Source organism: Medicago truncatula, chromosome 2 (genome assembly GCF_003473485.1).
Source record: "Medicago truncatula cultivar Jemalong A17 chromosome 2, MtrunA17r5.0-ANR, whole genome shotgun sequence".
NCBI lineage: Eukaryota > Viridiplantae > Streptophyta > Magnoliopsida > Fabales > Fabaceae > Medicago > Medicago truncatula.
The window spans coordinates 18,560,058-18,702,559 of NC_053043.1; the positions used below are offsets into that span (position 1 = coordinate 18,560,058).

Genomic DNA, 142,502 nt, shown 5'->3' on the forward strand with positions numbered 1-142,502 from the left:
ATCTGTGCCAGTTTTGTAACAGGTTACCTGTTGGTTTTAATGTGATGTTGGGTACATGCGGTCCCACCATGTAATAAATCAGAATATTTTATTCGTTTTTTTTGTGGCTTGTAGTGGGCTTTGGGCAGGACTATTTTCTGCTACTTGTAAGAACATGGGCTGATATATTTGCTGCAATTGCTTATTAGACGAAAACTATGAAAATAACATGCATTTTATGCTTAATTTTTTTTAGCACCTAAAATTGGATTTTGTATGTATATTGAAAAATCAGAAAATGTATAAAAATTAAGTAGAAGTCGTTTTGGTAAATTGGACGCTTGTAATTGGATTTTATGTTTTTTGGAAAAATTATAAGATGAATAAATTGTGTGTAATATTTGGTTAATAAATACTACCTCCAGTCCTATTTACAAGAGACAATTTACTTTTTAGATACATTGAATAATTTATGTATTTGGTTTAAGTTCTTGACTAGATACATACATTATTCAATATATTAAAAAGTCAACTGTCTCTTGTAAATAGGACCGAAGGGAGTATACAATTTGGTCGCTATTATAAACAAAATTCAACATTTTAGGTTTTTATATGTGATATATATTAAAGAGCACATAAATAATTTAGTAATTATCGATTTTTCAGTTTTTGTATTTTGATGAGTTTCAGTTGTTGTATTTTTAATCTTGAGTTTTATTAATAAAATTGTATTATGTTATTTTCTATATATGAATATAAAACTAGTTTTGTCGTTATAATATAATATTATTAATATTTATTTATATCATAATACTAATTAATTATAATAATAACTATAATAATAATTAAATACGAACGAAGTAGTGGTTATCTTTATAAATCAATTAACATCCATCAAAGTACTTTCCGTATAAGATTATTGCTATTAGGGTAAGAGTTGTGGGTTTGAGTAATCGTTGTGAATTCTTGATTGATCAATTAACAATCATCCAGGTAGTTTAGATTGAAGATTCTTGTTGTAAGGGTGAGAGTTGTAGGTTTGATTAGTAGATGAACAATTTGATTATTCATTGAACGTTCATCCAAGTACTTTGACTGCAAGATTATTTCAATTAGGGTAAGAGTTGTGAGTTTGATGATTCGTTATGACATCTTGGAAGTAGTTTAAGTTGAAGAATCTTGTCGTTAGGGTGAGAGTTGTAAGCTTGATTAGTCGATAAGGAGTTTGATTAGTCATTGAACGTTCATCCAAGTACTTTCACCGCAAGATTCTTTGAGTTAGGGTAAGAGCTGTGAGTCTAATGAGTCGTTATGACATCTTGGAAGTAGTCTAGGTCGAAGAATATTGTCGTTAGGATGAGAGTTTTAAGGTTGATTAGTCGATTAAAAATTGGACTAGTCGTTGAACATTCATCAAAGTAATTTGACTGCAAGATTCTTTCAATTTGGGTAAGAGTTGTAAGTTTGATGAGTCATTCTGACATTTTGGAAGTAGTTAAGGTCGAAGAATCTTGTCGTAGGGGTGAGAGTTGTAAGCTTGACTAGTCGATAAAGAGTTTGATTAGTCATTGAACTTTCATCCAAGTACTTTCACTGCAAGATTCATTCGGTTAGGGTAAAATTTGTGAGCTTAATCAGTCGCTGTGACATCTTCGAAGTAATTTAGATCAAAGAAACTTGCCATTATGGTGAGAGTTGTAAGCTTGATTAGTCTATAAAGAGTTTTTGTTTAGTCATTCAACGCTCATCTAAGTACTTATACTGCAAGATTCTTTGAGTTAAGGTAAAAGTTGTGAGTTTGATGAGTCGTTATAACATCTTGGAAGTAGTTTAGGTCGAAGAATATTGTCGTTAGGGTGATAGATTTAAGGTTGATTAGTCGATTAAAAATTGGATTAGTCATTAAACATTCATCCAAGTACTTTGACTACATTATTCTTTCAGTTTGGGTAAGAGTTGTAAGTTTAAAGAGTCGTTCTGAAATCTTGGAAGTAGTTTGGGTCGAAGAATCTTGCCATTAGGGTTAGTGTTTTAAGCTTGATTAGTTGATAAAGAGTTTGATTAGTCGTTGAACATTCATCCAAGTACTTTCACTCCAAGATTCTTTCAGTTAGGGTAAGAGTTGTGATTTTGACCAGTCGTGCTGAAGTTTATGTAGTAGTTTAGGTCAAAGAATCTTGTCATTAGGGTGAAAGATGTCATTAGGGTTAGAGTTACATGCTTGATTAGTCGATAACAAGAGTTTGATTAGTCATTGAACGTTCATCCAAGTACTTTGACTCCAAGATTCTTTCAGTTAGGGTAAGAGTTGTGAGTTTGATGAGTCGTTATGACATCTTGGAAGTAGTTTAAGTTGAACAATTTTGTCGTTAGGGTGAGAGTTGTAAGCTTGATTAGTCGATAAAGAGTTTGACTAGTCATTGAACGTTCATCCAAGTACTTTCACTGTAACATTCTTTGAGTTAGGGTAAGAGTTGTGAGTCTGATGAGTCGTAACTATAACAAACAAACTCTATATCATAGAACAATTTAAGTTTTTTTTTTTTTTTTTTGTCAAAGACTAAATTAACATGCAAGAAAATCATAAGGAAATGAATTAAGTTTTCGCTAAAAGATACAAAACTTAAATTTCATTTTAACCACTTTTTTTTGGGGAAATTATTTCACTTTCCCTCTTCTCCTAAAATAATCAAATTTCATCTCCCTCCTTATTTATCCTCCTCAAGATTTTGTCTCTAACATATCAAATTTATTAACAGAGGAGGCTCCAAAATACCCCATTCGTCCCGAAATATAAGAAAAAAAAACTCATTTTCTTTGTCCTAAAATATAAGCAAAAAAGATAAATTTTTATTTTATTTAATCTTGTTTTTAAAAAAATCATCTTTTCCAATAAAAACTTTTGCTTATTCTCATATAATAGCATTAATGTATATATGAGAAAGATTAATTAAATTTTGGCATATCCTATAGATTGTGACATCATTTCTTAAAAAATTAATATCTAGTTCCTATGTTAGAATTATGTTTGCTTGTGTGGGGTTAAAAAGAATTATGTTTGCATGTGTGGCGGTTAAAAAAGAATTATGTTTGCCTGTGTGGAGGTTAAAAATAAAGAATTATGTTTGCCTGTGTGGCGGTTAAAAAAAAAACGGGTATTACAGATATGGCAATGGTTGCAGTGAATATGAGAATGGTTCTGTCTAGCCAAGGCTACTGCTATATCTTGGAATTATTTATTTGGTTGAAGGCATCGATGGTTTTTTTCTCTTCAAACTAACAACCTTTTTTGTTTCTCATGACATGAAGGTGGGCAGCGCAATGTTGGTTGACAGGGTGGTAGACAACCCATATGCTTCCCATGACAGAAATCTTCTGCAATTTATCATTTTAACTTTTTTTCTACATTTTTTTTTGTTCTTTTTTTTACACTGTTTATGCATTTTTTGTTCATTTTAGAGATATTTTTTAACCTTGTTACTTATTTATATGTTGACAGGGAATTGGTACCGTAGATTTGGATGGGGCTTGAATTGGTCATCTTATCCTAGGTGTAGTGATGCAATGCTTTGCTGCTTTGGAAGGGATGTATATGTGGCTTTGAGAGGATATAATTTAATTATAAGTAGCTGAGTTAGGAATATTGTATGCTGTCATATTGTTCGTAAGAGTTGGATCAATGTTTGTAAAAGGGATTTATGTCTACTATAATGTAAAACTTTCTTATTGAATAAATTAAGTGACTTTTGTTCTGGAAATTGAGGATATATTTATGGTTATGTTCTGAAGTTGAACAAACTGCCGCAATAAATATTAAGTGTCTACTATAATGCTTAATATGATAATGTTATGAAGTTGAACAAACTGCCGCCAAAACAGGCGCGCTATACACCAAAATCTAGGCCTACTGAAGTTGTTTTAACAGCAGAACTGCTACATGTTTCTGCCAAAAAACCAGAGAAAGAGAAGCAGTCATAACAGAAATCCAAAACACCACTGCAGACCCCATAACAGATAACCATCTATTCATAATTTGATACCAAATCTCATTGTGTTGTGCATCTCTAATGATAATTTCATAAGTACATTTGAGAACACAAAATCAAAGCATAAAACTCAATCAATAACACAAAAGTCAAATTGTTTACAATTGTATCAAGTGCATTTTTTTTTTTGTTGAATCGACAAATATTATTAACCCGACCTTTTGCAAGATGCAAATAGGCGGAGAAAGGAAACGACTACAAGATGCCACCTATAAGTGTTACATCATCCGACAAAAATAACACACCTACAACCAAGCGGAAAAAACGGAGGAAAAAACACCATTGAACCCCAAAAGATGACCAAAGTTATGATTCTGAAATCTAATGTGGATCATCAAAATTCAGAGCCATAGCCTTGCCTCAAACCGGACTACCAGGAACCCAAAAAACCTCCCTAAACCTTTGCTTGGACTGGCGCAGACAGCAGCATCAGCTGCTGGACCTGTCATGACAATTTCAAGACTCAAGTTGTGCTCTTCCTCATCGAACCATCCAACTTCATTCCTCAAAATACGTAAAGCAAAAATAACAATTTCAATATTTATAAGACTATATTGTTTTCAATAAATGTTTGAAGAAAATTGTACGAATTTTCAAGCACAAAAACACTTGTTTAACCATTTGTAAACTATTTTTCCAAACATTCTTAATAGTTAATATTAATTAATGAAGAAAATAAGTCATTACCTGCAAGCATCATTCTTCTAACCCTTGTGGTGAGATTTTCTCCCATGATACTAAAAAAGTAATGTTGTATCAAGTAAGCACCAACAACAAAAATTCCAGCACCGATGTATACGAAAACATATTCCTTAGTTTTCTTCTCCATGGATGCATAGTTTCTATAGTAAAACACCTCAATCATATTGCTCATAACAATAGCAAAAGTTGGACCAATGAATCCAGAAAGAACAAATCCAACGGCTCCCATTATCGAGTAAGGCCACTCGGGCGCATTCATTTTGAGTAATCGGAAGAAATATCCAACCGGAGTTGGATTTTTCTTATTCGAGATCATCTCAATTCGACCATCGAGCGATTCCGGCGAGTTGAAGGGTTCGAGAAGTCTCGATTACCAACCATTTCTTGGAATCTAATCTTCCAGTGCAAACCAACATGGCCATGTCAAAATTGCGCACGACCGTGCGTTACTGAAGAACAGCAAATCGAAAATGGGGAACACTGAAGTGTATGCTAGGTTGAATGGTGACCAGGTTGTTCAAAAAACATTTTAAGTATGAATCAAATATGTTTAACAAATTCTTATACATACTATTTCAGAAATCAACCAACAGCTTCAATGAATCCAGATCTAGAAACTAAACTTGCAATCTCCAAACTTCAATGGAAAGTGAAATAAAATGGAACAATTTTGTTGAAGAAGATGAAAATTAAGTTAATGTGAGGTTGATGGTGAGTAACAATTTCTGAAAATCTGAACAACATGGGGGGCAATGAAGATGCTTCTATGTGAGATTCAAGTGAAGGAAGAGGAAAAAGGAGATTGAAGTGAGATTCAAGATGTGCAGCGACGTGTTAGTGTGAATTGCTTCTCTGCATTTTCGGATTTGAGGGGTGTATACAGCAAAAACAATAAAACCAATATTTCTCATTATAATATGTTTTCTTTTATTAATTATTTATTTTTAGCAGGTCATCCAACCCCACCAAAACCGCCATTTGTCCTTCAATGCACAATTTTTGCATGGTGCACAAATCTTATATTTGTGCATTCTAAATGCCACCTAAGTATTCCTATTCCTATTCTCTCCACTTTTTCTCATTTCTTTTACCGCTAAAGCCGTGCTTTCCCTTTTCTCTTTTTCCTTTGGCCTTCTTCTCTTCTTCTCCAACCCTCACCAAAATTTTAACCAATCAACACAACACACAATCCTTCCTCTGCAATCCTTATGTAAACACACCTATAATTTTGAGCTCCAAATCCTTTCCCTTTTTCCTTTTATGTTGAGGCCGAAGCACTCTCTCTCTCTCCCTCTTTTTATTACATAGGGGCTAAGAGAGTGAATATAGGGGGTTTGAACCAAAAATGGCTTAGAAAAAAAAAAGCAAACAACACTTACTGCCAGTGTCCATGCACATGGCGCTTGGTCTGGTACATAGGGGCGCATGGGGAAGTGATGGTTGTTGTCCCATGCGCAGGGATTATGACAGGTCATCATAAGTTATTATTAACATGTTTTTCAGTCTATTTTAGTAGTTTTTACTAGCAAACCAGAGGAGTATTAGAAGAAATCGCCTATGATTTTAGGACATTTGTAATATTTTTTATATTTGAGTCTATAATTCTATTCTTTCCGATAAGAACCAATTTTTGGCGGTTCTTGAGTAAAACACAAAAAAAATCAAGCAAATTAGGCAAAACAAGACCTCCGAAAATTATTGGGCTTTGGGAGGATGAAGAATGAAGATTCAAAAGGCCTTGAAATACTTTACAAATGGAGGAATTATGTTCCCAAAGTCCAAGACAACTTAACTACAGGGGCGGATCCAGGCTTTAGGTATATGTGGAGCTAAAATGTCAAATAAATAATAATGCAAACTAAGTGAATTTTTTTTTTAATTTACAAATATTATTCTCGTCGAGATTGTGTAAGAAACACAAAAACTCACAGATCAAATAGTCTAACATACCTCATTGTTTGCACTTATTTGTTTCCACAAGTTTTGCACAAAGATCTGAAAGCCCTTTCAACTTAGCAAATTTTAGGTTAGATAGAACATTTGTAACATAATTATTAAGTTGAGTGTGTAACGCCACTTCCGGCACATCTATAAAATCATTTGGATAAAACTCAGTAATCCTCAATAATTTGTTCATATCAAAAGTTGCAAATGACTTTGCGGAACTAAGGGGGAAGGGGAAAAGAAAAAAAAAGGAAAAAACATGCGGAGCTATAGCTCCACGTATCTCTTAAGTGGATCCGCCCCCGCTTAACTATGAAGAAAAAACCTCAACAGGCGAAGAATACAGGAAAACATGAAAGTTATGATCTAAAGAGCCTAGCGCACAGAATGGGGTTCTAGGCGCCCATAAGTGAAGCACTAAAGCGCCTGGCGCATGGACCTAGGCGCTAGGCACTGAAACTCAAAGGCACATGCACCAGACGTATGAACCTAGGTGTTAGGCGTCTGTGACTTGCAAAAAAAGTCACTTTTTGCGACTTTTTCGCCCCTGAAAACTTATGATTTTAGCTCAAGTTAGGTGGAAAATTTTTCTATAAAGACCAACCTTCCTCGGTTAAATAGGAAGGTTATTCTAGGAACCAAAGAGGAGTTCTATCTTCTCCTATCTTTTCTAGGGTATGTTTTTATCTTTTAGTATTTTTGTCTTAGTTATCATGTGTAACTAGATATCTATAGGTTAGGGTTCTATGATGAACCTCTGTTTACTTTTGTTGGATAATTATTTAATTTAATGTCGTTTATATTAGTTCATTTTCTGTTTGCTATTAAGTTTTATTTAGGATTAGTTTATTCAGGCGAAGATAATGATTTCGTTATCATCGGTCATCTACTTCACTGCTATGTAAAGGACCAAGTTTGATTGAAGAATGTTACCACGACACTGCATTCAAGCTTTCATACTAAGTTTAACTGTGATATCCCTGTCAACTGGGTTATACTCACAGAGATTATTGCACAAATTATTAAAATTAAATTTTATATTCTAAAATCATTTAATTAATAATAAAATATTTAAATTTAATTATCATCGAGTAGTATAATTTTCTTACTTTTCAAAGGAGGATAGCATATATTTTAACATAATAGAGGGAGAAGAGCAATTCAAGGTAATGTTTTTTTAGGGGAGATTTTAATTAATGTTGATAGAAAATGTATCTCAGATGACATAAATTATTTTTTTGACAAAAGGTAACATAAATTATGCTTTTCTGTTTATTTTTCTTTTAATTTTATTTAAGGGTATTTTTGTCCTTTAAAAGCAATTACATTACTCTCTCTCTTTTATCTCTCTTATTTTTCTCTTATACTAAAAAATTCATAAAATCTACTCTATTTCTCATATCTTTCTCTTTTCATATACTCTCTCTTACCTATTTCTCTATTTACAACTTTTCTTTCAAACGAAACACACTATTAAAAAGAAAAGAAAAAATCCTTTAATACTATAAAATTTATCATACATTTTACCTTATATTATATCCCCTTTGTCCCAAAATAACTGAGTCATTTGTTAAAAAATATTGTCCCAAGAATCTTGACTAATTTCTCTTTTCACTACAACATTAATTATTTTTTTCCAATTATAACTCTAATTAATATTACTTCTACAACTCTCAATTCAATATATTCTACTTTACATTTATGACAAAGAAGAATGTACCAATATTTGACAAAGACACTCAAAATCATTTTTCTATCTCTTTCATTTATACACTTTTCTTAATCTGTGTGAAATGGTAAATTCACTCTGTTAAACCGGAACGGATGGAGTACTATTTTATTATATAACATAATATTCTATTCAATATTTATTTTTTAATAGATCAAAGCACCTAACCTAAACTTTAAAATTGAGATCTAATAAAATTAGAACAAATTTTGTTTTTAGACATGCACCCAGCCACCAATCAAAAAGCAACGTATGTAGATATGGATGAATAGACATCATCATCATCATGATGATGATCACCTCGTCCGTCTCAAAAGTGGGGTCTACACAACACAACTCACTGTCCTGTCTCAATCTCAAACCGTGACTATAAACAACAACACATGTACTCTTATTCTTACACTCACTTTTTTGTTTCAACAATTTCATCATCATCATCAATTTGGGTTTCAAGAAAATGGGTTCTGATCAAAGTAACAATTTGGAGTTTTTGAAAGAGATCGGTTTAGGTTCAACTAACATCGGTGGTTTCATCAATGGTCAGTGGAAAGCCAATGGTTCTTCTGTTACTTCTGTTAATCCTTCCACCAATCAGGTCACACTTTTTTTCACTTTTTTATTTTATTTTAATTTTTTTTAAAAGTTTTTTTTTTTTTCTTTTGCAACTTTGCATGCATGAAAGAACTGCTGAATTATGAAACTTTGATCTTAAAACTGAAATTAAAGTGTCATAAGTAAAGATTTTTATTAAATTTAGATGTAAATGTAAATGAAAAGAAAGATAGCTTAGTGAGGACTCCCTCCAATTCTAATTATAAGCAAAATTGACTCTTTAGGATTCATTCAATTAATGATGTATGTGGTTTATTGTGAACCACATACATCATTAATTGAATGAAACTAAAAAATCAATTTTACTTATAATTTAGAAACGGAGGGAGTATAGCTTATAGGACGGTCCAGAGTTTAATTCTGGACAATTGTAAAATGATCATTAATATTATCTTAATTAATAAAACGTTTCCTCTTGCTTAATTTTGTTTTTTAATTTAAAAGGGAAGATATATTTTTTATTTTTTTTAGTATTTTTTGTTTTTGTTTTTACTAAACCTGAGTGATTAATGAAAGTTTAGTGAATTTGGATTTGATCTTGATTGATGATTGAAATACAAGTGCATATTTGGATTTGCAATGAATTTAGCAGAATCACGGTGTTTTTATTGTTTTTGCCAAAATTAGTTGGATTTCAAATCAATCCAAACAAGCAGTTAGTTGTTTTCATGGTTTTTGGCAATTTTGGATTTCATTTTTATGTATCTGATTGTTGTTGCTTTGAATTTAGACTATTGCTACGGTGACGGAAGCAACTGTGATAGATTATGAAGAGGGATTGCAAGCTTGTAGTGAAGCAGCCAAGACATGGATGACTGTGAGTTTTTCTTTCTCTTTTTTGATATAAGTGTGAATTTTGCGATAGCCGATAGCTCATACTGAATTTAGGTACAGTTGGAAACTAAATGAGGATGAACTTGTGACGTTCTTGCAGATTCCGGCACCCAAAAGAGGTGAGATTGTAAGGCAGATTGGGGATGCATTGAGGGCTAAATTGGATCCACTGGGTCGGTTGGTGGCTCTTGAGATGGGAAAAATTCTCGCAGAAGGAATCGGGGAAGTTCAGGTATGGCAAATCTCTTTATTAAGTAATTTTTCGTAACATGTTGAGTGTGACAGTACGTAAGTCAAATTGGTGGTAACCAAGTAATGCATTATCAGATATCATGAACTGATTACCTTGTACTATTTTGTTGTAATGTCATCCAAGTCTCGGCCCAAAACGTGGGTTTTTTTACTGTTAGGGCCGAAAAATGTGTCTCTAAAGCTTCGTCCAATCCAAGCATATTTTGCATAGTTGTGTTCTTTCCATCAATTTTCATTCACTACAAAGAAAAAGAAGCCTTCCAATATGGGCATCTAAAATGTAACTGGTTGCATAAAAATCCTGAAATCCGTTTTAGTCAACAAGGTTAACTGGAACCGTACTTTTGAAAATTGTTAAGCTGTTAAAAAATAAGGGAACATACTGGAGAGTGAAAAGTCTTCCCGTTATTCAGAATGTTTAAGAATTCTAATGAACTTTTTTCACGTTATACTCTGCATTTTCGAGTATAACCAAGTCGATTTAGCTATTTCAGGTGGAAAGTCTGAAACTGCTATGTGATTGGGTAGAGTGACCATCATGAATCGTTGAGTATGTAATATCAAAAGTAATGTTGGGAGCTTTTAAAATTTTCCAGCACTTGCTAATTTAGTAACCAATTTTGCCAGTGGGGGGATTGTCGTTTTTAAATAGTAGTTTTACTATCACCAACCGTAAATCTTTTTAGTGATAAATTTGACTATTTACTCATTCTAGAATTAAGCCGCGTTAGCAGCATTTTCATATGTCCGCGTTAGCAGCGTTTTTATAGTCACCTTTCAAAGTTCCTTCATTTTCTTTCTTGGGGCATTGCATAAACATTGGTGTGTGTATAGGCTTACTGCTATATGATGCAATCTAGTACTTTTTCTCGATACACAGAATTAAAAATAATCATATACTCTATAATATTTGTTCTCACATTTGTATGCGATATAGTTTGTAACCTTTCATGCTATTTGTTACAGGAAATTATTGATATGTGTGATTATGCTGTTGGGCTAAGCCGACAATTGAATGGATCAATTATCCCATCGGAACGTAAGATTTTTCACCTTTATCAATTGTTCATCGTTTCTTTATTAATAATACTCAGGGTTATAAAGTTGTTTAAAAAAAATTTTGTTCAGACACTTTTGTTTCGATGCTAATTTCTTTTCATGATGTTCTGGTTCTGAGTTAATTTTTTCGTTGAACTTTCTTTCTTTACAGGTCCAGATCATATGATGTTTGAGGTTCGATACTAAACCGTGATTATTTTGTAACTTCTTCACCATTATATCATAGGGGGTTTAGTTATGAACTCTATTGTGTGCTCTTACACTACAGGTATGGAACCCACTAGGAATAGTTGGCGTAATCACTGCTTTCAACTTTCCATGTGCTGTTCTAGGTATACTTTTTCTTCATCTATCTCAACACACGCAGTGATAAATTTCTGGTCATTCTATTAAGAATGCATTGCTTATCAAAAGAAAATTTCTTAGGAATGTATTCCAAACATCAAGAAAACTATCTGCACTTACTTTTTATACTTCGACCTTATTCTGGTGATTAAAATGTTGTATAACCTGTTCATTTCTGTTGTATCTCAGGATGGAATGCTTGCATTGCATTAGTCTGTGGTAACTGTGTAGTCTGGTAAGTTCACATGATTACTGACCATGTGTGCGTGTAGATTTCAGACCAATTTTCTTGATCTTCTGTTGTCTACTATTTTCTCTGGACTTGAATGACATTTATACTCTAAACTTTATGCGATCAATACTTCAATTCTTGATGCATACTGTTTAATGTATGTGATTTATCACCATCTTTCATTTGGTATCTCGCAAAAGTTGAGTTTCCTACAATTGCAACACTGTTAAGGCAGCTTATTTGTGTTGGGTGAATATATCTTAAATGACACAGTTGGTGGGCACAAAGCTGTAAGTTTTGGAGATGACTTGATCCCCGATTTCTCCAATTGCACTTCCTTTGAATTTGTTTCACTTAGTATTTTGTACAAAATTTCCATTAACATCAATCCGTAATATAGCCTACCCCACCATGTGAGATGAGGTTGGTGGTTGGCTTGGTTGTTATTGTTCATGAAATATACCTTTGTGGTTAAAGTGCTATGTATTTTTGTTCTCTTATGTGGCATCCTCGTAATCTGATCTCTCTACTTAATGGTTGTATAATTTATCCTTGCCTCCGAGGACTTCTTTCTCCCCCTTCCCAATAAAATATGTGTATCTGTATTCTGTATGATATGCATAAATGGCTTAGAAAGGAGGTTTATCAGAAGGGATTAAGATGAAAAAAATTATCTTGATTGTTGCTGACCATGATGAACTAAATGACTTTTATGCAAATCTTTGTTAAAATTTTATGTGATGTCTTGTCAGCTTCTTCTTCTTCTAGTGTGTTTCAGATTTTCAATAAAAATTATGTTGTCTTTTCATTACATTTTTTTCTTACTACCGCACGGATTACAGGAAGGGAGCTCCAACTACACCATTGATAACTATTGCTATTACAAAGCTAATATCTGAAGTTCTTGAGAGGAACAAATTACCTGGGGCAATATTCACCTCTTTCTGTGGAGGTGCTGATATTGGGCAGGCAATATCGAAAGACAGACGCATTCCACTGGTTTCATTTACCGGAAGCTCAAAGGTAGTTTCTTTGAGTACTTTATCTCTAAACATAATTAACCAAATTGAATTGGATGTACCATTTTCTACTTTGTATTTAAAATGTAGTTGTCACCCGAGTTTCTCTGTGCGTGCAGTAATGGCATTAGGTCTTATTACAATAACTATTAATAAAGATATGTAATATTTAACACCCTATAGCATCATCTTGCTAGTGCAAATACCTCTATTTCTCAGAGATTGTGTAATCATGTATATCTGGCCTCCTATTCATACATGCTATGTTGAGATACAGTGCCGAATGTTCACTTCAGTATCATTTGTAGATTAAAATCTACGTATTGAGCTGATAATGAAATGTTCCTATTGTAGGTGGGTGCGGAGGTACAGAAAACAGTGAATGAAAGATTTGGCAAATGCTTACTGGAGTTAAGTGGTAACAATGCAATTATAGTCATGGATGATGCAGATATAAAACTGGCTGTACGCTCTATTTTCTTTGCAGCTGTGGGTACTGCTGGTCAGCGGTGCACAACCTGCCGTAGACTGGTATTAAAAACAATTTTGAAAAATTGAGTTCACAGTTGTAAAGCATCCATGTTGTTTCTGTGAGGTATATTTAATATTCAATTTTGGCTGCTTTGCATGCAGTTTCTGCATGAGAGTATTTACGCAAATGTACTAGATCAACTTGCCGGACTTTACAAACAAGTCAAAATTGGGAATCCCCTGGAGAAAGGGACTCTTGTTGGGCCCCTGCATACTCGTTCTTCCGTGGAAAACTACAAGAAGGGCATTGCGGCGATAAAATCTCAGGTGTTGTGTCTCTCTTTTCTAGTTAAATATGGTCAGCATGTAACTTCCCATGTGTGTTGTGTCCAATTTTGCACAGTATTGTAAGAAAAATTTTACTCAAATATGATGGGTGTGTATTCTATATGCCGAGATGTTTACTCGATACTCTGATTATCAGGGTGGGAAGATCCTAACAGGGGGATCTGTATTAGAGTCAGATGGAAATTTTGTACAGCCAACAATTGTTGAGATTTCTGCAGATGCTGCTGTAGTTAAAGAAGAACTGTTTGCTCCAGTTCTCTATGTTATGAAATTTCAGGTAGTATATTATCTATATCTTTTTATTGAACATGTTTCCTTACGAATTTAGTTTCTGATTGCACTTCATGGTTTTTCTACTTAGAATCTCGAAGAAGCAATTGCCTTGAACAATTCTGTTCCTCAAGGACTGAGTAGTTCAATCTTTACACAAAGACCTGATACTATATTCAAATGGATCGGGTAACTATCTGGACTTCTTTTTTCGTCATTTCCTCTAGATACCTTCTAATTACTTCAGCTTGGGAACTTGCGTGCTAACCCAAAACCCTTGAAAGATGTTTGTGATGTTTTTTTAGTATATAAGCAATATATTTTGCGTATTCATGAGTGTGATTGCCGTGCAGGCCAAGAGGGAGTGATTGTGGTATTGTAAATGTGAACATACCAACAAATGGAGCGGAGATTGGAGGAGCCTTTGGTGGAGAAAAGGCAACTGGTGGTGGTCGCGAAGCAGGGAGTGACTCGTGGAAGCAATACATGCGCCGTTCTACATGGCAAGTCTTGGTTGAATTTAAGATGTTTAATGTCCCTTACTTATAAGTTCTGTTAATCATATAAATACATCTTCCTTTACTTTGCATGTTCTTAATGACATTTTAATTGTTGTCTTGTGCAGTACCATCAATTATGGAAGTGAACTACCATTAGCTCAGGGAATAAACTTTGGCTAATCCTTACACATAAAGATGATCAGATGCAATTTTCAAGTCTGGTTGACATGGGCTCAAATGGTTGTTTCAACAAGATATGTTGTAAAAGTGGCACCTTGACTTGATAGCATTAATGTATGAGATATAATAAACAAATATCCAATAAATTGAGGGCCAAAATTCTTATTTCCTAATAAAAATGCTTTGTTTGGATATGCATGCTTATCAAATTTTATCGTGTTTATTTTTTCTAAAATTTTGGACACACTCTTGAATTTACTCTCTAGAAAGCAGGTTGTAATTCAATATCATCTTAATCTGGTTTTGTCTTACACTAAAATTGTTTAGCTAATCATTTCAACAAATTTATAACTTATTTTTTTATTATTATTTTATGTTTATGTGACTACAAGGGAAGTGTTTAAGCCAACAACTTCTTTTTTTTGACAAAGGTAAATCATCTGAGAGTCTCACATCGAACAAAATATGGCATAAACATACGTTTATACGTGTGGGTAATCTTCATCTTACAAGCCAGTTTCGAGGGATTGTATAAGGTCAAACCACTATTTCTAACATGGTATCTGACCATCTTCTAAGATTTAATGGGTCACATGCTATCAGGTTTCTACTACTCCCATCATTTATATCCACGCATCATGTCCAATAGTATTTGGAAGTTAGTTGTGTAGGATTGTATTAAGCTCAATCACGATTTCTAATAACCTAAAAAAAAAAATATGAATCATGATTATTTTTACAGTATTATTTGTATTTTTTTTTTTTTTTTGACAAAAGTATTATTGTTATCTTAAAGACTACCTCTTTTAGTCTTTTAAGTTCGACAAAAATACCGAGTTAGTCCTTTTAATTTATTAAGTTTCAAATAGATAATTTAAGTTGTTAATTTAATGCACCTATTTGAAGTAGTTTTTTTTTTTTTTTTTATAAAAGCTAGAAAATTAATAAAATATCAGGAGATGCCTGAACCTCAAACAAGAAACAACATCCAGGAAAAAGGAAAAGCCAACAAAACAAAAACTCCCAAAAACAACAAAAAGGGAGAAAGAAATAGTTGGTCTATCTTAAAAAATGACTTACCTAAAATATTACCTTTTTTTGTAGAATAAATTACACTCCCCTTCCCTTTTATGTTAAATTATACACTTCCATCACCTTTTATTCAAAACAGATTAGAAAATATTTCACTCCCCTCTTTTGTGAAAAGCTTGAATTACATTCCCCTCCCTTCTTAAGTTAAAATCTACGCTTTAGTCCCTCAATAATTTTTTTTATTTCTCATAATCTAGCAAAAAAATAATCTAACACACTTCAAAGAAAAATAACATTGCGGGTTCATTTTAAAATAATCAAATTTTGAATCCATCTCTTTCTCTATTTTTTATTCACAATTTTATTAACATATAGTTTTAAACACTATTATAAAATATGAAACAACCAAAAATAAATTTAAAATATGTGAAAAATTACTAAAGTTGATTAAGTATTGTTATTTAAAATTGAATTTTATACTCTAAATTATAAAATTAATAACAAAATATTTAAATTTAATTGTTATTTAGATTGTAAAGAAACAAAATTATATTTTTTAAATGGTGATTCAAATGTCTGTATCAGAATGTCTATATTGTGTCAAATGTCGAATTCGTGCTTCCTAGGTTAGAAAGGGTTGGATATCAGATTTTCACCAAAAACTATAAGACACGAATATATGAATCTTCTTATTATATGCCAAATCAACATCTAAAGCACACCTTCAGTGAATGAACAAACAAAGACATATATACTCTTGATAGAAAATCAAAGACCAACCATATCACAATCTCACCCCAATCACAAAATTAGATATAGCTAATGCACATGAATTAAATATCCAAAATTTCATAGTTAAATTTTTAATGAGAGAGATCAATGGTACACTTTAGATTATCTTAAAATTATCTGATCTAATGTTTTTTTCTTTCTTTTCTTTAAGCTTGATATTTGATCTACCGACTAATCTGAGATGTACAATCCTATCCTCAACTGTTGAGGGTATTATTTAAAGTCATAACTTCTTTGTTTGTTTATATAACTTGTAATGGAGAAGCTTAACCATAGTATTTGATCAATCTGTTTCACAATACATGTCGCAGTTAACCATACAATGCATTACTTTTACAGGAGCACACTCCAAGGTCTAAAAGTAAAACCATCAAGACAACTCAAACCGTCAAATATTAGAAATATGTTGTTTATTACTCCATCCGTTTCAAAATATAAGCAAAATTCACTTTTTAGGTTCATTCATTTAATGATGTATGCGGTCCATATTATGAACCACATACATCATTAAATGAATGAACCTAAAAAGTGAATTTTGCTTATATTTTGAAACGGATGGAGTAATATATTGCAAATATGTTCTTCTTTCAGGGAACATAACGTGAATTTTACAATCTGAGCTTCTTACACGCCTTTATATCAGCACGGTAGCGACATGGTCAAATCAAATTACTCACCGGCAAAATCAATTCATAAACTAACTTCGAAATTGTTTTGAGGGGAACTTCGAAATTGTTAACCCAAATTCTTCTTTGAAAATATTTTGTTACACGCTGTTGAATGAAATAACTCTATCATATTAGCCATTCTTCTGAAAACAGAGTTAAAGGTGGACTTTTGATGTTTATAATAAAATTGTGCCGTTTATAATATTGAAAAAAATGGGAAGAGATGTCATAATTTTTTTGGGTAGATAGACGAAATGACAAAGTCATTATAAACTCATGCATACAAATGGAGATGTCGGGGTTCAAACCCCGATCAAGACGTTCGGCCTAACAATTTCGACATTTAGCCAGTTGAGCTAGGACTTATGGACGAAGGTGCATATCTATACTATATATAAAGAGGGCTTAAATGCTCTTTTGGTCCCTTAACTATTTAATTGGTATCGTTTTAGTCCCTTAACTAAAAAAAAGATTGTTTGAGGATTTTAAGTTTTTTTTTAGTCTCGTTTTGGTCTCTTCTGTTAGGTATCTGTTAGGGTTTTAAAAAAAAGTTAACTCCTGAACACGTGTCACCTTGTCATTGACTCTGAGTTTTTTTTTATTTTTAAATTTTAAAAAATATATATATTTTTTTAAAAAAATCCCAAAGCCAATGACAAAGTGACACGTGTCCCAGAGTTAACACGTGTCACCTAGTCATTGGTTCTGGTATTTTTTTACAAAAATATAAAATATATATTAAAAAAAATCTCAAAGCCAATGACAAGGTGACACGTGTCCACACTTAACGTTTTTTATTAAAACTAACGGAAACCTAACAGAAGGGACCAAAACGAGACTAAAAAAAAAACTTAAAATCCTCAAACAATCTTTTTTTTAGTTAAGGGACCAAAGCGATATCAATTAAATAGTTAAGGGACCAAAAGAGCATTTAAGCCTATAAAGAGAATAAAGGGGTTTTGGGAGATTTTGGGTTGACTTTTTTGTTATTTCAATTATACTAGTTAAATTTTGATGCTACTGTGATATTTGGGTTAAAACTTGGGTGAAAGTGTCCAGCATAACAATGTTGTCATTGTTAGTTGAGCTAGGGCTTACAGAAGAAACGATACACTGTTTTAATTTTTTTTAGGCTTAAACGCAATTTTGATCTCCTTATTTTGACAAAAATGCAATTTTGATCCCTCTATTTTCAATTGCGCAATTTTGATTCTCATTTCTAAAACATTTACCAAATCATGGTTTTGACCATCTAATTTGATGATGTGTCAATAAATTGTTCACGCTTATTTCAATTGATCTTTTGTTTTTGTATAATTAGTCTTGTCATCAATTTGTGTAATGGAAATTATGGGTTAGTTAAAAATTCTCAAATGAGAGACCAAATTTTCCAGTTAAAAATAGGGAGCCAAAATTACGGTTTTACCAAAACAAGGAATTAAAATTGAAACTTAGAGGTTAAGCCGCAAGATTGGAGCTTTTGATACTCTGCATGTAAAGATGTGGGGCATGTAATTGATACTTGACATGATTGTGTATGTATCTCTCATCTAATTATAGAGTGACTCAAAGGTTCTACTCGACATGATCACTAACAAGTGAAAAATCAATGGGAACAACCCTTCATTGATTCGGCGTATTTAAGATTTTCTTCAGAAAGGCTGACACATTTTTTAGTCTTTTTTTATAGATTCTTAGAATTTTCTTGTTTTGTAGTCCGCTCTTCGATATCTTCACATACTATTTTTTAATGATATTGTTGAGGCTTGCATGCGTAAGAATGTGCATCTGACTTATTAATTTTCCGTTGAACCACTTGCCCTCTATTATACCAAAAAAATATCACACTTCGTGTCTGAGTTACATATGAAATAATCTATTTCTATACTTTTTCTTGCGTTATATAAAGATCCCCAAGTAAAATACCGGAAATATCGATCTATATGAATTTTTTTTAAGGTATCCTATCTATGAGTTGAATTTTTTTATTTATTTTTTTAGAGGATTGAAGTTGAAACGTTAAAAAATATCTTATACGAGGTCCAATATTCAATCCCAACTAAGTTTTTTTTTTTTCTCAACAATAAAGAGTGAAAATCCATGGATATTTTTATCGAAATTGGCTATTGGTTTCCAATCTTTTTTTCTTCTTACTTCTATGTGCAAAATCTCACCAATCTTTTCCCTCTTTTTTTTATTGATTAAAATTTGAACATTTCAAAATGAGTAACGTGTAATCGATAAAGAAAATTAAAACAGGTAGAGAATTTCCTTATGAACAAAACAGATAATTTCCTAAGTATCTGAAAGAAAAAAAAATTGTACTACGAACTTCGTAGATAAAGGGTTACATTGTAATTTGTCCGAGTAGTATCCGAGTAAAAACATAACTTTTATACTAGAGTTCAAATCTCATCGGAGACAATTATAAAATGCTGATACTAACATCGTTATTAATATAATAATATTGCCTTCTCCAAAAAAAATAAATTAAAGAAGGGTAACATTGCAATTTAACACTAATAATTTAAATCATTTTGACCAAGTTCATGTCATTCAACCATCAACTACAATCTGTTACGTGTGGTCTGCAAAACCCTTAAATGAATATTTCTTAAACTTACCATGAAATACATGGTACATTTCTCGTATAATGCAGCCAAGATCACAATGCCTATAAATACCAGACTGAATCATATATATCCAATCAAACACATAGAAAAAATACATTATTATTATTATCTAGCACATTTTGCTTGAACCTAATATTTGAATTAACATACAAAAATGAGTACAATTAGAAATAATGATATGGGTTATTCTGATCCTCCTCCTAATGCAAATAATTCGAGAAATACAAATCCTCCTATCTCAAACCAAGGCAAAAGTTTGGGCTATTCCAGTCCTCCTCCTAATGCAAACAATGGTTCTCAAAGAAGTCAGACAATAAGGGCTCAAAATCAGTCTTATAGCAACACTTGATATGGCCAAGAGGTATATCAAGACACTATGATTCTATTTGATTTTTCTCTCCTATATATATATTTTGAGACTTCTCTAATCTACACAATTAAAATTGTTTTGCATCATGTTCAAGTGTGTGTTTTATCATTGGATCAATAAGTCTCACCGTATCATGTGATGCAATGGTAGGATTTAAAGATCCAACTAAAACTAACTTATATATGAACGATGAAGACTTCTCGGTTATCACATTTTTTTAAGAGACTATTTATCACAACATCGAATTGGCCTATATATTAGATGTTTCAAATTTTTAAAAATGTTTGAACTAAAAAAGATTAATCATTATAATGTTTTTGACATGAATCGTCAAAGAAGTAGCGACATCTAAGCTTATATTTATGTTCTTTCACAAAAAAATGTTTCCATTTTGATTTGTGTTCTTTCAAAAAAAGTTTTGATTTGTGTGTTACTAACAAATCTCATTCCTCCTAACAAAATAACTATTGCAAATTTGCCTCTAAAAATTGTTTTTGAATAAACTTAAATCATAAATGATATTAAGAAAAATAGAATTTTAAATCATTTAAAAGTAAATACAAAGGGTATATATATTTTTTTTGTTTTGTTATAATTTAAAGCTTATAAAATATTTTAGTTTGAAAATATTTTTTTCAAAGTTCAAGGATTCAATCATTATGAATTTTAGTTTGAAAAATTAATCCAAAATTCTCAACCAATTTAAGGAAAAATTGAATTAGTATATTCTATCAATGTACAATTATTTTACATATGCATCGGATGATATGTTGTCACATCAATTAACAAAAATAAAAATATGTAAATTGTCATAATCATCAATTTATGTCGTAACACATCATTGAATATATAAATTAAAGGTACACTAACAGAGTATACTAATGTTTTATTATTTAATTATTAAACCTTTATATTTTGTATCGGGACATTCATCATTTAAAAAAAATTGCAGGTCCTTTGGCGTGTGGAAATTTCATATGGGAAGAAAATTTACAGCAGCAAATAATCTTGTTTGTTAAAGAATCATCGTTTGTTTATAATTGTTGTATTGTGATATTAATTCAGCTTGTTATAGTTAGTTTGTTACTAAGAGTTTGTTTTCTATTTTCAGTTAGTTGCAACTGTTATGTGTGTTTAAATAGAACTCAATGTATTGATCAAAGTGTGTATTTCAATATTCGTCCATTCGATAAATAGAACTCAATGTATTGATCAAAGTGTGTATTTCTTTGCCCAAAATGTATCAATCATATATGTTGTTCTAGTGTTCAAATTTTTAAGTAGATTGTACCATTTTCTCACTTTCATCAATGAAAAACCATTATTCTTCTGTTGTTTCTTTGCATACCAAGATGGTAGGAGAATGTAACCCTTGATCTCTGGCTCCGTCAATTTTGTGCAATCGATTCCTTTCTTCAAACTTTCGAGCTATTGGGATGGATTTGTAGGGTTATAGGCATCAAGAACAAGAAGTTAGAATGAACCATTTGAATGTATGTTTGGGGTGATCTATGAAGCACGGATACCTTTGTAGGATCAGGTGTTTGCGGTGTCCAGCATATGTCGGTGTCAATACTTGTATGACATTTGTTAAAAATCCAAAAAAAGTTAGGTGCATTTTTTTAGATACTTTTTGTATGGTTTTAACCAAACTACTCTCTTTTCAAACTCTAAATTTTCTCTAAGTTTGTTATATTTAGTTATAAATCATACGAAAAACACTTAAGAAAATGCACTTAAGTTTTATCCTAAATATTCTTAGACAAGTGTCTCAAAAGTATTTATTTATTTCTTTGTTCTAACACTCCTTGGATCACTGTCGAACACCCATTTAACACCATACGATGAGTGTTAGACAAACTAAGACAATTGTTTGAAAATATTTTCTATTTCTTTTCTTGGACACATATTGTTCGACAAATCTCAAACACATATATGGATTAAAGATATGTTGAATACTATAAATCTTGTTTTATTTTATTTTTTTATAAAACAAATTGCTTAATTTATATGAACATTATATATTTTGATTCTCAATTGAGTTCTTTTAAAAACAATTATGATATCTTATTTAATTGTAATAAATAAGTTATTATATATGTAGCGGTGTCAGTGTTCTGTATCTCTCAATTATTTAAAAATATTAGCAATGTCGACGTGCATGTGTCGTATCAAATGTCTGAGTCAAAGTCCGTACTTCTTAAAAATTATCAAAGATCTGATAATCGTCGCACTAGTCTATGACCAACTACATAAGTAATTTGGACATCATATTTAAAAACAAAAAACATAAGCCATGAGTATATAAATCTTCTTATTATAAGTTGCCTAACATTTGTAGTGCAAAATCAACGTCTAAACAAATCTTTAGTAAAAATTTAGTGAATGAACAAACAAAGACTATATATACTCTTAATACAAAATCAAAGAACCAACCACTTACAATCTCAGACCAATCCCAGAAATTAGAAATAGCTAATGCACATGAATTAGATATCCAAAGTTTCATATTTAAATTTTTAACAAGACGGATTGATGGTGCACTTTGGACTGTTTTAAAATTATCTGATTCAATGTTTTGTTTTTCTTCTTTTGAACCTGTTATTTGGTCTAAAAAACGACTAATCCGAGATGTACAATCTTATCAGCAACTTGTGAGGCTATCATTTAAAGTCAAAGCTTCTTTGTTTGTTTATGTGATCCAACGAAAGACTTTTAATATAATGAGCAATGGAGAAGCTTAACCATAGTATTTGATCAATCTGTTTCACATCACATGTCGTATTTAACCACTTCACACATGTCAAAACACAATTTTTTTTTTAAGAATTCAAACTAACTAGCCAAAATTGTCACTGTGGAGAATCGAATCTGACACGCTTTGAGAGGAGCACACTATGTTCTTCTTCTGAGAACATAGCATGAATTTTACAATCTGAGCTTCTTACACGCCTTTATCTCAGCACGGTAGCGACATGGTCAAATTTCTCACCGCCAGACTTAATTCATCATAAACTAACTTCGAAATTGTTTTGAAGGGAACTTCGAAATTGTTAACCACAATTCTTCTTTGAAAGTGTTTTGTTACACGTTATTGATCAATGAAATAACTCTATCATATTAGCCATTCTCCTGAAAACAGAGTTAAAGGTGGACTTTTGATGTTTATAATATTGAATAAATGGGAAGAGATGTCATAATTTTTTTTGTCCGTATATGAAGGGGCATATACTAGCTAAATTTCAAATGCTACTGTGATACTTCGGTTAAAATTTAGGTGAAAGTGTTTAGCATAACAATATTGTCATTGTCAGTTGAGTTAGATCTTACGTAGAAAAATATATAATGTTGTATAAATTTTTAAGTTTAAACGCGGTTCGGATCCCCTATTATGACAAAAATAGCAATTTTATTCCCTCCATTTTTAATTGCGCAATTTTGATACCCATTTTTAAAAAAAATTGCCAATTTGTAATTTTGACCATCCAATTTGATGATGTGGCAATAAATTGTTTAAGTTTATTTCAATTAATATTCTTTCGTCTTCGTATAATTAGTCTTGTCATCAATTTGTGTGATCAAAATTATGGGTTGGTCAAAAATTCTGAACTGAGATACCAAATTTGCCAATTAAAAATGGATAGCCAAAATTACGGTTTTACGAAAACAAGGAATCAAAATTGAATCTTAGAGGTTAAGCCACAAGTTTGGAGCTTTTGATACTCTGCATGTGAAGATGTGGGGCATGTAATTGGTGCTTGACATGACTTTGTATCTCTCATCTAATTATAGAGTGACTCAAAGGTTCATGTAATTGGGCTTGACATGACTTTGTATCTCTCAAAGGTTATAGAGTAACTCTTCAAGATTTTCTTTAGAAGGACACATACTTTAGTCTTTTTTTTTTTATAAATTCTTGGAATTTTCTTGTTTTGCAGTCCCCTCTTAGATATCTTTACATACTTCTTTTTGATGATATTGCAGGAGCTTGCATGCGAAAAAATGTGCATTTGACTTATTAATTTTCTTTTGAGCCACTTGCCCTCTATTATACCAAAACAAAGATCACACATTACCTGTTCGTGCATGAATTACATATGAAATAATCTATTTCCATACTTTTTCTTGCATTTTATAAAGACCCCCAAGTAAAATACCGGAAATATCTATCTATATGATTTTTGTTTTTTAAGGTATCCTATCTATAGGAGTTGAACCTTTTTTTTTAGAGGATTTGAGTTGAAACGTTAAAAAAATATCTTATAGGAGGTCCAATATTCAATCCCAACTAATTTTTTTTTTAGGAACTAATCACCAGCATTTCTCAACAATGAAGAGTGAAAATTCATGGATATTTTATCAAAATTCGCTATTCGTTTCCAATCTTTTTTTCTTCTTACTTCTATGTGCAAAATCTCTCCAATCTTTTCCCTCTTTTTTTATTGATTAAAATTTGAACATTTCAAAATGACTAACGTGTAGTCGATAAACAAGTTAAAACATGGGAGAGAAATTCCTTATGAACAAAGCATATCATTTCCTAAGTATCTGCAAAAAGAAAAAAATTGTAGAACAAACTTCGTAGATCAAATGAAGGGTTACAGTGCAATTTGTCCGAGTGGTATCCGTAGTAAGAACTTAACTTTTATAATAGAGTTCAAATCTCACATGAGACAATTATAAAATGATGATAGTAACATCGTTATTAATAAGGTTTAAATAGGCCTTTCGTCCCTGCAACTATAGGTCATTTGAATTTTTGTCCCTGAAGTTACTAATCCTTCCAATCTGCCACTGCAAAATTTAATCATTTGACTTTTGATCCTAATTAGGTTTTTTTGCTGAGGTGGGCTGTCATTAACGACATGGTGCCCATGTGGTAAGTGATGATTGGGCTAGCTGGTTGGCTTAAATAAGTTTTTCGTCCCTGAAGTTACTAATCAGATGTAATTAGGACCATTTTTGAAATGATTAATATCTTCAATGGCAAAATGGAATGATTAGTAACTTCATGGACGAAAATTTAAATGGCTTATATTTGCAGGGACGAAATACATATTTAAACCTATTAATAATAATCTTGCCTTCTCCATTTTTCTTTTTTTAAAGAAGGGTAACATTGCAATTTAACACTCATAATTTAAATTATTTTGACCAAGTTCATGTCATTCAACCATCAACTACAATCTGTTACGTGTGGTATGTAAAACCCTTAAATGAATATTGCTTAAACTTACCATGAAATACATGGTACATTTCTTGTATATTGCAGCCAGGATTACAATGTCTATAAATACTAGACTGAATCATATATATCCAATCAAACACATAGAAAAAATACATTATTATTATTATTATTATTATCTAGCACATTTTGCTTGAACCTAATATTTGAATTAACATACAAAAATGAGTACAATTAGAAATAATGATATGGGTTATTCTGATCCTCCTCCTAATGCAAATAATTCGAGAAATACAAATCCTCCTATCTCAAACCAAGGCCAAAGTTTGGGCTATTCCAGTCCTCCTCCTAATGCAAACAATGGTTCTCAAAGAAGTCAGACAATATGGGCTCAAAATCAGTCTTATAGCAACACTTGATATGGCCAAGAGGTATATCAAGACACTATGATTCTATTTGATTTTTCTCTCCTATGTATGTTTTGAGACTTGTCACATATATGCACAATTAAAATAGTTTTGCATATGTTCAAGTTTGTTTTTTTATCATTGGATCAGTAAATCTCGTCATACCATGTGATTTAATGGTAGGATTTAAAGATCCAATAATTAAAACTAATTTGTGAATGATGCAAGACTTATCTCAATATAAGATTGGTCTATTTTCTAGATGTTTTAAATTTTTTAAAAAGTTTGAACTTAAAAAAAATAATCAATGATTATAATGATTTTGAAATGAGTCGTCAAAGAAGTAGCGACATCTAAGTTTCGATTTGTGTTCTTTCAAAAAATAAAATAGTTTCTACTTCGATTTGTGTTATTTCAATAAAAGTTTTGATTTGTGTGTTGCTAACGAATCTCATTCTTACAAACAAATTAATTGTTGCAAAATGACCTCTAATTTTTATTTTTTTAATAAACTTAAAATCATAAAAGATATTAAGAAAAACTGAATTTTTATATAAATTAAAAGTAAACAATGGGCCTAATTTTTTTTGGCTTAAATATGCCTTTAGTCCCTGCATTTTCATCAGATTTTGACATTAGTCCCTACACTTTTTTTTGTTTGGAATTGGTCCCTGCACTTTGTAAAAATATTGGTATTGGTTCCTGCACTTTGTAAAAATATTGGTATTGGTGCCACGTGGCGTGAAATGATTGGGCCACGTGTCACTCTGTTAGTTTTGTGTTTTTTTTAACAGAAAGTTAACAGAGGGACCAATACCAATATTTTTACAAAGTGCAGGGACCAATGCCAAACAAAAAAAAGTGCAGGGACCAATGCCAAAATCTGATGAAAGTCCAGGGACCAATGACACATTTAAATTTTTTTTTTTTTTTTTTAATCTAAAGCTTATAAAAGCATTATAAAATTACAAATATTCAACTTTACATTTTATTTATTGTCAAAAAAAAGTCATACATTTTTTTTTGCAAGTTCAAGGATTCAATCATAATGAATTTTAGTTTGAAAATTTAATAAAACATTCTCAACTAATTCAAGGAAGAATTAGTATATTTTATCAATCCACAATTATTTTACACATATATCTGATGATAGGTTGTCACGTCAATTAATGAATATTTTTTTTAAGGAACGTCAATTTATAAACATGAAAACACTTGAATTATCATATTCATCGATTAATGTGGTAACGCATCGAATACATATGCAAATTAATTGTACACCGACATAGTTTATTAATTCAGCTTTTTTAAGGAATGTTGTATCGTTTAACTATTAAAACTTTATATTTTGTATCTGGACATTCATCATTTAAAAAAATTGCAGGACCTTTGGCGTGTGCAAATTTCACATGGGAAGAAAATTTACAGCAGCAAATTCTCTTGTTCGTGTTCGTCAGACTCACTGTTTGTTTATAGTTGTTGTATTGTAATATTAATTCAGCTTATCATAGTTAGTTTGTTATTGATTGTTACACCTTCATGTTATTATATAAGTAAAAATCAACATTTTAGATTTATTTGTTAAATAATATATGTGGTCTATAATAAAGATCACATATATCGTTAATTGAATGAAGATAAAAAGTAATTTTTACTTATAATAGTGATGAGAGGATGTAGTTTTCTATTTTCAGTTAGTTGCAACTGTTATGATTGTTCAAAGGGTTAATTAAGTTTTTAGTCCCTATAAATATTCACAGTTTTGTTGTTAGTCCCTACAAAATAAAATCATACTTTTTAATCCCTGTGACATTTTCCTTAAGCATTTTAGGGACTAAAACCGTTGATGGAAATTTTTGACAAGGACTAAAAGTGCTGATGGAAAATTTTATAGGACTAAAAAATTTGATTTTATTTTATAGGGAATAAAAACAAAACTGTTAATATTTATAGAGATTAAATACTTAATTAACCCTTGTTTAAATAAGATTCAATGTATTGTACAAAATGTGTATTTCAATATTCGTCGGTTCAATAAAATGTTAGAAATCATTAAGTCCATTATCTAAGTCCTAAAACAAATTTATTATCGATTGTGAATTCAGACGCAAATCATAACATTAAATTTAGATGTGTAGAGAAAAAGTTTTAAACTCACTTTTATAGTTGATTCAACCCGCTTATCTCGTTGAAAAAACGGGACAAGCATGAGGCAGGGCGGGCTGGCCCGCTTAACTCGCTTTTTTTTAAGACTTATTTTATCCTTTTGAATTTTTTTTTTTATTGTTGAAATTATTTTATGATTTGTTTTATGACGACAGATTTTCCTTATATTGCTATTAAATATGATGTTGAGTTCAACAATTTATTAATTATCTTGTTTTTACCACAAATTTATTTGTTATTTATTCTTTTATATTTTTTTTATGATAAAAACAACATAGTTTTTTTTTTTTGTGTAACAATCAAGTTTTTAAAAAATGCATTAAAAATGTTTTTTTTTTTCTAAAAAAAAAGTCTTTGTTTGACAAGTCGGCACACCACCTCGTTTGTCAGCCACTAAATGGGACGGGGAGAGATTTTGAACACGGTCACCTAATTTGACTCGGTTCGTCTCGTCTCGTTTTAAGCGGGCTTAGACGGGGCAAGACGATCCACTTTGCCATCCCTGTTCACAATTGAACCAAATGACAAAATAAAAGAGTATGGAGTAGAGAGTAGAGGAACAATATATCGGGAATTTGTTTATCTAGTTTGATCAAACAATGATCTACATATTGGAGAGAAAATATCTCTTCAATCCAGTATCAATGAGTGCTTTACAAAGAAATCTAAATATTACTAGTAGAAATAAACCTTCAACAAGGCAACCCTAATTTCTAACAGTTTCCTGGATCTTTTTTTGTACACAAGAGACTTAATGATTTCACTATTCAAAGTGTTTACAAATTGTTTCTTTGTATATATAGAATCTCTCCCCAAATAGTATCAATCGTTTATCTTTGATTTTCTAAGGATCTCCTATGTTATCTCTTAATATGCACCCAAGTTGCACACAACCCTATCATGCTCTCATGTGTAAAAACTGTTATTTTGACTACTTAAATGATTGAATTTGACCGAATTCGTGTGAACGCATGATAGTCTTGCGCTTTGCTCAGAAGCTCGTTACATATGAAAAAATATGGTCTTCTGTTGAAATCGGCTTTTCCACGGCATTAGTAAGGGCAATACGTTAATTTCCCCAGAAACCTATAAAAAAAGGCATGGACAAAGAAGAAGATCAAAATTTCTTCAAAAGGCTCAACTTAAGGCTTTATCAGAGAATTAAACCTAAGATCGCCATGAAATGATTCAATTGGGATGTTTAGCTCAACTTAAGGCTTTAGGGAAACTTTGATTATGGAGATTGAAGAAGAAGGTTGATGAAGAATTAGCTTTTCTTGAATTGAAGTTAGAGATTTAGTAGAAGTTAGGAATTTGGAGAAACTAGGAACCATGGAAGATCAAGGGAAGTAATCATATTAGAAAAGGATGGGTTCCCCTTTTCCCTCGTTCCTCATTCATAAACTTAGAGTAACTAAATTTTGGGGATTATGGGAATTGAGATTTCATGATGAAAATGAAAGGGTTCATGATACATGATGTAACTAACTTCAATTTATGACGATCAAATTTGTGATATTGTCATGTTTAACCGGTCGATATCTATGTTAGTGCAGTAATATATATAGTTTCAATGTGCTTAAGTATTAATTATACTATATTGAACTTTTGTAAAAAAAAAATATTGTTAGTGTGATTGTGTAAGTTACATCATGTACTTTACTTTAACATTTGATTTACCTTATTATAATATATATCATTGATACTTTTTTTAAGCAAAATGAAAATTAAATTAAAATAAAAAGAAAGATACAAAGATCAGGGGCATAAGACCTGACTTAGGTACAATCTATATGAGAATACATTGTGATAAACCATATAAAGTGGATCAGTCCTAATCTATTCTAACAAATATTCACTAGTTATAGGCGCAACCCATCGAACCTGCGTACGGGCACGAAACCATACTACAAAAAAAAAAGAAGCGAACTTCTGAAAAAACAGTTAGGATTTAAAAATGGCGAATGGATCGACCGCCAACACGGTAACGAATCCAAGTGCCAACAACTCCCTAAACAAGCAGCAAGCGTAAAAGCTCTTTCGAGCAAGTACAAAATTATAGGCAGCCATAACTCCTTGAAACCTGCTGAACTCAACAGTCCTGGAAACATCAGAGAATCAAAGGACAGACCACTAAACACAACGGTTTCCAAGAGACGCGTAAGAACTCAGATCGAGGGATGAGTCCAATATGTTAATAACCAAACTCTCTCGGGTTAATCGAACCACATACCATGTCAGGTTAACAAAAAAGACCCTTTCAGGTTTTTGAAACTTAACCACCACATGTCATAATCATCAGCCACCCCATCTCCATAACATAATAGTAGAAAAAACACACAAACCAAACTACCTTAGCACTTGAATAACATCAACGAAGAACTGCCAAAACAAGCACACCACCAGCGACCCATAACACGAACGACGAACACAAAAGCCAAAAAACCGGAAAGAAGACAAACAACACCAACCGAGATCTTCTTCTTCAATCTCCATAATCAAAGATTGACATAGAATTGGATTAAAACGAACGTGTTATGAGAAAAAGACATTATTGTTGTTATTCTTTCAATGAAATAACTGTGTTAAATTGACTGATTAAGCGATTATACAAATTGGGGGTAGTTTGTTAGCATCAAATTTATGTCCATAAACTAGATTCTAGAGGATAGATGAAGGTTGGATTAGTGGTGGTTATTGGTATGTGTGGCGTTGCACGGCTGAGAGATGGAGGTAAGATTGACGGTGCGATGAGAGGTGTTGAGTGAGAAGAAGAAAACGAAAGGCGTACTGAAGAAAGAAAGAAAAAGGAACATATTTCTTTTATTTCAGTTGAGGGTGGGTATTAGGCTATATTTTTTTTTAGGCCCATACATTTTGGAGGCCCAACTCGATTGAGCGGTTTGCACCCCCCAAGGTCGGACTTGATTATGAGTTTCTACAACAAATCTTTACATGGAAATCCTTTGAGGAACCAATGAACCTTGCATCCACAACTCTTTGAGTCACCTTGCGCAATCGTCTTTGCTGAATCCAATCATGCGTTCAAGAAATTCAGTCATCCATCACTTGACCTTGTTCACTTCCTTCTCCGGTCTTGCATGAATAACACTTGACTCGTTGCGCGTCTTTGTCGTGAGCCATGATACTTGAGTTATTGCATGGATAACACTTGTCTTGCTGCATGTATTTATCTTGACACTTGGTTTGTTGCATGTATTCCTCATAAGTCATGACACTTGATTTTTTGCATGGGTAACACTTAGCATGTTTCATGCATTACTCTCGACACTCTAATTATTGCATGGATAACATTTGGCTTGTTGTATGTAATCCTAATGACAGGGTCGTTCCGATAAAATTAGAGACCCCTCTTATAGTAAAGATAGGCCTTTAATAAAAAAAAATACAATTTTTTTTAAAAGAGCAAAAAAAAAAAAAAAACTTTATAATGTTTCTTTCATTTTTTTTTAGAGAATAATTATAATATTTATTGTTAAAACTATATTATTTTATTCGACAGGTATGGACAAAAAATTACTTGTGCTCTAAAAATATAAGGAAAAAAAAGAAGTTATATTGTATGTTTATTTGTAAACAAGTAGGAAATAAAAAATTAAATAAAGTAAAAGAACAAAAGTCATGAAAGTTGAACCCATGACCACATTAATAACAACAATAAGCTCTACCACTATGCCATTTGTTCAGCTTTGCAAATAGGACAACGCTAATAGTATATATTAATATTTTACATGCATTATATAAAAATAATAAAAAATTGAACCCCAAATTTTGGAGGCCTAACTCTATAAAGATGTTTGCATCTCCCCCAAGAATGGCCCTGCCTATTGACAATTGGTTTACTGCATGGATGATAATTGGGTTGCTGCATGCATTCTTTATGACATTTGGGTTATTGAATGGGTAACACATGGATTGTTTCATGTATTCATATTGACATTTGGTTTGTTGCACGTATTTATTATGAGTCATGACACTTGGTTTATTGAATGGGTAACACTTAGCTTGTTGCATGCATTACTCGACACTTGGTTTATTGCATGAGTAACACTTGTATTGTTGCTTGCATTCCTCTTGGCACTTGATTTGTTTTATGAATAACACTTGGTTTGCTGCATGCATTATTCTTAACATTTGGTTTGTTGCATGAATAACACTTGACTTGCTACATGTATTCCTCTTGACATTTGGTTTAGAGAGAGAGAGAGAGAGAGAGAGAGAGAGAGTTATAGGAGGAGTATGGGGGGGGGGGGGGGGGGGGGGGGGTTTGTTGTGTGGGCTGTGCTTTGAGTGATTTTTTTTTTCATACATGCTTAAAACATTATAAAAAAAACCCTTATAAAAAACGGGTTTAATGAGACGTAAACATGTCTCTCTTTTTATGAGGATTAAAAAAATCGATATGTTTATATGGATAAAAAACTTATTAAACAACCCTGTACGAAAAATAACAATGTCCATCTTTAGGACATTACGCATCCTATAATTTTTGCAACAAGTTTCTACTTAAATAACAATATATGATTATATATAAAAATGCCTTAATCAGACATATAACATTTGTTTATAAATGTTTTAAAAACAATTGGTGCCGGAGCTAAAAAAAAAAAATGGATGGGCCACTACAATAAACTATAATATATAAACATAAAATTAAAGTTATAAACATTAAACACAAAGTTGTAGTGACAGAGTTTGACTAAAATACCCAGGTGAGTACTTTAAGGTAATGTTTGGATCCATGGAAAGATTAAGGAAAGAAAGGATAGGAAAAGAAAGAGGGTGGATACAGTGGTTTTCCACCCTTTGGTACCATTTCAAAATGAAAAGGAAAGAAAGTTTTGAGATGGAACCCACGCTCAAAACCTTTCCACTCATCTATGCACGGAAACAAGGAAAAAACACCAACTTCATGATAAAAAGTCCAAAATAGCCTTGATATAATATATTATTAACATTGTGCCATTTTTTTTAAGACGTTAATTAACGTTGTGCATCATGCCACAAGCATACTAAGCAACTCGTGATTTTGACACATACTCTACAAACTTCTTCTCTCAGCGTAAAAAAAAAATACTTAAAAATTGTTATATCTAAATTAAAGTACATTTAAATATGTAGATAAATATAATTTAAAATGACATATGTAGCTAAAACTTTTCAAGGATGTAATTGTCCTTTTACAAATATACACATCATTCTTTTCTTCCACTTTCTATTCACTTTCTCTTATACCAAACAACCAAAAAGATCTTCTCACTTTCTACTATCACTTAGGCATGGCAATGGGGCGGGTTGGGGACGGGCTTTGCCTTCCCCATCCCCATCCCCATCCCCTACTCCTATATACTTACCTGTTACCCTACCCATATCCAACGGGGATGAGAAATTGAATCCCATCCCCGTCCCCAATGGGTTCGGGTATTTCCACCTCATCCCCAACAATTTGCGAACAATTTGAAGTTTTTTTTAAGCTTCAATGGTAATATTATAATGCATTATCGAACAATTTGCGTTCATTTTAACATTTCCTTACCGAATAATTCGGTTGCTCCTTTAACTATCAATGAAAATTCTTATATCATGACATGACAATTATCAAACCAAATAAGATGGCATACCATTATCAACCCCCTAAAAAAACAAAAATATAACCTTTCTGCATTTGGGTAAGGTTTGGGTATGGGTTCAGGGTGGGTACATATATCCCCGTTACCCGTACTGTACCCGTATTTTAAAATCGAGGATAACCCAAACCCAGTCAAATCGGGGTTGGTTTGGGCGGGTACCCATGGGCACGGATTTTGTTGCCATGCCTACTATCACTCTTTCCTTATAGTTATCATTCTTTCCTTATAGTTTCATTCCTTTCGCTTTCTTCTACAAACCAAACATATCCTAAAAGAATGAATTACATATTTTACTATTGTCATAAATTATAAAATTGATTTTTTTTTATACTACAATGTTAATTGGGAAAAAATTTCAGTTGAAAGAACAATATAAAGGAGGTTTGAACCACCACCCCCCACCCCCCACCTCCAATAAATTAGAATGTTTGTAAATCTCTGCTAAACAGTCAAGTGTGCATGACAAAAATCTCGTATGCCACTTTAGGAACGACCGATAACTAAAACCATTGAAAATTTGTTTAAAATCTCGCAAAAGTATCTTATGATTTTAATTTTTTTTTAATATTTTCGGATGTGCCACCACTACTTTGTGGGAATTTGGATTTGCCAAAAACTAAACTATCACAAAATTGTTAAAAATCTTGCAAAATGGTCTTAGAGTTGTCAATTATTTAACTTTTCTGAGTGAGTCGTGGCCCACCCCAACCCATGAAGAGCTCTGCCACTAAAAACAATATATTAAAAAAGTATTATCTCCGGTCTCAAAATATAAACAAAAATATGTCAAACAAACTTGATGTATTTAGTTCAAATTTTTTACCAAGTACATCAATTTTTATTACCATGTTTTGCTTATAATTTAAGAGGGAGAGAGTTTATATAATAGCATAGCACATTGCTCAAACTCCAAGATCAACTGAGCAAGCATGGCTTCCAATTTGATCAAAACCTCAAGCTTGGTGCTAGCAGCTTTAGTTGCTCTCACAGTTCAAGTCTTCTACTTCTCACCCATAGATCCAGTTATACTAGAAATTCCTTCTGCTGCATCTTCAACTTCTTCAACCAAAAACAACCAATTACAGGTGAATATTTTATCAATATTTGTCACATTTTCAAAATAATATGTATTTAATTGTCTATTAATGTTTCCATAACATAACAGAATGTGATTAAACTCGGAGAAGGATTTCTGAAACAACCAGAAGATGTTTGTGTTGATAAAGATGGTATTTTATATACAGCAACAAGAGATGGTTGGATTAAAAGAATGGTTAGGAATGGAAATTGGGAGAATTGGAAGCATATAGATAGCTCTTCTTTGCTTGGAATCACAACATCTAAAGATGGTGGTCTCATTGTTTGTGATGCTACCAAGGTAATTAAATCATGATATTTTTTAATTACAAGAAATAAAGCTTGTAATTTTCATAAGAAATATTTACCAATAGGTCCAATATAAAATATTTTGCAGGGTTTGCTCAAGGTTACAGAAGAAGAAGGTTTCAGTGTTATCCTTTCACAAGTAAATGGTTCTCAATTAATGTGAGTCCTAAACAAATAATTCATCTCTACATTGCTTTGTTCTGTTCAATTCTTACATGCTTTGAGACAATTTATTTGCACATATTCCTCTTTATTGTCACAACGCCATTCTAGGTAGTATACTTCCCTGAAGCAATCTCTAACAGAAAATAGAAAAAAGTTATCAATTTAATTCTTGGCAATAACTTTTCCTCTATCTTTAAATCAAACTAACACTTGCTTTTGACGTATTTCTGTACGACTCTTCTATAGTTATCAATATTTTGGTTGTTCAAATATTCTTACTTAGAAAGAAAAAAATATGCACACTTTTGAAGATTTTGTTGTTCAAATATTGTTACTTAGAAAGAAAAAAAATATACACACTTTTGAAGATAAAAATGATGCCGACAAACGTTTCACAACTTGCTGAAAGTTGGTGTCAAAAATGACTTCATTCCAACAAGATCTGAGAATAAATATCGCATCATATTAAAAAAAAAATTGAACAAAACTAAAACATTAATTTATATACAAAAAACAAACTTACTTTTTTGGTGAAAAAATAAACTTAATTTTTTATAAAAGAAAATGCCAATGAATATCCTTGAAACATTCTTTAACTATTTTAGATGGCCTGTAATGTATTCAATACATTAAAAAAAAAACGTAATATTTAATTTTAGAGAATAAATTTTAAATTTTGAGTTTTTAAAGAGTGCTCCAAAAAATTTATTTAGTAGATCCACATTTATAAAACTGAGGTTATGTTAATGAGTGTTTTAAAGATATTAAGGATTTAAAAACAAAAATAACTAATAAATTTTTATGCAGAAAAAATTACTTTAGGTATTTAAATATTTTGAATGCATAATTTTTAAGATAAATTTACACTTTAAACTTCTAAATTTGTTAGTATTCTCGTAAAACTAAGATATACAGAAATCTTGTGAAGAGTCTTGCTTAAGGTGGGACCAGAGAGTAGGCACTGACCATGAAAGATATTTGGTCTTTTCCGAAATGCATGCAAAAACCGATCGGTGCTTTCAGAGTTTTTGTTTTCTCTTGCATGGTGCATTTTACGGTTTCAGATAGAATCTTTTCAAATTAGTCTTTAACCCTCTCTCATTTAAATTACCGTTTTATATTTTTTTTTAAGTGGCTAGAATGAAATATATTTATTTTTTTGAAGAAACTAAAATGGAATATATTAACAATAATTGAGACGCCTCTGAAGCACAAGGTGTACTAGAGAGGACGCTCAAAAAACAATATGTTCGTCAAAAAACAAAGGGTCAGACCGCCATTGCTCACAGCCATACACAAAAGAGGCGTTATTCGCCTTTAGCCACAAATAGGAGTGGAATTTAACTTTTTCCGTAAGCTCCGTAATGGAAGAATAAACATTGTTAAAAATTCTATTATTGCGTTCTTTCCAGATGAGCCACACACACAGCAGCCACACAAGTTGAAGAAAAGATTGACGACTTCTCCTGACACCTAAGTAATTAGTAAATTGAGTGAAGTGAACGTGAAGAGCATTATGATCAACACCTGAAATACCAAGCCATAACCTGACATGTTGCCACAAATAGCCAAAAAAATCACAAGTAATGAACAAATGTTGGCTGCTCTCAATAAGACTGCAGCCCGCCACACACGAGGAGTCATCTGCTTGAATAATGTCGCGGTGCAAGAGGTTGGATTTTGTTGGCAACTTGTCTCGAAGTAACCTCCAAGCTAAGATAGAGACCTTTGAGGGAACCTGGTTGTGCCAAATAAGATTGTCGGATTCATCCAACAACTGAGGAACCTGAGAAGAAAGCAACTGAGCGCACAGTGTATTCTGCAGTAATGTCGGGGTGCCACTTCCAAGAATCTGAAACATTAATCTGCAAAATAACATTAGCAGGTAACAACCTACACTCCTCTACTAATTCCTCCTCCCACGCCCACAACCTCCGCCTCCACTGCCACGCCTCACCTCCCCTCTCCCCAACCTAATGAGAACATCGATGCTACTGAAATCGACTTGTTCACCGTCAAGTCAAACAACCGAGAAAAACACTAACAAAGAGGGACCTCCCCTATCCAACGGCCGCGCCAAAACATCGTGGCTTCCCCATCACCCACCTTTCTCGTCACCTTTCCTGAGAACCAACTCTCACCGTCCTCGCCTACGCCACCTCTAATCCTAGCCAACCTCCTCACCATACCTTGCAGCCAACACCCTATTCCACAACCCACCTCTAATCCTAGCCAACCCACCTCCAACCCATTAGCAAATTGAAGATGAGAAACGACCATGGCATTAGTCGAACCCACCGAATAACCCTAAAAATTATTAGTGGTCACCATCTCCGACATCATAACGTTGAGACCCTCGGCGGCCAAGAGGAACAAAAAAGGAGAGAGCGGGTCCCCCTATTGAAGGCCCATCTCCAAAGGAAACTCATCTTTTGGACTACCATCGACAAGCACTGAGGTGGTAGCTGTAGTCATACATTCATTGATCCACTTCCGCCACTAGACCGAAAACGACATTTTGCACATTACCGCGTCTAAGTATGCCCAGTCCACCGAATCATAAGCCTTTTCGAAGTCCACTTTAAATAAAAGAAGCTCATTTTTCAACTTTCGAGCTTCGTCGACAACCTCATTAGCAATGAGAACCCCATCTAGAATTTGTCTATCTTTGACAAACGCGGTTTGAGTCTCTGAAATAACCTTTCCCATATCCACTCTCAACCGGTTCGCTAAAACCTTAGCCATAATTTTGTATAAACATCCCAGTAAAGAAATAGACCGAAAATCATTAAGCTTCTATGGGCTTTCGACTTTACACAATAAGTGTCAATTAGTACAATAAGTGCTTAGAAAGACATCAAAGATCGAAAACAATTAGGAAGCCACTAACTACAATTCCTATGAATGATTTAATAAATGATATTAATTTTATTATCCTTAAAGGCTAATTATAATTAGACGAATGAAGTACAACGAACATTAATAAAAGGGGATTAAAAAATTTCTTCAAACAATATTATTTTAATTGTTTTTTGTCAATAAATTTGGTAGCCTTAAGAAAAGGTACCCTGCTCAAATGTTGCAAACATTCACTAGCTATGAAACTCATAAGTTTGTAAAAAAATATGAAAATCATAAGCTATTATAACTTCTTTTTTTTTAATAAAAAACAAACTATGAATTTTATAATTTTTTAGTGAACCAGGTTTGCAGATGATGTAATAGAAGCATCAGATGGAAATATTTATTTCAGTGTTCCAAGTACCAAATTTGGTATGCACAATTGGTATTTGGATGTGCTTGAGGCAAGATCACATGGACAACTTTTAAGGTACAATCCATTGTCAAATGAAACCGTTATTGTCCTTGATCATTTGGCCTTTGCCAATGGTGTTGCACTCTCCAAAGATGAAGATTATCTTCTTGTCTGCGAAACTTGGAAGTAAGTAGAATTTTTTTGATTAAAGGGTATATTAAATATGTTGATTAGTTTGTCTTAACAAATTTCATTTTGTATGATTTTTTTTTTCTTGTGAATCAGATTTAGGTGTCTGAAATATTGGTTAAAAGGAATTAACAAAGGTAAAACAGAAATCTTCATTGAAAACCTTCCTGCTGGACCTGATAACATTAATCTTGCTCCTGATGGCTCATTCTGGATTGCTTTAATTCAGGTAACATTATATATACAACGAATTTAATAAAATAAACAATGAAATTTAATATATATGTTCTAGCATGACTTGAAATATATTTATGACGTTAAAAAATACTTTTTTATTTTTTTTCATTTTAAAGAACTTTGTGGCAAAACTCGCATACACTAGACGTGAAGAAAGGTAGTACATGATATATGATGAATTGGTTTTCTTCAATATGTTAATTAATGTTGTAGATAACTTCTGAAAAGACTGGATTTGTGCACACCTCTAAGGTATTCAAGCACTTGATAGCTTTATTTCCAAGGCTATTTAATTTGATCAGCAGTGCAACTAAGTCTGCAATGGTGGTGAAAGTGGATATTGAAGGCAATATTATCAAAAAGTTTGGTGATGATAATGGGAAGATTATTGATTTTGTAACTTCAGCCATTGAGTTTGAGGACCATCTTTATTTGGGTAGTATTAAGTGTGACTTTGTTGGAAAATTTCCATTGCAAAGTGCATAGAACATCTTTTAATACATCAATGGTGTATCTTCTCTGTTTCCATAATAAAACATCTTGTATGTTTTGGTATGTATGATTTAGATCAAACATGTACAATTTGAAAAGTAATGTTATGTAAACTTGTTTCTATCATTGATCTGAAGAATAGTAAACACATGATTACTTAGGGTTAGTTTGGCAAGCCACATATTTGAGTTTATAGCTTATGTCTTATAAGCTCATTTGACTAAACAAGACCCGATTGGTAACCGTCATTTTCTCATGAGTGTATAGCTTATTTTTTACTAGCTATAACCATCATTTATAGCTTATGTTGAGTAAGGTATGAACTTTTTATTCTAGCTTGAGGAAGTAGCTTATATCTTATCATTTTTTATAGGAAAATGTTACATGAACACCCTTTAATCATACACCCTATTGTACACCTCATGCATTAAGAACATTTTGGTAAATTCATCTCACAACCATACTTACTCTTTCATCTCCTATCCCTTTTCCTTGCCACATGTTAGGATTTTGTGTGGGTGTAAGAGGTGTATTGCCACATGGGGGTGTACATGTATCACCACTCTTTTTTATATCAATTTTAACCTTGTAGCTTTAATTGGAATAAAAAAAATATTAATTAAATATATCTTTTTTATGTCATTTCATATTAATAAGTTAGTTCAACTGCTAATTTTATCAAACATTATAAATTTAATCAACTAGTTAGTGTACATATTTTTTTTTTTTGAAGGAGCTAGTATACATGTTATTAGCTATAAACTAACTTATCAACTATCCACTATAAACTCATCCACAATAAGTTTAGTTTATCGTCTATTTGCTATTTTTTTACTAAACTGGACTTTAGTAGTAGTTAGGAAAATAAGACATTTTATCAATCTAATGCATTGTCGCTTGAAAGATGATATCAAAAGGAACATCTCTTTAAGTTTATGAAATCAAAAACAAAATATTAGTCGGTACGTGCGGAACAAATTGAACCAATAAAATTTCCTCCATCCACCATTGCAAAGAGAATAAGCTACTATTATGGTTACCAAGTTATTATTGTTAAATATATAAGATATTTACTGAATATAAAAGATATTGTTATATCAGAAATTATGATTTTGGGTGAGAAGACAAAGGACCAAAATCATATATATAAGCATATTCTTCAATCAAAAATGCATTCATGATTGTTGAATAATGGGGAAAATCATATTGGCATTACTATAAAAGATGATTTCACATTGGTTGAAAATGACATTTCACATTGGATACCATCCAATGAAACAAAGGTGATGTGTTATGTCTATACCTTTTTACATCGGATACTACGCAGTTGTGGTAAATTGTTTTCCACATCTGGTTGCCAAACACCAATATGATATGTCTTCATTATAACTAAACATACTAGTTTTCACATCGGCCCCCTTACCTCCGATGTCAAATCTATTATAGTTGAAAAAACACTATTTCTTTGATAGTTTCTATACATCGGCCCTTTTTCAAAGCATTTTGTTAAACAAGGACCGTGTTTTTTTCTCTTTTCGGATCGTAAATATTTCTCAGAATCTTTTGTTAAACAAGGACTGTGTTTTTTTCTCTTTTCGGATCGTAAATATTTCCCAGAAAAATCTTTCTCAGAATATTGAGTATGAATCCAATATCGATTATAAAACAATTACATATTTTACATCGGCTTACACTCCCATAGATGTGAAATCTATTTTTTATAGTCTATCATTTTTTAAAGTGGTTGTACCAAATCTGCTGGAGACAATATTTTTTTCTTTTATATTGAAAATATAAAACAATATGCATATTTAAATGGTACAAAGGGAGTTGTATTAGTCAACCTAATTTAGAAAGAATATTTTTACAGTCTTATAACCTCATGTTCTAGCAACAGTACATCATGTATTTTTACCAAAATAATTGTACACTTGGAACTTGTTCTTACCAATATGTTTACACACTTCGTGTGTACAATGATTAGAGAAAAGACAAATTACCTAAACATCAAGCTATAGCCATTAAATTGTTTCTTCAAACTATATCCACTACAAAATTACCTATACATCAAGCTATAGCTACTACCAAAGTCTATCCACATAACATTAAAACAACGAAACATACCAGATGCATATGGTACAGATATACGGTATACCTCAATCCAAGACTTAGTAATATTAGCAAAGACAATGTCTAATATATTAATTCATCACATAATATCCACAATCATTTTCATTAGGTTGCAAACTTGCCTACAAATGAATTGAATTTTTATATAGTGAATAGATATAAAAAAGTAAATTTATTATGAACTTTGCCTTCCCCTAAATTTTCATATGTGATAGGAGGTTTGTACCATATCCAAAACTCAATGAATACTCCCTCTGTCCTAAAATTTAAGCAAAACAAAGTCATTTTTTTGTCCCAAAATATAAGGAAAAAAAAAATCAGTTTTGACCAATTTTAATATGGTGTTCCAAAATGACCCTTTAACATTTGTGGAACATGAATATTATAACTGCAATTGCCTATGTGTGTATTGGAATTGAAATGTTACCATTTAAGTACCATGCAATACGACCGGTGTTAGAAATCCAAACATTATCTATGGAGGATTTACTACTACTAGTATTGAGTGTATTGAAATCACTTTATCATAACTTTTAAATAATCGGTCATGTTCCCTTTGTTAAAATGTTCATGCTTCTCAATTTCAATTTTAATAAGGGAGCTTATACGGTGTAGTCATGAAACTGACTTTTTTGAAAAAGTTAATTTTAATCTTAATGTTTGATTCATTTTTAAATTGTTGATTACTGATTAATGATCAATAGCAATTCATCTAGTAATGCTTACAACATCTTGGACTTACATGTACTATTTTATCGTTGGCATCTTTAACATGCAAACAGAGTCGTTGATATCATGTGATAGTCTTAAGTGTGACTCTTTGTGAGGTTTACACTTAATACAAGGTAGGATAAAATTAGATCAAGTGTATTCTAGTGAATCTGATGAATTGATGATACTATGAGGACTGAACTTTTGATGTCGTGGGGTGTTACTCACAACACTTTTGATGCTATAGTGTTAACTTCACCAGAAAAGTCATTTTCATGACTTCACCACAGAATTTTCCTTTTAATAATTCTTCTTTTATCACTATTACACTTACAAAAATGGCAGCACATCAACTTTTGTTTGATGGACCATCATTTGATTTGGGAATTGAAGAAGACACACAGAACTTGTCACTTCTTATTGTGGAAGACACATTAGATAAAGAGGTGGAAAGTGACCAAGATCAAGAAGAAGTAATTTCCCAAATTGACAATGGGATCAAATGCAAAAAAAAAAAAAAAAAAAAAAAAAAAAAAAAAAAAGAGAGTCATCAAATGAAATTGAAGGCGAGTCTAATGCAAGGAAGGAGAAATATGGTTTAGATTTGAAAGTTGTTAAACCCTATGATATAAGGTTTCTGAATCACAAGATTGTTTTGGATTTGAATAAATTTCCGGAAGATTGATTGGATTTTGGATTTGAAAGTGAAGAATTTAATGAAGAGGTTCATTGGTGGATGAAGATTTTTTGTAGACTTTTCATAATAGATGTGATTGAAAATAATTAAAAGCAAGGAAAATTAAGAATAAATTACCTTGGTTGTTTCTTTTCTATCTTTGATTAATCATTCATAATTTGGTACTACATGGAATTGAATGAATTGTCTTTTCTTCTATATAATTTTATATGTCGATGTTGTTAATGATGTGTGCTCTTTTTTCAAGTGAGTCACTATTATTTTATTAAGGCGAATTAGCTACATCTAGATTAAACACAATACATCAAACAAATAGAAAAGTCAATTCATTGTTCACAAAAACACAAAACATAAAATCAATATCAAGATCATTCTCTCATCTTTCACCTTTCATAAACAAAACTTGATCACTTTGCAACAAGGCAAAAATATTACCATACCTAAATAAGAAAAAGTCCATCGGAAAATTACCATACTCGATCACTTTGCAACAAGGCAAAAATATTAGTATAGAATAAAAAGTTCATACCTTACTCAACATTGTTTAAGTATTCCAAAGTTCCACGGGCCAAGTCCCAATCACAATTTAGTTGGGTGGTAGTTTGTCTTGGATAAAAAATGCATCTTTTTGCATATGAGGAGCTTTGTAATCATTATTTCATGTACCTTCATTATCTCAATTATGCTGGATTGGAGTGATAGAAATTTTTTCTTTGAATCTATATTAGAAAATGTGTCAAAGGCTTTTTGCAAAACCTCCATAAGCTCATTGACTCTCTTAGTCACTTCCATTTGTTGCAATGATTGAATAACACTAAAATACCACAAGTCCAAAACAGTTAATCTAGGAGAATTAGGTGGTTGACATGTCAGACGAATATCAAACCAACCTTCACAAGCCGCTCTACAAAATTCCTCGTTGTCTACACGTATATGACACGATGCATTTTCTTGTTGTATGTAAATTGTTGAGGCAAAATCCCTAATTAATTTTAAAGATAACAAACCTTAATAATTAAGGAATTAATGGACTTTGATTAATCGGTTTATCATGATCATCTGATACACTTCTTTAATCGGTTTTGTAACAAGTGTTCCCGATGATCTATTGACACTTGACCTTATTGCAGGTACTTCATGAACTAGGGGTAACATGCCAATTTTTTCATGAAAACATCTCTTTACCATCATCATCAAATCTAAGTCGAGCCATTGCGACTAAAAACATGACCTTAGTAATGTAGTTTTTGTTTTTGCACAGACGATGTGGGTCAACCTCATCTAATAAAAGGTAATCATTCTTGGTTTTGTTTTTGTTTTTGTCATTTTGAACCATTTTTAATCTATATGGACAAGATTATACATTGACTTAAATTGTGGATCATGAGAAAGTCTACTTTCCTCAAGCATGGACAAGAAAAATCTAAGACGACCTTTCATATTGTTTTCATTCAAGTGTGGCTTTAATATACTTAATGTCGTCGCAAAATCCCTTATTCTTGTATTCAACAATATATTCTTGTTAACACCTATGTCATGTCCTAGTGCTCTATACATACTGTTCGTATTTAATGGCACATCACATACTTTTTCAATATCAATCTCAAATATTTTTTCGACGACAATCTTTCGTTCTTTTATGGCGAGCATCTCCGTTTTGACGTATTTGTTTTGAAATCCGATAAATGGAATCTTTAGAGACCACATAAGTTAAAGCCAGCCTTACCACATTACCACGTTTGAGCTTGCCATCATGACTTTCACTTAACAATATTTGAGCAACAGTCTCTTGTTCCGTATCAGAGCCGCCCCTAGGGCATAGGCCGGAAGTGCGACGGCCTAGAGCCCATGGCAGTAGGGGGCCTTTTTTTTTTAAGGTTATGGCCTAAGCCGTCGCACTTCCGACCTATACTCTAGGGCCGGCCTTGATTTTGAGTTATGTTACTTTCTTGTATAAAGTGAAGCCGTGCAGTGACAAAACTTAAATCATGAAATCTGAGTCTATGATATAACAGGGTAGTAATAGTGATAAAACTTAAAAATATAAAACATGAAATCTTATAAGATTATCACGATAGTAATATCAATACAAAACACCATAAGAGCTGCATTTGGATTAAAGTGTAGTAAAAAAAAATACAAACCTAACATGTGAAAAAATCTAAAAAAGATTAACAGGGTAGACGGTAATAATAACAAAACAAAACACTATAAGAACTTCTTTATGATTTGAACAAACAAAGAAATGTATCAACCAAAAATTACTATTGCAATACCTGCTGTAACTGCTCCGAGAGTACCGGTTAACATTTCTCTATATTAATTTATCTTTTTTCAATTCATTTAATTTATGTTTTCCAAACCATTAATAAAATATATTTTTGTAAAATAACTCATTGTTACTCCTTTCCATACTGTTGAGTTACAAAAATATTGAAACAGAAGAGAGAAAAGTGAAGAAAAAGTATGAAGCAAAGAATAGTATTTTGCATAGAATGAAAGTTAGTTACAGAGATTCCTTATATAGGTTGTTATTGCATGTACACTCAATACTAATGTGTACTGGCTGTATTACATCATAGCTCAACATCCCTATAATCTAGGAGGTTAGTTATTCCTAGTAACTAACTCAAACTAGTTCAGGGTTTTCTGTAACTTGTGGCACAAGCAACTGAGATGCATTGTGTTCCTGTTGTTGATCTTCCAATAACAGTGTTTCTATCTTCTTTGTATTATATTTCAACATCCTCCCACAAGCTTGACCATGATAAATATTTATCATTCCAAGCTTGGATACGAATTGATTGAACTTTGGAGGTGCTAAAGGCTTTGTTAAAAAATCTGCTAGCTGTTCATGTGTTGAGATAGGAAGAAGTCTAAGCATTCCCTTTTTAATTTTCTCTCTAACCAAATGGCAGTCTATTTCCAAATGCTTTGTTCTCTCATGAAAAATTGGATTTGAAGCAATATGAATTGCACTTTGACTGTCACAATACAAAACAGGTTGCTTGTTGCAATTGATCTTCAAGTCTTTTAAGATATAGAGTAACCACTGAAGCTCACATGTGGCAGTGGAGAGAGCTCTGTATTCAGCTTCTGAAGAAGATCTTGAAATGGTTACTTGCTTTTTAGCTTTCCAAGATATAAGTGAAGAGCCTAAAAAGAAACAGAATCCAGCTGTTGATCTTCTGGAATCCACACAACCAGCCCAATCTGCATCAACATATCCAAGTATTTGAGCTTCTGAACTTCTAGGGAAGAAAAGACCAAGACCAAGATTATTCTTAAGATATCTCAATGTTCTACAAGCAGCTTTGTAGTGTTTAATAGTTGGAGAATTCAAAAACTGACTCAGTTGTTGAGTAGCTAAAGAAATGTCTGGTCTAGTGGTGTTTAGATACAGCAATCTACCAATGAGCCTCCTGTAGCAAGACACATCTTCAAAGGGTGCACTGGTGTCTTGATGCAGTTTAATAGAAGTATCCAAAGGTGTAGATGCAGGTTTAGAACCTGAGAGACCAGAAGAGTCAAGTAAATCCAGACAATATTTTCTTTGGGATACTGTAATTCCTGCTTTAGAGTTCCAAACCCAAGAAATATTTAAGGATACCTAAATCCTTAATTTTGAATTGAGCATCAAGAATAGACTTGATTCTTTGGAATTCAGTGAGAGAGATACCAGCCAATATAATGTCATCAACATATACTAAGAGTGCTGTAAAATCATTATTATGTTGAAGGGTAAATAGGGAGTAATCAGCTGTGGACTGTGAGTAACCTTCATGAAGTAGTAAAGTAGTCAGTTTTTTCATACCATTTCCTGCTTGCTTGTTTCAAGTCATAAAGACTTTTGAGCAATTTACATACTTTGCCAGGAAAACTTGAAACACCTTCTGGTATACTCATGAATACATCTTCTTGCAAATCTCCATGAAGAAATGCATTATTCACATCAAGTTGATGTAAATGCCAATTATGAATAGAAGCAACAGCTAGAAGAGTTCTAATAGTTGTGAGCTTAGCAACAGGAGAGAAAGTGTCAAAGAAATCCAGACCCTCAATCTGATTGTACCCTTTAGCAACTAGTCTGGCTTTGTACCTTTCAATAGAGCCATCAGCCTTGTGTTTCACTTTATACACCTATTTACTCCCAATTGGCTTTATATTAGGTGGCAAATCCACAATGGACCAGGTACCATTATCAGTTAAGGCCTTTAACTCAGCATTCATAGCTTGTAACCAGTGTTCAAACTGACATGCCTCTTTATAGGTTTTGGGCTCAGTACTTTGTGTAATGGAAATAGAAAAAACTTTATGTGATGGGGAAAGATGATCAAAGGAGTGAAAATGATTAATGTGATAAGAAATACCTAAATTGATTGATTTTGGCAATGAGGTGGAAGAGTTATTGCAGATGTAATCTTTCAAATAGCTGGGAGCAGATTTAACTCTAGTAGACTTATGAATAACAGGTAAAGTAGGAGAAGGAATGATAGTAGGAGGAGGAGTAGGTTGGTCATTAAGAGAATTTGAAGTGTGAGTGGAAGGAGAATCTGACACAGTTTCAGAGGGAGAAGATATATCAATGATAGGGTCATGATCAGAATCTTGAGCTATATGTGTATGGTATTCCCATGAAACAGTTGAAGGGTTATGTTTATAGGGAAAAATGCACTCATGATGTGTCACATTTCTGGAAACAAAGATCTCTTTGGAATGAGTATCAAGAAGGATGACCCCTTTCATACCACTCTTATATCCAAGAAAAACACACTTCCTTGCTCTAGAAGAAAGTTTTATTCAGCTGGACTGAAGAGTTGATGCATAAGCTAAAGAACCAAAAACTTTTAATTGATGTAAATCAGCATTTTTATTATGTAATAAGAAATAAGGAGTTTTGTTATTTAAAATGGGACTAGGAACTCTATTCATGATAAAAACAGCATGAATAGCAGCATAGGACCAAAAAGTTTTGGGTAAATGAGATTGAAAAAGAAGAGCTCTAGTAATGTTCAAAATGTGCTGATGATTTCTTTCCACCCTTGCATTCTGCTGAGGTGTCTCAACACAACTAGTTTGATGCAAAATACCTTTAGATGCATAAAATTGAGGCATGTTAAATTCAAGACCATTGTCACTTCTGACAATTTTAACATGACAATCATGTTGATTTTCAATTAAAGTGATGAAATCAATGACATGTTGTCTGGTTTCACCTTTTGATTTCATCAAAGTTAACCAAGTAAATCTACTGAAATCATCAACAGCAGTTAAAAAAATAAGAATGATTATGAATAGAAGAAATTGAAATAGGGCCCCAAATATCAAAATGTATTAATTCAAAAGGCTTAGTAGCTGTCATACCCCAATTTTTGATCTAAGGCCCCACTGACACATGTCACTTGACTCTGATCGATCTCTGATTTTTCAGTAAAAAAATTCGGCAGGGAGGTATTTTAAAATACCTCATTTTTTTGATTTCGAGTCGGACCCTCCTTTCTCTTTTTTATTTTCTTTCCATCTTTTATTAATTTTAATTTTAAGATAAGTTACTTTTTTTATATTTAATAATTTTTATTTTCCATCTTTTAATTTTATTTTTCTTTACATAATTTAGTTTAATTTGTTTTTATTTTTATTTCGTATTAGATTTTTTTTATTTTTATTTTATTTCTTTTTAATTAATTAGTGTCCAAAAAATTAAAGTGTCAATAGGTCCAAAAATAAAATGCCCAAGGTCTAAAAAAAATTTCAAATCAAAGTGTCAACTTTAACATTCCTTTTTCAAAATTCACATAATTGTCCATCATTTCCATTAAACCAATTTTCCTTTTTTCATCAAACTCCTCACCTAGAGCCCTCATTCCACACAATTTCACACACCAAAAGTTCTCTTGAGTTGTCAAAGAACTTTTCTCTCTTCTCCCTCTTTAGCTTGTGTTGACGAGCTATTCTTTTCTTCTCCCTCTTTTTTCTGTCCCTTCGGAAAAGTCCCTTCGGTTGTCAATTTCTTTTATTTTCTTGCATTTTATTTCTTTTTAGCATTTTTGCATTTTTTTTTATTTCTATTTAGCATTTTAATTATTGTTATTTATTTTCCAGCAATTAGAATGTATTTAGGTCCAATGTAAATATAAATGAGAAAAGTGTGTGGGTGTGTGTGTCATTTTATTTCTTTACCGCCTTAGATATATCCAAAAATGCAAAAAAATTAGATTAGGGATTTTGTGGTGATCCAACGTCACTACAAAAATCCACGCGCTTTTATTTTTATTGCTCCGTTAGTTTAATTTTTATTTAATATTCCAAAAAAAACAACAAAAAACATGCAAATAATCTAAATCACAAAAATATTTTCATAATAAACCTTGATTCCAAAATCAGGTGATCCTTTTTTATTTTTTTTCTTAATCAAACTTTCAATCAATTTAATCATACCTTGAGTCCATTTTCTTTTAAATTAAAAAATACAAACCAATTCTCATTTGCCACTTGGCTTTTCAATTTAAAACCTTTTTTTCAAAATTAATAAAAAATCACTCAACCAATCAAACGTCATTTTCTACCCCGAACTACGAGGTTTTAATCCCTCACGGGTACGTAGGCAGAGGACCATGTCCTTCCAAATCAATAAAAATGTAGATAAATTAGGTCTCACTTTCTTCTTTTCTTTTAATCATCACATTAACTTTTTTTTTCAAAAGCAAGCAAGTTATAGCACATTAATTAAATAAAATCAAGAGGTTCTCGTAGAGTACTACGAATATTTAGGGTGCTAACACCTTCCCTAAATATAACCAACCCCCGAACTCAAAATCTTTTCAAAATGGGGTAGTTTGAACTTTTTTCCCCTTTTCTTAATAAAATTAAATGTTCAGTCGTGAAATAAATTAGTGAGTCAAAAGCTAATCAAATAGCCTTGATCTCCAAAAAATGACGCGACAGTAGCTTTATTACAACTTTCAGGGAAGGGTAATTTCCTATGTTTAGCAAAATGGCATACATCACAAGTGGCTTTTGAATCTACATGAACAAAAGGAAACTGAGATTGTAAAGACTTCATTCTAGAAAATGAAAGATGTCCTAATCTGAAATGCCAGAGAGCACTGTCAGGTAGAGGAACATAGCTAGGAATAGTCTTGCTGGCCCAACAAGTCAGCTTATTTGAAAGATTCAGATAGTATAACTCTTCCCTCTTATCACCAGAACCACTCATCTTCTTGGTTTTCTTGTCCTGAATAAGACACTGGAAAGCATCAAAAATCACAATACAATTTAAAGAATTGGTTAATTTTGACACAGAAATGAGATTAAAATGAAATTCAGGGACATAAAGTACATCATGAATGATGAAATCATCAGAAAATTTAATGGTTCCAGATTGTTTAGCTATAGTAAAATGACCTATAGGTAATTTTATGTGAGTAGGAATGATTTCATTGTAAGAATGAAACCATTTCAGATTGCCACAAATATGATCACTGGCTCCTGAATCTATGATCCAATAGCTAAGAGTAAAATTATGACAAGTTAAAGACGAACAAAAACTTGTACCTTGCCTGTCAGTTGGTGAATGACCAATATACATAGAAGAAGAAACCTGATTGGAGGCATGAGCAGTCTTTGAACCTTGATTAAGAGATGAACTTTGAAGTAAAGACATTAACTTTTCATAGAGATCATGTGTGATAACTGGAGAATCAGCTTTATTGTCAACACATGAAGGAGGTTTATCATCATTAGCAACTTCCTCCTTTGCAATATGGTTAGCAGATGAAGAAGAACCAAAATTCTTCTGAAGATGTGGTGGAATGCCATGTTTCTTCCAACAAGTTTCCAAAGTGTGATTACTTCTTCCACAGAAAGTACACACACGTGATCCATTCTTGGAATTGGATCCTTGATATTTACCAGAAGAGTTTCCTTTGAACTTTCTGGAATCAGCATAGTTAATCAAAACAGAGTCTTCACTAGGTGAAGTGAAATTGCCTTGTCTTTCATGTTGTAAAACCATAGAAAATATTTTGTTCATGGGGGGTAAAGGATCCATTAACAGAATCTGAGATTTCACCATAGCAAAATTCTCATTCAATCTAGTAAGAAACCTTATTGCATACAGCAAAGTTTGATTTTGTCTAGCATTACGCATGAATTCACAAGAACAACGGATTCTACATACACAATTGGGAACTGGCATGTAGATCTCAAGTTCTTCCCATAAAATCTTCAATTCAGAGTAAAAAATAGTTACAGTTTTGGATTCTTGTTGCAGTGCATAGATTTCTTGCATAAGTTCAGAAATTCTTACCAAATCACCTTGAGAAAATCGTTCCTTTAGATCATTCCAAACATCACACGCATTTTCCATGAAAATTATAGATTGTGCAATTGAAGAAGATACAGAATTGACAATCCATGACTGAACTAAATTGTTGCAACGATTCCAAGGACGAAACAGAGGATCAAAATCATCAACGATAGGTTTGATTGTTCCATCAACAAATTCATACTTCATTTTACCTCCCAATGCTCTTCGCATCGAACGAGCCCAGGAGTGATAATTCGAACCATCCAAAACTGGAGAAACCGTAACAGAAAAAGGACCATTGCTTGGATGAACAAAGAAAGGACTAGATTGATCGGTGAGAACGTCGTTGTTGTTACGAGGCGCCATTGATGGAGCTTGAAAAAGCTTGCGGAAAAGGAATCAAAAAGCTCTGATACCATGTTGAGTTACAAGAATATTGAAACAGAAGAGAGAAAAGTGAAGAAAAAGTATGAAGCAAAGAATAGTATTATGCATAGAATGAAAGTTAGTTACAGAGATTCCTTATATAGGTTGTTATTGCATGTACACTCAATACTAATGTGTACTGGCTGTATTACATCATAGCTCAACATCCCTATAATCTAGGAGGTTAGTTATTCCTAGTAACTAACTCAAACTAGTTCAGGGTTTTCTATAACTTGTGGCACAAGCAACTGAGATGCATTGTGTTCCTGTTGTTGATCTTCCAATAACATTGTTTCTATCTTCTTTGTATTATATTTCAACACATATAAAATAATTACATTTTTTAATATATGTGAAATTTCTAAAATGACATATAATTTAAAACAGAGTAAGTAATTTGGTGTATTGCATTTTTTTCCCATTTTAAAATGAATTGTAAAGTCACGTTAGTTAAAGCTTGTAGAATGCCATACATCGTGGAAGACTTTGAAATGTTAATGACCAAGTTGCTTGTTTAATCAAATTGGTTTTGTATATACTTTTTGATCAAATTAGCCATGAAGACTTGGATTGTTTAATCAAACAGACATTGAGATCTTGTCAGTCGGTTCTGTATATATACTTTTTTTTTAAAACAATTTGCTATTCATTGCATTGATCGAATAAGTTAATAAATTGTTTTTATTTAATTTATTCTGTAATAATTATACTCTTAATTGCGTTGTTTTTCGTGTTTAACTTTTGCTAATAATGTGTAATGGTTGGGATTGTGGATTGTTATTGTGTTTATAGAGAGCTGTGTGTCGTGATATGAAATGTGTCGTGCTTTGAGTCTTGCTTTAACTAACGTGAGTAGTTAAAGTTATATTACTTCCTCCGTCCCGTAATAGATGACTTATTTGAAAATGTGTAATTTTGACGTAACTTATTTTGACCATATTTTTCTACTAATATACAAAGATCAATAATATCATATAAGATGTCGTTAGATTTGTCTCGATAAGTATTTTCAAAATATCAAATTTTCATAATTTTTTCTCATATATTATTCAAGATATTTAAGCTCGAAATTATGCATTGACATACGTAATAAGGTCAACTATATCAAGTATTAAATGGACGGAGGGAGCACAAATTTTAGTTAAACTAGGAGTAGAATTTGACGCTTCTGAAATAAATAAAAATAAAAGAAGGATAGATACCTTTTTAATGTTAATAATAATATTTTGTTGTAATGTTTTTCAAATTTTTTATTTTTTATGTAATTAAACATGTCAAGTGAGATGGAGGAAGAGATTGGTTGTTTGGGAGGGAGAACTTAGTCGTGAAGTTGTTAGGGGTTCATCCCCATACCGAGGGTCTTGATTTCTGGTATTGAAAGTAAAGCTCAGATGGAGTGTTCATATTAAGATTAGTCTATGAATACCTCTTTTTGATTTATCTCGGAACGAGTAGCAAAGCGGTTGAGTTACCCTCCATTCTGGCTTTGGTCTTGAAGAGTTGGGCTCCCTCCAAAATTCAAGTATTCTCGAGACAGTTGTTCCTCGATAGGATCTGACTGGAGTAAATCTTGTCAGACGTAGAGTGTTAACATCAAGCGGCTTACTTGTGTGCCTTTTCAATGAGGAGTCTGAATCTCTTAATCATCTTTTTGTGACTTGTGGGATTGCATCAAGTGTTTGGTATATGATTTTTAGATGGTTAGGTTTGGAGGTTGTCCTTCCAAGTGTTGTATTTTTCCTAGGAGAGAGAAATTTAGGTGTGGCTTCTTGTTAATCTAGCATTCAGTGGTGTGGTGCATCTTGTCTGTTCGCAATGATCTGGTGTTCTCTTGCAGGACAATAGATGTAGGGCAGTTCTTTGAAAAAATACAATATACCTCTTGGTACTTGTTTTCTGGGACGCATTCTGGTCATTATTGTTCTCATTATGAGTGGGTTGTGGAGCCGTAGTGTGTTGGGGAGGGGGTGTGTTTAGATGCCTTTGAGTTGGTAGCTTGGGCTTTGTTTTGAGTGGCCACATAAGCTTATATTGACATAAATGTAAGATATAGTTTTTTTTTTTTTTTTTTTTTTTTTATAAACTAGGAGAGTGTAAACAACATCAACAGATGTCATCGACATCCCAACTAGGTTGGCACGACGAGATACCTCCATCCTATACCGATACACTCATGAAAAATTTAACGGCATTATAACGTTTTAAAACTAAAGGAAAATTTAACAATGTGGAATATTATGATAGTTGAATGAATTTGGATTTGTTGTAGTAACGCAGTCTTAACATTTAATTTAGATTAATGGTCGAGATTGTTCAATTATGTTAAAACTGAAGTATAATCCGAATCTTTTGATCTAATATCAACGATTATGATAAATTAAATCGTGAAACTTTGTACTTTTCTATCGTAAAAAATCCATGTGGATAGTTTGAGTTGTGGAGTTAAAGATTGTAGTGTTAAAGAGGTTGAGAGTTTGAACCTCACGGTCTTTTTTTTTTTTTTTGGTGGCTGTGGGTTCGATTCCCGGACCTTACATATAGTATGCATAGTCCAATAAGCTTACGAGGACTGAACCTCACACTCTAACATATTACTAACAATATTATCATTGACCCTTTTAAAAAAAAAAATGTTTTGAAAATTAATAATCAAATTAAAAAAAATAGATATACGACCGCAAAAATAATTTTTGTTTTACTATATATAATAGTAGAGGCTATAGCACATGACTACAAGAACATAGCTTAAAATCTTCCTTTCTGCACCAAAATGGCACTAACCTCAAGCTTGGTACTAGCAGCTTTAGTTGCTCTCACAGTTCAAGTCTTCTACTTTTCACCCATAGATCCAGTTTCTCTTGAAATACCATTTTCTGTATCTTCAACCAAAAACAACCAATTACAGGTGAAAACTTAAGCAATACTTGTTATATGATCTAGTTATAACTAGTCTACAAAATAATTTATATTTAACTATATTTATCATGTATAAGATATTTAATTATATTATTTCTTAATAGAGTGTGATTAAACTTGGAGAAGGATTTCTGAAACAACCAGAAGATGTTTGTGTTGATAAAGATGGTGTTCTATATACAGCTACAAGAGATGGTTGGATTAAAAGAATGGTTAGGAATGAAAATTGGGAGAATTGGAAGCATATAGATAGCTCTTCTTTGCTTGGAATCACTACATCTAAAGATGGTGGTCTCATTGTTTGTGATACTACCTTGGTAAATAATTCTTGCTTGGATTTAATTAATTTATTGAATTCCAATAAGCATAGATACGTGACATGGTATATTGTAAGTGATAGAGTGGTCTTGCTGCAACGATTTATTGAGATTCAGACCTTGTCGATTTGATTTGTAAAATAAAAAAATTAACACATAATTATATTTTGCAGGGTTTACTAAAGGTTACAGAAGATGGTTTCAGTGTTATCCTTTCACAAGTAAATGGTTCTCAATTAATGTAAGTTTTAGACAAATAATTCATTATGAGTATATTGCTTTTCTGTTTTGTTTAGTTCATCCATGCTTAGATTAAGTAATACAAATGATTTTTTTTTTTTTAAGCAGTAATAAATGATTTTAACACATCACTTTTTGTGTCTAAAATTTTAAGAATAGGGTATATGATCCTCACTTATATGTTCTGTCCAATATATTCTTCTTTTTTGACAGTCCACCCAATATATTCTATTAAAGCTTTTTACCGTAACTCCAACTTCAGCATGGCATATATTCCCAAGAAACTTTCAGATCAATTGTCATCCTTATCAACCAATCATAGTTTTCAATCTGGACTCATAACCACAATTATAACTAATGATCGCTACATTATTTGAGTGATTAAAAGTAATTACATGGTGGAATAATTTGGAAGACTTTTTAATTAAATAAAATATATATACTATTGAGAAAAGTAATAAACATAATCTGAGAAAAATAAAATATATATTCTAAAACTTTTTCTTGAATAATTTTTTTTTTTTTTACATATATATCAAATAAATAAAACACACTAACACACTTTTATGCCACTTTGTTATTGTAGTTTCTAAAACATATATATAAAATCTTTACATTTTTTTTTAGGGATCTATAAATATTTACATGGTCCCTTCAGAAACCAATATTGACATGGTGAAAAATATAAGCAAATAATGGCGTATAAATTAAATCAATATTCTGTACCAAAAAAAATAAATTAAATCAATATTCTCTGACTACATAATGATCGTAAAGGCAAATGTTATATGAACAACCAAAAAGGTTGTCCACACCGTCTCTTTCTACCATTTGCTATACAAATCCAGTTTTTTAATCATTTTTAATTATGTTGGTTGCGTGCCAGGCTTAATTGTTTCACATGAAAGTTACAGTGTGAAAAAGGTTGTAGGTTTTTAGTTGTCAATATAACACTCCTCGACCGTAAAATAGGGAAGACATGCAACTGGGTGTACAAGTAAGAGAAATGATATTTGTACATCCATTTTATGATAACTTTTGTATAACATTCTCTCTCATACTCACATTATCTTCTTATTCTCTCTCTTCCTTTTTCTCTCTCTATTGTTTTTGACCAATAAAAAAGGAGAAAAGGTAGATTATCACAAAAGTTATTACTAAAAGGTTGTTCAAATATCATTACTCTACAAGTAAACGTAGGAGGAGCACACTCAGGTCACGTGGAAACTGACTCTTGCTAAAAGAACTATGGCTAGATTTGACATCATAATAATTAATAGATATTATAATTGATAAACAAAAATATTTCTAATAGTTTTGACATCATCCAATTTTGTCATTTCAAATCTTTTGAGAATTTAAAAAAAAAAAAAGCTTTGTTAACAATAAAAATTAAGCAACATGTATATCTAGAGTGAAAATTAAGAAGGAAAATTATTGGTAAATGTAAAGAAATTTAATATGGATTTTGATTTCAATTTTGTCCTCTGCTTCAAATTTAATATTTTTATGCAAACATAGATGAAGGCCATAGATTTAAAGATGAAAAGGTCATAAGAAAATAAAACAATGAATTTGAAGCTTGAAAAATCATATGTAAATGAACTAAAATGAAAAAATTGAAATGAAAAAAAAAAGGATAAAAGACCAAATTGTTAGCTGAAATTAAGTTAAGGGATTAAAAGTGTAATTTAGCCTTAATATTTTCTCCCTTCTTTAGATATTTAAAAATAATAATAATAATATAGTAAGGGTTACTTGACTTTTCTAATGAGTTATTTGAAGCAGATTTGCAGATGATATAATAGAAGCATCAGATGGAAATATATATTTCAGTGTACCAAGTACCAAATTTGGTTTACACAATTGGTATCTAGATGTGCTTGAGGCAAGACCACATGGACAACTTTTAAGGTACAATCCATTGTCAAATGAAACCGTTATTGTCCTTGATCATTTGGCCTTTGCCAATGGTGTTGCACTCTCCAAAGATGAAGATTATCTTGTGGTTTGTGAAACTTGGAAGTAAGTGCTTTCTTAATTAAATAATAACTATATTAGTTTCATATTGGTACACTTTTATATTGTATTGACAATTTTTATCTTGTTTGATTTGTTTTTCATGAATCAGATTTAGGTGTCTAAAACATTGGTTAAAAGGAATTAATAAAGGTAAAACAGAAATCTTTATTGAAAACCTTCCAGCTGGACCTGATAATATTAATCTTGCTCCTGATGGCTCATTCTGGATTGCTTTAATTCAGGTAACATATACATGTACTACAATGAAATTTAATATATATATTCTTTTAGTTTTATGAAAGATTTAATACATACATATATATATATATATATATATATATATTCTAGTGAGTTCAAATTAATTTATAAATTAAAATTTATAAATAATATAATATATAGGGTTAAATAATTAAATGGTCCCCCTAAATATACCAACATTTGATTTTAGTCCCTCTAAAATATTCCTTTGGTTTTTGGTCCCTCCAAAATTTTCCATCTGTAAAATTAGTCTCTACTTTTTAGTAAAATCGTTGAATAAACGACAAAAATTAAAAATAGAATACATGAAATCAAATTATACAGGCACGTCTTCAATTTCAAATGTGTCAGTCACGGTGCTATATTGATTAATATTGAAATATACATTGGTTATGCCTAATAGGTACTCCTTTGACCATAATTATACCCAAAAGTATGTTAAAGATGACCAAATACATAAATTTTGTTTGACCTACTTTTGTTTATAATTGAAGTTAGAACGAATACATAATTTTTTAGAAGTTATAATTAATTGATATTGCAGGTGACTTCTGAAAGGATGGGGTTTGTGCACACCTCTAAAGTATCCAAACACTTGGTAGCTTTATTTCCAAGGCTAGTTAACATGATTAATAGTGTAACTAAATCTGCAATGGTGGTGAAAGTGACAACTGAAGGCAATATTATAAAAAAGTTTGGTGATAATGATGGGAAGAAAATCACTTTTGTAACTTCAGCTGTTGAGTTTGAGGACAATCTTTACTTAGGTAGTCTTAATACTGATTTTGTTGGGAAATTTCCACTGCAAAATGCATAGAACTAGTGAAGTAGTTCAACTTTAAGATTGAATAAGGGGTGCATCTCTTTGCTTGTATGAGAAAAAACATCTTATTAGTTTTTAATGTATGATTTAGACCAAAATCATTTATAGGAATGTATTTTATGTTAATTTGTGCTTGTCATTGATATGAATAATAATACATACGATATTAGCAGTGGAGTTATGCTCGCAACACTATTTTAAACACTCTCTGATACTCATTCTCTTAGTACATGTTTGGTTTCGCGTTTTCACCGATCAAACGCACGTTTCAACCTTTTTGATGTGGTTTTATCTTGTGTGATCTTGTTTGGATGTCAACTCTGAAATTGATTCTCTTGTTTAAAAGTGATTCTGGCAAAAGCTAGGAATCGGAGCTTTTCAGAATCGATTCTACCTTTTTTGTGGTTGAGATTTACAAGATTTGTTTTATTCCTTCATTGCCCTTTTCTTGTTGGTTGATGTTTACTGCAAACACCATTTACAACATTCATTGTAGAGAAATGATATTTGAACAACTATTTTTTGACAACTTTTGCAACAACTTTCCCTCTCTTACTCACATTGTCCTTCTACTTTCTCTCTCTACTTCTTTGATTTTTGTGTCATTACCTAAATTTCTTTGTATTATTTGGTTGTCTAATAGGTTGTCACAAGAAAATGTTGTTCAAATAACATTGCCCTTAATTGTATTGCTTCTTTGTTCCGACCCCTCTCATTCTCGTCTACACCTTGTCTACACCGTTCATTTTCTCTTCTAATATACAACCCGGCCCACGGGAGGCAATGGTTTCAAAATCAAATAAAATATACATTTTATTAGGGATTAAAATAAACATACATTTTAACTTTTATCAAAATTATAAATAATATATATCAATACCCATTTTGGTAATTATGCATTCAAAATCAATTTTGATTTAAATTATCCAAACAACATCACTTTATAAGAATCATTTTTACATTGATGTATCCAAACATAAATCAATTAACATTTAAATCACTTTTAACCAAAATCAATTATATCAAAATCAATTTTATCAAAATCAATTCTCTCCACCGCTGAACCAAACGCACGCTTATTGGTTTAAAACATTGTAGGTCTTCACTTTGAAAATTGAACCCACATAAAATAGTGGGACATACATTGATTTTATCCAATAAAAGAGTGAGTGATAGTGAGAGTGTTAAAAAGTGAGTGTTGCTAGCATTCCTCATTAGTAGTGATAAAAATGAGATTGATTATCAATCTGATTCGCTAGTGTGACACCTTTTATCCTAAAGATATCACCTTTGTAGGACCTAGGGGTGTTCAAATCCAAACCGATCCAAAATAAAACCGCAAACCGATCCAAAAAAACCGAAAACCGCAAAAAACCGAATATTTTTGGATGTGTTTGGATGTTGTTTTGGCAAAACCGCTATAATTGGTTCGGATCACCTTTTCAAAACCGAACCAAACCGAACCGAACCGCAAAAGTAGATTTTAATTCTTATTTATTATTTTATTAGTATTATATATTGCATTAATTTTTTTTGAAGAAACATATATTGCATTAATTTAATCTAGATTATTACTACATCATCTATTTCAAATATAATCAATCATTTTCATTGTGTAAAGTTAATTTTTTTAATACATTTCTTGTCAAAAAAAACTTTTTTAATACATTTGTGTTATATTTTGTATCAAACTTATTATTTTTCTATGCATGTGTCATATTACTTAAAATAAAAAAAAATTAAATGTTGTACTTTGGATGTCCAAAAACCGATCCAAAATAAACCGCATATATTTGGATCGGATCGGATCGGATTTTTTTTGAATAATCATCCAAACCGAACCGAACCGCGCATGATTTTTATTTTGGATCGGTTCACTTTTCCTCTCAAAACCGATCCAAACCGGACCGCGAACACCCCTAGTAGGACCGACACTTCTGATTGAAGGTGTGTCCCGGTGTGTGACACTGACACATGTGATTACATTGAATTATATTATTTTCTCAAAATTTTATCGGTGTCGCATGTTGGTGTATGTGTCTTGTGTCCGATGTCTCTGTCCGTACTTAATAGGATATCACAAAGATTTGTATCACAAGTAAATGTGATTTGGCTTAATTTATTATATTTGGAATAGACTATCAATCGGATGCACTATTAATTGGAGATGAAATTTTAGTATTTGGTAAAGTTCTAAGAAAATTGAGATGAATACCTCCTAATCCACAACAACATTCCTTACAATATCTTTGCATGCTCTCCTTTTGTAAATATGCTAATCTTTGCATCCAGTCGCGTGGACCACATTTAAAATAAGCTCATTGCTCATTAAAATTGACATTGGGAGAAAATTGAATTTGAGATCTTGAAAAAGGGCACACTCCAATATTACAAGTCAACAACACCAGACCGACACAAGTGGGTTATTCATCGTCTCACCTAACACTCTTTAGAGTAGTTAAGGAACGGACGATGGAGGAACAAAGTTCCTTTCTTGGCGTAATTATTTGAAGCAAAATGAAATCACGGTTGAGAGCTATTAGCCGAACCCTCGGATAACTTTTCAGTCCAGAAAAGGAAACAGATGTCAACACATACCTAAATCAAAACAGTTCCATAAAAATGTGATAATAAAATTCCACTATATGCAAAGCACACAGCTTGTAAAGCATGGCTTCCAATATAACCAATCCTCCTTCCACCCTTGGTAAATATTGTGTCACACTGACCTCAAGCTTGGTGCTAGCATCTTTAGTTGCTCTCACAGTTCAAGTCTTCTACTTCTCACCGATAGATCCAGTTATACTAGAAATTCCTTCTTCTGCATCTTCACCTTCTTCAACCAAAAACAACCAATTACAGGTGAATATTTTATCAATATTTGCCACATTTTCAAAATAATATGTATTTAATTATCTATTAATGTTTCCATAACATAACAGAATGTGATTAAACTCGGAGAAGGATTTCTGAAACAACCAGAAGATGTTTGTGTTGATAAAAATGGTGTTCTATATACAGCTACAAGAGATGGTTGGATTAAAAGAATGGTTAGGAATGAAAATTGGGAGAATTGGAAGCATATAGATAGCTCTTCTTTGCTTGGAATCACTACATCTAAAGATGGTGGTCTCATTGTGTGTGATGCTTCCGAGGTAAATATATATTCCTGTAATACTTGGCCAAGAAGTTTGTTAAGAAAATTATGAGCTAATTATAGGTCCAAGATAAAATTTTGCATGAGAAATAACACATAATTTATATTTTGCAGGGTTTACTCAAGGTTACAGAAGATGGTTTCAGTGTTATCCTTTCACAAGTGAATGGTTCTCAATTAATGTGAGTTTTAAACAAATAATTCATAAGAAGATTGATTTTCTATTTTGTTCTGGTCTTTTGTTTGTTGCACTGCATATGTAAAATTTGTAAGATTTTGAGTGTTACAAGAAAGGTCTCTAACTGCACATGACGCGGCCGCGCAATATTACAGTTGCATGTAGTTGTCTGCAACATGCGGTCACAACTGCCATGTGAAAGTAAATCACAGCAAAAATTCCATAACAACATTTCATCCTAGTAGGTGCAATGGCTGCATCAGTTTTCTACAGGCCGTAACATATTATGTAGTTCTGGTGCAAATTATTTTTATATCCTCTTTTTTCTTTAATATTTTAAAGTGATACAAAGTTGAAAATGAATTGTACATGATATCATAGAGAGAAAATAGGATATAGCATACGAGTGCAAGATGATAATAGCATAGTCAGATAAAATTAGGCACGTACAAGCTGTGAAAGAATCTTGCCTTTTTTTGGACCACTGAGTTGTAATGACTATGAACGATCAAAGATAAGATTACTCTCATTTTAGATTTAGATAGATGCGTACAAGACTACTACTCCCAATGTTTTGTTTCCTTTTCCATCTAGTGGACCATGTCAACCACACGTTTAAACTATACAATCTTTAAGACAAGTAATTACCTATTTTACCAATAGATAAAATATCAATTAGGTTGGTTTGGCCGAAAGGGTTATACTTTCATAATGTTAGCGAACTAAAGTAGACGTATCCTTGTTTAGTGTCTAACGCGCCTCAAATTGACTATTCTTCTTTAGTGAGATTTCTTTTTTAAAAGAGATCTTATTTAAGGAAACCGTCAAAAGTCAAAACAGTCTTGATTTCGTATATGTCCATAAGATCATGAATATTTTAAGGGGGCTTCTACGGTGGAGTCAGGAAACTGAATTTTTTGAAAAAGTTATTTTGTTTAGCTAATAGTATAACTGTTAATGTCATGTCAACTAGTGTCGTGCTGGTGGACCACTATAAGACTGAACTTTACTTTATTATAAATCAATCATCATACAAAATATTAATGGAAATTTCAATCTTAGTGCACAAATGAGAATCTATGTGTTGAAGGCGAAAAGCAGTATGGAGGAGGATGTGATAATTTTTTAGAATTTTCGTATTCTGTTTGTTTTCCGAGGAAATTGAAAAACATTAGTTTATAAAGATTTAATTTTTAGGATTTCTAAGAAAAGGAGGGTTTTGTTAATTGAAGGATTGAAACCTTGTGAAAATCGATTTAACTTCATCAAAAAAGTCATTCTCATGACTTCACTATAAAATTTTCCATATTTTAAACATGTCTAAAACGTTACTCACTTTGGTCCTTCTCCTAGTGTATGTTCATTAAGGAAGCCTACTATGGTCACAAATACACTGCCAATTGGTCCATATATATACTATTCACTATTAATTTTCTTGAAAATATGCACTAGCTATTAAATTCATAAGTCACATCTGAGATTTTTCTTATGATCGGACCAGGTTTGCCGATGATGTAATAGAAGCATCAGATGGAAATATATACTTCAGTGTTGGTAGTAACAAATTTGGTTTACACGATTGGTATTTGGATTTGCTAGAGGCAAGACCTCATGGACAACTTTTAAAGTATAATCCCACGTTAAATGAGACAGTTATTGTCATTGATAATTTGACATTTGCAAATGGTGTTGCACTGTCCAAGGATGAAGATTATGTTGTGGTGTGCGAAACTTGGAAGTAAGTAAATTTCTTGATTAGATTTTGCTCTTCTCTCTGTAGGGGTTTCAAAATGCACAAAATTTTCATTAAAACTTACTATTTTTGACTATTAAACAATGTCTTTAATGACATTCTTTAGCATATTAAAGCAAAATATGCATACATTATTTAAATATTACCTTATATACTTAAGTTGTCTTGAAATATAGAGTTTATAAAGATTGGCAGAGTGGAGGGTAACTTGATAGTGGTAACACAATCTAAGATGGGTTATACCTAAAATTTGGTCATTGGAGATACTTGCCCAGTCTTGAAACATGACATATTGATTATTTTATTTTTTCTTAACCAGATTTAGGTGTGTGAGGCATTGGCTAAAAGGAATTAACAATGGCAAAACAGATATCTTTATTGAAAACCTCCCTGGTGGACCTGACAATATCAATCTTGCTCCTGATGGCTCATTTTGGATCGCTTTGGTGCAAGTAATACTACTATGAACTTATTTTTATTGGGGACTATCTTCCTTTTTAACTTTTATTTTTATTTAATATTTAGATTTTGGTTGGTTATACTAACTTTTTTTTTTTTGAAGAAAGTTGGTTATACTACCTATAGTGTCTCCAATGAATGACGTTGATTTATTTTTCGTAAATATTATTGATGCTGCAGTTAACTTCTAAAAGGCTGGGGTTTGTGCACACCTCTATAGTATGCAAACACTTGTTAGCTTCATTTCCAAGGCTAATTAATCTGATCAATAGTGCAACAAAATCAGCTATGGTGCTAAATGTTGGAACTGAAGGCAATATTATCAGAAAGTTTGGTGATAATGAAGGTAAGGTGATAAGTTTTGTAACTTCAGCTGTGGAGTTTGAGGACCATCTTTACCTAGGAAGTCTTAATTCTGACTTTGTTGGAAAATTGCCACTGCCAAGTGCAGAGTGATGTTCAGATCTTACTGAATAAAGAGTGTGTATCATCCTATGTGTTTTGATATGCCGGGTTTAGACAAAGCACATCTAGTAAAATACTATCCATATTATGTAAATTTGCGTCTTTCATTGATCTGAGTAAAAACTATCCATATTATTTAAATTTGTGTCTTTCATTGATCTGAAGAATGATAAAGGCAAATTTAGTAATCAGAAACATAAGACAGACAATCAGTAAGATGCACTATCACTTGTGTGAAAGATGAAACTAGAGTATTTCTCAAATGACCCAAAGTTGGCACTTCATAGTGTAACTACTCAAGACCATAGTACGTACAAGAATCATTCTACTGTATCCTCGTCTTCTTTTCTACTCTTGATGAGTGTTTCTTTGTGTCACTTGATCGATCTCTTTTCTCTTTCTTACTATTTACAAATTCAGCAAAGGATGGTATTGGCGGTAAGTTTGTATTAAAAGAACTTTCTATTGGTATATCACATGGGATTGTTTCTGTTATAGCATTTTCTGAGAGCTCATTGCCAGTTTCTTCATTTGCACAAGGATCTGAAGCAGGTAGTGGCGTGAGAGGATGCTCGGCTTCAAAGAAGACACTCGGTGATGAGGAAGCATCAATTTCACTAAGTCGGTTCATCAGATCGACAGAACTTGTAGTTTTCAACCACCTGATAGTACTTGCAACTTTGGAATAATAGAATGATTTGCCAGTCTTGCCATATTTCTTGTAGCATTCATCTTCGAGAAGAGATGCCGAGGTCTCCGTTTCAATCCTGAATAAATATTTTAAATTAGGAAAAGAAATACGGAAACAGCTCACACCCTAACTGCAATTGCTGCTTCAAATTGTTCAGGGGTGGGGAAACAAGATAATAAACAAGGTACTTGGAACTTGAGAGCATGTGCTTTAGTTGTGAAATTGTTTAGTCATGGTACTATGGTGAAATATTTAGGTTTTTTATTTGAATAGTTCACCTATGGACTAAAAAGAGTAACAAAACTCTTAATTAATTTGATCCACTGACGATTAGGGTGTTCCTATATTAATCCTGATGACTTTTATTACCAAACTAAAATCCTTCAAAAATTAAAGTGTCGTCATACTAGTCCTTTAAAAAAAAAAATCCATAAAGTTACCGCATATTCGTTTAAGGATCCAACAGCCAAATTTGCTATGGACACACATGGATATGTGTGAACAAACAAACACTTATTCTCTCAAAGATACACAGTTGTCAACAAATTCATCTATGTGGAGTGGAGGATTAAAGTCGTGATAAAAATGGACAAATGTCTGTGACAATTCTGTATCTTTGTGGGACTTATTTGCTGAAAAATTATTCAGAGACTAATTTATTGAAAAATCTTTAGCGGTCTAATGTGACAACAATTTAATCTTTAGAGGATTGCGATCTTTGAACAAGATGCTGCATGTCTAATACATTGCCCACTTCTTATAGCAAGTAGATGATAAGAAACTTCAATTGGGTGGTTTTCCTGTTGTGGCAGAGTGAGGTGTCATATGAAAGAACTCAAACTAGTAAGAAAGATGTTTACATACTTAAAGTCGTCAATCCGTTGCTGAGCCTCTTTTAAAGCATTTTGTAATCTCTGCCTGCTTGCCTCTCGCAATGCATCAGAAATAGCATTCTTGTCAACTTTGTTTCTCTGTTAATCATATTTGATACGTGAGTATGAGATAGAAAGATAGGGGAGGTGTAACAATTTCTGCTGTGTTCATCTTAACAGTACTCAGCTAAGAATATATAATTAAGAGACTTGAAAATAAACTATTATACATTTCCAATTCCAGATTGCTAATCACAAAAAGTTCTGTTATGGAGCCAGTCAAAAGCTCTCTAACCATGGGAAATAGAACTAGGCATAGAGCAAATTAGAGAATATACTTTTTTCAACAGTGGGTATAATGCTTAAAAAAACAAACCTGTTTATTAGTGCTCTCGCTTTGATAGTACTTCTCTTCTGCCCTCTGTAACAAATCAAGCTTTTCATTTACTCCCAGTCTGGATTGAACCTTTGACCGGGCTAGATTGCTGACAGCCTCATTACCGTCTGACAAAAAAAAATTCATTCACATAAATGAATAATCTACTAACCACTACATCACCTAAACAGTAAAACAAATGCAACTGAAATAAATTTGGTACCACCATCTATGTCGGAAATATCTTCCTCTGACCCACTTGCTTCCTCATCTCGATTCCAGAATTCAGATAACTGTCCTCCATCAATTGCATCAGTGGAACTGAAAAAAAGGACAGTGGTGGATATACAAGAGATCTAGGCATTATTTAATTGTGGATTAATTAGTGTAGCATAAGGAAATCACCACCAAGCCAACTACAAGTTCAGCACACTATCTTGTTGGCAGAAACTACCTTTTTAATTTTTTTTAATTTCCTCCTCTATCTTTTTCTCTCGCAGTTCTCTTTCTTTAGGACTAGACATGAGAGGCCAGAAGGCAAAATCACAGGGTAGGTGCTACAAAATCCGATGCTAATGGCATGGTCAGTCGGTCATACACATCCAAAGACAACACGGAAGTAATATATAAATCCTATCATAGCCATATTATACTATTTGATATGTCAGATATACTAACAAACCCAATCATCATCTTCCAGTGGTACCAGTCATTACTATAATTTATTACAAAACACAACTGAAGATCATGTATTCCGAATATGTTTTTCGGTTTATCAACTTTAAGTTAAATTCTTAATGCATGAAGGTCTTTTACCTGGTAATGAAAACTCGAGAACCACCTCTCTGACGTAGAGAACAAGCAGCTGTGAGATCCTCCAAATTTCTGGCAACTAAGTTTGGGTGTCTACAGGAGTCACATGTTTTTCCACATAATGATGTTGTTACCTGTTTGGAACAAAGTAAAGTATCTACTTGAGTCAATATGAATCACACCACATAATACCGGGTTGGGATCCTCTCCATTTCCTAAATGGAGAGGATCCCAACTCCATAATACCTAGTTCTGTATATTTCTTTACCTGCTCCCCAAAACTCTCAAGAATTATTTTCCTACGACATCCAGATCCTTCACAATATTCAACCATCTACATGTTTTACATAAAGATTACATTACTTAAATGCATAATGGCATTGTGCGTAGATACCATGTCAAAAGAAGCATGCAAGGATTTAGATGTTACCTGATTGAAAGCAGTCAGGGACATTCTGGTTGATTCTTCTTGTGAACTTGATGATTGTGACTTCTTGTTACCTGAGTTGCGTAATATAAATTCCTGAAATAGATTATAGTAAGAGAAAACAAGTCTGATAACAAAACAAGATCAAAGCATCAAGTTAAATAAGTCCACCATTCTTCTGCGATCATCTACTCCATAGTACAACAGACTTGTAGAGGGCAATTGATCACGACCAGCTCTGCCGGACTCTTGATAGAATGCTTCCATTGACTTTGGAATATTGAAGTGGCACACAATTCTCACATCCTTTCTATCGATGCCCTGTAATTTGATCTTAATTTATTAATCGCTAATCACATGAATATAAAAAGATTATAGCATTAAAACTTCATATAGAAGTTTCAATCAAATTTATAGTAAACAGCCACTCACCATCCTGAATGAACACCAAAGGTTCGGTAACTGAATGCAACAGAAACGCTCCATGCAGAGTATAGAAAGAAAAGAAATAAATACATTACAATCTCAAATAATTCATCAATCATTGGCATCAGAATAAAATCAGAAGATGTGCATATACTTATAACTTTTATACATTTGTGCTGATTCGCTACTCTCGCTTTTATTAATCTCGCTTGGGTCTATAATGTATCGATAGATCAGATTCACTGTAATACTCATACTCCATTAAATAATGATAGAGGTGCCATACTCTCTTATATGTTGCCATAAAGTGAATTATAAATAGCCTGAAATAGTGTTCACAATAGTGCTCCTATGCTTTCAGCAGGGGTAGTTGTCCATGCTATCCCTGTAGCATTGCGATTTCTTAATGGTGTGCCAGTGGTGCAAGCTATCTGCACCATCTGGTGAGGAATGCCACATTTCCTTCTACATACACTTGTATAAAAACGCAATGACAAAAAAGCATAAAACACAATCATGCACAATTTAATGCAGTACATCCAAACATGCTAACAACCACAGATGATAAAAGTCAAAATAAAATTACAAGATCATGTCTCAAGATTGTGATCTTGATCGTAGAATCAGTCTACAGTCAAAGTAAAATTACAAGGTAAATGTCCATGAGAACCAATGTTTTTAGCATCACGATCTAAATCATGGGAGCATACAATCCTACAATTTTTCATGTTGTAGTCATGATCACATCTCAGTGGAATCAGTGTATGATCACCAGTCTTGATTGTTAAATCACAGGATATGTGATCTCAGATGATCCCAAAAGGGCCAGAATTAAGTCTCCTTTTGCAACCCAGTTTGAAAGCACTTCAATTTTCCCCTAATTCCCAACCTAACTTCCCTTACCCCTCAGCCTCACTAGCTCTTTATGCCTCCTCCCTCTCTTTTCTCTTTCTAGAACTGTGACCACCTATGATTAAGATCAGTGATCCTACACTGATTTCGCCGAGATGAAATCTTACCTATGATCCAGCATGGAAAGCAAAAGAAAAATTGTAGGGAATCATGAGCTTACAACAATGTGAAAAATTCATGTCCTCATATGAGCACTGTGCATAAAATTAAAGTTTAAATATGCGTAAAAATTAATAAAAAAATACATTTATGAGATTAAGTATTCAGACAATTTACATCACCGAAGAATTCGGGGAGGGGTAGAATTGGCTATATGAAAAACTTTCTTCAAAAGAAACCACTTCGATTATTCAATTAAATCAGTCAACCACTTTCGTGAAAAGTGTTCCTCTTGAACAGCAAGAAAATACAGTAAAAAAGCTGGACATTAGTGGACAACAAACTCAATGGCATTCAAGAGTACATGCAAGGGTGGTGGTCCAAATGTCTTCTTGCAAGTGACTACTGCAGGCTACACTCACAGAATTCTACCTCGATGAGACAATCTAGGTAACTTCAACTGTTAACAGTGATGTTCATCGAGTGTTCACTTATGAGGGCAGATTACAATATTTGACATTTCCATTGATTCAGTCGAAGAGAAAATCTAAGTCAAGTACGTTAACGATGTTGGTCACATTCTCCCTTAGTTTTGATTATTTTGAAATGAAACTACTAGTACTAAGATTACGTCACTGCACCAGGGAAAATTTTGTATAATAGTATTAGAAAGTTAACCATGTCACTTAACACAAATCATAACGAAAAAACATACCCAAAAGCAACAGTGGCAACAACAACTTTTGTTTTTGAAGATATCCAATCATGTAGCACAGAAGTTCGCATTTTATTATTCAGTCCTGCATGATAAGCTGAAAAAACCGGAAAATTATGAATATTAAATCAAGGGAGGGGTCAAATTGTAGGATTGAAGGGGAAGCTTCTCACACATGGTTTCTTTTTTTTTTTTTAAGTTTTTCTTAATATTACATGTATTATTACGTGTATTAGTTGCTCACAATATTTGATAATATTGTTCTTAATGCCCCTCAATTTCTTGTCACATATTTTTTATATATTCATTGTACACAGTACATTTTTTGTGGTTAGAAAAGTATGACTTATCATCTTGTTCCCTACTTTAAAAAATTTAGTCTTTACTTCTTTATCAAGATTCAAGCTTTTGTTGCGTATAAATTTATTTTATTTCATTTTGTTCTTTTCTCTTGTATCTTACGTGCCTCTCTTCTTCTCATTCTTATTTTGCCTCAATTTCTAACATATTATCCTTCATGAATAGTTGAATGATTTGTACCTACTTAGAGAATTCCCTAGTGATAAAATGAGGAAATCATCAATGTTTTCAAACTATGATCACCTGTACAGAACTATTATAGTGTAAATTTATAGCATATTATGTTTATAGTATTAGTGTATTATAATGCAACAGATTTACATATATGCATATGTTCAAGGTCCCTTTAGTTGCAATAAATCATTTTGCAAAGGCATTAAAATACATTAAAATATTACCAGCACAAGAAATGCCTCTTTGGGATAGATGAGCTGACAAGTCATCACACATGGAACGTTCAAGGCAGTAAATTATCGCACAAACATCGCCCATAGATTTGAGTCTATCAGATAAATCAGAATAAGAATCGTCCAATAGATCTTTGTACCTAACTGTATAATGAAAACATCAAGTCAGATTTGATTGAATTTATTAATAAAAGCATGCCTGCGTCTCATGCAAAATTAACATATAAAGCAATTCACCAATTAAACTTATTGAGTAACTGGAATGCTCAAAATAGCCCTAAATTTACTGCATTGGAATCGGACGGATTGCTTCAAATATGTTTCATTTGCATCTTATCTATTTTCATGCAAATGTTGTTTTTTTTTTTCAATACAGAAATTAGCTTGTAAGTTTTTTGCTTTCTTCTATCCTCTCGTTGATAGCATTGTTGTCACCAAATTTAAGTTACATTTACGTAATGACTGGATTGATTCATTATTCATGTGCCAGCCACATTACATTTGATAGAGAACAGTGATGGTTTCCCATTACTAACATGGAAATGATGACCTACAGGCAGGGAGAAACTGGAATCTAAATTGATTTATAGATGTGAATCAAACACCAAGCAGGATTGACTGACCTTCATAATATATATTAGGACGATTAAAAGAAGTCTTCAGTATTAATGCATTTTGCATGTGCAATGATTCCACTACATCCTTCTGAACCCTGAAGAAAATAAATAACCAAGAAATTAAAGTGACGATGTGATTCTCGTTTTTCACACCTCAGGCCAAGAGAAAAAATAAAGAAAATGAAAGAGAATGCCTGCTTCAAAAATCCTACTCAGAATGTGCAATGATCAATGTGATACACAGAGCATACTCTTTGAATTTGAATATTATAAAGCCATATTATCATAAAACAATATGACAGACCCGTAATATAAAAGCAATCCTATCAGGATAGAATATACACACACAACAGACACAACTACATACATACCACCAATAGGTGAATAGAAATTTCAGAAATCTACAACAATTGGAAGATTATTATTCAGAAGAATAGATAGAAATGCATAAACATAGGATTTCATATGAAATTTGTTCAATCACAAATGTTTTTTTTTTTGACATGGTTCATGCACAAAAATAAATAGCAAAAAAAACATAATTATATAAAAGAAAGTAAATTAAGAAAACTCACTTAGGAACAGCGGTAGCGGTTAGAGCTAATATTGGTACATCTGGTAGGTGGCTTCTCAGAGTTGAAAGCTTACGGTAGGTAGGTCTGTTCCCAAACACAAAAAGAAAAGGGAATAGAACATCATCAGAATAAACTCCAACCAAAACTGTATCATCATAGGAAAGCTTGAGCTTTAAGATTAGTTACTTCAAGAGCAGCACCTAACATGGACAAGTGCAAAACTCTGGCATGTGTGATTGAACTTGTTTACATTTTTAAATTTAATAATGAAAGATTGAGATGAGAACAACATTATATCAAAATCACCTAAAAATAACAAAAAGCAAACTGATTGGTATCAGTGTTCTGTTTTAAATCTGGATGACCTGTCAACTCCATAATGGCCCAAAAAAATCTAATGACTAATCAATCCCCAATAGATTACCGCACATCATATTCCTCACTCTTGCACATCGTTATTAATATCATATTCATCGCATCCTAAGAAATTACATCAAGAAAAATTCAAATGGATAGTAGCATAATGAATAAAAATACCTGAAATCATGACCCCAGGAAGAGATGCAATGTGCCTGAAAATTATGAATAAGTTAAATTATCAAAGATGGTCATAAAATTCCAAAACAAATTTGAAATAGTCTTTCCGGCTAGACCTCATCAATGGCAATGAGACTTAGCAACCCCCTGGAATGAATCTTTGTCAGCTTTGACATAAACCCTGGGGTTGCTATCAACTCTGGAGTAACATATAGCAGCCTTGTAGACGGTTTTCCAGAACCAAGGTCCTCGTGAATCTTAAACATAAAACAGAAAACTCAGTTTCCTAAATTAATAACACAACAACTAAAAAATTGGCTACACATTCATATAAGCGAAGGGGTAAATTCTAGAATGGAAGGTCAGTAGCCCAATAATGAGTGAGGTTCAGGGATAAGATATCCAAGAATTCTAGCAGTTTCATTGTGAGCCCATAAATTTACTAGAGACATTATTCTTGTATATTCACAAAAATCCAAACTTCAATATAAAACCCAAGATCTGAGCAAAGAGTAGTAGACTAAGATTATGTATTTATTATACTAAGTTTCCATTACACAATTGTATACGTAGATACATCATTTACAGTACAATATCAGCAGTATTCTAATAATCCACCTTATCTTTTGCTTTTGCTGTTTTAGTTGAGGAGAGAAACTCTGCAGCAATTCCTTTCTCCTTTAGTGCCATCACTTGGTTTTCCTAACTTGTAGGGAAAAAGAACCATATGAACCAAAACAAACTATTAACTCATAAATTCAGCATGTCTGAAAAACCAGTAAACTGATTAAATGAAAAAGATGCTTACCATTAAGGCTGACAGCACTCAGCAGAATAAAAGTCAGAAATCACAACCAGTATCCTCGTATGCAAACCCGAGTGAATTATCAGACAACATTTAGCTCAGTATAAAATACAAACTCCCAAAAAATTGATGAAAATTATTCACCTATTAAAGGACAAACTACAAGCACGATTCCTTCTTTTGCCAATGCAGGGATCTGATAACACATTGACTTGCCTCCTCCTGTTGGCATAAGACAAAAACAATCTCTTCCTGTAACCACAGAAAAAGAGCAAAGTTAACCCAAAATTAACGAAAATTCCAACTTTAATCACCATCATTCAAGCAATTACGTTATGTTTGAATTGACTTATTTGAGCTTATCTACAGACATAAACACTCGTGAGTTTGAGAGAGCTTATGAAAATAGCTTATGACATATTCGTAAGTTATTTTCAGCTTATTTACAGAATCCCTCCGAAATAGCTTATGAAAACAACTATACTACTTTATCTTTTGTTTGTGCTATAAGCTATGAAGCACATACATGACATCGACACCCGTAGTAATTTAACAAAATGACATGACTGAAAGTAATCACATCACATGTGTCCGTGTTAGACACAGACACTACACACACCTTCGATTAGAAGTGTGGATGCTACTTTATCCAAACAGAACCATAGTAATTAACCCACTTCTATTTTCCTAATGCAAAGAAAAAACACATTTATGATTTAACTACATTTTCTAATACCTCATTTACTACTAATTACTACTAAATATGAAGAAAAATACCAAATTTCAATTTTGATAGAAAATTCAATTGAACATATAAAGAAAAATGCGAATTGGACCTGAAAGCACAGCTTGAATAGCTTCCAATTGCAAACCCCTAAAATCAGGATACCCAAAATGCCATCTAAGAACCTTCACAAGCGATTCCTTGCTACACAATTCCAATTTCTTCTTGTTCCCGCTGGTTTCGATCAACGGTAACGGCGATTTCTTCACATTCTTCTGCATTTCGATTCTTACCTGTGAAATCGAACGTTGATTAACGAATTCGTAAATTGAAGAATTGAGAATCGAAAGAGGAATTGAAAGTGCGAACCTTTCGATGATCGATTGTTTCGCGTTTGGAGCAATGGATACTGAGAGCAAAGCGTTCGCGGGTTTTTTGCTTGGAAGTTAAGAGTTATGAAAGAATGTGAGCTAACTTGCTAACTACACCCCGAAAATTGCTACCTACACCCCCCCCTTTCGGACGAACCACTAAAACTCAAACACACAAGTGTGTGAGGGGTTCAAACTCGAGTGAAGTTGTTCAACATAATAATATGGCAATGTCGGTTTTAGTTTAACACACTCATTCTTTAATAGTGTTTTATTTACAAAAAAAGTCAATGGTTTAAAAATTGAATTAAAGTCAGATTGAAGTCGAGTTAAAACAACAAAAATCAATAAGTTTATACTACTAAATGTTTTATAAATAATTTTTTTTTCTTTCCAATTTTATGATATCGATTTTATATATCGATTTCAAACCATTGGGACATAAAAAATTGTACCTGTGGATGTAAGGACATAAAATTTACGATGGGAATGCCGAAAATTAATTTAACGGGTTTTCACATGAATTAAACAAATATTTTGTAAAAACAGTGCATTAATATTGGTATTTTAAAAATACTCAAAGTTTTAAAAGGAGAAAAAAAAAAACTAATTTAACAACTAATTACTAACATTTGTCGTTAAAAAACATGTGTTTTCCATCTGAGGTTGACCAGCATTCTCTCAATGAACTTGCTGTAGTACTAGGAATAGGTTCATGGAATCATGTATGTCAGTTATTAAAATCAAAGCCAGATTGTTAAAATCAAAGCCATAAAAAATTGTTGATTGCCTGGTAATCATTCATTAGTTACTGTTATAAATAATTAAGTGTAATCGGATCATCTTGAGTTGAATAATAGAAATTCACTCCACATTGTACTTCATCTCTCTTTTTGATCTTCACCATTTCTTCTTCTTGTTTCCAATGCAAACATACTACATCAACACCATCTGTGATTAAATTCAGTTACACTCATTCAAAATGAAACCAATTTCTAGAAAATCGCGCCATTCAGACATCTGTCAATTCATTTTTTCAACCACAACTTTTCTGACTAAAAATAAATCACAGTAAGGTGGAGATACTCTGGAAGTGCCAAAGACCTTAACTAGGGTGGTCTCCTACAAAAAAATATTCTCACTCCATGTTGGAACTCTAACATGGTTTTCCTCTTCAAGAATACAAAACCACCCTCTTCATCAAACCAAAACCACAAGGCAGCTCCCTTCTTCACTAACCGGGATGTCATGATGGTTTGGTTTGGTGAGGTGGGGAAAGAGAGGCGGAAGAAGGATATGAATGCATGGGTTGACTACTCTCGAGGAAGGCCACTGTATAAGCACCCTAGAATATAATATTTATTTGACATCATAAGAAGCATTACATATTTTTAGAACCTTGTTATCTTATACAATTATGTCTTGCTGTAAAAAACAAAACAAAACTATGTCCTGTTTTTCTGAGAACTACCATTCCATTTTATCGACGCAAGTCATGGTAGCCGCCAATTTCTCATTTACTTGTTTATTAACCAGGTCACCATTTATTCTCCGGGGATAGTTATATTGAATGAGTAGATCTACAACACCCCTTGAAAACATTCAACTCAAATCTACAATGGGTGAAACATAGCATTTCATATCACACCATAGAGCATTAGTACTGAATACATTCCACCCTTAACCTGTTTTCTGTACGAAAGCTTTTATGTCAAAAGCATCGCCAGCAGGCGTCTTTGTAATGACACCCTACACAAAGAACAAATAATGGTCAGAGGACAAAGAGCAAATGAACCTAATACTAACCATGCAAGAGACAGAAGAGGTAAGACATACCTTCTCAGTGATGATCCCAGATATTAGATTAGCAGGTGTAACATCAAAAGCCGGATTCCACACAGATATTCCTGAGGCAGCAACCTGCTCTCCAAGTCCTCCACGCATGTTCAACAACTCCTTGGGAGATCTCTCTTCAATGACAATTTGTTGTCCAGAAGAAAGTGATAGATCGATGGAAGTCAAGGGGGCAGCCACAAAAAAAGGTACATTATGAAACTTGGCGCATAAGGCAACACTATAGGTTCCAATTTTGTTTGCTGTGTCACCTGCAATGCCAATTAAAAGAAAATAAATCTAACGATAGCTTTTATGGTTTAGAAAACACGTGATTATGGTTCACTTTCATTTCAACACAAAGTACCATTTGATGCGACACGATCTGCGCCAACAACAACAGCATCCACACGCCCTGCTTGCATTAATGCAGCTGCAGCAGAATCTGCAATAAGAGTTGCTGGTATTTTGTCATGTACCAACTCATAGGCAGTAAGTCTGGATCCCTGCGATTAAGCATTATGATATGTAAGCATCAACCCAAAACAATTTTAATCTGTTGTTAGTTTCACAGGAAGCAGTTCATGGAGAAGTGATTCTCAAGATACATGCAGGTAAAAAGCTACATTAAAGAGATGTGTTCCCAAAACTACTTCAGGGTTCAGGTAATCAATTCCATCATCATCTTTAATCCCTCTAACCAGCCGGAAAAAATTATTACTATTATTATTATTATTACGTGATCTCTAACTGGCATGATCATCACGGCATACATTCTCTGACTCAGTTAATGGAATCTAGTTTACAGGATTCAAAACAAATTCTTTCCTATTCTGATTTAAACGAACCATGATACCAATTGAATTGAAGTATATCTGAAATTTGAATGCTCTTATACAGAAAATGCATTTCATATTTTGAAACTTGAAATTTGAAGATGGAACATAAACGAAAAGATTAAAACACACATATCACATTGTTGAAGGGGAAACTTTAATGTGCATCTTCTCGCAAAAGAGAATCGAGTATTACTATATTTTGAAAAATGCACTCACTTGATTGAAGGGGCGTGTTTCTGTGCAGTAAGCCCTTTCTAAAACTCCCCCGCTGTAAAGTGCACGAATTACACCAAGAGCAGTACCATATCCAGCTGTAGCTAAACTGAGTAACAAATCAAACACAAATGCATGTGAGTACTGAGTACAACTAGACACCTTATCAATTTGTCGATCAAATGAAGCAGAAAAAAACGATATTTATGTTTAAACTTTATTGTATTATAATAATAAGTGATGGAATTGTAGCAGGCACCTTCCAGTATTGCAATGGGTCAAAACAGAAAGCTTCAGTTTTTCTGTTTGGTTTTGAATAAAACTAGCTCCATAAGTTCCAATTGCTCTGTTTGATGCAACATCATCCTCAAGCATTATTTCAGCAGCCTCTAGATATGCCTAGAAAATAATTCAACAGATTCAGGTTTGATCAGCTATATAAAAAATAAGAGTAAAAAGAGTACAAAATTTCCCTTGTTTATACAAGAATTCGTCATTATAAATCTATAATAAATCTCAGAAGCACCTGAAACACGCCCTTGGCCTCTGAAGTGGTAGCAGCAGCCTTAGATATGATTTCTTTGAGTTTGGTCGCAGCGTCTGATAAGTTCACCGCGGTTGGCCGACTAGAAGAGCATGAAGATAGAAAATAAAACTTAAACTCATGCTTGAAAAGAACTTCATGACAACAACCTCAACTTCTTAAAGAGGAACTTCAACTTCTTAAAGAGGAACTTCAACATGCCAAATGCTATTTATTTATCAGGCAACGACGTGACTAGGATCGTCCACAATAAGTAGATTGATATCTTGGTAAAACAGGTAATGGAAAAAAATACCTCGAGACAAGATAGTCCAACTTCTTCTGCAGGAAGTAAACAGCATCATCAGTAGAACCATTAAAATCATCTAAATTGGACACCTCCACAGCCAGCGAAAGTGCCGCTGCAATAGCAATAGCAGGTGCTCCCCGGACCACCATATCTCGTATAGCATTCCTGAGAAGGTCATAATATAGAGATATTAGTGTACGCTCATACACTAATCAAAAATACAAAACAGATAATAATCAGACTTGATAGACTTTCTTTTCTCGTCAATTTCTACTTCAATAACAAGGGTTCAAAATCCCATACTGCATCACGTCCGGCGGACACAACATATCATTTCAAAAATGGACCGAAAAGTGCATCATCAATAAACGATTAACAACCATGGTTCCAATTTAAATCCTTGATAGAAACATTACAATTGACCACTCAAGAAAATTATCTAGACCTAATTTGGATTAGCTTTTAGCTAAGGAAAGCTTCTAAATTAAAATAAAATTATGGTTCTCATCAATTAATAGTTAAAGATGTATACTCAACTCTTCTACTATTTTTATTTGGTAGAGGAAAAGTGTAAATAGCTTGACTCCGAACGAATCACAAGGCAGCCAAAAGAACCCAGTCAGGCTAGCTATCAGAGTTTAAAAAAAGGTATATGTAACTGCAATCTGAGCCAGGACATGACAGTTTTAAATGTGGCTGATACCGCAATTGAGGTATCGGAGATCCCAGTTGACCGTAACTCTCCATAATACCAAGGATCACGACCCAAGCGCGACCTTTTTTTTTTTTTTTTTTAAAACTTGGTATCTAGCCAAGGACTGACTAATCTTGAGACGTCCAATCCCACCATCCATTTGCGGGGCCATTTAAAGTGAAAACAAAACTCTGTATGGACTGGCCCACCAAAAGTGGCAGCCGGGGGGGATCGACCTTGAGAACTTGAGAGGAGTAGACTCCAAAATCTCAAGCCAACTCCACTCAGTGGTTTAACCGCGGCCCTGTTTAAAACCCTATTGGCTATAAAATAATCAAACTTATATATATATATATATATATATATATAAACACCATTATCAAATTATGAGTCATTGTTATAACTTTACATACTAAAATCCAAATTTCAAGACTTCACACAAAGCATAACAAGAGCTAATAAAAATCACAGAAAATTTCACCCTTTGATTTAAACTAAACTATGTTACTAACCAGCCATCATTAGAATCACGAATTTCCAAGTAAACGCTTTCTAAAGGAAGCTTTGTCTGCACAAAAACAAGTATTATCAGCAATAACAAAAAAAAAAATGAATGAAATTGAAAGGTGAAGTTAAGAGGAAAAATGAGAACCTGATCGAGAAGCTGAAGAGACCCACGGTTGTAGCGAATTGCTTGAAGCATGTTGGTAGCGTTGGAATCAGATGATGCCATAGAGAGAGTATCGGGAGAGTGGCGTGCGTGCAAATTGCAATGAAGCTGGAATGATGCGGAGAAAAATAGTAATTTTCCTTCCTTAATGTTTTTCTGTTAAGTAGATATATCAAAGAAAAATATTTACACTTACGTGTCAAGCTTTCCACTCTTGTTACACATATAACACATATAAAAATTTTATTGTGCTATTACGTATAAATTATGAACATTAATTTTTATAAAATTTTGTGTGTCAGATTTTTATATTAATTTATTTAAAAAATAAACTAAAGTTTGTGCGAATTTTATCTACGAGGTATGGGTATTCAACCAAATTTCAAGGTGTTGGAAAATTTACCAATAAAATTATGCTTTATTTAAAACTATATGATCTTGATCGGGTGCTTAAAGATCTTCTGATTGCATGTAGTATGTGATTTTACTGAATATGAATTCAAATGATGTTTAGTTTTTATTCTCTGTATGAATTGGTGGTATGTGGTGAAACGAATAAGTGATAAGTGATTAGGATTTATTGTTTGGATTTGTAAAAGAGAAATGATATTTGTACAACTATTTTTTGACAATTTTTGTGCAACTCTCTCATACTTGTATTGTGTTCCTGTTCTCTCATAAACGAAATTGACAAGTACACCAAATCATAAATAGTAAAGTAGTATATTGTATCATTCTCCACAGGGATTGTCGTTCAACTCAATAATTAGCAAAACTTATTTTAAAAGTGAGAAGTAATAGAAGATGAATAGAATTGTATGGTTGAATTGCCATGCTCAATGCAAGATTAAGTTTTTGTGATTCAGATGATTAACAACAATTAGGTTTCCTTGAATTCCCCCATTCGTCTTTAATTGGAATTTATCTTTTAAGAAATAAAACAACTTATTTTTTTGTCAGATTTCGTCCTTGTAATTTTTTTTTGTTTTGGAGTACCCCCTAGGCCAGCTGACTGTGTATTTTCGCTGATATGGCCCGCTGACTGTATAATTATTTTTATTTTTTATTATGCACACGTGGCATTTGTGATTCTTTTTAAAAAAAAAACGGAAAAAAATTCTTACAAATTAAAAAAATTCAGAAAAAATTTATAAAAATGAAAAAAATCTGAAGAAATACCGGAAAAATTAAAAAAAATCTCATAAAATGAAAAATAACGAAAAAATATGGAAAAATTAATAAGTATCAAAATTTTCCAAAAAATTATTTTAAAAAAAATCTTAATTAAGTTCCTGAAAAATTCTAAAAAAGATCAAGTTCCTGAAAAAAAAATTGATTTTTTTTTTAAATTTTGAAATATATTTTCTTATTATTTTAAAAAAATTCGAAACAGTTTAAGTTCCTGAAATTTTTATAAGAAGTGTTATTTTTTATTAGAATTTTTATAAAAAAAAGGAAAAATTCAGGAATTTAAAATATTTCAGGAACTTAATTCATATTTTTTTTTTATAATTTTTTCGACAATTTCGATATATATTAATCTTTTCCATTTTTTTTTAATTTTTACAGATTTTTTTTCATTAATTTTTTTAGAATTGTTTCATTATTTTTCATTTTACCTGATTTTTTCTAATCATTTTTATTAATTTTTTCAGAATTGTTTCATTTTTGCGGTATTTTTTCAGCATTTGTTTTCATTTTTATTAATTTTTTTCATTTTTTTAAAATATTTTAATTATTTTTTAAAAAAAATCACAAATGCCACGTGTACACAATAAAAAATTATATAGTCAGCGCGCCACGTCATCAGAAAACGGTGACTCAGTGTGCCACATCAGCGAAAATGCACAGTCAGCTGGCCTAAGGGGTATTCCAAAACAAAAAAAAAAATTACAAAGGGGATAAAAGCCTATTAACCCTAAAAAGAATAAGCCGAAAGAAAACTTTATTAATAAATTTCAACAAATAAGAAGGGGTTTATCGTGGAACCCTAATAAAGAGGTTTAGTTGCTCATGGCAATAGACATCATAACAAAACAAAAGAAAAATATACCCTAGACAGAATAAAAGGAGGAGGAATTCCGCCTTGAATCTGATGCTTGACCCTTGCTTTGAACGGTCAATGTTTATGAATGAAGAAAATTGTGGGCAAGGGTCTCTATTTATAGCATTAAGTTACTTAGGGATTAAGAGAAGAAAAATGGAATTTATCCGCTGCCAGGCGCATGGTCGGCTGGGGTAGCATGGAATGTTGTCCCAGGCGCATGGTGTAACAACGCGAATAATATAATTATTCAAGAAATAGATGCTACGTCTTCACATCAAAATTAAAACAACATGGACATATAAAAAAATTCTCAACAGTCGCAGCGGATATAAAACATACATCTCCAAAGTATACATGTCATGAGATCAAAATACATCATCATATAAATTCTTCAAGTCCCAACATATGGGTAAAATCTCAATAATAAATAAATTCAACGAAGACATAAATACCAACGTTCTAATCAGAGCCTAATCTAAGACTCCAAGAACCGATAACGGAGATTAACTCCCGCTATCCAAGCAATCACCAAAAGCAAAATACTCCTGCACTCTGTCTACCCATTCATACAAACAGGTAGGCGGTTAAAACCACTGGGGGTAAGCTTCACATCAATCATAATCAACATAATCAAACATAAGCATTCAAGGATTTCATGCATAACACATATACATACCCATCCCTCCTAGAATACTAACATCACATGATTATTATCCCCCATTCCATGCACCTCAAGCTATCACATTACTAACATAGCATAGCAAGCATATTCAATCTCTAAACGAGTCATCGACATAAGCTCGTCATTTATCAACATCAATCAATGAAAGGATTACTCACCTTATTCTTCACTTAGCATACTTAACTCAATAAGTACAATTATCATTCCAAAGTTATAAACAAGTAATTATCATTATCAAAGGAATCACCAAAACATATATGTATATACACATATACAATTCTCACCTCATCACTATTACCAAAACATTTATCATTAAGTAGATTCATCAAGTGTATAAGCACAAGTAAGCAAGATATGTAATTAGAGCATAGATCATTTATTTACAACCATCAACAAAATCCACCAATGTATATATACACAATCCACATATATCACATCATTCAACAATTTCACCAATGCACAAATTCATCAAGTCACATATTCAATTATGACACAATTCATCAACCAATCAATCCAAATGTCACAAGTATGTATTCATCAAACACACTTATCATCAAACAATCACCATTCACATGTAAACAATTAAGACTCATGACAATTATGATATGCGCCTATTCCCGACACATATATGCATGTGGTACCAAATCACCTCAAGGTCGTCACCCATGATGCAACAAAAACATCATATGTAAGATTTCACACTCGTCTTACATTATCACCGAAGTAAAAGAGTAACCCTCTTTTACAACATCAAGACTCAACATGAGTATGATGCATGGACATACAAGCAAAGACTCGACAATGCAAAATCACCTCATAATATTCAACAACAATATAAAGGATAACCTCAAATTATATTGATCACCTCAACAACAATTGCATTATCAAGTATTTACGTCCACACAATCAATCAAGTCATAAATCAATTAAGAGTCATCACCACATCATCATCAATCATTTAACATATATGCAATCACCAACTCATCGTCATCACTTAACATATATGCATTCACCGACAATATCACAATCAATTAACATATATGTATTCATCAAGAATATCACAATCAATCAACATATATGCATTAATCAACATCAACTATATCATATAGTTCAACAACTCCATATAATTTCTCACAATTCAAGTAAAGGAGAAAATACAACACATTATGATAATCATCATATTCAACACATGTAAAACATTCACATATCTTCATATAATCATATAAAGCTATTCACGAAAGATTTATAAGGTAATTGGCTTTAAAGAACCATTTTCGACAAAGTCCGTATCAAGTGGCAAAAACGGCAACATTGATATTTTTCAAAGCAAAGTAATTTGTTCAAGTTTGAAAACTCACAAATCAATCTTAATCAATCATGTAGTCATGAGCTTAAGCCAGTTACAAATCAATCTTAATCAATCATGTAGTCATGAGCTTAAGCTCATGTAGTCATGAGCTTAATCCTAATATTCTCTCTCTTGATGAAGAACAAAAAATAGGTTGAAATTTTAGTTTTGTATTTTTGTGAATGTTGGATAAAATACAATAATAAAATTTGAAGAATGGTGGAAATAGACAGAAATGATAACCAAACAAGTTCCCAATCCAAGGAAGATGTTTAATTTGGTAGAGGATCGCCACAAGAAACGTGGTTTCTTGATAAGATCAATACATGGTTCAATCCAGAACCAAAAAGAAGCAAAGCTTCACAACACACAAAGTGTATTTTTTTATCAAAATTCTACATGTCCCTTCATTATTTTCGCCCCCTTTATATAGGAAATAGGCTTGGATGCTGAAATGCTTACAATCATAACATAATTAGTGTTATAACTCCTAGGTGGCTAGTTATTACAAAAAAGGTTACAATTTAATTGGATCTTTAAAGTTGGTGGCTGATCAATGCATGAGAAGGTTACATATTCATTTGCACATTGATTTGTGAATGCTTATTATGGCTAGACGTTACATTTCCACAAACACCACCTTTAATTCTTCAGCTAACATACTTTAACCACGTCTTCTACTTACAGCTCATTCTGCACCATTAAATATTCCGAATTTGCTCTTGACTCAAACAGATGAAATGTAGAGAATTTTGTAAGCTTTCCAACGAGTTAAAGATCACCTCAAACGGACATCCAGAGCTCCAGATATAGCCAAAACAAGACAGACATATCATGACCTACGAAAATAAGACTTTGAACCCAAAATTAATTTGGTTCTTTTATTCCACAATGACTTTATTATTCTTTTCAAGAGAGAGAATATTAGGATCACATCAAAAGGTTAGCCTAAGTTCGTATGAGAAAATCCCAAGTTCACATATTCCACATTCCCACCCGAAAATCAAGTTTGACATGATTAAGACATTAAACCAACTTTAGAAGCCTTACCTAAGTCCACATGGACTGTAGACCAAGCTTGTAACCCGATTTAGTTCAGCAAAGTTCATTTCCGACAAAATCCAAAATTATCAAAAGTTAAAGTTTCAACCCAAATAGAAAATCCCAAGTTTGAATAAGTTAATCATGTTCCAGTAGGTTTAGGAGTACAAACAGAGATTAAACAAGTTGAAAGAAGTATTTTACAAAGCTTGGATTGATCCCCGAATGCCCGGAACGAAAATCAAAAGTTGCTGAAACTGGGCTCGTTCGCTTAAGCGTCCATCTGTTCGCTTAAGCGACTAAGCTCCATAAGCTTACAGTAGCTGTTCGCTTACCGATCGCTTATCGTTCGGTTAAGCAACCAAGTTCTAGAAACTTTCTATGGCTGTTCGCTTACCGTTCGCTTAAGTGAACAGTCATCAGTTCCACAGAAAAACTTTCAGGTTCCAACCCTTTTTCACCCAAAATCCCCAATTTTGATCGCCCAACGCCTAAATATGTTTCCAAAGATTGTTTACATGTTTTAGAACTTAAAAGGGCTTTCAAAAACGTATTAAACATGTAAACAAATTCCATTCTAACATGATTCACCAAATCAACCCATTTCACAAAACTAACAACAACAACTAAATTCACATCACAAACCCATGATTATGAACACCAAGCTATGAATCATCAACAACAGTATCTCATGACGACAACAACATCAATTAAACATGAATCTCACCACATTTCAACAACAACATAACACAATTTAACAATTAGAGCACAATTTACAATATACCCATTTTCACATATTATGAACATGCAATTTCATCTACAGCAATTTAATTATCACCAAATTCATGTACTCAAACATATCATCATAACAAGAGCACGAATTTCGACAATTAAGTGAAAAATAATCACTCATTCAAATAAGCACTTATGCATAGAATTAGGGAAGAAATTAAACTAAGAGATTATGATTGAAATCTAACCCCCTTACCTCAATAAGCAATAATCCTAGCAAAAACTTCAATTTAGCTCCTAGAATCTCTATCACCTCTTGGTTCTTCAAACTTTCTCCCTTCTAACCCTTTAGCTCCTTCTCTTGAACTTTCTCTCTCTACCTCTCTCAAATTTTTATGAAATGAATGAAAACCTATTTCTCTCTAAAGACTAGAACTTATATAGGCTCCTCTCAAATGGGCTTAACCCTTAATGCTTTAGTGGCTCAACTCACTCATTAACTAATTCAAAAATGTTTCTACTCACTTAACGGTAAAATAATAACAACGATCATTTACCGGCTCAAAATAATTACCACACTAGTAACTTAGTAAAATAATGGTTCTCACTTGAAACACTACAAAATAATGGTGATTTTCCTAGTACTCCACCGGTGAGGGACTTAATTGAACCCTCATCATAGAATCCACCAACAAAATATATTGCAAAACAAAATATTATATTTTAAGGCCAAATCAATATAGAACTATAACTTGTAAACTCCCTAGTATAATTGAAAGTTAGCGATTTATAGAGTTTATTCGAGTTCATAGGAATTTATCAAAAAGAGAATTTATATATCAATTAACCTCATAGGAATTTATCAAAAAGAGAATTTATATATATTAACCTGTTTAGTAACCTAAAATTGTAAATTAATAATAAGCATTTAAATGATAACTCGAGAGGTTGACAACCTTGGTTATTGATAACATTTAGGCTAAACTGCACTTTTCGTCCCCTATGTTTTAAAATGTTGCAATTTTGGTCCCCTATTAAAAAAATAGCAATTTTGGCCCCTTTCATCCAAAAATTGCTGAGAAGACGCCACGTGTCCCAAAAAAGGGGCCATAATTGCAACTTTTTGTAAAGATAAGGGGTCAAAAAGCATATTTCCCTAATGTTATGAGGTCAAAAAAGCATATTTCCCTAAACATAGGGGGTCACTTTTGCCATTTTTTTTAATAGGGGGCCAAAATCGCAACATTTTGAAACTTAGAGGGCGAAAAGTGAAGTTTAGCCTAACATTTATTATGTTTCTACATATTGCTATAGCCTCTAACTATTTTTAAGATTAAAGAAATTATCAAACATCCTAATCCTAACCACTTATTAGTTGTCATTGTGTAAATAACATTCTTACCTCATTTGATAAACATGTCCCAATTTAACTCTTGAATGGATTAATGGATGTTTATGACTTATTATCCTCACAATAAGCCAAATGGTATGTATGATATTATTTTATTTGTCTTTTATATATATTTTGTCCAATGATCACTATAAGTAACACACGGTCATATTCATATTTCACTACAATATACTCTTAATTGAATTAATCAAGGATGAAAACCAAACATTTAATCTTTGAACTCTTTATTTGTACACTAATGTTTATCTCTGTTGTAGAAATTGAGCAATCTAAAAATGGGAAACAGTGTATGTATGTGTATATTAATTGAATGCACAAATTTTCCTTATTTTATTGTACTTAATAATAAAAAGTGTTTGTTAATTTGCAGTTGGGGCAACAAAAGACGTCATATCAAAAGTTGAGACAGTTCCATGGAAACCATGGGGGGGAGGATGGATAAACTATGGAGAAAAAGGTGGTGCAGGAAGAAAAAATGGTGAACAAGGTTCAGGAGGAAATCGTGGTGGAAAAAGTTCACAAGGTGGGGGTGAACAAAAAGGAGGTAGCGAAAATGGAGGGAATGAGGAACCATAATGAAAACCAGATGTATGCATGTGTGTACTGTATCCAAGATAATATTTAAAATAAAATCATGGACTTTATTTTACCCTATGTCTAATTTTTAATTGGAGGAACATCTTTCTTTAAGTTAATATGCATTTCATCGATACCCTTGGACTGTATCACTTATATTATCAAAGTTAAATGGACATGAAATACCATGCTTTCATGTTGTATGATTTTGTTTAACATTATCTATTAATGTCAATTACTAGTTATGCCATGTTATATAACTCAATTATATCGAGCGAGTTGTAGACAATGAAAGTGATAAAAATAGAAGAAAGGGGGTTGAATTTTTTTTTTAGGGAAAGAAAGGGGGCTGAATTGTGTTGGTTATTTTTAAAAAATCTTTTCTATCTTAAAATAGATCAGAGGATAGGAAGAAAAAAAAAGCAACAAAGATAGAGAGAAAAATAAAAACGTATATTTATTCTGGTTCACCCCACAACTAGGAATTATGTCATGTCCCCTCACATTTGAGATATTTTTTCACCATATAATCAATATAATTTATTCAAAATTAATTAGACACCATATCTAATATTTTTTGCCTCTCCTTGAGGACTTCCTTCAATCCAACATGATCAGAGTTTACAAAAAATTGATGTTTGTTTAAACTTCATACTCAAAGAGAGATAAACTAATTTAAGCTTAATACAAATGATTTTAAAACACTTAAGAAATTCTAAGATGAAAGTTTATAGGAATTTATCTAAGTGTTTTTGCACTAGAAACTTGATCAGGGTTTTGACACTTTCAAGGTTACAACTTGAAAGCTGGAGGGGAATAAACCCTGACCTCTGAGAGAGTAAGGCACCACATGTACAAACCCATGTGATCACTAGGTGAAACTCAAGAAATGCTAGGAAATAAAACCCTAGGAACTCATCACGTAAATAAAAGACGTAAATCCAATATCTGAATAAATCTTGACCATTAATTTATTCAAACAAAAATAGAGGAGATTTGAAGAATTCTAACCGCCACTCACATTCTATAATCAAAATAGGTTACTCCTAAACTCTTGCTTTGTGCAAACAAACCAAATTACAATCACCCCTACCTTTTATTTTATTGTATTGTTTTAATTTACTGTTTTTTTTTTCTTCCAAATAAGTAACTTGAATTGCCTAGTTGAAACGTCAATCCCTATAAATATGATACTCTACTTACACTTCACTACTTGATAAACAATTTTGTACACTTGTCTAAATTCAACAATTGGTTATCCTTATGGATATATTTTTTTACTCCTAAGTAGTAGCTTCATGATATGTTGCCTACGTGTGGGTAGTATTTCCTTTTGCATACTACACTGGAACATGTCTTTGAGTCAGTGCATGATGTCATGTTGGACTAATCTTACCTAATCTTATTTTGAGATTACATACATTATCTTTGATATTGTTGTATATTGGACATGACCATTTATCCACATGTATCAATTCGTTATAAATATTTTTATTTTTTAAAATACTTACGCTGGTTTTATTTGAAGGATATGGTAATATTGATATATTCTGCTCGTAGTGTCGTGTTTTTAAAAAAAAAAATCGCACTGTTAAAAATCGGGGTGTTACAAAATTTCTGTCAAAACTAAATTATTAATGAAGTTAAATTTTTTGCAACCCCTAACTTAGGGTCTTGGATCCGCCATTGTCCATGACTTGATATCTCACATCCATAATAGTCTTCATGCACTACTATTATTCCACGTCGCACTAAAACTTGACTATAAATACTTTTAGAATAATGCTCTTATATCTTATGATTAAGTCATACTTAACGCCATAGTTTTAAAACTCGGCTCGATCATCGACTCGGAAGGGGTACTGGATCATTGGGTCACTGGTCGAACCACTGAGTCGCAGGTCGAACCACATGAAAGAATCGGATGACTCGATTATCACCCGGTCTCCATAAATAAGATGACTCGGGCTATACAAAAAAACATAACACTAATAAATGTTTGAAAAAATCACCAGATAAATTAAGATAATTTCTCAAATTTGTTCTTTAAATTCAAGTCCATCTACTTTGATATTATTATATGATCAAACACATAAATTAATTCTTATATATATATATATATATATATATATATATATATATATATATATATATATATATATATATATAATGAGTATAGTAAATTTGAAACACTTTGAAAAAAAAAGAAACGTTCATTTATACAATATATTATGAAGATAAAATAAAAAATAAAAAGAAAATACATGTTTCTTTTTTTTCTTCTAAGAAAGACAAAATACAAGTTATTAAAAAAAATGACAAAATACAAATTATGCAAAAAAAAAGACAAAATACAAGTTTGAATGTGAATGGAAATGGTGTAGTTTTAGTATATGGTATTTTGAAATAAAATATAATCAATATGAATCAACAATTTATCACAACAAACAGAAGTGGTGCAGTGGTTCTTAGTACCTTTGTGATCCCCAGCTGCACCAGTTTTCAAATTTTTTTGATATATTAAACAATTGTTCATTAAAAAACCGATCAGCTCATTAAACCGTCGGTTCGCCGGTTTTAACCGAGTTTGTCCGGTTCATACCGGTTCGCACCGGTTTAAATGCATGACCGATCCAATATATCAACCGAACCGGTTACCCCTCCGGTTCACGGTCGGACTGGTTCGACCGGCCGGTCCGGTCCGGTTTTCAAAACTATGCTTAACGCTCAATTAAAAAGACTAACTATACTAGGGACTTTATAACACTTTAATATAAACATAATAAAGAAATTATTTATACTATAAATAAATAGTCATTATACTTTGCTAATCTTAAACATAAAAACATTAGCCTCTTACACTAACACATACGAATATATAACTATAAGTCATAATCTCCCTAATATAATCAAGAGCTACATGTTCCAATTTAACCCTTAAATGGATCAATAGGTGTTGATGACTTAATATCCTCAAAATAAGACAAATTATATCATATTATCTTTTTCATTGAATATATATAATCTAATCAAAATCTTTTAATTAATGTTTTACGTATCATGTCCGATAATCACTATAAATAGTTGATGGTTGTATTCATATTTAACTACAATCTAATCTTAGTTGATCAAGGATGAACACAAAGTCTATTATCTTTGTCTCCTTTATTTGTGAACTTATTTTTATCTCTGTTGTGACAATTGAGCCATCCAAAGATGAGAAAGAATGTATATAAAACATAAATAAACACACATAATTTCTTCCTTCTTTTATCATATTTAATAAAAAATGTTTGTTACTATGCAGTTTGTGAAATAGAAGAATTCAAATTAAAAGTTTCATGGAGACCCCCGGGTGGAAGTTGGACAAGCCATGGAGTAAAAGGAAAGGGTGGTAAAGGAGGATCAAAAGGTGGATCAGGCACAGGAGGAAATGGTAGTGAAGGAGGTGCACAAGGTGGAGGTGAACAAATCGAAGGTGGAAACGATAAAGAAAGTGAACTTGATGGAGGAGGAGGAGGAGGAGATCAAATAATAAAATAGGTTGGGGATATTTGAAAAATTGGGAAGGTTACAGTGGTGACATAAGTAGCAAAAGTGAACGAAATCAAGGGCCTTCATGAAATCCAGATGAATGAATGTGTCTATTCCTTTCTATTAAGTATGTAAAATAAAACCATAAACTCTCTTTTATTCCTTGTCTAGTCTATAATATGATGAACATCATTATCTAAATTAGTTTCTTTTACCATTGTCCTTGGATTGTACCACTTATATTATCAAATCTAAATGGATAAGAAATACCATTAAATTTTTAGAAAGCAAAAAGTGACTTTCAAGACCCAAGCATAATTTTTACTCTCAAGTTTATTTTGCCAAATCATTTTTTACATGCATTCAAATATAACAATTTTATTTTAAAGTAACTTTAGCACTATCGAAACAAACACACTAACAATTCAAAAAACTAAACAAACTTTAAGAGCTCTAAAGAAAGAGAGATATGACGTGCAATGTCGGATGGATATTATAACTTGTATATATTTATGAACTTGCAATCAGAATTAATTTGATTGTGTGATTAAGTTTATGGCTGAGGATAACCCACTTGGGTTGGCCTAGTGATAATTGGCTTGGGAGTTGAAAGTGGTTCCTAGGTCTCAGATTCGATTCTCTCCAGTACCAATTTGAATGAGTTAATTTATCTTTTTCAAAAAAAGTTTATGGCTGACAATGAATCAAGGGGTTCAAAGGGTATATACTAAAAAAGTTCATATGCATGTTTTGTATGTAGGATGAAACCAAGAAACATTATTTCAAGTGATTCAGAGTCCATATACATATTAAAAAAATCATATATGTCCTCAAACTAGCTTATGGTCAATGATATTATACATTTTATCTAGCAGCTATATCTTTTTTTCCTGATATCATTTATCAATGACATTTTATTAACCATTACCGATATATGATTGTTTCCCTAAAAACATGATAAGTGTTTAATAAAAAAATAAATTACACATTATTTTAATTTGATCTTGAATATCATTATTGATTTGATGAAAATTAATGGATATTTATTTAGTCTTGCCCTTAAAACAAAACCACACAATATGCATATTCTCAAGTTGGAGAAAATAGACATGGACATAATTATGTGTGGAAAGGTGTATATGTTCTTGTCCATAATTATGTTCTAGCAAATTCTAACAAAAATTGGTGTATTCAAGAAAAATCCATCAACAAAAGCACATGATTGTAATAATCATGTGTTCGACAATTGAATTTCTTCTCTCTTTACTTTCTTTTTATTAAATTCCTAATTTCCACAAAATCCCTTTTGTTTGATTAGAGTGTGTGATACTGCTTTGTAATATGTCAAGAGTTTTTTTTTTTAATAAAATTAATTGATTTGTGATCGTTACCCTTATCACCATTCCGTTAGTTGAGATTACGAATTAGGTTAATGGTGTTTTATCCCCCTGTAATATAGGTCATTTTTGGTTTCCCCCCCTGTAATTTTTTTTTTTTGAATACCCCCTAATAGGTCATAAAAAAAACGACTTTATTTTTTTTTTTAGAATTTTTTCGTTTTTTTATGACCTATTAGGGGGGTATTCCAAATAAAAAATATTTTACAGGGGGTCAATCAAAAAAAATATTTTACAGGGGGAAAAACAAAAAATGACCTATATTACAGAGGGTAAAACACCATTAACCCTTATGAATTTAAAGATTGAAGAAACAGATAAAGGGAAGGAAGAGGGGAGAGAGAGAGGAAAAAGATAAGTGTGATTAAGTGTATAATAAGATATATGAACTCAATTAATCTAATAGCTCTTAATTTTATTCATGGTGGTCCACCGGTGAGGGACTTAACTCTTCCTATTTTATTCATGGTGCTTCCGAATTGGGCCTTGGAAAGTCCGAAGCAGTTGAGGGAGTTAGGTAGTAACTTAATAGAAGTATCTTGGGGGACATGCCTTTATTGACAAGGGCCTCATCGTACTCGTTGTCTTTGGACTTCACAAAGTCATACCAGGCTTCAAATGTCCATATGAGATTTTGGAAGATCATGTTCCAATGGTTTTCTGCCTTCTGGTTTGGTGGTGTCCGGACCTTTATGGGTGCATATGAGCAAGGGAATTTCTGATTTTAGTTAGTTTGATTGTTAATGACATCATTTTCTTATTTGCGAGATGATCAATTCTGAAGGGGTTAAGAATATAAATTATTTGAACTCATGGGTCATGGTCTTTGACTTTGAAAGGCCCTCGTCAAGTGTCTTTTTTTTCCTTCGCTTGGTGCCTAGACCTTGATTTGGTCCGGACATGAAGGTAAAGGTTGACTCCTTTTCTACAACTTGTCATCAACTTTTGTTGTCTAGTGTGTTTCTGTCTGTGCTTTCTTGCCAAGACATATGTCATACAACTTGGTCGTGATTTTTCGAGGCACACTTCCTTTTGTAGAATTTATCACTATTGGATTGGATCCTTTTGGCCTCTTGCTAGATAAGTCGTTGGAACTTTGCCTTTTCATATGGCTTCATAGAGCCTATTTAAATGGCTTATGCAATTATTTTTGCAGTTTCCTACATTTTCTCTTGCTCTCTTGGCTTTGTGATGATCATCACAAGAATTCATCTTCGTGTTTGCTTTCTTCTTCGCTCCCTAATGTCATTCTGCACCAAAGTCTTCGCTCCCTAATGTCTTGGAACTTGGGAATAGAAGTCATCCCTCTATAAAGTCATCCCTCTTGAATATTCATTCTTCATCATCTCAAGGACCACATAAATCTTCGGATGTCTTGCTTTGCCTGATTTGCTTGCTTTCTGCATTAATTACAATAAGAACACCCTGAAATTGCTATGTTTCGGGAAGAATAGAATTACAAACTCAAATATAGAAAACAATTCAAATGTCCCGAAATCATAGGCAATTGATCTAATACTCCTATGATTTACTAGTAAAACCTATTTAAATAGACTGAAAAACATGCTAAGAGTAAACGTAAGATGACCTATATATCATTAATGAACTTCTAAGATTCATAGAAGAGGGAACCTTTATGACCATTGAGAATTTAGGAAACCCTAATTTAAGTATTTTTTTAATTACCTCCGTGAGAGTAAGAACCCCACGTACCTCTACGCGTGAAGGTGCATCTCCATACAGTATTGTCGACCCTAAGCTTTGACATGCGTAGTCACTCTGTTGTAAGGGTACAACTTGACAGAGTGAGGGGAATAAACCCATACTTCTTAGAGAGTAAGGCCCCACGTCTACAAACCGATGTGATCAATATCTGAAACTCAACATATGCTTTGAAATCAAACCCAACGAACTCATCACTTAAATAAAAGACGTAAATCCAATATATGAATAATGATTTACCATTAATTTATTCAAACAAATGAATAGAAGGGATTTGAAGAATCCCAACTGTAACACCCTCTTTGATTATTTAATTATTTTGTTGAGTTTAGAGTCTATTAAGATGATTTATATGATTTATGTGATTGATGTGATTTACATGATTATGTGATGTGCGTTATTTTATTTGAGAGTTCTTATTTTGTTATTTAATAAAATAAGATTTGAAAATAAAATAAATATTGAGATGAGGGGTTGTTTTGAGAATTTAGAGAGTTTTATGGGAAAAAGAGGAAATAAGATAAAATAGATGGGAATAGATAAATAGGAGAATAATAGGTTAGAAAAGTTTTCACGTACAACCACTTTTGGAGAAAAGGGAGAACAAGAGGAGAAGAGAACCAAGAGAGAAGCTGCGATCGATTTGTTAAGGTAAGGGTGAGACTAACGTTCAATTTTCTTAAGTCTATAATTCTGATGATTAGATTTAGCAAGTTGTAGGATTAGTTTTTGAAAGTTGAAAATTAGGGTTAAGAGTGATAATTGAGGATTAGATGATGGAAACTTGTAGAATTGATGTAGAAAGTGTGTACAGACCTTAGATAATCCATATGGTGATGTTTAGAATCAGTTTTAAGCTTTGAACCATGAGATTAGGTGGATTTTCGTAAAAATCTGCATTCTGCCCGAGCTGAGATTCATCGCTCGCCTCGCAAGCAATTCCCTTCGCCCCGCGATCTTCACCTTGTGGCTCGCCATAGCGAGCAGATCACTCGCCATAGCGAGTTGATCAGTGAGTCAATCTAATTTTGTGATTTAACCTTTTGGGTCGAACTTTAGATGATTTTGAGTGCCTGAATATGTATAAGAATGATTAGGCAAGTTTTTAGATTGAAATTGAACATGGGGAAGTTAAAAATGGGATTTTTGGGTGAAAAATGTCAAGTTCCCGAGAGCACCCAGTTCCTTGTTTGCCAAGGCGAGTAGCCTTTTTCCTGAACTCACCATAGCGAGGAGAGTGGCTCGCCTCGCGAGCTGCACTAAGACAGTCAGCCTTGTTTAGGGTTTTGCGATCTTTGTCGCACGAAATGTTATGAGTTGATCCTTGGGGTAGGAATGGAGGTTGATTTTAGTACTGTTGATGTTCTGTGAGTTTGATATAATATATTTTGATGTTGTTAGTAATGTGATACATTTGTATATGCATTATGTAAATTAATGTAAGATGTCTAAGTTGATGTTGATTATCCTTTGATATTGTTATGTCTGGATATGTTATTGTGATGCCCATGTTGCTGTTGTCTACTGATTAAACTGCATGAGTCGGTCTATGATGTAAGATGTCAATCCAAAGTATTGGAGTCCTAAGTTGATGATGTTCTCTAAGTTGTATAAGTTGATTGAGTCCATGCATACTCATTAAAGTTGGGGGCTTGATACCCTGGAGCCTTTGCTCAACACGTTGGGGGCTTGATGCCCTGGAGCCTTTGCTCAATTAAGTTGAGTGCTTGATGCCCCGAGAGTGTTTTAATGCTCAAATACGTTGAGGGCTTGATGCCCTGGATTGGTACCACATGCATGATTAAGAGGATTAAGTTGCATAGTCAAGTCGAAGTCGCATTGTTGAGTCAAGTTGTCAAGTTGAAGAGTTGTGTCCGTGAGTTGTTAAGTTGCTATAATTTAATGAAGTGTTTAATGAAGAATTATTAATTATGATATGTTGATGTTATTTATGTTGTTAAATATAATTGATGAATTATATGCTTAATATTATTGTTTGAGAAATCTCACCCCTTCTACTTGGAAATGTTGCCCTTCGTATGGGTAACTTGCAGGTGATCGAGAATAGGTTGCTGTTAGATTGCTGTCGTGAGTGGACTATCTCTCAAGTGTGTCTTTAGGTGCTCTGATACGTAACGGGATGAAATTTTGTTGCTATTTTCTATTCCTTACGTTTACTTATGAATTTTCATGAATAAGTTGTTGATTTGACTTTTATGAGATGTTTATGATGAGGCCTTCGTGCCAAAGACTATTTCTATATGTTGAATAAATTCCGCTGCGAAATATTGAATATTATGTTATTGAATTTCGAAGGATAATTAGTTAATTATTCCCTTTATGATTTTTAAGAAACGAAGTGTGACATTCTATTTATGTGAATTACTCTGATTATTTATATGAAATTTTTATGTTGGGACAACGGGGTGTTATACCAACCACCACTAACATTCTACAATCAAAAGAGATTACTCCTAAACTATTGCTTTGTGCAAACTGACTAAATTGAAAAACCCCATTTTATCTTTTATTTTATTCTTTTAATTTACTGTTTTTGTTTCAGAATAAGTAACATAATTGTCTAGTTGGAATAACAATCCATGTAGATATGATACTCTACTTACAATTTACTATTCGATAAACAATTTTGCGCACTTGCCTAAATCCGACCATCAGTCATCCTTATGGATATGTTTTTTATACTCCTAGGTAGTAGCTACTTGATATGTTGACTAGGTCCATAAACTTTCCGTTTGTATATTGCAATGGATCATGTCTTTGAGTTAGTACATGACGTCATGTTGGACTGATCTTGCTTAACCTTATTTTGAGATTACATTATCTTTGATGTTGTTGTATATTGGACAGGACCTTGTAGAAATATTTTTATTTTGGAAAATACTTACGCAGATTTTATTTGAAGGATATGGCGATATTGATATATTCCGCTCATAGTCAAAAATAGACTCGCACTATTAAAAATCGAGGTGTTACAAAGTTTCAGTCAAAAATAAATTTTTAATAAAGTTAAACTTTTTGCATCCCCTAACTTAAGGTTTTGGATCCGCCATTGACCATGACTTGATATCTCACATCCATAATAGTGTTTATGTACTATTGTTATTCCATATCACATTAAAGCTTGACTACGAATACTTTAAGAATAATGCTCTTGTGTCTCATGATTAAGTCATACTTAACGCTCCATTAAAAAAACTAATTATTCTAGGGGCTTTATAATTTTGACAGAAACATAATAAAGAAATTTCACTACAAAAAAGAAAAACATAATAAAGAAATATTTATATTATTAATAAATAGTCATGATACATTTCTAATCTTAAACATAAAAACATTAGCCTCTTACACCAACACAAACGAATATATAACTATAAGTCGTAATCTTCCTAATATAATCAAGAGTTACATGTTCCAATTTAACCCTTACATGGATCAATAGGTGTTGTGTTGATGACTTAATATCCTCATAATAAGACAAATTATATTATATTATCTTTTTCATTGAATATATATAATTTAATCAATATCTTTTAATTCATGTTTTATGTATCATGTCTGATAATCACTATAAATAGTTGATGGTTGTATTCATATTTAACTACAATATAATCTTAGTTCATCAAGGATGAAAACAAAGTCTATTATCTCATTCTTCTTTGTTTGTGCACTATATTTTATCTCTGTTATGGCAACTGAGCCATCCAAAGATGAGAAACAATGTATATAAACATAAATAAACACACATATTTTTTTTTCCTTCTTTTATTATATTTAGGGTTAATTAAGTTTTTAGTTCCTATAAATATCTGCAGTTTTGTTTTTAAGTCCCTATAAAAATAAATCACAGTTTTTAGTCCCTACAAAATTTTCCGTTAGTATTTTTAGTCCCTGTTAAATTAAAATTTGTTTAATTATGCTTAAAATTTTAAATTTTTTAATGATTTTTTACATACTTGTTTAAAACATTATAAAAGGTTCCACCACAATAAATTAGCTCAAAATTTTATTTTTAGGTCAAAATTTTCGTTAGTTTTATCTTGAATTTTTGGCGTTTTTAAAAAATTATATTTAATTCATTACATGTTAAAAAATTCTAATTTTTTATAAAAGAGATTACTATAATGTTCTTAACATGTCTGTTAAAAATCATTTAAAAATATAAAATTTTAAGTATAATTAAACAAATTTCAATTTAACAGGGACCAACACATACTTTTAGTCCTTGTAAAATTAAAATTTGCTTAATTGTGCTTAAACTTTTAAATTTGTAACATATTTTTCACATACTTAATTAGAATATTATACAAAGTTCCTCCACAAAAAAGTAACTTAAAATTTTATTATTTGGTCCAAATTTTCATTAATATAATCTTGAAAATTTGGCTTTTAGAAAAATTCATATTTAATTCATTACATGTTAAAAAACTAAAAAAATTTACAAAAAGAGTGTATTACGATGTTATGAACATGTATGTAAAAAATCTTTCAAAAATTTAGAAGTTTAAGCATAATTAAACAAATTTTAATTTAATAGGGACTAAAAAACTGACAGAAAATTTTGTAGGGACTAAAAAGTGTGATTTATTTTTATAGGGATTAAAACCAAAACTGCAGATATTTATAGGGACCAAAAACTTAATTAACCCTTATATTTAATACAAAGTTTTTTTTTTTTTGAAGAAATTTAATACAAAGTGTTTGTTAATTTGCAGTTGGTGAAATAGAAGAATTCAAATCAAAAGTTTCATGGAATCGTGGAGCCTGGACCTGGCCAAAATATGGAGTAAAAGGAAATGGTGGTAAAGGAGGATCAAAGGGTGGATCAGGCTCAGGCGAAAATGGTGGTGAAGGAGGTGCGCAAGGTGGAGGTGGACAAATCGAAGGTGGAAAAGACAAAGGAAGTGGACTTGATGCAAGAGGAGGAGGAAGAGGAGAAAATAATAATATTGGTTGGGGATATTTGAAAAATTAGGGAGGTTACAATTGTGACATAAGTAGCAAAAGTGAAGGGAATCAAGAGCCTCCATGAAATCCAGATGAATGAATGTGTCTATTCATTCCCATAAAGCATGTAAAATAAAACCATAAACTCTATTTCACTCTATGTCTAGTCTATTAACTTCTTTCACCATTGTCTTGGATTGTACCACTTATGTTTCCATAAACTCTATTCCCATGAAGAAGTACCACGATTTTATGTTATATTATTTTTCTCAACTCACTTCTTTAATTTCTTATATTAAATATGTCATTTTATGTAACTCAATTGTGAATAAATTACTAGGGTCTCTATAACTCATTACAGAAAAGTCAAGAACTACAAGAAAATTCAACATGATCAATTGTTAAAATAAATACACATAAACAAAAAGATATCAAGGGACAACAATAACCAAAAGAATATTTTTGGAGCTAATATATCCAGAACCATGGCAATGTATAAAAATAAAATAATGTAAGAGCGCTCCAAAACTTTGTATATCTAAAGTAACAAAATAAATGTTTAACAACCCACTCATACTATTCGAAAAAGAGAATTTAATTTGTCGAATACTTGATTCCTGCCTAAGCACCACACTAAGTGTATCAGTGTATGTTTGAATTCAATTTTTGCAAAGCTAAAAGAGACTTTCAAGACCCAAGCATAATTTTTACGCTCAAGTTTATTTTGACAAATCACTTTTACATAAACGCATTCAAACATAATCAATTTTAGTTTAAAGTAACATTAACACTCACTACTAAAAAAAGCAAAATTAGCGAGGAAAATTAGTGACGGAAAAAATGAAATTCCTCACAAATTCCTTAATCGCAAAATTTAGTGACGGAATTAGAGAGGGATTTTATGTTTTCCCTCACTAAATATCCCTCACTAATTTTTGTTTTTTAGTAGTGACTATAGAAACGAACACACACCAACGATTTGAGACAATGAAATATTCCTCCTCAAAAGCACACTATAATTCAAACAACTAAACAAACATCAAGAGCTCTAAAGAAAGAGAGATGTGACATGCAATGTTTGATGGGTATTATACCTTGTATATATTTAGGAACTTGCAACCAGAATTAATTTGACTGCGTGAATAAGTTTATGGCTTACAATAAATAAAGGGGTTGAAAGGGTTTATATTAAAAAAATCAATATGAATATTGTTTGTAGGATGAAATCAAGAAACTTTGTTTCAAGTGATTCAAAGTCCATATTCATATTTAAAAAAATCAAATATGTCCTCAAACTAACTTATGGTCAATGATATTATACATTTTATCTAGCAGTTATATCTGTTTTTCATGATATCATTTATCAATGACATTTTATTAACCAATACTGATATATGATTGTTTCCCTAAAAACATGATATGTGTTTAATAAAAAAAAAAACAAATTACACATTATTTTAATTTAATCTTGAATATCATTTTGAGATACTTATTTTTTTTTTTTCTTCCGAGAATTTACATATTTTGATATTATTCTTGAGGTATCATTCATTTATTGCAGCAAATATATTTTGTTTTGATGCAACTACAAAATAAAATTGTTACTAAAGGATATTGATGGATAATTTATAAAGTGTATTAAACTCCAGTCAAGTAATAATATTCATAAATTTTGTACATATATGGGAATTGTGAAACTTCTACTCAACAATGTCAGTTGTAACTAGGATGTTAAACTATAGGGTCGCATTAGGATCACACTAGGATCGGTTCACTCCCCTTGGTGTTTGTTTCTCTAATTAATAACTATTTACATTCTAGGTTCAGCAGATTTTACTCAATATTAGTAATTACTACTAGAGTCAATTCGCTCTACGTATATTTCGTTTAGTTACTAATCACTTACTTCCTAAATAGGTAGATATTAATATACGAGATATAAATATCAAGATATAAGCATCAAGATAGTAATATCAATATTAGGCCCTGTCACAACCTAAGTACCTAGTCTAGGGTTTCACTTCGCCGAAATACTAATCCTAACAAAACATAATAGCGAACATAAAATACACTAAAATAAATGACATTAAATTAAATAATTATCCAACAAAACAAATAGAGGTTCATCTTAGAACCCTAGCCTTTAAATATCTAGCTACATATGAGAACTATGACAAAATATACAAAAAGAAAAAAAAAACATACCCTAGAAAAGATAGGAGAAGATAGAACACCTCATTGGCTTCTAGAATCGCCTTCCTCTTGATCTGCTCTAGTTTTGAACGAGAAATTTTGAATGAGGAAGGTGGTATTTATAGGGAAAGTTTCCACCTAACTTGGGCTAAAAACATTGGCTTCTAGGGGTGAAAAAGTCACAAAATATGACTTTTTTCGCAAGTGACGGGCCGCCTATCACCTAAGGCCATGCACCTAGGGCATGTGCCTGTTAAGCTGAGGTGCCTAGCGTCGTCTGGCATGCGCCAAGAGCTTCTGTGTATTAGCTCTGGGGCGCCTAGCGCCCCTTATGGTGCGTTTGGGCGCTTCGGTGCGTTTTCTATGCTAAAATGCTTGTTTTCTTTGCCTTTTGAGGTGTTTTCTTCAATATTAGATGTCTTGGAACTTGGGAATAGAAGTCATCCCTCTGTAAAGTCTTCTGAAGCTTCTTGAATCTTCATTCTTCATCATCCCAAGGACCACATAAATCTTCGGATGTCTTGCTTTGCATGATTTCTTCATGAATTACATTAAGAACACCATAAAATTGCTATGTTTTAGGAAGAATAGAATTACAGACTCAAATATAGAAAACAATTCAAATGTTCCGAAATGATAGGCAATTGATCTAATACTCCTCTGTTTTACTGGTAAAACCTATTAAAATAGGTTGAAAAACATGCTAGGAATAATGTAAGATGACCTGTAATCAATGAACTTCTAAGATTCATAGATGAGGGAACCTTTAGGACCATTGAGAATTTAGGAAACCCAAATTTAAGTAATTTTTTAATTACCTCCATGAGAGTAAGAACCCCACATACCTCTACACGTGAAGGTGCATCTCCATACAGTATTGTCGACCCTAAGTTTTAACATGCGTAGACACTCCTTTGTAAGATTACAACTTGACAGAATGAGGGGAATAAACCCAGACTTCTGAGAGTAAGGCCCCATATGTACAAACCCATTTGATCATTATCTGAAACTCATCATATGTTATGAAATTAAACCCAACGAACTAATCACTAAAATAAAAGATGTAAATTCAATATTTGAATAATGCTTGACCATTAATTTATTCAAACAAATGAATAGACGGGATTTGACCGCCTCTAATATTCTTCAATCAAAATAGGTTACTCCTAAACTATTGCTTTGTGCAAACAGACTAAATTGAAAAACCCCTTTTATCTTTTATTTTATTGTTTTAATTTACTGTTTTTTGTTCCTGAATAAGTAACGTGAATTGTCTAGTTGGAATGACAATCCCTGTAGATATGATACTCTAATTATACTTTACTACTTGATAACCAATTTTGTACACTTGCCTAAATCCGACCATCAGTCATCCTTATGGATATGTTTTTCTTACTCGCAGGTAGTAGCTACTTGATTTGTTGACTAGGTCCATAGTCTTTCCTTTTCTATACTGCAATGGATCATGTCTTTGAGTTAGTACATGACGGCATGTTGGACTGATCTTGCTTAACCTTATTTTGATATTACATTATATTTGATGGAGTTGTATATTGGACAAGACCTTTTACCCACATGTTGGGTTGTAACTATTTCATCCACATGTATCAATTCGTTAGAAATATTTTTATTTTGGAAAATACTTACACTGATTTTATTTGAAGGATATGGTGATATTGATATATTCCGCTCGTAGTAAAAAATACACTCGCACAGTTAAAAATCGAGGTGTTACAAAGTTTCAGTTAAAAATAAATTATTAATAAAGTTCAACTTTCTGCATCCCCTAACTTAAGGTCTTGGATCTGCCATCTTGCATGACTTGATATCTCACATCCGTAATAGTGTTTATGTACTATTGTTATTCCACGTCACACTAAAGCTTGACTACGTACTTTAAGAATAATGCTCTTATGTCTCGTGATTAAGTCATACTTAACGCTCCATTAAAAAGATTAACTATTATTGGGGCTTTATAACTTTGACATAAACATAATAAAGAAATTATTTATATTATTAATAAATAGTCATGATACATTTCTAATCTTAAACCTAAAAACATTAGCCTCTTACACCAACACAAACTAATATAGAACTATAAGTCGTAATCTCCTTAATATAATCAAGAGTTACATGTTCCAATTTAACCCTTACATGGATCAATAGGTGTTGTGTTGATGACTTCATATCCTCATAATAAGACAAATTATATTATATTATCTTTTTCATTGAATATATATAATTTAATCAATATCTTTTAATTCATGTTTTATGTATCATGTCTGATAATCACTATAAATAGTTGATGGTTGTATTCATATTTAACTACAATATAATCTTAGTTTCTCAAGGATGAAAATAAAGTCTATTATCTCATTCTCCTTTATTTGTGCACTAGTTTTTATCTCTGGTGTGGCAACTGAGTCATCCAAAGATGAGAAACAATGTATATAAACATAAATAGACACATTTTTTTTTTTCCTTCTTTTATTATATTTATTACAAAGTTTATTTTTTAAAAAAATTTAATACAAAGTATTTGTTAATTTGCAGTTGGTGAAATAGAAGAATTCAAATCAAAAGTTTCATGGAAACTTGGAGCCTGGACCTGGCCAAAATATGTAGTAAAAGGAAAGGGTGGTAAAGGAGGATCAAAAGGTGGATCAGGCACAGGAGGAAATGGCGGTGAAGGAGGTGCACAAGGTGGAGGTAGAAAAATCAGAGGTGGAAGTGACAAAGAAAGTGGACTTGATGCAAGAGGAGGAGGAGGAGGAGAAAATAATAAAATAGGTTGGGGATATTTGAAAAATTGGGAAGGTTACAGTGGTGACATAAGTAGCAAAAGTGAAGGGAATCAAGGGCCTTCATGAAATCCAGATGAATGAACGTGTCTATTCCTTTCCATTAAGTATGTAAAATAAAGGGTTAATAGGTCTTTACCCCCCTGTAATATAAGTCATTTCCGGTTTTTTACCTTGTAAAATTATTTTTTTTATTTACCCCCTGTAATTTTTTTTTTGTTTTGATTTACCCCCCTAATAGGCCAAACAAAAACCAATTTTTTTTTTCAAGAAATAATTTCGTTTTTGTTTGGCCTATTAGGGGGTAAATCAAAACAAAAAAAATTACAAGGGGGTAAATCAAAAAAATAATTTTACTGGGGAAAACCCGGAAATAACATATATTACAGGGGATAAAGACCTATTAACCCTAAAATAAAACCATAAACTCTTTTTTATTCCTTGTCTAGTCTATAATATGATGAACATCTTTATCTAAATTAGTTTCTTTCACCATTGTCCTTGGATTGTACCACTTATATTATCAAAGCTAAATGGATAAAAAGTATCACGATTTCATGTTATATTATTTTTCTCAACTCACTTTTAATTTTTTTTTATATTTTTTTAAACAAATTAGAATGGAATATATTGCTCAAAAGAGAAGAATTTCACCCCGCACAAGATGTGCTAAAGTGGTGAAGCATCCAAAATCTGTTACATAGATCAAGCACAAAAGAAAAGTGCCACCACCAAACAAAACATACACAATTACATGACACCAATACAAAGTAGTGGGAGTCTCCACCAGTCATGAAAACTAAAAGTTAAAGGAACAAAGTTCGACGATAGCCATAAAAAAGAAGTCCGTTTCACCTTGTCGAAAATACTATGAGGATCGATTACCATATTTTTGAAGATACAATTGTTTCTATCCTTCCATATTACCCAAATAGAAGCAAGCCAGATAACCTTTAAGTAAGAGTATAATGCTCGCAGCAAGCTCGCCAAATGAGTAAATTACGTATAATGATCTTTGATATGCCCTAGACAAACAAATGAAATTCCAAGCCAATGAAATATTAGGAGCCAAACCTGCCGAAAAACATTGCATCCAAGAAATAGATGATTTGCCGTCTCGATACTACCACACCCTCCACCACACAAATTATTATGTGGTTGGAGAACAAATTGTCTCACAAAATTAACTCTTGTCGGAATTCTATTTCGAAGAAGACGCCATGCAAAAAATGGAAACTTTAGCCGGAATAAGTTTATGCCAGACATCGTTGTAGTTGTAACACTCCGTTTTCCCAACTTAAAAATTTCACATATAATCACATATAAATCAGAGTATTTTCAACGTAAACGGAATGTTACACTACTTTTCATAAAATCATAAACTGAATAAATAACTATTTATCCTTCAAATTCAACAACATACCAATTATCAGCTTAGTAGGATTGTATATGACAGTTAGGATAAATGTCTGAAAACCGAATAAGACCTGGGAGGTATAAAAGGAAGGCAAAGGCGAAGATTCTTCAATATTCAGAAAATGATTCTTCAATATTCAAAATATTTCAAGACCAAGAAGGAGTACCTTAATATTGTTGGACACGCAGTTATATGATACCTTGCTTTGGTAGTAGAAAAATGATCAGTTGTTCTTGTGAACTTAGCTCAGTTGGTAATAACAGTGTATAATATCTGCAAGGTCTGAGGTTCGAAAAAGTGACCAGTTTTAAAATATCTTAAGGGGGATTTCGGACCTTGTTGGAAGGACGGATATAAAAAGAAAGAGTGTTAGGATATTAAAGTTGGATATTTCAAATTGTTGATATTTAAGTAGGATCGATTTCATATGATGATTTTATTACTAGAAACTTTACCTTTTTAGTGTAATTTTTTCAGCCTCTTTGTTTCTCCTATATTATATTTTTGAATAAGTGTTTTTCCTATATTAATTATATTACTTGAAGCTATTTATTCTGATTTTTTATTTGCAAAAATAACTACACTGTTATGAAATTAATCAAAAGTATTGTAAGATATTGTACAATGTAGAAGAGTAGAGAGAAAGGATAAAGAGAGAACAAAGAGAATGATGTATTACTTCTCAAGTGAATCTTTACATTACATTATAGGTCATATTTATAGGACACAAATAGGTGAATGAATACGCATTTTACAATCCACTTACTAGTGGGAGTTATAAGTATGTGGAAGGTTAAAAGTTGAACATCCACTACTTGATATATTCATAACATACACTAGATTATAGCATGTTTTCTCACTTTGACTTTTGAAACCTGTTTAATACTATTTTTAATTTGCTTATTTTAGTTCTTCTTTTAACATGAATGTAATCAGATATGAAGGCTAAGAAGGAATTCGAGAACACAACCTGATGATTTTATTTGGTAATAAAATAAAGTTAATAATTTAAATTGGCGTATTTTTCACAGTTGTGTCAAAGCATAGTACTAAATATATCTTGCAAGTAAAAATATAGCCAATTTTTTACTTATATAAGAAATTCTATAAAACTCGTGCATCGCACGTGTTACAGTCTAGTTATAATATAAACTCTTATTCTATTTTCTTATCAGCCTCAAAAATTAGGGTTTTCATTTTGTGTTCGGCACGCCTCAAAATGGGAGCATTTGAAGAGTTGCCGGAAGAGTGCTTCGTCGCCATACTCTCTCGTATGACTCCGGATGACGTTGGCAGGCTCTCCGTCGTTTCCAAAGCTTTCCGTTCTGTTGCCGATTCTGACACCGTCTGGAATCACTTTCTCGATCCCAAATTCATCGATTTCATCATCCCACACTCTCATCCTTCCATTGCCAACGCTCCAACCAAAAAGGCTCTCTATCTCGCCCTATCTGATCGCCCCATCATGATCGACAATATTGATACGGTATTATTCTTTGTATTTCCAATTTCTGAATTAATTGTTGGATTTTGAAATGTGAATACTAATAAATAAGTCTTGAATGTTGAAATGTAGAGGATTCAATTGCATAGAAAGAGTGGAAAAAAGAGTTTTATGTTTGCTATTGCACTACCTATTGCCTCTGATTCCAGGTTTTTTCTCAACTCTTCTATTTATTTTATAACCTATAACCACTCAAATCTGTATTAACTTGTCTAACTTTTTTTATTTTCTTTTATCACCTTGATGATGAATATTAAATCCGTGAATCAATGGTTCACACTCAATGTTTTTATGGTCTTGAATGATTTTATTTCTTAGTAAATGTTAGTCATTGATACTAACACTTATACTTCATTTGTTTGTTTAGTAGGATTGCAAGTCCTAGTGTGAGACGTGATGGGTGGTTGGAGATTGAGACATGAGAGTTTAATTTATGCCTCGAAGATGACGAAGTCCAAATGAGTTTTATTGAGGGAAATTTCTTTCTTTTGAAGGAATAGAAGTTAAATCAAGCAACCTTGATTGAACTATTCAGGGGTCTTGCATTTTGGATGGCAGAATACTACTTGGAAGTTTCAACTTTTCAACATACCATGTGGCATATATTCATGTTCTAAACGTTAATAAAGGGATTGTTAAAGTGATAAAACCATTATCATTGCTGGTAAAAAAATGCCATTATCATATGGATTAAAAAGTTTTCATTATTCTCATACTAAAATCTTCTTGCAATTGCCAATTATATACATATATATATATATATATATACGCATATACATACTTGGTTAAGTAGTCTAATGGTTAAAGCTCACACATTATACATAAATGTGAATAAGTAGGGTGTCTGGAGTTCGAACACCATTACATATAATATGCAATATCCCTATCAACTGAGTTAAACTTACGAAGATATAATATGTATTATATCCATATACAATGAATAACATCAAAAGTTTATTGCAACTGTTAGGTAGTTAGTGCCTTATCAATTAAAGCAAAGATCTGAAGTCAATTTAGTACAATCATTCATTTAATATATTAAAAAAAAGAGCTTTAAATTTATATTTTTGGTTGCGGTAGTAGTTACATAACAAAATCTAAGTAATGTATTAGTATAGACATATAAAACAATAAAATGCAGGAGAAGGCCTCAATCCTATGCAGTAAGAGATTACACCTGAGAAATCAATCCAAGACTATCCCTAAGAAGCAAAACATCAACCATCTAGCTATTAGCATTACAAAAGTAAAAGATCAAATATCAATACAATCAATGAAACAAATCTATCTCATTAAGATAGATCTACAATAGTAAGAACCATTTACACGACAATGACACAGATTTGAGATTGCTTTTGATTACGCCCTTTTTAGAACGAGTTTGTATCTGCTCGTTACTTATACTTTTTGGTGAAACTTGTCTATTTGTTTGCTTCTTTTTCTTTTTGTTTTTAGTTGTTGTTGGACAGACAAAGCTAGATTCGTGCTCCTCATTAGTATAATCCCCTCAAAACTTTTGTAAAATGTTCACACTTCTCTGAACTTCAGAAGAACAAACAGTTGCAGTATGCACTGGTGTGTGGACAGACTACAAAACAGAATTATGTAAAGTCACACACTGATTCTCAATCTGATCTTTAGTAGAATGAGAGAAGTTCACATCAGCATTTTTAATATTATTCTCCACATTCTCCTCCAATTGAGCCATTATCTCAATCAATCTTGCATTTATCTCCTGTGTTTGGTGAATCTGAGCTGGTTCTTCTGATGGCTTTTTATAGTTTTGAAAGAATTGGCCAAAGAGAGAGAATCAGATTGCACATCTTTACCACTCTGCTCAGAACCTATATGATTGGTATCAAAAGCTTGCACCATTGTAGGAACAATCTCAGTAACATGGGATTCAATATCTAATACACACATATATAACAAAATTAGGATTGTTCGCGGTTCGGTTCATGAAAGAAACTGAATCGAACTGGAGTAAACTTTTTTTACCGTACGGTTTAAACCGAACCAAAATGTTAATAGTTTGTCTCAAACTGAACCATTAGAAAAGTTCAGTGCAGAAAGTTTTGTATTTTCAAACAAAATTACTTACCAATCCTACTAAAACAAATTAGTGTTAAATAAATAAATGGTCCCTAAATATATCAACATTTGATTTTAGTCTCCTTAAAATATTCCTTAGACTTTTGATCCAGTGAAATTTTTCATCCATGAGATTAGTCCATACTTTTTAGTCAACTCATCTCTAACTTTCATATTTTATAATGAAATTTTTCAGGAACGGACGTTAGTCGTGATAGTTCATGTTAAAGTTGTTTGGAGTTCAACATTGCTTAGTTTCCTAGATTGTTTAATGTATAAATGTGTTCGGGCATCCTCACTCTTTAAGCTAGCCTTTGTGATGAGATACAAACCCGTTTAACTTGGTATCAAAGTCGGATTAAAGACTACAATGTGTGAATTGAACGCAAGACCCACACTAGGCATGAAGGTGAGTTTGTATTGAGAAAAATTCAAGTCCCACATAGAATAGAGTATAAAGCCTGAGATCGCGCAAAACCCAACATAAAAACCTATGAAGTTCAGATACTCCAAAATGGAGATGTATCTATATTGAGTACGTATCAGATACCGATACTCCACGGATTATCGCGGATATTAGATTCTTATACGATAGCCCACATATACACAAGGATACTTCAAAGATATGTATCCTATAAAACATGAAGAGTAAAAAAGTGAGACAATGTTTTGAAAATTCAGTGGAAATGTATATGATTCAATTTTTATAAAAAAACTTTACATTTTTTTTATTTTGATCATATGTATTATTTTTTTAAAAATTGTGATTTTAATAATGAAGAGTAATCAATTATGGTTTTCTTCGTAACCAATTTTTTTTTTTTTTTTTTTTTATGGTTTTCTACAAGTATTTTACATTCATATAAATTTTGATATAAAAAATTTGTTAACGTATCCTAGCCGTATTATATTTTAAATTTTAAAAATTCCGAGTATCCGTATACCCTATTGTATCTTACTTGCACCCGTATCACGTATCCGAACTTCATAAATAAAAACTTTATTGTTTGCTTATGAAAATGTGTTAGATAATTCATTGTCTTGGATGAAAATATTGGTAAAATAAGATTTTATATGAAAGAAAATATTAATTTTTTTTAGAGATTAATAAATTAAATAAATGAGTAAACCACCAAATTAGTCATGTCTTTGTAAGTCATTCTCAAATTAGTCTTCAACTTTATTAATAGAGTTTCTTAAAAAAAATAAAAAAAATCTATTAATAGAGTTAGAGATCAATTTGAAAAATGACTCACTTATAAAAACTTTGACCAATTTGAGTGTTTACTCTTCAATAAATACATCAATATCAACCAGAATTACATAACTTTAGACTTTGTTTGGGAGTTTTGTTTTGGCGGGGCGTACTAAACCCACTACGTACCATACCATCGGGCGGCTCGCCTGAATGTCGAGTCTTTCTGCGCCGCCAACTCGACGAGGAGGGGAGGGTTTTGAAAAAAAAGGAAGAAGCAAGTAGAAGAAATTGAAGACATTGGGAGGAGATGACTTTGAAGGTTAATTTTTTACTCATAATAAAAAATCTCCCTCATTTGATGGAACTCAAAAATTCTCTAAAAAACTGTTGTTTTAAAAAATGTGAATATTTTATCCATTTTTCTATATATTTCCAACCCCCAAAACCCTCCCTTCCCCTCCATACTCCCAAACGGATCCTTAAGGTGGGAGAGTTAGGTAATTTTGCCTCACATTTCATCCAATTATTTTATGTAAAAAAAAAAAAACTCATTCGGATCGAGAGACATGGCTCAACCATTTTCACCACCGGTCGCCACTCCTTGACCCGCCGCCTTAAACCTGCCGTGCACCGCCGCGCACAGCCGTCCTGCAGCCACCACCATCCCTCTCACCGCCAGATACAATCACAGGGTACTGACAGTGTTGTTACCATTTGGTTCTGTTCTGAAAGAAACATAACCAAATCTTCATCAAACTCAAATTTTCTTGATTTCATGAAACCCAAAAACCACATATTTAACCACCCAACACTCCAAACATTACAACAAAAATGCAACAATTTCAATACCCTTAAACAAATACACACCCAAATAATAACAACTGGTCTATCATTTCAAACATATTGTCTTAGTCACTTAATTAAGATATCCTCTAAATTTAACTTACCCTATGCTTTCAAAATCTTTAATTATATCTCAAACCCAACAATTTTCCTCTACAATACACTCATTTCATCTTTGATTAATCAAACTAATCAAAATCAAATCCATTTAGCATTCTCACTTTATAATAAAATTCTCACAAACAAAAATCTTCAACCTAATAGTTTCACTTTTCCCTCACTTTTCAAAGCTTGTTGTTCTAACCAATCATGGTTTCATTATGGTCCATTACTTCATACCCATGTTTTGAAATTTCTTCAACCACCTTTTGATAATTTTGTTCAAGCTTCATTGCTTAATTTTTATGCTAAATATGGGAAAATGTGTGTGTCGAGATATATTTTTGATCGAATTAATGAACCTGATTTGGCTACGTGGAATGTTATTTTGAATGCTTATGCGCGTAGTTCGAGTTATCATAGTTACTCGAATAGTTTTGATGATGCTGATTTTTCGTTAGAGTCGTTGTATTTGTTTCGTGACATGCAAGTGATTGGAATAAGGCCTAATGAAGTTACGATTGTTGCGTTGATTAGTGCTTGTTCTAATTTAGGTGCTGTTAGTCAAGGTTTTTGGGTTCATTGTTTTGTGTTAAGGAATAAGATTAAGATGAATAGGTTTGTGGGAACTGCATTCGTTGATATGTATTCGAAATGTGGATGTTTGAATCTTGCATGTCAAGTGTTTGATAAAATGCCTGAAAATGATAGGGATTCGTTTTGTTATACTGCAATGATTGGGGGTTTTGCTGTTCATGGTTATGGGAATCAAGCACTTGAACTTTATAGAAAGATGAAGTTTAAGGGTTTAGTTCCTGATAGTGCAACTTTTGTGGTTACGATGTTTGCTTGTTCGCATGTTGGATTAGTGGAAGAAGGGTTGGAGATTTTCAAATCCATGAAGGAGGTTCATGGGGTGGAACCGAAACTCGAGCATTATGGATGCTTGATTGATCTTCTGGGTCGAGCCGGGCGATTAAAGGAGGCAGAGGAGTGGTTAGCAGATATGCCGATGAAACCAAATGCGGTATTGTGGAGGTCTTTACTTGGTGCAGCAAGAATTCATGGTAATTTAGGTGTTGGAGAAGTTGCTCTCACAAAGTTAATAGAGTTGGAACCAGAAACTAGTGGAAATTACGTGCTTTTGTCGAATATGTATGCTAGTGTTGGTAGAGTGAATGATGTTAAGAGAGTGAGGAAGCTAATGAAACATCATGGTGTTAACAAGTTGCCGGGTTTTAGCTTAGTGGAAATAAAGGGTGCAATGCATGAGTTTCTTACAGGTGACAGAAGTCATCCATTTTCAAAGGAGATATATTTGAAGATCGCGGAGATTAATAGTAGACTTGAAGAATATGGTCACAAGGCAAGAACATCAGAGGCTCTGTTCGATCTAGAAGAAGAGGATAAGGAAGGTGTACTCTCTTACCATAGTGAAAGATTAGCCATAGCATTTGCTCTTATAGCATCTCCTTCAAGTTTAGCTATAAGAATTATTAAAAACCTTAGAGTTTGTGGGGATTGTCATGCGTTCACCAAGCTAATATCAGTGGCATATCATAGAGAAATCATAGTTAGAGATCGAAATCGGTTTCATCATTTTAAAGACGGGAGTTGCTCTTGTCTAGATTACTGGTGATAATACCATGTAACATGTTCACCTCACAACAAAATCAATACCTGAATGAAAATATATAGTTTGCTATGTTCATCTGAAATTCAATTTACTTATAAAATAATATAGTTGCATCAGAATCTTCCATAAGCTTATATTAATTTCAGTTTTTCTATTGGTGTACTATATGTATTTAATTTCTTAGTAACTGGATCATGATTGAGAAGGTGCCTTAACACAAATAAATGTTCCACCTTGAAGAACATATTTTGTATATTGCTTCAATAGTACTTGTGTTCTTTAACTTTTAGATTGAGCTGGCTCCAATTCAAAGATGTTCAGGTGAACTTGTCTTGCAACTTGGATATAATGTAGCATTCCATACTTCTATCGCTGTCGAGATTAAGCATCTATGAGTTTGCAGGTAAACCCTTCCGGTCGGAGACTTGTACTGTCATCCAACAGTTGCTACCATAGAAGCAGGGAAAGACAATTTTGTTCTTTCTCCTGTTCAGAAGCATACCATAAAAATACTTCTTACTTATGCAGAACATTCTGCCAATTTTCAAGTAAAAAATACATGAATCTATTAACAATTTATGTGTGTGCACAAAGTTTAATAGACTCTACACATAACATTTTATTTATTACACGTTATATTATCTAGTATCTATATACTTTTTTACTGAACTCTCAGCTTCTCCACTTGTGACTTCAAAAACTTCAAAGGATTCTTTGTTTGGGTGTATCTTCAGGTTGAACTATTTAAACTGCATCAAAAATCTCAAATCATTATTTTGAAGAAATTGGTTTGTTATAAGAAATTGTCAAAATAAATAAATAGGCTAAATTGCATTTTTGGTCTCTTAACTATTTAGGCAGTATCGCTTTAGTCCCTTAATTAAAATTCGATTTATTTTGGTCCCTTAACTTCTCTCCGTTACACATTTTGGTCATTTCCGTTAGTTTTAATTCAAAAACGTTAGATTTTCTTCTGGAATTTTTCTGGGATTCTTGTTGAAGGTTGATGGAGATGATATGAAGATGAAAAAGAGGACCAAAATATGTAACAGGGAAAAGTTAAGGAACCAAAATAAATCGAATTTTAATTAAGGGACCCAAGCGATACTACCTAAATAGTTAAGGGACCAAAAATGCAATTTATCCAAATAAATACTAGTAACTTTGCTTAAGAAGACAAAAAGCATTGAAAGAATTATGTGGTTGATCTCAACATCAAAATGTATTGAACTCCACTAGTAATTTTTATAAAGGAAATGCTAACATGCGTCCCTAGAACACTTGTTAGAGCATCAATATCACCTTTCCATATGGGTGGCAACACAATAACCAATGTCTTTGTGTCAGAATATCTTGGATAATTGGCATTGAAGAAGAGTAGCCAAACTCTCCATAGTTGCTCTCGGCATTGCAACGTTTCTTTACCTGCAATTGTCATACTTTTTATTAATTTTTAGTTTTTTCTTTTGTCCTATATACATGTAAAATATACTTTTGAGTGGTATGGATATTTAAAAAATGTAGTTGAGTCATTTAAATAATTGAGAAGTCGAAAGTAATATAATGTATTATATGAGACCCATTTATACCACTCATATGGATGACATGAATATGGATGTTCTTAGTGTCCCAAAGATACAAATTTTATATTGAAAATTGTGTTTTTCATTTCTCGAGTTAAAATTGTTGTTTTCAAGACATGATTACGTGTTTCTTAGCATCTGTTCTTATGGTATAAATTAACATAACCTTTTTTTTTTATTTTTTATTTTTTATAAATTGTAGAATTCTATAGGTGTAACCAATTCTGAAAAAAAATTGACGAAAACAAAAGTTCAAAATTAACCAAATAGAAAATGTATTTGATCTTCTCAGGTTTAAAATTGAATCGACGTAAATCGAACGAGTTTCATTCGATTATAGATTTTTAATTTCGAGATCCAAAGTTAAGAGAATTTTATTAATCCCGGAATATGTGTCTATTGTTTCAACACCTTAGGGAGTTCTAATTTTATATGCATTTTATTTTGGTAAAAAACTTCGCTTAATTCTAAACAGATTTTAACCTATCCAAATGCACTTAGATGAAATGGCATGGACCTCTTCTAACTTATCAAGGTCCTGTGTTCAAATCCAACTTTGAGCAGTTGCGTGTGTGAAAGATACCCGGTCCAAATCCAGCTCCGATCAAACCATTACATTTTAACGATGATAGACTTTTTCGATTTTTTTTCCCTTGTGACGTATTATGCATGAGTTGGACGGTCTACTCAAGAAAATAATTGATATGGTTTTGTCATGTTTCTTTTCTATGAACCAAATAAAGGCAAAAAAAAAAGTACAGCATGAGTTGCATGACAAGGACACAATGAATCCATTTCCAATGTAACATGCCACATACGTTACACATTTCCAACATCACGTCAATGTTATTTTAAACCCACCTATTTTTATCCATTACACCAGAAAAACCAGAACCAAACTTTTCAAGAACAATAACAAAAACAATAATGAAAATCTCAAGCTCAATAACAATGATAGAGGCCTAAGACAAAAGGAGAAACAATACAGGAATTTCCAAATTCCTTATCCACTCTCCTTGTGTCATTATGGCTGAAGAGTTTTCGAAATCGGTTGAAGAAGGAATAAAATTATCAAAACGAATATATTTCGGCAATGATAGAGCGGTAACAGCACCAAAACCACCACCAACAATGTCAAAAACAAATACAGCTTTTCTACCGACGTCACCGATGGTTTATGCAGTTATTCATGATCCTAAGATTGTTGATAATCCTGATGTACCTAGCTATCAACCTCATGTGCATGGGAGGTGTGATCCTCCTGCGTTGATTCCGCTTCAGATGATTAACGGTGTTGATCTTAGGGTTGATGCTTGGTTGGATACTGCTTTTGTTGAGGTTTCGGGATGTTGGAGGCTTCATTGTGTTTCTGGGAGTAGGAGTTGTGATTGTATTGTTGTTGTTCCTATGAGTTCTCAGGTTTGTTTTTATGTCTTTCTTCATTACATTCTCATTGTTTATTTTTGTTTCTAATTTCTATTAGAGGTTTTTGCAGAAAATTAAACAAAAATAATTATCATTTGATAACTTAATTAATCTGATATAATGTAATTTTTTTTTATAAACTTCACTTTTATAGATAGTGTAATGTTGTCAAAAAAACAGAAAAATAGTGTCATATTCATTTTGAGCTACAGGTTTAATGTATGTGAATATCTTTAGAAGTTAAAAAGTTCATACTGATAAAAATAGTTTTAAACATTTTTTGTTTAACACTCTTGTTTTCAAGAATTTGGTCCGAGGGTAAATCAATTCTAGTTAGGGATTGTTCGATAAGAATGTAGGTACTCCTCGTCAATTTGACTTTAACTGAAGTTCATTAACTATTTGATCATTTTATGTGAAAAGAATTGAACTTTAAGAATATATTCAATCACGTCTCGTCATATATATAAATAATTATGTTGTTATTTTAGAAAAAAATTAATCATCTGATAATGCGAAAATTATATTGTGAATGCATAATAAAATGTAAAGTGTGCATCAAATATTTGATATGTAAAGGTGTTCACACGACATGGTTAGTACTCAGTACCGATCGTTTGTTAAGTTGATTGTATTTGAATAATGTTTTAATGGTGTATTAGATTTTGTGTTCTGATACCATTTGGCTAACAGGGTTCAATTCTAGGTGTGGAAGTCAGTGTTCATAGGAAATCATATTCAACTCAACTGGTCGATATGGAAGATAAAACTGGTGGTAAGGACAACGCGACCAAAACTCACGATGGAGGTTTTCTCAAGTCCAATATATTTACTTTGACTATACCACAGGTAATATATATAATCTGTTATTCTGAATGTTATTGATATCTGAACTCATTTGATTATGTTATCTTATTCCGATTTCGTTTGTAACAGATAGATGGAGGTTCAAATTTATCAATTAAACTTAGTTGGTCCCAAAAGATAACATGCTGCAACGATGTTTCCTCATTGAATGTGCCATTCACCTTTCCGGATTTCGTTAACCCTGCTGGGAAGAGAATGGGTAAAAAAGAAAAGATACAAATAAACGTGAACGCTGTTACCGGCAGTGACGTTAAGTGCAAGACAGCAAGTCATCCAATGAAGGTTCATATTTGGTTATTCATTTTTTGTTGGATTGTAGTTGAAATTTCATGTATAACCAATTAACCTTATGTGTGATAATGTGGTGTTTTGTTCCCTGACTGCACAGGAAGTAAGGCGCAGTGCCGGGAGCATAGGCTTCTCACATGACACCGATCTTCTCTCCTGGTCGAAATGTGATTTTAGCTTCTCATATTCTGTGAGTCTCAATAGTGGTTTCTATTATCATTGTTATTTTCAGCTTCGGTTGAAATGTAAACTTATTGGCATGTTACCGAAATACAGGTCTCTTCAAGTCAAATAAATGGTGGGGTTATTTTGGAATCGGCATCTGTCGATGACATTGATCAGAGAGAGATGTTTTGCATGTACCTTTCTCCTGGAAATCTTCAAAGTAGGAAGGTTGGTAACATCTCTAAACTTTGTATGCGTACATTTCTTAAATGATTGAGATGCAGATGTTGATTTCAACTTATACCAATAGCAGTTCTTTACAAAATATGTAGTAAATGTTTTTAATACTTATTTTTCATAAGTACTTGCTGAGAAGTTTATCGAATCTGCTAGGTATTCAGGAAAGACATTGTATTCGTTATCGACATAAGTGGAAGCATGCGAGGAAAGCTAATTGATGACACAAAGAATGCATTATCAGCTGCTCTGTCTAAGCTTGATCCTGATGATTCATTTAGTATTATAGCATTTAATGGAGAGATATATCAATTTTCAACTTCAATGGAATTGGCTTCAAAGGATGCTGTTGAAAGGGCCGTTGAATGGATCGGCATAAATTTTGTTGCTGGAGGTGATACAAATATTTTGCATCCATTAAACACGGTAACTTAGATATTCATACAAATTTTTCTGCTTTTTTGTTGGAGATGAGTTTATTTTATTACTAAATACATTATTCGATAAATTTTATACGCAACACCATTATAGCGGCTACAACAGTTCTATATAGTGTCTGGGTAGTACAATGTTGTGAAATAGCGGCGACAACAGTTCTATAGTGTAGCAGAATTTCGTCAAATTATTATTGTTCTGTGATATGCTATTTAGTATAAAGTGTTGTCAAATAGCCGCTATAGAGACATAAATAGCACTGTAGTGTAGCAGAATTTGAACAAACCGCTATTTCCCGCGACCTGTGATTGACAACACTAGGTCAGTAACACATGGATGTTTTGTTTCTGATCTTCACAATACATTTAACTTACTGAGAAGTGGTTACTTAGCTGTTAAGAACTGTACTAACAAATCAATATAGACTCAAGTTGATGCATATAGAATCAAAATGTTACATGCCCTCGAAAAGATACTATATATTATCGATGTTCTTAATAGTTATTTTCTGTTCTATGTTGAACATAGGTGTATTATATGTTTTTATTTCATTTTATTTTCAGGCATTAGAGATGCTATCCGATGGCCGAAGATCAGTTCCGATTATTTTCCTAGTTACAGATGGAACTGTTGAAGATGAGAGGGAAACTTGTGATATGATAAATAAGAAGATCAGAGGAGAATCAATATTCCCCAGAATTTACACTTTGGGCATAGGTATCACTTCTCTTTTCTATTCTATTTAAAGACCGAATCAAAATTTGTTATTTCGTTCACTTGTACTAATCATATTCAATCCCAGGTTCATTCTGCAATCAATATTTCTTGAAGATGCTTGCTATGATTAGTAGGGGACAACATGTTGCAGCTTTGGATGTAGGCAAGTTCTGAATTCTAACTTCAAAACGTAAATATCATTTTCATTGTTTAATTTTCTTTTTGTTATAAGCTTAGTAACATAGTTGTATTCTAGAGAAAATTTGGTTATCAAGATTTTCAATAAACATATGCATAACAAGAAAGAAGTATCTTCAATGTGACTGTGACATATTTCTGTTACTTATTGCCAGATTTGGTTGAGCTTCAAATGCTAAAACTGTTTGACAAAGCTGCATCTGTTGTTCTTGCAAATATCACGATGGACGTATTCGATGATCTGGATGAATTTGAGGTAAACCTTTTACTGTTACCTATTTGTTTTCTGATATTGCAGCTCTCTAATGCTTATTATTTGCAATGTTTGTATAGGTCTATCCTTCTCAAATTCCAGATCTTTCATCAAATGGTCCATTGATCTTACCTGGAAGATTCAGGGGAAACTTTCCAGAAGTTGTTAAAGTAAAAGGTGTCTTACCTGATTTCAGTAATTTTGTGATAGATTTGAAAATACAAAATGCCAAGGACATGCCATTAGAGAGGGTAGTGTTCTCTACACTATATAGAATATTTAAATTTCAAGTTTCTTTGTTGCATAGAAATATACTTACAAATTCTTCAAAAGATCTAATTGTGTTTCATTTTCTTCATTATTAATTGTAAATTAAAATTCTGTTGCACTGCATTTTGTTAACAGGTTTTTGCAAGAGAACAAATTGAGTATCTTACTGCACAAGCATGGCTTACTAACAATAAACAATTAGAACACAAGGTTTGTTATTACTTTTTGTGTCATCACACCAAATACTCGCATGCTATGAAGCACAGACTTAGACACGGACACAGACTGTCAACACCGATAATAATTTGAGAAAATGACATAATTCAATGTAATCATATGTGTCAGTGTCGAACACGATACATATCCGACACCAGGACACGCCTAATCTGAAGAGTATACGTTCCCTTAGATATATTTCTTTCTGTTTTTAATGACTGTTCTTATGTCTCATAATTTTTATTGGTAGATTGCAAAACTAAGCTTGCAAACTGGCTTTTTATCTGAGTATACACGTATGTCAGTTCTTGAGGTTGATCATTTGAAGACAGCCAAGCAATCAGATGGAACAAAAGTATGTATCAAAAGCTTGAAGATTCCTTTCCTAATTACTATATCTTGTTTTTCAAATTAGATGAATTTTTCTAATTGTTCTTTGGTAATCATGGCGAAAAGGCATCAAAAAAGAAAGGTGAAAAAGACCAAGGCCAGAGAACACTTTTGCTACCAAAACTAGGTATAGGTTTTGGCAACTTAGCTGCTACTGCTGAGAACACTCCACCAGGAGGTGATGAACCAAGCTTGAATGATAGTGCTGAAATGTTTGTTAAAGCAGCCACACATTGTTGTGGAAGCTGCTTAAACCATTGCTGTTGCATGTGCTGCATTCAGGTCTGTACCAAGATGAACAACCAATGTGCAACTGTGTTTTCTCAGCTATGTATTGGTTTAGGATGCTACAGCTGCCTCACTTGTTGTTCAGAGATGTGTTGTACTGGAGATGAATGATGAAATCTCAAAGTTTGTAGTATGATTGTTGTATTTTAATTGTGTGCGCGCGCGGTTGTTACATGGAAATGTATATTTAAGTCGTATGTTTCGCTTTATAGTTCTTTTTCCTTCAGATTTGTGTTGTATTATAGATTTTCCTAGAGTTTAGGCCATGTTATATGTCGAAATAGAAACACCATTCTATCAAACATTTTCACTCATTCCGTTTACTATGATATCTTTACTTATATGCACATGCATAACAAGAGTACTGGTAACGCACTTTTAACACACGTTTTTCAACACACTCCTTTCCAATGGTTGAAATTTAAATGGGACCCACTAAAAAATGTGGGACACACATAGATTGGGTAGGCCTATATGAATTTCAACCAATAGAAAGAGAGATGTCGGAAAGTGTGTTGCTAGCATTTTTCAACGTAACAATCAATGGTGGTTAGAATATCAACCATTGATTTTGTCATTTCACCGACTACTGTCATTTTCTAGAGGAGCCAATTCCTGATATTTATACAATCTATTCTTGAACTAGTAATTGGCTGGCAAATCGGCATCTTTGCATGAAATTTCCCATGTAAAACTGGTCACAACATTTCACATGTAATATGATAGCTTAATCTGAAAAACAAAAGCAACCTCTTTTAGTTTCTCCTACATCCTTGTAACTACACCATTTCATTATCATCGCTTTCTTTCGCCGTGAGATTTTCTGTGACATTTGTCTCGATTTCTATATCTGATTCTTCTTCCTCATCATCTGATGAAACCACTGTTTTTTTATGGAAAGTCTTCTGAATTTTAGTCACTCCCTTTTCTACCGGCCCTATTGCTTGATTTATCGTTAGTGCGACATCCTTGACAACCTGTTCGTTGTTGATATATATGTACAAAAAAAGAACATTACAATGATGACAAGGATGGCTGCAAGTCTTAAAAGTGACGATTAATTCAACTTGTGTTATTTGCTATGCAATGAACTTACTCGTTGACCGCCTTCGACAACTATATCTTGGACGCTCTCCTTGACACTAGTTCTTGGAGCCTCCACCTGCGTCGTTGTTTCTTTAAGCACAGCTGGTTTATGCTCTCCCCCTTCATCGATATCCAATGTTGCTTCTATTGTTTCCTTTGTGACTCTACCATGTGCAGAAGAGACGGGAACAAAATTATATGGTTTTGCGGAAAATACAAACACATGTGCAACAGCTGCAATGGCCATCTGCATCATCATTGAAATGAGTTATAATTAGTCTCGGACAAAAACGGAATTGTAAGGTTATGCTCATTTAAGATAGTTCTCCAGAAAAATAGATATTTGTTACGACGGTTAAGAAAAAGACCGCATTACAATTAACATAAAGAATGAACCACCTCTATACAGATTAAGAAATCCTGCAGTCCAGTTTGTAATTTTCCGTCATTCGGTAGCACTCTAAATGTACATAATAGTGCAATACCAACACCCTGCCACCAAGTAGCAAACACTATAGCCTTAAAGCTGATGAATTTTGCGAGCGGCTTTATTGGTTGAAGTCTCTCGTGAGTAACATTGTAGAACTGCACAAGGCAATATAATGCCCATATCTGGCTGAAATTCAATACTACTGCCATATATGGATACCTGCAAAATGATTAGTAGTTAACAAAGTTGAAGATGTGTTGCCTTAATATTAATTAATGTGTGAAGTTAGTAAAAAGAAAAAATGTATAGTTGAAACATAGGGCACATATATTAGTCAATGGTACGATACACTATGATAAATCGTCTTAGATTTTAGCGTGAATTTAATTGGTACGCACTGTGAGTTTGAAATTTGCATTACGATTTTATAAAAATTAAACTATTCTGGTTTTGCGTAAGTAACATACCCGTAGTACCATTTGAATTCTCCATCACCATAAACACCAAAGAGCTCCAATATCATTGCTAAGAATGCACAAACAGTCTTCAGGATCATCTGCGCTATATCTAAGTGAAATTAGGCTTATATAGTCACTTTAAAGCTACAATGAACCGTTCATAAGAAAATTTTAACGCCTACATATTGGACGAGACCAAATTTCTCAATAGCAAGAAGATCTTTTCCAAGCCTGCATGGATGCCAAAAGAAGTTGCAAAATGATCTCTGTTCCGTGCCATTATTCTCGTCAGAATCATGCAATAAGGGTTTTTCGAGGTGTTCTTCAGATTCATCTTCAAGTAGTTCTACAACCTTTCTTTCACCCCCTAACAGTTTTCATTTAAAGAATAGAATTATGTGAAATTTTTTCAAATCTCTGATATTTAGCATCAACATTAGCTATATTCGTATGACATCAAGGTCAAGTATGCAACGTACCTAGACAGGAAATGAGATATCTTCCAAATGAATATAGAGCAAAGGCTTCATAGTAGTTTCTTAAAATGTCACAAGCAAGAGATAATCTTGGATTCCACAAAGAAATTATCTGCAATGATAGAGAAGAATAAAGAAAAACTATTAATTATCATTGATGTCTCTATTCTATAATTATCATTGAGTTTTCCACTTAGAATTAGAAAACTCAAAGACTAGATACTATTGTTCCTTCGAAATGATGCTAAGCTGAAATCAGAAATATGTTTGTCAGAGTAATAGAAATCTTACCGACTCGGTAGCATAGATTGGGACCATAGAAATGACAGCAACAATCCATTTTTGTTCCTGAAGGTAAACCAATTTTGAGTTAGCCGAAGTTGTTCCTATCTCCTGAAACTTGACTTATAGATCTCATTTTCAACATAAAAAGTTGCAATTACGATATGCAAAAGCACACATAATTTGTTACTTTTTCTTTCTTTTCTCAAACATGAAGAAGTTTTGATCTATTAATCACCAACACTTCAGATTAAAGGCGTGTCCGACACAACACTGACACATGTGTCAATGCTTCATAGGTTTTTAATTGAATGGACTTCATATTATGTATCTGGTGTCAGTGTTGTATATGGCGTCGGTGTTGTATCTAGTGTCAGTGTATTATCGGTGTCAGTGTTGTATCTGGTGTCTGTGTCAACGCTTCATAGGTTTTTAATTGAATGCACTTTCAAATTATGATCATGAAATAGCCAAGATTGCTAGTAAATACAGTACATTTTATAACACTAACTTCATTGTATACAATTTCGATGACAAATCTCAATAGAACTAACCTACAATTCACATCATATAACAGGCAAACAAAAAAAAAAAATCGAAAACAACATAGCTTTTAAAAAAATGATGTACCGAAGGATTGGTATACGATCTGAGATGTTGAAAAATGAGAAAAAGGGAGAGCACTAGAGCTACAAGCACAGAACACCCGGCAACGATGAGAGCAGGTTGGTGAACAATGTTATAGATTCCTTCATAGTTTGAGAAATGATTTGATGCCATTCCTCAAGCATCCTTATCTCCAAAGTACTTCAGAATTTTCGCAGGTAAATGAGCATTTATGACACCTCTTTCCTATTGTTCTGTAACTCATAGCAACATGAATTAAGTCAATTTCCAAACATGGGACTCTTAAGGAGAGCTTTAACACATGTATTGGAGTTGTTTTTTTTTTCTATGGTAGGAGAATACTACTCCTACCCGAAAAATCCTATTCAAAGGGTCCGGTACTTAACAGTTTGTCTGACTCTAAATATGAACATCTCTTTCAACAAAGATTCAAATAATAGTTTATCGTGTGTTGAAATTCGAATCGTAATTTATCATGTTGTTCGAAATAATGGAGAGGATCCTAACCCCTATAATAGAATCAAGAATAAATACCCAATTCAGTCCTTCATAACTTTTTCACGGCTCAAATTCAGTGTCCGACAAAAAATAAACTCAAACTAATCCATGACATTTACATACCGGTGACAAATTAGTCACTAACTTATTAAACGAGAGGATTAATTTGTCCCTAGTACGAAAATGTCAGGACTAATGAGTTTATTTTTTGTTGGGGACTTGAACGGAATTTGGTCTTCACTCTAGAATCAATCAATCTCTTGAAAATGCAAAATAACATTGTCTACAATAGCTTCTTCAAAAATAATTGCCTAAAATAAACCAACTTGCCCTTCATCTGCCAATACTTTATCCATGTTAAGGATTCACATGTGTGAGTTTTATCTATGTTAATACTTGTATAAGATAAAATTCAGAAAAATTGAAATTTTAATTCTAGTGACATAAACTAACAAATTTGGAATTTGCATGTTATCTATCTATGTTATACTAAATACAACATTCACTTGTATTATATAAAACACAATTAAATAATCAAGCAATACATAGAAAATTAGATCCACGAATAAAAACAAAGACAAAACAAACCTATATTTGAAAAAACAACCTAACCTTGTCTTCCACAATCAAAATTCAGAACCCTTGATGCAAAACAGAAATATTATTTTGTTTAAACCACTCAACACAAACTACTGCGAATTGATATATGAGTGTGGTGTTTATTGTATTTTGTTGGAACATAGAAGTGTAACAAACAATATGTGCATGTCTAACAAAGTGATATCTACAATGGCTTGACACGTTTTTCTTGTCATTCGAAACTATGACACGTTAGCTTCATTTTAAAAATTTATATGTTAAATTTAGGGGAACTTTTATGGTACACTCACAATTTTGAGTGTACCGGTACTCTTGTTTCACAAAATATATAAATTAAAGATCACTTTAATGAAATAAAAAGGTATTTGTCAATATTTATATTTTAGAAAACATCATTTCATAAGAAAAACCATCATTTCATTGTTTATAAGAATCATATTATAAAATTTACATTTTGTCATAAAAAATAATCAATATTCATTTTTATGAGTAATAAAAATTCTTAAAAATTAAATTTTATTTCGTCGAAACTTTTGGTATATAAAATTTAATTATCTTAGTTGTCAATGATAGAAAATAATTATTTTTCAATTATTTTTCTTCAAAAAAACAACTCATTTATTATTAATTTTACGACTTGGTGTACCAATACACCCAAATTTATTGGATGTACCATAAAATTTGCCTAAATTTAGTTACATATTTGCTCCCTCCTATTTATTCTTCTTCTTTTTTTTTGTTTGTAAGAAATATTTATTCTTCTCTTTACCAACTAAATCGAAAATAACACATTTACATTACGGGTCGTACTAACAAGTCCGACACTTATTAAAGATTTAAAAAAAGAAACAATTGTTAAATTTTATGTAGAAATTTGATTAAAGATAAATGAAATAACCAACATAATGTTTCTACTATGAAAAATATAAATTTTTTTAAAATATTTGCACCACACCTGTTGTAGATTTTATCTATATATGTTTGTGAAAACAAATTTGTATGTATTGAAATGAAAAAGTTGATTTATTAAATTTTAAAAACTCATGTATATTTTTAAAATATCAACATTAATGTAATTTGTTAAAAAAAATATTAATGTAATATTTTCATTAAATATTTTTTATTTTATATATAAATTAGTGAGATTAAAAGAGATAAGAATATATTGTTGAAACAAAAATCTTTTTGATGAATGTTTTAACGGTAACAATCCTTATGGAATAGACAATAAGTAATACCAAATTAGTAGCATCACAAACTCAAGAAGACGTAGCAAAAGAGTGTTCGGTGAAGATTCAACAAGAAGATGAACTTTATGATTAATTGATTCATCATCGTCATCATATGGTTTTCAACAATGCCTTAAAGATTCAAGGAAGAAAAGACATGTCTAAACTAAAACATCTCAAAGATACTCAATGGACAAGAAACATTGTGAAATCACCAAAAGAAATTATGAGATAAATTGCATCATCAACAAAATAATTCAAGGTTAATTAATTGAGAATCTATTGTCATCTCATATAGAAAAGAACATTATCAACTCCGATGAAATAATGTTCTCATGACGTTTAAAATTATTCCCATCATTTCATCAAAATGATTAGAATCAATTTTCAAGAGAAACCAATTCATGAATGAATTATTTATTAAGTAATTCATTAATAATATTGATTGGAGAAATATCAAAGAAGAAAATTCATGATCATGGAGATTATATCATAAAAGACTTATGATGGTATAGGAATCTTCCATCACTATTAAAGATATGATTTGGAGAATAGAAATCAATCAAAGGAAACATTTTTCATGTTCCTACAAATATCATTCTGATTATGCAAAGTGAAGAAAACACCCTCATTTGATGTTTTAAAAGATAAGAAAAATATTACAATTATTATTTTGTTATCCGCTAATGTGTTTTATGATAATGTTTCAGTGAGAATGTATTAGAGAACGTTATGGTCACTGTTACGAGAACATTCTGGTTTCACAAAGCAAATAAATCGTTTACATCAAAAGACAAATCAAGACATTATTGCAAAAGGGCCATGAAACCTACAAGAAAATAAATTCAACAAAAAGGCCTTCATTATTTTTAACCCATTAAGAAATATGTCTCCAAAGTTACGACCATATGACATCATCTTATGACACCATGCAAGGACATCAAGATTACATCATCATAAGTGGCCTCCAAGCTTCTACAATTAAGAGAACAACTCATTACAACTTGCAATCACGTGTAAACTTCTTCTTTATGCTAACTGGAAATTACAGAACGTTCTACAAGTGCAAAATTTCATGCTTTCTCTCCAAGCAACTAAAGGAAGCACATGCTGCATTGGAAAATGTGTTCCAACAACTATTTTTTGAAGTGGTCACCAAGTTTCACATCTTCTATAAATAGAGGAACACTTGAATGGAAATAGCAAGAGTTTTTACAACAAAGAATCATCTCTCAAGTGAAATCATCACTATTCTCAAAAACTCTTCACAAACAACAAACTCCAAGCTCTCTCACTATATCATTGGATCATAATCTTTTGAGTTTGTTTATTTAAATCTCAAACATGTGTTGAGAAATTTCGATCCAACAAATCCCTTCATCTTACAAATTGTAATTTAGTTCTCAAGTATTCGTTACAATAGTTTGAAATAATTGTTAGCTTGATGAGGTTGATAATACAGGGTGTAACAGATTGGTCTGGTGTTATCAAGAACTTATAGTCCTAGTCAAAAGTTTCTGTTAGGAGGATATTACTGTGAATAATCTCACACAAGGTGTGGGGACTGAAAGTAGTCGGGTTTGATGAACATGGATAAATCTCATGTGTTATTCTTCAACCCAAAATCTATATCCCTTAATATATAATATTGTTCCTATTATAGTGGAATATTTCCTATTTTAATAGGCTCTAATTTTTTTAATTAAAATTTAAAATAATATTATTAAAGGATAAAATAGTAAATAAAAAAGTTTAAATGAATGGTAAAATATGTAATGAAAAAGTCAGCTTACTCATGTATTTTAACTCTATTTTCTTTATATATAATATAGATACTATTAAATTGAATTCATATATACTCCATCCGTTTTAAAATAAGTGTCGTTTTAACCAACAAAAAGAATTGTTTCAAAATGAATGTCACTTTCAGTTTTCAATGCAATAATAATTTTTTCTTTTCAATTGCACCCTTCAATTAATACTATATACACTACTTCCAAAGTATAATTTTTTCTTTAATGAAAAACAAACCAATAGTTGAATAATTCGGTAAAATAACATCTCTTATTCTTTAAATTAATGCATTTCTTAATAATATGTGTGTAAAAACCTTAAACACATTGAATTTGAAACAGAGTGAATACTATTGATTTTTTTGAAGGAAAGAAACTTATATCATTTCATTACTTAACATGTGTTCAATACAATATGTATGGTATTTCTATCAAAATCTGGAAACTAGCTGAAGATGTGGCCTACTTAGCTAATCTATGGGCTGCCTCATTTGTTTGTCTCCTCACAAACTCAACACTAAAGTTGACATAATATTGTTCTAAGATAGTTTTACAATTATAGATTATCATCCCAAATTCTGTAACAACCTGACGTGCAGATGAAAAACTATCCACCACTTTTTTGGCATCAAGCTCAAAATCGATAGGTCCCAAGTGTAATTGATGAACTCATTCCAAAGCTGATAACAATCCAAGAGCTTCGCAAACATGTACCTCACAGACTGGAGTAAACCATTCAGTTTTTGCCAAAACAAAAGTGCCTGTATCATCCCTTATACAAACTCCTATTCCCACTCTATTAGAAAGCTGGGAGAAAGAAGCATCAATATTGCATTTAAATCTTCCTTTCGCTGGTTTGATCCATTTCACATTTCCTTCTTGTCGCGACTGTGAACAAGATGTATATACGAAACCTACGTGCATCTTGCCAATCATGAAGCATAACTTTTGTGCTCCACAACATAAACTTGAGTATCAATTACCTCACTCCACACTTTGTTGATTCTTTGTTTGCATATACTCCACAACACATAACAAAATAAAGCCACATCTTCCTTAGATAAATCTTGTAATGCTGAAAATAATATTCTTGCTATCCATATCTTGTTGTTGCAAAATAGAAATAAGAAAAGAAATAGAGCATACTCCAAACATTTAAGCTACTTGGACATTGAAAAAATAAATGAAGTGAATCCTAACTGCCCACCGTACATAGTGTACAATCCATAGGACATGTGACTCCTTTATCTTTTAGACGTACACGAGTTGGTAAGCAATTCCTACATATTGCCACATAAAGCTTTTTACCTTTGGGAGAATCTTGAGCTTCTAAATTAGATTCCAAGAGCATTGTACCTATGGGGTGTATCAAGTAATTCTTGCACACAAAAACGGTATGCACTACGAACAATGTATTCACCATGATTTTCTTTTTTCCATATGAGTCGATCTTTCGTCACTGATGGGTAGAGCGGTGTGTTCACTACATGTTCAACTACCTGATGATAAAAAAAATTGATTGTAGGAAAGGTAGATTCCATTCCTTGAGGTCATGTAGCATGCAGTCTGAGACTCTTAGATCCACCGGAGGAAAATCTCCATCAACATTTGGGATAAATGTAACATCATTTGCAATTTACTTGTTATACCATTGATGATTAATATGAATGTAATTTTTTTTTTTGGGTACAAATATGAATGTATATATTAGACAATAAAATAAATACATTAACCATAAAGCTGAGTACTAATTTCAAGCATAAAAATCAGTCAAAAACGATTAACCACTTTGCTTTTTGATAGTAGAGATAGACTCTTAGTTTTTTTTTTTTTTTTTTAAGGGATAGACTTTGTTTTTTGAGAGGAGCAATTTTTTTAAGAAGGGATTGACTCTTAGAGTAGGGGGCAGGGCCGTTCCTAGAGTTTTACAGGCCTTAGGCATAGTATGAAAAAAGGGCCCTTTGTATTACATCATTTTTTTTCTTCTTCTGATAAATGATGAATGAGACATGTATTAGTTATAGTGGTTGACATGCCAGCTATGCTTTGTAGATCCCGAAAACACTGAATATAAGCGCTGAATAACTCCAAAGAAAGAAATAGCCTTACTATCTTGCATCTCACATGATCTTGCATTACCAAATCAAATTCCGCAATCATTTCAATTAATCCAAGAAAATTACCATTACTATCTTGACTTAATTTTTCTTTGGATCCTCGAAATGCAAGATCATTCTTAGCAAGACATTTCACAACTGAAACTATTCTACGTAAAACTAGTCTCCAACGCTCTTTCTCTTTCACAATTTCTTCTTGCAAGTGTCTATCAATTGTCTGATTTTTATCAAATCTCATTCTCAATTCATTCCAAGTATTCATATTAGTCATATGTTCGACACCATTTTCATGTTGTTTGAGTCTTTGACTAATATGCTTCCAATCATTTAAACCCTCGGTTGCAAGTAAACTCAAGTTACTAGAGGTAGAAGATTTAAACAATTTACAACAAAAACAATATACTTTGTCAACATGTTTGCAATAAACTAGCCACTTTCGATCACTAATCTCACCATTACTTAATTTTCTTGAATAATTCGCATATGAGAAATGCCTAGAGTATTTGTCATTGGGAAAATTAAGATTCATTTCTCGAATAGGTCCCTTTTCAACTAGAATATCCCTTGAGGTGTTATCAAGATTCTCCCAATTTGTTGGATCATAAATATCAAAATGAGGATCATCACCAAAATTTTCAATATTATATGCATTTGGCACATCATTAGGAACATTTGAATTATCATCAATTTCCTCATTTTCATTTTCATGATCCAAATTTTCATTGTTGTTGTTTTTCAAATTTGGCACATCATTAGGAACATTTTCTTGGGTATCTACCTTTTTGAAAACAAATTTATCAAGAGCTCCTTGTTGTGATTTTATTAGCTCTTCATTTCGTTTTTTTTTTTTTTTTCGTTTTTCACTACCAGACAAATGTTTTTTAGGCAACATCTTTAAATAAATCAGATACTCAATATAAACCAATACAAACAAACAAACAAAAAAGAAAAACCATATTAGTACCAGTAGTAAGTGAAGTAGAGAGCAATAGCACCTTAAAATAGACCGAAGTTTTAACACCTGAAAATAAAAGTGCAACAAAAAAAAAGAAATATATCAACACTTAATTAAGCAAAAATCAAGAATTGAATTGAAAAAAAAAAATACAAAAATCACGTGTACAGTGTACAAACAATTAATTAAAAAAAAATATCAAAAATAAAAAATGACTGTTATATGTACAGTACGTGAAGAGAATTCTTAAATCAATATCATGCTATATGCTTTTAAGCTTTTTGGTGTACAGTACAAATCATGTTATATGGAAAAATAAAAAATTCAATTGGAAAAAACATAAATCATTCAATTAGAATTTTAAAATTCAACACCTGAAACAATTAGATAATTGAAACAATGATTATCAAAGAGAATTGGAATAAGAAAAAAAACATAATTAGAATTCAACACTTGAAGCAATTAGAGAATCGAAACAACATTATCAAATAGAATTGGAATAAGAAAGAAAAAAAAAAAAAACCTAAAACAATTCACCTGGAGAGAAGAACTGATTTTGGAACTTTTGGTTTTTCTTTTTAGGTTTCTTTTTTCATCTGTCTTTCTAATTGCTCAAAAGAAGTTTTTGTTTGTGTGTTAGTTGGGCCAATTCCATTATTTTCCTCTTTATTGGGCCTTTCCACTTTTTTTTTCTGTTTTATTCCTAATGGGCCCAAAAATTGATTCAGAATTAGGCCTGCTGTTACGAATTACTATACGCACCTCACTTTTTCCTTAGCTTTGCTATATACACCCCCCTGTAAAAAAAATTTAGGGCCCCCTACGAGCATGGGCCCTAGGCCGTCGCACTCGCGGCCTATGCCTAGGGCCGGCCCTGGTAGGGGGATAGACTCTATTTTTTGAGACGAGGATAGATTCTGAGTTTTTTTTTTTCTTTTTCAAAAAGGATAGACTCTTAGTTTTTTTTTTGTAAGGGATAAACTCTTAATCTCAGTAATTAGTTATTAGTTGTGATTGGATAAACATAAAAATACAATGGATAAGTGTGAATATGAATTTTACCGTACTATATAAGGTCACTTGCTTCATTCTCAAACACACTGAATAATTCACAAACGAAAATGGCTTCTAAGTGTTTTGTTTTTCCTTTTTTCCTTTGCTATATTTTCCTTGCTCTATATGGAACTTATGCTGTTGAAGTTTCTCATGATGGAAGAGCCATCAAAATCGATGGCAAAAGAAGGGTTCTTATTTCTGGATCAATCCACTATCCTAGAAGCACACCTCAAGTAAGTAATTAATATTATTTTTTCTTTTTGACCTAAATACATGTTACTCCATTAATTAATTATATGCTAAATGTGTATTTTATTTGTTTTATATTAGATGTGGCCTGATTTGATTAAGAAAGCAAAAGAAGGTGGATTGGATGCAATTGAAACATATGTTTTTTGGAATGCACATGAACCAATTCGTCGTGAGTATGATTTTAGTGGCAATAACGATCTCATTAGATTTCTCAAAACTATTCAAGATGAAGGACTTTTTGCTGTGCTTCGTATTGGCCCCTATGTTTGTGCTGAATGGAATTATGGGTAAACCTAATTTAAATATCTCTCCTTACTTTTATTTTGACCTAAATTAATATCATATGTTTCATTATGATTAAAAATTTCTTTAATTTCAGAGGGATCCCTGTGTGGGTTTACAATCTTCCTGGTGTGGAGATTCGGACGGCAAATAAAGTCTTTATGGTAAATAATTGATAATTTTGAATGTCTATAATACCATTGATATATAGTACTTTTTAGGTTTTTGTTGCTAATATAGTACTTTTGTTACAGACGTAACAAAATTAATAAATAAGGATTATTTCTTAGTTTTTATTGAATATCTATGATACTACTGATTTTTTTTTATATACTTTTAGTGAATTATTATTTCTTAATTTTTATTGAATATCTATGATGGTATTGATTTTTTTTATACACTACTTTTAGTGAATTATTATTTCTTAATTTTTATTGATTGTGGCTTTATTATAGAATGAAATGCAAAATTTCACTACTTTGATTGTGGATATGGTACGAAAAGAGAAACTTTTTGCTTCTCAAGGTGGTCCTATAATTCTATCTCAGGTAATTTGTTTATTAAAATTATTTAATTAAAAAATCTTCATTTTGTGTATTAATATACTAATTGATGATTAATGATTCATATTAAACAGATTGAGAATGAATATGGGAATGTTATGTCAGCTTATGGGGATGAAGGTAAAGCTTATATAAATTGGTGTGCCAATATGGCTGATTCATTCAACATTGGAGTCCCATGGATCATGTGCCAACAACCTGATGCTCCTCAACCAATGGTAAGTTTCTGCTTTATATTTGTCTAAGTTTAAAAAAAATATGTTTTTTCTATGTAAATTTAGTTTATTATAAATTTTATTTATATCAAGTAACAATTAAATGATACTATTGTATTTCATTTTCAAGAGGTGTTAGAATAAAAACAAATATGATTTAAACATAAACTAATTATCTTTTCAAGAAAATAAAAGTATATAAGAACTATTAGTATTTGATTGTTTTCTTTTCTCACTATATTGAAAACTAACAATATTTTCTTAATTAAATTTTTCTATGCAAGATTAATACTTGCAATGGATGGTATTGTCACGACTTTGAACCCAATAACCCAAACAGCCCCAAGATGTGGACAGAAAATTGGGTTGGCTGGTAAGCTTCAATTACCTATATTTAACTAACCTGATTAATTTTAAAAAAAAATTAATATCTCTTATTTCTTTGATAAATTCAACTTCAAATTAAATTCCTATTATTCTTCTTTGAAGGTTCAAAAATTGGGGTGGCAAAGATCCACATAGAACTGCAGAAGATATTGCATATTCTGTGGCTAGGTTTTTTGAAACTGGAGGCACATTCCAAAACTACTATATGGTACACAATTTAGAGTCAAAATTATTAATCTATGTGGACTTTTTATAAATAATATTGATAATAACATTTTCTGATACATATACATTTTATTTTTCAGTATCATGGTGGAACTAATTTTGGAAGAACAGCTGGTGGTCCATACATTACTACTTCATATGATTATGATGCACCTCTTGATGAATATGGTAACCTACATCAATTTTATTTTCATCTTAGAATATACATTTTTTCTTTTTCTTTTCATGAAGTAAATGTTTGTTTAAAATTTTTGTAGGAAACATTGCACAACCAAAATGGGGTCACCTAAAAGAACTTCACTTGGTTTTGAAGTCAATGGAAAATAGTCTTACCAATGGAAACGTATCTAAAATTGATTTAGGAAGCTATGTGAAGGTAAAATAAATAGAAAACAAAATGCTATTTGCATGATTCTATTATATTATATGTTATCTCTTAGGATAAAAAGATTTAATGATGTGTATCTTATACTTTCAATTTGTAGGCTACTGTTTATGCAACAAATGATTCATCAAGTTGCTTCTTGACCAATACCAACACTACCACTGATGCCACAGTAACATTTAAAGGAAATACATATAATGTTCCTGCATGGTCTGTTAGTATTCTTCCTGACTGTCAAACTGAAGAATATAACACTGCCAAGGTAACTTTTTCACCATTTTTTTTAAATTTCCGGTAAGGGAATCCCGCACTCGGGACATCATTGTCAGTCTATCAAGATTGGTGCATATTATTTTTTTTAAGTCAAAATACTAACCTTAAATTTGGACCGTCTGAATCTTGATCTATCGACAACTGATATCCCGACTATATGAATGTGGAGAATCGCTGCGAACCAATCACATGTTTTTTTCATAAAGATAAACACAATTATATTTGTATGTAGTTTTGTTATTAATTGATGTTGACTATTTGTTTTAATAATTAGGTAAATGTTCAAACCTCCATCATGGTAAAGAGAGAAAATAAAGCTGAAGATGAACCAGAGGCTTTGAAGTGGGTGTGGAGAGCAGAGAATGTTCATAATTCTTTGATTGGAAAATCAAGTGTTTCTAAAAATACAATTGTTGATCAAAAAATTGCTGCTAATGATTCTAGTGACTATCTTTGGTACATGACAAGGTAATTAATAAAACCCTATTAATTTTATCTTTATTATTTCATCTATATATTCAAATATCAATCACTAACATTTTCTTTTTCTTTTTCTAATGATAGACTTGATATTAATCAAAAGGATCCAGTTTGGACAAATAATACAATTCTAAGGATTAATGGCACTGGACATGTAATTCATGCATTTGTCAATGGAGAACATATTGGTAATGTGACACATGCTATTTAAATTACACTCATGGTTGATTAACATTATGTTAACATTAAATCATTGTCAAATTATTCATTTAATGATATACATAGGTTCTCATTGGGCTACATATGGCATTCACAATGATCAATTTGAGACTAACATTAAGTTGAAGCATGGCAGGAATGATATCAGTCTTCTTAGTGTCACTGTTGGACTTCAGGTATCAAAATTATAATTATTCAAAAGCACTCATTTTGGTTACTATTATTGTAATTAATATATGTGTATTTTGTGGATAATAGAATTATGGAAAAGAATATGATAAATGGCAAGATGGTCTTGTTAGTCCTATTGAATTGATTGGTACAAAAGGTGATGAGACAATCATCAAAGATTTGTCATCACACAAGTGGACATACAAAGTTGGGTTGCATGGTTGGGAAAACAAATTTTTTAGTCAAGATACATTCTTTGCTTCTTCTTCCAAATGGGAATCTAACGAACTACCTATTAACAAGATGTTAACTTGGTACAAGGTAAATCAATTCATTTTTCTTCTATAGTTGTGTTTAATGTTATCTTTTTACAATTTAAACTTACCTAAATTTTGTAAGAGTTTAATTATTTGTAAGCTCTTTTATACATTCATATTTAACTAAATTTTTTAAGAGTTTAATTACTTGTAAAGCTATTCTACACAAGCATATTTAACTAAATTTTTTAAGAGTTTAATTACCTCATACACTTGTAGTGTAAAGTGATTTTACACATGCATCCAATAATGTGTTATCACGTCAATTAATGAATATGACTATTCATTTGTTTTTATATGTGTAAAATAATTGTACACCGTCACCACATAGTAATTAAATTCATTTTTAATCCATGTGCTATGTTATAATTGGTGAATAAACAACATCTAGGTTTTATATATTTTTTACTATTAGTTTAAAAGGTTAAATATATTTTTAGTCCCTGTAAATATGTCAACTTTTCGTTTTAGTCCCTCTAAAATTTTCCTTCAACTTTTAGTCCCTATAAAATTTTCAATTTTCACTTGTGGTCCCTCTTTTAAAGTAAACTCATATGTAGAATTCATATTTTTTAATAAAATTTTCCAGAAAAATTCAAAATATTATAAGAATCACTACAAAAAATTTTGTAGAATTTCTTAACAAAAAAAAAAATTAATATGAATTTTTATATTTTTTACGGTTAAAAATTCATATTTAATTTGTACTTTGTTAAAAAATTCTAATTTTTTTTAAGAATGTTTTTTTAGAATATTTTACACATTTCTGCACATTTATTAAAAAATAAAAAAATTAAATTAAAAATAGGGACCAAAAGTAGTGATTGAAAATTTTATAGGGACTAAAAATTGAAGGAAAATTTTAGAGGGACTAAAACGAAAAACTGACATATTTATAGGGACCAAAAACATATTTAACCCTAGTTTAAAATTGTTACTAATTAGTTTGTTTGTTTATAATTTTTAGACCACTTTCAAAGCTCCACTAGAATCAGACCCTATAGTTGTTGATTTGCAAGGTATGGGAAAAGGTTATGCTTGGGTGAATGGTCACTCTCTTGGTCGTTACTGGCCTAGTTATAATGCAGATGAAGATGGTTGTAGTGATGATCCTTGTGATTACCGTGGTGAATATAATGATACAAAATGTGTTAGCAATTGTGGCAAACCCTCACAAAGATGGTTAGTTAACATGCTCAATTAATTACTATTTTAATTCAAGATTATAATAATAATATGAAATGTGTGACAATTAAAATATATATGTTACTTTGAATAATTTAGGTACCATGTCCCTCGTGACTTTATTGAAGATGGTGTGAACACATTGGTTTTGTTTGAGGAAATTGGTGGTAACCCTTCACAAATAAATTTCCAAACAGTTATTGTTGGAAGTGCTTGTGCAAATGCTTATGAAAATAAAACTTTGGAATTATCATGCCATGGTCGGTCCATTTCGGATATAAAGTTTGCAAGTTTTGGCAATCCACAAGGTACATGTGGAGCATTCACTAAGGGTAGTTGTGAAAGTAATAATGAAGCTTTGTCTCTTGTACAAAAAGTAAGTTTTTGCTTAATTTTATTACTTGCTATTTCAAGATTATTTTATACTATAATAGTATATGATGATGATTAATTAACTTTGTTTTTTGGGTTTTATATAGGCATGTGTTGGCAAGGAATCATGCTCAATTGATGTTTCAGAAAAAACATTTGGGGCAACTAATTGTGGAAATATGGTCAAGAGGCTTGCAGTGGAGGCAGTTTGTGCTATTTAGGTTATTTTTTAGCTTATATTTAAGTAGGGTAATTTAGTTTAGGTATTATATTTAAGTTATCAAGTGGGTGATTTAGTTTAGGTATTATATTTAAGTTTTTTTATGTGGTCTTTGCAAGTTTAGGTAGTTAGGTTTTGAAGTTGAAACTCTTGATGTTTTTCATTAATATGGATACAAATAAAACTTAGTCATGATTTTATTATCATCATGGATTCCTTCACAAATTTCCAACATTGTTTCATTTAATGTGTATATTTGAAGAATGATCCGATAAAGCTTTAGGTTATTTTTTGTTTCGTGCTACCCTCTCTATTTTAGGTGAGGACCATAGTAATTCGGAGTTAGAAAATTGCCAAAATGTCCTATATTTTCTTGAAACCAAATCATTTTAACTCTTGTACCTACTATTTTGATGTGCTACTACCTATGAAGCATCGATACGGACATGACACGGATACTAACACGCCGACACTGCTAATAATTAGAAAATTACACAATTCAGTCTAACTATATGTGTCAGTGTCGGACACGAGATGTATCTGACCGGTACATGCCTAATCCGATGAATGTCCGTGCTTCCTAGGCTGATACTATTACTGCATGTAGTATGGACTTTTAATGTGCAAGCTTGCTAACTCTGAAGATGTGAGGGTGGAGGGGTGTGAAGAGTGAAGAGATACACTCTGAAGAAGCTATTGTGAGCATGGAAGTGTGTGAAGAGTGAAGACACTCTAAGGAAGCCATTGATAATGGGCAACTTTGATACAAGTATTATTAGGAAATTAAAATGTATTATTCCACTAAGTTTAGATGTGGGTCTATTTGTAATCAGTACACGAACCTGGATATGTAAGCTTGGTCTAGTCTCATCTTTAGCCTATATAAAATCTACATATTGATGCTATGAAAGTATGAATGTATAATGTAGTTTCTTCTGCATGATGTATATATATATATATATATATATATATATAGACACACACTAGTATTTTCATTTGTAAAAACTATTTGTTTATTTTTTTAGTGATCGGTTTATTTCTGCAATTTGATATATTTAGTCAGTAACTTAATCAGTCTCTAAAATCGATAGATATGTTACGAAATCAGCCACTAAATTGCATCTCTAATTCAGTCGCTATATCAGTCAGAAATGCTTAGTGACTAACAATTTACCAAATGTTTTAAGTTCATCTCTAAATTACTTTAGCAACCAAATTTTCAATCACTTAGGCTTTGTTTGCGAGTTTGGCGGGGAAGGCTTGGAAAAACAGGAATGAGCAAATGGAAGAAATAGAGGAAAATGGGAGGGGAGGGTTTTGGGGTGTTAACTGTTCTTCATAATACTAAACTCTCCTCTTTTGGGGGACTAAGAAATATGAATTCTTCAAATTTAATCTATATTGGTATATTATTTTTAAAATTAAAAATAGAATAATCATATGCATTAATTTACCATTTTCTAAAAAAACACTCTTTTAAATTTTTTGAAAGATTTCTTCGTTTTCCCTCATATTTTCTATCCCTCAAAGTCTTCAATTACTTCCCCTCCAAACTTGCAAATTCTTAATTCGCCCCGTAACTTCTCAAACTAAGTTGCATTCAAAGCCTTAGTAAATATGTCTGTCAGTTGCTTCTCAGTGGCCACAATATGCTCAAGAGTAACAATTTTGTCCTCAACAAGATCCCTAATGAAATGATGACGAATGTCAATATGCTTTTTCCTTCTATGTTGAATGAGATTCTTGGATATATTAATTGCATTCAGATTATCACAATATTATGTCATGACATTTTGTTCGACATTATATTCCTTTAGCATTTGTTTCATCCAAATCAATTGAGAGCAACTGCTTCTTGCTACAATATACTCAGGCTCAAATGTAGACAAGGACACACATTTTTGGTTCTTGTTGAACCAAGGGATCGATTGTTTCCTAAGAAGAAACATCCTCCAGAAGTGCTTTTTCTATCATCAGCACTACCTGCCCAATCTGCATCACCGCAGACTTTACCCTCCATTTTTTGCATGTAGCATGACTCTAGCTGATTCTTGTAAAGTTCTATTTTTGAGTTCTACAACTCCATTTTGCAGAGGAGTGATGGGTGATGAGAATTCATGACCAATACCTTTAGAAGATAAAAATTCATAGAATTTGGCATTTTCAAATTCCTTGCCATGGTCACTTCTGATTCTAACAATCAAATTTTTCTGCTCCCTTTGAAGGCGTTGACAAAGATCTTTGAAAACCTCAAAAGTATATGATTTTTCTTTGATAAAGTTCACTCAAGTAAATCTTGAAAAATCATCAACAACCATATATATATATCTTTCCACCAAGACTTTCAACTTGCATTGGCCCCATTAAATCCATATGAAGAAGTTCTAGGACATTTGAAGTAGTCTGATTTTGAAACTTTGGGTCTGACATCTTGATTTGCTTCCCAATTCGACAATCACCACAGACTTTACCCTCCTCAATTTTGAGCATTGGTAGACCTTTAATAGCTTCTTCAGACATAATATTCTTCATACCTTTAAGATTCAGATGTCCAAGCTTCTGGTACCACAGCTTCACGTCATCTTCTTTGGACATTAAACATGTGGAAGAATAAGTAGTTTTTTGAGGTACCCACAAATAGTAGTTGTCTTTAGATCTTACTCCTCTCATCAGAACATCATTCTTCTCATTAGAAACCGAACATTCTGACTTGGTGAAATTTAATTTTAAACCTTGATCACATAATTGACTAATACTGACCAGATTTGCAATCAATCCTTTCACAAGAAGAACATCATCAAGTCTATGAAGTCCAGTACAAACTAACTTTCCTACTCCCTTTCACCTTTGGCTACATCATCAAACGTGACAAAACTGGTGGAATAAGACTTAATGTTCATTAAATACTTCTTGACCTCTATCATATGTCTAGAGCATCCACTGTTAAAGTATCAGTCTTCTCTAGATGAAGCTCTAAGAGATGTATGGGCTATAAGACTAGTATCAAAAACCTTAGGTTTCCACTCTTTTCTAGTTTTAATCATCACATTGTTTAGTATAGTGGTATGTAATAATGAGGCTTTATATGACCATATTTACCACAATAATGACATTTCCAAGGCAAGAACTTGGCTTTAATTTGAGTTTCATGATGTCTAGTAGGATGTTGTAACATTTTGTCTGACATCGTGAGCTCATACTTACTTTCAGAAGGAATAAATTTTGTCATATGGGTTTTTCCTTGTTTATTTAGAGATTGGTAATTAAAACCCTATACCTTTTAAGTTTTCAGCCCCTTTCCCAACTTAAAGAATTTCATCTAACATAGAAGACCCATTTTTCAATATTCTTATGGATTTGGTCATGTTTTCAAGTTTAGAAGACAATAGGGTTACCTCATTTGAAGACCAGAGATAGTAGATAAAATTTTATCTTTTTCAGCATGCAGTTGAGCTATGATTCTCTTCTGCTTTTCTCATATCTTACAAACCTCTTCACTTCTGGCACAAAGTTCTTTGTAGGAATCAACCAATTCATCATAAGAGATATCCTCATCACATGAATCTTCATTGGATTCACATCTACCAATGAAGGTTGTAACATGCTTAGAAGTTTCATCATCAGGTTCATCGTCAGAGCCAGAAACATACAAGCCCTTCTTTTATTTCTTAAGATACGTGGGACATTATGATCCAATGTGTCCAAAACCTTCACACTGGTGACACTAAATACCTTTTCCTTGATTGGGATTCTCCTTAGTTCTTGCTTTTCTCTGAAAATCATTGTTCTTACTAATGTCGAATGACATGTTCTTGACATTTGGTCTTGGCTTCCTATCCATTCTCTTCAGCACCTTATTGAATTGCTTCCTAAGAAGCAAAATAGCCTCAGAAATTCCTTCATTAGACTTCATGTCACATTGAACCTCTTCATTATTAGTATTGGAGACAAAAGTTATGCTCTTCTTCTTCTTTTCAGATCTATCACTGATAGCCAATTCAAAAGTTTGAAGTGACCCAACAAGCTCATCCACTTTCATGTTGCAAATATCTTGGGATTCTTCAATAGTTGCGACCTTCATGTCAAACTTCTTAGGCAACGACCTGAGGATTTTTATAACCAGCTTCTCCTCTAACATCCTTTCTCCCGAGGCACTATTTGTGTTGGCAATGTCAAGAATATTCATGTGAAAATCATGAATGGACTCATCATCTTTCATCCTGAGATTCTCAAATTTGATGGTGATAAGTTGAAGTCTTGACATCCTACTTTTGATATGCCTTGAGGAGTGGTTCTGAGGATTTCTCATGCATCTTTGATCACGGTACATGTATTTCTTAACCTGAACATATTTTTGTCAACCCCAATGAACAAGGCGTTCAAAGCTTTGGAGTTTCCAAGAGCAAGTTCATCTTCTTCCTTAGACCAGTCTTCTTCTGGATTTAATTCAGTTGTGTAATTTCCATATTTGTCCTTCACCATATGATCTTCCTAACCTTTGATAACTACTTTCTAGGTTTTGCTATCCATAGATTTTAAAAAAGCCACCATACATGTCTTCCAGTAATCATAGTTGGTGACATCCAAAGTAGGTGGTATGTTAACAAATCTGGCTTCCTTGTCGATAGTACCAGAAAAAAATCTTCCTTGAGCTCACCCAAAACAAAACAGGGTGCCAACTCTGATGTCAATTGAAATTCTGGCACGTAGAGGACATATGTCGTATACGATGTCAGGATACCAGTAATGTCGAATGCAATGTCAAGACATCGTAATAACACAAATAACAATAAACAAATTTAAGTAAATTGTAGGAAGTAAATAACACAAAGTATTTGTTAACCCAGTTCGGTGCAATGTCACCTACATCTGGGGCATCCAAGCCAAGAAGGAATCCACTATAATAATATTAGTTTGAAGTCATTTGTATATAACCTCTAGTTTACTTCCTTCACATTTAGTCACTACCCGTGATATTTCTATCTAAGACTCACCTAGATATGAGATCCCATCTCACTTCCTCTCAATCACACATCCTGTGATTACAACAAATACAATCAAAAATGAGACACACTCCAATAAATAGAATCCATTCTTTCTTAAAAGCTTGCGAGTGATTCGCAATTACAACGCAACTATCAGTTTAACTCTAGCATCAATGTGATACAAGAGTGGCTCACAAACAACAATGGACAGACTAAAACCCTAAATGACACTTTCCAAAATGTGGTTTTAGTTGTCTTCTTAGGTTTAGAGTTTCCTTTATATAGCCTGAGATACGCATGAGCTTGATGAACAATCCAGCTGATCTAATATGGCCTTCAGCACAACATTCCGGAATAATATATATATATATATATATATATATATATATATATATATATATATATATATATATATATATATATATATATATATATATATATATTCTTTCCTTAAATGTTTTGACATCTATTCTTAGGAAACACGAAAAATCTTAAACCAACCTTTGTTGCTTATGGAAACACACGCTTCTTGGACAACACTCTACGTGAATCAAATCTTCATAGAATCTTCAGATATCTCACGCTAAAAACAAATCTTCCAAGAATGTGAAACAAGGCACGCTAAGATGTGTCAAGACATATTGTCCAACATCTTACTAGAACACCTGTTTTAACAAAATGCGGCCAATCATAATACAAAAACTTAACACTTATACTTCCCTTCAAAACCCTTTGAAATCCAGACAAGACGAGCCATTACAACACTTCCCATGGGATCTGCATAAACAAAGCAAAGCAACAGTCCAGATTGAAACCCATCATAAATCTGACAGTCTGAGGTGAAATTTTAGAGTTTTCAAACATCAGGGTTACATCTGAAGCCTCTAGCTATAGTTTTGATGATGTTCCCTAGCAGGTTTTTTATGTTTTATCATGTTGATTATTTTTATAAGTTTTTCTATAATGTATAAAAGC

At 32.2% G+C, this 142,502-nt stretch overlaps 15 protein-coding genes and 1 long non-coding RNA gene across 22 annotated transcripts; 12 read left to right on the forward strand and 4 right to left on the reverse strand.

Annotated features, from left to right (window-relative positions):
* Positions 1-3,980: 3,980 nt before the first annotated feature.
* LOC11444952 (ABC transporter B family member 19) lies at positions 3,981-5,642 on the reverse strand. Of its 2 annotated transcripts, none has more exons than XM_024776010.2 (2): positions 4,713-5,642; positions 3,981-4,467 (listed from the first exon to the last, which is right to left on the reverse strand). In XM_024776010.2, exons 1-2 carry the CDS (start codon positions 5,041-5,043, stop codon positions 4,367-4,369), a joined length of 432 nt encoding a protein of 143 aa, XP_024631778.1. In that variant the 5' UTR covers positions 5,044-5,642; the 3' UTR covers positions 3,981-4,366. The 2 variants fall into 2 exon arrangements, with proteins under 2 accessions (XP_024631778.1, XP_003595305.1); XM_003595257.4 differs by having other exon boundaries at positions 3,981-4,521; positions 4,713-5,632.
* Positions 5,643-8,714: 3,072 nt separating this feature from the next.
* Positions 8,715-14,716, forward strand: LOC11437741 (aldehyde dehydrogenase family 7 member A1). Its single transcript, XM_003595260.4, has 14 exons — positions 8,715-8,995; positions 9,743-9,829; positions 9,947-10,078; positions 11,065-11,137; positions 11,309-11,331; positions 11,426-11,489; positions 11,692-11,737; positions 12,577-12,757; positions 13,108-13,284; positions 13,387-13,551; positions 13,709-13,849; positions 13,934-14,031; positions 14,196-14,345; positions 14,468-14,716. The coding sequence occupies exons 1-14, from the start codon at positions 8,858-8,860 to the stop codon at positions 14,520-14,522; spliced, it is 1,530 nt and encodes a 509-aa protein (XP_003595308.1). The 5' UTR covers positions 8,715-8,857; the 3' UTR covers positions 14,523-14,716.
* Positions 14,717-19,700: 4,984 nt separating this feature from the next.
* On the forward strand, positions 19,701-21,234 carry LOC11438157 (uncharacterized). Its single transcript, XR_003009623.2, has 2 exons — positions 19,701-20,008; positions 20,970-21,234. It is a non-coding gene; the product is annotated as an uncharacterized lncRNA (long non-coding RNA).
* Positions 21,235-34,261: 13,027 nt separating this feature from the next.
* Positions 34,262-58,176, forward strand: LOC11442868 (protein STRICTOSIDINE SYNTHASE-LIKE 5). 3 transcript variants are annotated; one of them, XM_039830499.1, is made up of 6 exons: positions 34,262-34,511; positions 34,592-34,804; positions 34,901-34,971; positions 38,183-38,419; positions 38,519-38,651; positions 38,873-39,277. In XM_039830499.1, the coding sequence occupies exons 1-6, from the start codon at positions 34,356-34,358 to the stop codon at positions 39,143-39,145; spliced, it is 1,083 nt and encodes a 360-aa protein (XP_039686433.1). In that variant the 5' UTR covers positions 34,262-34,355; the 3' UTR covers positions 39,146-39,277. The 3 variants fall into 3 exon arrangements, with proteins under 3 accessions (XP_039686433.1, XP_039686434.1, XP_003595315.1); XM_039830500.1 differs by lacking the exons at positions 34,592-34,804; positions 34,901-34,971; positions 38,183-38,419; positions 38,519-38,651; positions 38,873-39,277 and adding exons at positions 54,444-54,656; positions 54,830-54,897; positions 56,685-56,921; positions 57,028-57,160; positions 57,721-58,176 and having other exon boundaries at positions 34,286-34,511; XM_003595267.4 differs by lacking the exons at positions 34,262-34,511; positions 34,592-34,804; positions 34,901-34,971; ... (1 more) ...; positions 38,519-38,651; positions 38,873-39,277 and adding exons at positions 54,144-54,328; positions 54,444-54,656; positions 54,830-54,897; ... (1 more) ...; positions 57,028-57,160; positions 57,721-58,176.
* Positions 58,177-60,488: 2,312 nt separating this feature from the next.
* LOC11443676 (protein STRICTOSIDINE SYNTHASE-LIKE 4) lies at positions 60,489-64,152 on the forward strand. Its single transcript, XM_003595268.3, has 6 exons — positions 60,489-60,861; positions 60,942-61,154; positions 61,271-61,338; positions 62,836-63,072; positions 63,407-63,539; positions 63,727-64,152. Exons 1-6 carry the CDS (start codon positions 60,670-60,672, stop codon positions 64,000-64,002), a joined length of 1,119 nt encoding a protein of 372 aa, XP_003595316.1. The 5' UTR covers positions 60,489-60,669; the 3' UTR covers positions 64,003-64,152.
* Positions 64,153-64,171: 19 nt separating this feature from the next.
* Positions 64,172-73,855, reverse strand: LOC11446659 (ATP-dependent DNA helicase Q-like 3). 3 transcript variants are annotated; one of them, XM_013608110.3, is made up of 20 exons: positions 73,737-73,855; positions 73,480-73,660; positions 72,788-72,895; positions 72,647-72,654; positions 72,457-72,540; positions 71,955-72,095; positions 71,839-71,873; positions 71,302-71,385; positions 70,733-70,821; positions 70,101-70,253; positions 69,343-69,439; positions 67,623-67,626; positions 67,362-67,511; positions 67,194-67,286; positions 67,032-67,097; positions 66,767-66,897; positions 66,177-66,271; positions 65,951-66,078; positions 65,567-65,673; positions 64,172-64,778 (listed from the first exon to the last, which is right to left on the reverse strand). In XM_013608110.3, exons 2-20 carry the CDS (start codon positions 73,646-73,648, stop codon positions 64,337-64,339), a joined length of 2,184 nt encoding a protein of 727 aa, XP_013463564.1. In that variant the 5' UTR covers positions 73,649-73,660; positions 73,737-73,855; the 3' UTR covers positions 64,172-64,336. The 3 variants fall into 3 exon arrangements, with proteins under 3 accessions (XP_013463564.1, XP_003595317.2, XP_024632613.1); XM_003595269.4 differs by having other exon boundaries at positions 66,174-66,271; XM_024776845.2 differs by lacking the exons at positions 73,480-73,660; positions 73,737-73,855 and having other exon boundaries at positions 66,174-66,271; positions 72,457-72,544; positions 72,788-72,901.
* A 1,210-nt stretch (positions 73,856-75,065) lies between these two features.
* On the reverse strand, positions 75,066-78,969 carry LOC11438158 (methylthioribose-1-phosphate isomerase). The gene is made up of 9 exons (XM_003595270.4): positions 78,803-78,969; positions 78,663-78,718; positions 77,463-77,621; positions 77,150-77,249; positions 76,883-77,022; positions 76,627-76,732; positions 75,939-76,077; positions 75,575-75,843; positions 75,066-75,487 (listed from the first exon to the last, which is right to left on the reverse strand). The coding sequence occupies exons 1-9, from the start codon at positions 78,881-78,883 to the stop codon at positions 75,419-75,421; spliced, it is 1,119 nt and encodes a 372-aa protein (XP_003595318.2). The 5' UTR covers positions 78,884-78,969; the 3' UTR covers positions 75,066-75,418.
* Positions 78,970-86,207: 7,238 nt separating this feature from the next.
* LOC11444438 (5'-3' exoribonuclease 2) lies at positions 86,208-86,873 on the forward strand. Its single transcript, XM_003595272.4, has 2 exons — positions 86,208-86,368; positions 86,452-86,873. Exons 1-2 carry the CDS (start codon positions 86,275-86,277, stop codon positions 86,655-86,657), a joined length of 300 nt encoding a protein of 99 aa, XP_003595320.1. The 5' UTR covers positions 86,208-86,274; the 3' UTR covers positions 86,658-86,873.
* Positions 86,874-89,728: 2,855 nt separating this feature from the next.
* On the forward strand, positions 89,729-90,485 carry LOC11441659 (glycine-rich protein DOT1). Its single transcript, XM_003595273.4, has 2 exons — positions 89,729-89,885; positions 89,965-90,485. Exons 1-2 carry the CDS (start codon positions 89,792-89,794, stop codon positions 90,198-90,200), a joined length of 330 nt encoding a protein of 109 aa, XP_003595321.1. The 5' UTR covers positions 89,729-89,791; the 3' UTR covers positions 90,201-90,485.
* Positions 90,486-96,893: 6,408 nt separating this feature from the next.
* Positions 96,894-98,533, forward strand: LOC11440669 (ctenidin-3). The gene is made up of 2 exons (XM_003595275.3): positions 96,894-97,050; positions 98,044-98,533. Exons 1-2 carry the CDS (start codon positions 96,957-96,959, stop codon positions 98,301-98,303), a joined length of 354 nt encoding a protein of 117 aa, XP_003595323.1. The 5' UTR covers positions 96,894-96,956; the 3' UTR covers positions 98,304-98,533.
* A 4,222-nt stretch (positions 98,534-102,755) lies between these two features.
* On the forward strand, positions 102,756-103,467 carry LOC11437742 (glycine-rich protein DOT1). The gene is made up of 2 exons (XM_003595276.2): positions 102,756-102,914; positions 103,022-103,467. The coding sequence occupies exons 1-2, from the start codon at positions 102,821-102,823 to the stop codon at positions 103,336-103,338; spliced, it is 411 nt and encodes a 136-aa protein (XP_003595324.1). The 5' UTR covers positions 102,756-102,820; the 3' UTR covers positions 103,339-103,467.
* A 2,407-nt stretch (positions 103,468-105,874) lies between these two features.
* On the forward strand, positions 105,875-106,898 carry LOC11439240 (F-box protein PP2-B11). Its single transcript, XM_039830116.1, has 3 exons — positions 105,875-106,172; positions 106,263-106,339; positions 106,558-106,898. The coding sequence occupies exons 1-3, from the start codon at positions 105,906-105,908 to the stop codon at positions 106,610-106,612; spliced, it is 399 nt and encodes a 132-aa protein (XP_039686050.1). The 5' UTR covers positions 105,875-105,905; the 3' UTR covers positions 106,613-106,898.
* A 3,088-nt stretch (positions 106,899-109,986) lies between these two features.
* LOC11440274 (pentatricopeptide repeat-containing protein At5g43790) lies at positions 109,987-112,126 on the forward strand. Its single transcript, XM_003595278.4, has one exon. It carries the CDS (start codon positions 110,255-110,257, stop codon positions 112,058-112,060), a length of 1,806 nt encoding a protein of 601 aa, XP_003595326.2. The 5' UTR covers positions 109,987-110,254; the 3' UTR covers positions 112,061-112,126.
* A 2,320-nt stretch (positions 112,127-114,446) lies between these two features.
* On the forward strand, positions 114,447-119,891 carry LOC11438789 (uncharacterized). Its single transcript, XM_003595280.4, has 13 exons — positions 114,447-115,059; positions 115,759-115,914; positions 116,002-116,214; positions 116,321-116,410; positions 116,497-116,613; positions 116,779-117,048; positions 117,621-117,774; positions 117,860-117,937; positions 118,128-118,228; positions 118,306-118,476; positions 118,631-118,705; positions 118,962-119,066; positions 119,168-119,891. Exons 1-13 carry the CDS (start codon positions 114,667-114,669, stop codon positions 119,498-119,500), a joined length of 2,256 nt encoding a protein of 751 aa, XP_003595328.1. The 5' UTR covers positions 114,447-114,666; the 3' UTR covers positions 119,501-119,891.
* A 119-nt stretch (positions 119,892-120,010) lies between these two features.
* LOC11441222 (protein LAZ1 homolog 2) lies at positions 120,011-124,005 on the reverse strand. Of its 2 annotated transcripts, none has more exons than XM_003595281.4 (9): positions 123,859-124,005; positions 122,752-122,981; positions 122,131-122,187; positions 121,843-121,951; positions 121,546-121,730; positions 121,373-121,461; positions 120,875-121,124; positions 120,486-120,722; positions 120,011-120,366 (listed from the first exon to the last, which is right to left on the reverse strand). In XM_003595281.4, exons 2-9 carry the CDS (start codon positions 122,899-122,901, stop codon positions 120,169-120,171), a joined length of 1,275 nt encoding a protein of 424 aa, XP_003595329.2. In that variant the 5' UTR covers positions 122,902-122,981; positions 123,859-124,005; the 3' UTR covers positions 120,011-120,168. The 2 variants fall into 2 exon arrangements, with proteins under 2 accessions (XP_003595329.2, XP_039686435.1); XM_039830501.1 differs by lacking the exon at positions 123,859-124,005 and adding an exon at positions 123,835-123,857.
* Positions 124,006-131,326: 7,321 nt separating this feature from the next.
* LOC11442869 (beta-galactosidase 7) lies at positions 131,327-136,569 on the forward strand. The gene is made up of 16 exons (XM_039830117.1): positions 131,327-131,498; positions 131,630-131,694; positions 131,986-132,024; positions 132,168-132,311; positions 132,593-132,681; positions 132,798-132,903; positions 133,001-133,088; positions 133,178-133,296; positions 133,406-133,567; positions 133,853-134,046; positions 134,143-134,246; positions 134,344-134,453; positions 134,536-134,769; positions 135,733-135,947; positions 136,050-136,326; positions 136,430-136,569. Exons 1-16 carry the CDS (start codon positions 131,327-131,329, stop codon positions 136,541-136,543), a joined length of 2,232 nt encoding a protein of 743 aa, XP_039686051.1. The 3' UTR covers positions 136,544-136,569.
* The last annotated feature ends 5,933 nt before the right edge of the window (positions 136,570-142,502 follow it).

What these genes read in the sequence shown, in the direction of transcription:
- LOC11444952 (XM_003595257.4), bottom strand. Translation starts at nt 5,043, where the DNA reads ATGATCTCGAATAAGAAAAATCCAACTCCGGTTGGATATTTCTTCCGA. An exon ending in TAGAAGAATGATGCTTGCAG is followed by an intron (nt 4,522 to 4,712) that starts GTAATGACTTAT and finishes TGAGGAATGAAG; the next exon opens with TTGGATGGTTCGATGAGGAA.
- LOC11437741 (XM_003595260.4), top strand. Translation starts at nt 8,858, where the DNA reads ATGGGTTCTGATCAAAGTAACAATTTGGAGTTTTTGAAAGAGATCGGT. An exon ending in TTAATCCTTCCACCAATCAG is followed by an intron (nt 8,996 to 9,742) that starts GTCACACTTTTT and finishes CTTTGAATTTAG; the next exon opens with ACTATTGCTACGGTGACGGA. An exon ending in ACTATATTCAAATGGATCGG is followed by an intron (nt 14,032 to 14,195) that starts GTAACTATCTGG and finishes ATTGCCGTGCAG; the next exon opens with GCCAAGAGGGAGTGATTGTG.
- LOC11442868 (XM_039830499.1), top strand. Translation starts at nt 34,356, where the DNA reads ATGGCTTCCAATTTGATCAAAACCTCAAGCTTGGTGCTAGCAGCTTTA. An exon ending in GTAAATGGTTCTCAATTAAT is followed by an intron (nt 34,972 to 38,182) that starts GTGAGTCCTAAA and finishes TTAGTGAACCAG; the next exon opens with GTTTGCAGATGATGTAATAG. An exon ending in TCTGGATTGCTTTAATTCAG is followed by an intron (nt 38,652 to 38,872) that starts GTAACATTATAT and finishes TTAATGTTGTAG; the next exon opens with ATAACTTCTGAAAAGACTGG.
- LOC11443676 (XM_003595268.3), top strand. Translation starts at nt 60,670, where the DNA reads ATGGCTTCCAATATAACCAATCCTCCTTCCACCCTTGGTAAATATTGT. An exon ending in GTGAATGGTTCTCAATTAAT is followed by an intron (nt 61,339 to 62,835) that starts GTGAGTTTTAAA and finishes TGATCGGACCAG; the next exon opens with GTTTGCCGATGATGTAATAG. An exon ending in GTGGTGTGCGAAACTTGGAA is followed by an intron (nt 63,073 to 63,406) that starts GTAAGTAAATTT and finishes TTTCTTAACCAG; the next exon opens with ATTTAGGTGTGTGAGGCATT.
- LOC11446659 (XM_003595269.4), bottom strand. Translation starts at nt 73,648, where the DNA reads ATGCAGAAGAATGTGAAGAAATCGCCGTTACCGTTGATCGAAACCAGC. An exon ending in GTCTCATTGCCATTGATGAG is followed by an intron (nt 71,874 to 71,954) that starts GTCTAGCCGGAA and finishes CATAATTTTCAG; the next exon opens with GCACATTGCATCTCTTCCTG. An exon ending in ACCGCTACCGCTGTTCCTAA is followed by an intron (nt 70,822 to 71,301) that starts GTGAGTTTTCTT and finishes TATTTTCTTCAG; the next exon opens with GGTTCAGAAGGATGTAGTGG.
- LOC11438158 (XM_003595270.4), bottom strand. Translation starts at nt 78,883, where the DNA reads ATGGCATCATCTGATTCCAACGCTACCAACATGCTTCAAGCAATTCGC. An exon ending in CGTGATTCTAATGATGGCTG is followed by an intron (nt 77,622 to 78,662) that starts GTTAGTAACATA and finishes TGACCTTCTCAG; the next exon opens with GAATGCTATACGAGATATGG. An exon ending in CTGGGATCATCACTGAGAAG is followed by an intron (nt 75,488 to 75,574) that starts GTATGTCTTACC and finishes TTCTTTGTGTAG; the next exon opens with GGTGTCATTACAAAGACGCC.
- LOC11444438 (XM_003595272.4), top strand. Translation starts at nt 86,275, where the DNA reads ATGAAAACCAAACATTTAATCTTTGAACTCTTTATTTGTACACTAATG. An exon ending in ATCTAAAAATGGGAAACAGT is followed by an intron (nt 86,369 to 86,451) that starts GTATGTATGTGT and finishes GTTAATTTGCAG; the next exon opens with TTGGGGCAACAAAAGACGTC.
- LOC11441659 (XM_003595273.4), top strand. Translation starts at nt 89,792, where the DNA reads ATGAACACAAAGTCTATTATCTTTGTCTCCTTTATTTGTGAACTTATT. An exon ending in ATCCAAAGATGAGAAAGAAT is followed by an intron (nt 89,886 to 89,964) that starts GTATATAAAACA and finishes GTTACTATGCAG; the next exon opens with TTTGTGAAATAGAAGAATTC.
- LOC11440669 (XM_003595275.3), top strand. Translation starts at nt 96,957, where the DNA reads ATGAAAACAAAGTCTATTATCTCATTCTTCTTTGTTTGTGCACTATAT. An exon ending in ATCCAAAGATGAGAAACAAT is followed by an intron (nt 97,051 to 98,043) that starts GTATATAAACAT and finishes GTTAATTTGCAG; the next exon opens with TTGGTGAAATAGAAGAATTC.
- LOC11437742 (XM_003595276.2), top strand. Translation starts at nt 102,821, where the DNA reads ATGAAAATAAAGTCTATTATCTCATTCTCCTTTATTTGTGCACTAGTT. An exon ending in ATCCAAAGATGAGAAACAAT is followed by an intron (nt 102,915 to 103,021) that starts GTATATAAACAT and finishes GTTAATTTGCAG; the next exon opens with TTGGTGAAATAGAAGAATTC.
- LOC11439240 (XM_039830116.1), top strand. Translation starts at nt 105,906, where the DNA reads ATGGGAGCATTTGAAGAGTTGCCGGAAGAGTGCTTCGTCGCCATACTC. An exon ending in TGATCGACAATATTGATACG is followed by an intron (nt 106,173 to 106,262) that starts GTATTATTCTTT and finishes GTTGAAATGTAG; the next exon opens with AGGATTCAATTGCATAGAAA. An exon ending in CCTATTGCCTCTGATTCCAG is followed by an intron (nt 106,340 to 106,557) that starts GTTTTTTCTCAA and finishes TTGTTTGTTTAG; the next exon opens with TAGGATTGCAAGTCCTAGTG.
- LOC11440274 (XM_003595278.4), top strand. Translation starts at nt 110,255, where the DNA reads ATGAAACCCAAAAACCACATATTTAACCACCCAACACTCCAAACATTA.
- LOC11438789 (XM_003595280.4), top strand. Translation starts at nt 114,667, where the DNA reads ATGGCTGAAGAGTTTTCGAAATCGGTTGAAGAAGGAATAAAATTATCA. An exon ending in TGTTGCAGCTTTGGATGTAG is followed by an intron (nt 117,938 to 118,127) that starts GCAAGTTCTGAA and finishes ACTTATTGCCAG; the next exon opens with ATTTGGTTGAGCTTCAAATG. An exon ending in AGGACATGCCATTAGAGAGG is followed by an intron (nt 118,477 to 118,630) that starts GTAGTGTTCTCT and finishes TTTTGTTAACAG; the next exon opens with GTTTTTGCAAGAGAACAAAT.
- LOC11441222 (XM_003595281.4), bottom strand. Translation starts at nt 122,901, where the DNA reads ATGGCATCAAATCATTTCTCAAACTATGAAGGAATCTATAACATTGTT. An exon ending in GAATTCAAATGGTACTACGG is followed by an intron (nt 121,125 to 121,372) that starts GTATGTTACTTA and finishes ATCATTTTGCAG; the next exon opens with GTATCCATATATGGCAGTAG. An exon ending in ATTTCTTAATCTGTATAGAG is followed by an intron (nt 120,723 to 120,874) that starts GTGGTTCATTCT and finishes ATGATGATGCAG; the next exon opens with ATGGCCATTGCAGCTGTTGC.
- LOC11442869 (XM_039830117.1), top strand. Translation starts at nt 131,327, where the DNA reads ATGTGGCCTGATTTGATTAAGAAAGCAAAAGAAGGTGGATTGGATGCA. An exon ending in CTACTTTGATTGTGGATATG is followed by an intron (nt 132,025 to 132,167) that starts GTACGAAAAGAG and finishes CATATTAAACAG; the next exon opens with ATTGAGAATGAATATGGGAA. An exon ending in CTTTGTCTCTTGTACAAAAA is followed by an intron (nt 136,327 to 136,429) that starts GTAAGTTTTTGC and finishes GGTTTTATATAG; the next exon opens with GCATGTGTTGGCAAGGAATC.